Source organism: Anguilla rostrata, chromosome 1, assembly GCF_018555375.3.
Source record: "Anguilla rostrata isolate EN2019 chromosome 1, ASM1855537v3, whole genome shotgun sequence".
In the NCBI taxonomy this organism is placed as follows: Eukaryota; Metazoa; Chordata; class Actinopteri; order Anguilliformes; family Anguillidae; genus Anguilla; species Anguilla rostrata.
In genome coordinates, this window is record NC_057933.1 from 40,701,750 (window position 1) to 40,845,928 (window position 144,179).

Sequence of the window (144,179 nt, forward strand, 5' to 3'; positions counted from 1 at the left end):
TGATTTGCTGAAGTGGATAATACATGAAATGTTCCCTTTGCCATTTGGTTACATCTATACTTGTTTTTTTTCTACCATGGCTATAAACACAATCAGTTCTCAATGATGCTGGAAAAAAGGTCAACTGCAAAGCCAATTCAGCTGAGGTTTTGGGTGCTTTAACTTGCATGGTGTAATAAGAAACATGATTTTTGCATCTTGTTTAGATCATATATAGCCTCTATATCATTGTATGCTAAGAAAATATAGCTAATCGGTATACATCGATTCTTTATAATAGAATGTAGTTCGCAATTCCCAAATGTCTTTTTCACATCAAGGCGCATTTAATGGGACGCATACACATTGCAGTACTAACATCATCAGAGAATTCAAGACTCATCCCAGCCACTACTCCAATCATCACAAAGAAAGTGGTGGGCATTTTCTTTTTACATTTTAAGTATTTAGAAGATACTCCTATCCAGAACTTACACAGCTTACATTGTTCATTATTTTTTACATACAATCCATTCATACAACTGGATATTAAGGTTAAGTACTTTACTCAAGGGTACAATGATAGTGCCCTACCTGGAAATCAAGCCTACAACCATTGAGTTGCAAGCCTGATTGCCTAAAAACTATACTACATTTGCTATTTTTCTTATTGCTTGCATACTGTATGCACACACAGATATTGGATACAAACACAGCCACACATTTCAACTATACAACAGATATTTCAATTACAGTAGTTAATCCAGTAGAAATGGTTTTTAGTTTGATCACCTGTTATTCACTTGGGGCACTGGCTCAGGCACAGATGAGTGCTAATAAGGATTAGCGTGTGCCTTTATATGAGCCAAACCACACTGCTCATCAGACTGAGGTTTTAATGACTCAATACTCTTTCATATAGAGACTGAATCAGATCAAGGCGGGCAAATCCAATTCTGATAAAGGAAGCCAGAAAGCATGTCAACCCAGGCGGCAAAGTGATCTCCACTTCCATCTGGTAGCGGCTTAACTGAATAAACACCACTTTAACGTATGATATTTTTAACAGCATGTTTGTACTCAAATACATTATTGGAAAGTATACAGCCTTCATTGAAAGGTACATGGAAATAGCACACATGGTTGCATATACTTTTCTGCTGTAGATTTCTAGAAGTGCTCAGTAAAAAAAATACTGAAAATGAGCTGGAAACAAATGACACTTCTAGGGTGACAAAACAAAATGGGATCTGACACACAGCATTGCACAAAAACGAATGTATGTTTCCCCAGTGAGGACATGCATCCATTTAAATTAAATTTATACCTTGATCCAAAATTCCCATGTATAAACTGAAACACTCAAACATATTTGGGATATTCTAGTGGTACTTTCTATTTAGCCAATATATAATGCAGTATAATCAGTTATAAACATGCATAATGACTCATAATGTAGTAAATCAACACTCATAACGCATTACTGCATAGTAACAACACATTATAAACAAGTAGCGTAACTTCCTTAAAAATGTATCTCAACTATAGTCCCAAGTCCTAGTATAGCACATGGCCATTATGAATGCCATACATAATATCCATTTCACATACAGATTTAACAACCATGACCAATCAAGATGTGGACATTGCACATGTTCATCATAATTCATTTTATTTCTGCAAGGCCTTCTTCCAAATGTTATGGAAACATCTTTAAAAGCTAATGGTTATTCCATCACATTTAATATTTGTTTACATAATGAGCGCCTTCTGCCTAATAAATCTGGAAATGATTTTATAGTTACAGAATATTTGAAGCATTACATGAAAACATTACTAAAAAAAATTACTAAAATGAAAGTTTCAATCTGAAAATTGATATAAAAAAAGAAAACATGTAAGATTGCTTTTTCAATGCAAGTTAACAGATTCTACTCTCTTAGTGTATATATTTCATTGTAGCACAAAACTATGAGCCGGTCATAGCAGACTAACACACTGTAAATCTGCACAAGGTTGGAAAGCTGTATTCCAGAATCTTGGACATGTTCCATTGTTCAATTACACAGTACTTTGGGGCACCTCCTAGTGTCACCCGGACATTACTGTTTATATTTTATACAGGCACCTCTCTTCTCCAGCACACTATTAGTCCATCTTAACCCAGCTGGAACTGATTACATTTCCTGTAAGATATCCTTGTTTCTCTTGTGGTCAACAGTAGGGTTATCTAACTAGGGGCCTTTTACAAAGATAACAAGATATATTTGAATATGTCCTGGAGCACAAAACATTATCTACCGAATCAATGGTACCCCATGGCCAATATGGTAACTTAATGCTTATTTAGTCTGCAAACCTTGACAAAAATATGAACAGCATGTCCCAGTTTACAGGAGAAAATAATTGTTAATCCAATATCATGGTCATCATATCACATACAAGTTATGGCGACTGGACAGAAACGGTACTGGAATGGTATTCACTTCATATAGCAAGTAACAAATGGGGTGAGTAGCACTCTAAAACTAGATGCTTACACACTGGTTCCATGGTGGGCCTACTTTTCTGGAGCCTGGCTCTCCTCTGCTTCTGGATCCTCCTCCTTTGCTTCGGTTGGAACCCTGTCTGTGCCTCCATCAGCTAGGTGCTCCCTGCTCTGCTCAGGAAGGAGGAGGTGCTCCAGCTCCTCTGCACTTATTGCCACTTTCTCGGGCTGCAGCCACCTCTTCAGCTGCTCCAGAGCACTGCGTACAGGATTGAATACAGGCTGCTAAAGGCTACAGTGCAAGGAACACAGTCCAGTCCAGAAATACTTCACATGAATGGAAATATTTTTTATAACCATTACATTTTATAAGTTTGGAAACAGTAAGTATACATCTTTTCTCATGGATTAATGAACACTTTAACACTAAGTCACACAGGCCAGAGTGGGTTTATTTGCATTTATGTTTCTTTTACGGTGAAATAGGTCACATGATATATCGTTTGAAAGTGTTAAAACCCACTGTAGCAGTCGGTCTGCCTGAGAGGAGGACTGGTCTTGGCTGCACCGGCTGGTGGAAGGTGCACACGCACTTGGGCTGCGTTAGCTAATCAGCCCAGGTGCTTAAAGGTGTGCTGCTCTCCACAGTTCGGGGCCGAAACCGTGAGCTAACACAGAGAGCGCAGTTATGAGTTTCGTTTCGTTTTTGTTTGAGTACTAAAGAAAGAGAAAAGTAATCCTCAGTTGGGATGCTGGAGGAGCTGGACCTGGCCAGGAAGGCGGGTCAGCTACAGAGCAGGCGAACTGAAAAGTTCTGCTGCTCTGTTTTACTTTCTTTTGTCTTTGTTATTTTAGCTTGTTATTTTAGCTAATTGTTTTTGCCCGGAACCCGTGAGGGGAAGGGTGAAGTGGTCCATTTATTTTATTTCGTGTTTGTGTGTGGGTGCTCTCTCTCTCCATGCAACAGACAATGGTGTTGCCCGGTACTGTTGCATCTCCCTGCCCGGTGTGTCGTGCTTGCCGCGTGACACCCACGATTCTATCTCTATAAACTACTTTATGATGGCACGAGCGAGTTTTTATCACTGATTGCAGATTGGTATAAACCATTACAGTAACAGATTATTTTTCCCATATTTTTTGATGGAAGCCATGACATCAGTTGAACAGAACTGATTCAAGAGCTTGCTACAGAATGTGGCACTCAATAACAATGGCGGCCTGGGGGGCATTGTCAACAGAGGCGATTTGAATGTTACTGATCAAATCAAGCACAGCTTATTCTGAAGGATGCTGCTTTTGCAAGATAAACCACCATAAATGGCAGTTAATGGAAAGAAAGGAAATAAAACAGGTTGTTGTACAGTTTTAACTACATTAAACAGCCCATTATAATGACATATTAAAGGCCAGGGGTCATTCAGTGCGAGCATCACTCATTTTTGGAATACAGACATCTAGTGCTGCACTTGTGACAGCAGGGTTCTACACTGGAGTAAAATGCACGTGCATTACAATTACCATGCGCGTGCTGTATGCTCTTAAGCAAAGCTCTTAACTTTGGTTGCCCAACAAAAACCCAATATATTGCATTTATACCTGCATTTTTGTTTAAAATGACAGCACAGTATATTGCCCTGGATGAAGACCTCTGCTAAGTTGCCTAGCTACATCACTTATATACTTTCTGGTAAATGTAAAAGGATGCCCTTTCAGGCTCTAATCATGACAACTGGGCACAAGACTAATAAGAACCAATGGCAAACCCAGGAATGTTATGGAATCTTCATCAGAGCCCTACAGTTACCTTGCACCTCAATTCACTTTACATAAAATGTGTGTAATGGATGTTTGGCTCACCTCTCATCAATTTCACCACCCTCTTGAAAAAGATCAGATCCCTGTGCTCCATAAAGGAATCTATCCCAGCATTCCTTTTTAGCCTGAGACAGTGTGCGAAGCATCTCCCTTGAAGTCACTTCCTGGGACTGGCCCTTGAGTCTTCTTAGCCGGTTTTCTAGAAGATTAACATGGAATCTTACCATTTAATGAGGGACTCCATGGTGACACTAGGAGCAGTGTTTATGGTATTATAGTCATGGACGACACTACAAGACAACAATATTTTTAATTTGAGCATGTGGATTAATGTCAATACCTAGACTGGCGATGTACACTTCGGAGTCATCCATGGGTTTCCACGGGATGCCATTTACAGTGTTCTCCTGCGTGCCTTCTTGCAATTGAGGTTGGAAAGAATCCCTAAACTCAGATGGCTCTTGATTCTCGGTCGTATGCTCTGGCATCCCTGAACAGATCTCAGACCATAGCTCTCCACTGGACCGAACTTCCTGGGTCCCGAATCCGTCAATCATACCTCCAGTTTCGTGGCCTATTTGGAATTGAAATGTAGGTAAATATATTCCCATACAGTGTGACTTATTTAAAACAGTTAATGGAATAACAGAGATGACCACACTAAATACAATTCCCTAAATAGAGTATCTTCGATCTAACCCTCATACTAGCTCACAGTCCAAGATTTATGAATGATTATGCTACACCTGGAGGTCTGTCAAAGACATAACCTAGCTAGTGTGTAGTTGAACACTTGGAAATCGTATGTTATGCTGGTCTTGCGAGTTTACGAACAGAGTCAAAAACCCTTCCCAAAGAGAACAGTTGTATGTGACGATTCATCGGTTTCCAGTTTTATGTCTTATCGTTGTTCCGGATGAGATTATTTTTAGCTAACTTAGATTGCCAACAACATTACAACACGAATCGCTAGCTCAGGCTAGTTAGCAAACAAACGTTAGCAACTGTCACAGCTGTTCGCTGGTAAGTAATAGTCTAATGGTTGAATGGTTGATGAAGTTGGTTTCTACCTCAGCAAGTTAACACAGTGAAAAGATAATGGATCTCACTGCTACCTATTTTTGTGTCAGGGAATTCATCTATAGTCGATAGTAACTAGTAGTCCAGTGCTAAACGTTCTCAAAGTCCAGTCTGTGTCGTTTGCTACTTACCTTCCACTCCAGGTAAGTCAAGACTGTAGTTTAACTTCATCAATGACAAAACGGTGAATGTATTTATATATAAAGAGTGGAGTAGTTTGCTGATGTGAAAGCAGCCCCAAACAGACGAGTTTGAATCAATATTTAGCTAGCTAGTTACCAGTGTGATGCTAGCCGCAAAAAAAGGAGATGACTTCCGGTAACCATAAGAGCGGAAGTTTTCAAATTAAAAGATATAAATTGTGTATAATTGTTTTTAACGGTTTGGTAGTAAAGTTTTTAGTATTGTTTTCTAATACTGCACAAAAATTGAAAGTATCGTTTATTGTCAGATTTGGCAAAAGTCAAATCAGCAGGCACTGGGAAAAGGATTTGTCCAGACTGTCTACAATGTAAAACGGCTTAGTTTCAGATAATGCATTTCCTGAGAATTCTGGTCTCCTAATTTGCTGCTGTTGTAGCACTCTCATGTTACACTTGTACCTCTATCCAGCACTTATATTGCACTTGTATCGTTATCTTGATGGTGTAGCTTGTTGTCATGCCTCCTAGTTTGACGTACCATAACTTTCTGACCTAGCCTCTACTTACTGTGTGAACTGGACAAGACTATGAATAACTGTTACATAATGAGTATTGTACCTAATCGGACCTGTGTTTAGTAGTTGTTCCAATGACCTTCGGTATGCACTTATTGTACATCATTTTATATAAAATCATCTGCCAAATAAATGTAATAATAATAATAATAATAATACTGTAGCAGCTGGCTGGAGACAAAGACCAGGTGTATCTGGGAAGACAGTCATAAATAGAGGCCATTATCAGACCAGAACACAAGCTTAACAAACAGGAGATCATGACCGAGGGCCATCCTCTACCCATGTGATCCCATCTACACATATTACAATACATGCAAAGCAACAAGAGATACTGTAGCTATGACACAAGCAAACATAAAACACAAGGCAGTGCTACTATGCTAGCTGCTGCTACAGTACCAATCTTTCGAGTGCCAACCCCTTAAGAAAAAAACAGATTAAGGTGCTTCTCAGGCACTTCTTAAATTGTGCTTCTAAGGTGCTTCTTAAATCGCCTTCTCATAAAATGGAGCGAGAATAGCTGAGGTTCGGAAGGACCACATCTCAAAGACTCCCCTTCTGCTTATTCCTTATAAGAAACCTTTCCGCCCTCTGCTCTTGTTCTTTCATTCTCATTTTATGCAGACAAAGAGTGGCCATCATATACAGGGGCCCCCGTTCAAAGGTGAACACCAGCGCAGATTTTTACTTTATTTTTAAATATGCTGTAAAAAAGTGTCTTTGTTGTAAAACTGTTTCCCTACTTAACGTTAATAAATTAAATGGTCATATTTTATTGCACTTTAAAGTTGACCGTCTCCCCAGCTTGGCAACCATATTTCAAAATAAGCATTTCACCCTGGAATTCTAAATGCGCAAAATCCTAAGTGATTTAGTAGTGGTTTGGGTATGGAAATGAACATTAAGCATTAACGGAGGCCACATACTGAGCTATGCCTTGAGGTTCAAAATGAGGAAACATTGAATGTACCTTGGTGGCCATCTATGCTTTGGTCGAACACTTCTTGCTCTGCACACATCATCTCCATCCCCCTGCTCACTCCATGTTGCCACAGTGGGAACTTTCAGGTTCTGCATGCATTGTATGTGCCAATGTTCCAACCCATGTGCTCCCAAATCCAAATTTATAGAATTTGCAGTGCAATTTGAGGCCCCATTCCAAGAGGCAAACTGCTGACAAAGCAGCTTACTGGATTACTGATGTGATGTGATAAGAATTTCTTATGAACACTAGGAATGGACAGATCGATACCGAAGTATCAGAATTTCTGATCCGGACATTCAATTTTTGAGAACTGATCCTCGCATAAAAATATTGATACTAAACATTTTCTTTAATCACTAATTTTAATGTGTATCTGATACTGAAAAACTACTATTATGCAATTTAGCAAATAATTGCGTAAGATATAGGAAGTACATATGCTTCCATCCTTTCCCTCTGCTCCGCATACACACATAGGCATGTGGTGAAACACGCAGCCACAGCCAACACAACAAATTTCAAATATATAATATTATTTTTAAGAGATTTAATGTATATTGCTGAGTTCACTTCAGGGTATTTGATAAGCCAAAATTTTAGGTTGACCTAATGTGAAGAATAACTCCTGAAAAGGGTAACTGTATAACTGAACATGTTGAACATATTTTATTCCGTTTTCAGGCTCGTTTGATTAGTGTTGCTTCTTGGGTGGTGATTAAAGAGGTTTATGTGGACATTTTTTCTGCAGTTTAATGGGTCTCACTTTGCACCTTTTTCTTTTTTCTTTCTTTCTACCTTACTAATTCCACAGTCAATTAATTTTCCCACTCCATTACATTACATTAGGCTACATTAAAATCACTTATTGAATAAGCAATCTTATTCAGAGTGAAGAACATCAGGAATCAGGAATATAAAAAAGCACCATGACCAAGAGGGAACATAAGGCCCATTTAAACAATAAGTGTGGTTTACCAAACAAATCAATTAGTATTATAAAGAAAAGTATATACTACTACTCAGCTAACCTATCTTTATACGGCAATACCAAAAAAGAAATCCAAAAAGGATGACTAAAGAGGATTTGAGAAGCCGTGGTGCAGTCTGAAGAAGTATCTTCAATCTGCATCAGAACAGAAGACGGATATCATCGGTTTACTTCTTGCACTTCCCTAGCTTTCCTGTCTGCGACAGTAGCCTAAACTGGTCCTCTGCACCAAAATACTGTTCTAAATAATTTTCTTATAGAGTTGAAGGGTGGAAAATATCTCTATTATGAGTAGAAGCATGTAATTCACTATTCTCATTCCTTCCACCAGGACCTCATGCTCCAGGCAGCAAACTTCCCAAAAAGTTAGACAATATTGCCTGTACATGTGTGCGTGTTTCTCACTTTCTCGCATACATTCCTAGGAGTCCAAACGGGTGAGCTTGGCCCTTCCTTTAGCCTACCCCCTGCACTGAGAGAATCTTTCAACAAGAATTTCAACATTTCACATTATTTCAACTTCCTGAGCAAGACATAAGCAAATGGTAAAGATTATTAATATGAATTATTATTACTTTTTGCAGCCAAGCAATAAAGGCCGGGGATTTGTCAGGGGAAAAGGCACAGCAGTCACGGCAAAGTAGTTAAAAATCACAGAAAACTGAAGAGGCAAAAATCATGACATTTCTAAAAACATTAATTTATTAAATTAAACGATAGATCTCATAGACAGCAGAGGGAAACAATTGAATTAACATGTGCAACTGTAAGTGCTTGAAATAAAAATAAAGAAACCGTGGGCAGTTACAACCAGTAGCTAAAAAAACTGCATTACTAAAATAATTACTGCATTACTCCCACATCTTGAAAAATTCAATCGGCAATTACCGCCACAGCTGGAACATATGCATTTGCATTAGAGGACGGAGTGTAGCACAGTGGGTAAGGAACTGGGCTTGTAACCAAAAGGTCGCAGGTTCGATTCCCGGGTAAGGACACTGCCGTTGTACCCTTGAGCAAGGTACTTAACCTGCATTGCTTCAGTATATATCCAGCTGTATAAATGGATACAATGTAAAATGCTATGTAAAAAGTTGTGTAAGTCGCTCTGGATAAGAGCGTCTGCTAAATGCCTCTAATGTAATGTAATGTAATTTTGTGTGGTACTGTCCATAGTGCTGGATAGCCTACGCTGATTTAGCCTAGTTTGGTGCTAAATAAACTCTTACAGAGTTTATATTAGTTTATATACTATAGCCAGAGTGGACTCACATAAACTCTGTAAGAGTTGAATTAACACTGGACATTTTCAATGCACTAAACATGAGTGTTTTTTTTAACTCTGCTTCACAAAATGCGAATAGTAGGCACACCATTCACTGATTGTGTAATTAGCTGTAGCTTTAATAAAGATTTCAATTTCAGGCAGTCTCTGAATGCACCATCATACCCTCGTCAGCCCGCAATATGCGCTGCAAGTTTTAGATACATAAATCTGACCCTAAATGACTATTTCTGTTTTTGTGTGGTTGAAGGTTAGAGGTCAATGTAATGCTAATTTAGTATTCATGATACTGTATATAATTAGACGTAACCAATCATTTGCTTTGTTAAATATTACTATATGCTTATCTGTTAACTATTCACTGATAAGATGTAGAATTATGTATGTCATTAGTAAAACACTCTTAAGATTATAAAAAGTAGGGACCGCCCCTACTTTCTTCAATTTGGGCTTGTCCACCTTGTATGTGCCAGACACTTTCTACAAAAATAAATTCTATTTCATAATTCTTATATGTATATACCTTGTGCCTGGCTATTTATAAGGGGAAAATTTTCTCTGCCCAAAAGAGCCAATAAGAGGTCTCTACATGAAATAGAACATCAAGTCACATGGGCAACCTTGGTTCTATGAATGTAAGAGCAAAATGACTGCCTTTGATGCCCTGCTGCAGAATACACTGAAAATGTGACATCATTTCAAGGTTGAACAAATAAGTCCCTTATAAGGCATAGGATGCTACCATTAGCCAGCAGTTTTAGTTTTATTCAGCCTGTAATTGGCTCAAGCCAACTGCCACATGAAGCCAATTAGTTTATTTTTGCATGTAGAACCAAGGTTACCAACATAACCAGATGACAAGCTCATAACTGCCTGAAATTAAGATATGTGGCATCCATGTAATGTCAGCAAGAAAGTTATGCAATAACTTATCTAACCAGCAAGGACAGGTTAAGTGCACACCAAGTCAGCTAGATAGAGACCATACTGAATAGTAGCCCCGCTAGCAATATTAAGGTAATAAAAATTAACCATAGCCTACTAGTGGCAATGGCTTAGGTTAGCAAGCTAGCTAGCGTAAAATCAGCCGTGGTCTGTAGCTACAATGAGCTATATGAAAAGAACATTTGCTATCTAGCAAGCCAGACAGCAGATAGTTTCATATCAGGTTGGTGAATGTCAGCTTTAAGTTGTCTTGTGCATAAGTTATCTAGATCGACATGCTGCAAATGTATAAATTGGAAATGTGACAAAACAAGGTCCTGAAAAACTCATGGACCAAGTTATACACATACAAAAGCAAATATTTCATACACACTCGCTGAATGTATTTAAATCATACTGATCACGTTAAAAGATTTTAAAAATAATTCCTTATGAGTGACAAGTATCAATTTTATTTACAATTAACATGCATAATAACACAAAATCTATTTGTATATTTCGACATAATCAGGAATCTTATACCACGTATCTATAAATAATGGTATATAACATATAGTAAGTACATTACAAACCAAAGCAGTACAGGTGATCGTGATGAGTGTGTAAGTTAATACAAAAACTAGGAGCTGTATATATTATTTTTAATATACATTTTAGAATTAACATTAATTGGCTCACATTTAATAGAATTTCATACAAACTGTAAAAATATAAAATGTTTGTCCAGTTCTCTCCCATATTAGGGAAAGACAAAATTACAAGCTGACAAATTACATATTAAATGGCAATACCATCCATCAAAATCCACAATAACACTCCACTGGAGCATAAGTGCTTTGACCACGCCAACTTCCCAATTTGGTTATAAACAAAACTGCTAAAGAATGTCCCCTTGGATGAAAATCTTGGAAGCAGGATTTATTTTAAAAATTATACTGAATGATCAGTTTTTCCAGGTAACGCAGAGGCAGATTCGCTATTTATGTAATCTAGCAAGGTGATTGGATAAATTTCACATTTTTACAAAAATATTTCAAAGTTCTGTAGCTTAAGACTGTCTTCAGTTTTTACCATTTTCAAAAAGTTCAAAAGAGTTCCTGAATAAAATAAAAACCAAAAACGATATGGCTTCAGTATGTTCAATACTGGAACGTGAGCCAATAAAAGCAACATGAAACACATCATGAAAAAAACAAACTGTAACAAACCTGATTAACTGATCTGTTAATAGCTACAGCCGTAAGAGAGTTTATCTTTTATATTATTCCAAAGCAAACAGCTTATAGCTTGCAAATGTTGTGCTCCCCTGGACTGGAGGATGAAATGAGTGATATGCTTCTCCTGGAAGTCAGGGACTCAAAAGCTGCAACACCAGCGCTCACTCCTGCAGGGGTAATGACAGTCAGAGCTCACCTCTGGGGAGAGAGACACAGCATTACGCACAGATGCAGGTAGGGAACTGAAAATGTTTTTTTAAAAGCACTGCCAATACAGGCGTATACATGTGATCTTTAAAACCGTGCATTGATTACATTTCAGCGTTTACTACAGCTAAAATATTATTTTCTCGATTACAGCAGGTTCGGCCCCCCTCCCCTTTACACGTGCTTCACGAACAGATTGTTTGAGTTAGGAAGGAGTTTACGGATGAGGAATGATTCCAGGTTGGATGACAGCACTTGAGCTGATGTTTTTGGCTGAGGAACTGTGTGGCTAAAAGAGACTTCCTAAAAAGGATTTCTCATGACTGGAATTAATGCTTTCCATAAATTCTATGGCCTGCAGGAACACTGCTATCGATTACAAGGCAAAAATATTTTAACCCTCTAACCAAAGCTTAATTTTCTAACCAAGGGTCCCATTCTCACTTTAGGTTGACATCTGACATGTTGCAGGTCATTTAACTCCGTACACCAGTAAATCCTTCAGTGAATTTTTCTTACAAAATCTGAGAGGTTCTGATGCTGGTTCTGGTTCAAATAGCATGGAACAACTAATGCACAAGAAAAACACTAATATCTGATTTACTCTTTAATCTAATTATCTAATGTGTTAATTGATGTATTTATTTAAATGGTAATGAGGCAGAACTACCACACCTGGGCCATTGACGCTGCTTGTCAGTGAGGGGGACGTAGACTACGCCCATGAGAGACTTCCTGGAGAAGGTGCCATCACTCTGCCGATCATACTGCTCCAGAACCTGGGTGCCCCCTTCCGGACCCACGGGTAGCACCAGCCGCCCACCGGGTTTCAGCTGGGCCAGGAGCTGGGAAAAGTTCACTGAGCATGAGTTCACATGAATGGCTCACTGAGAATGCAAACACAGTGAATGTTCGAAGATCATATACCTTTTATAACAGCCTCTTGTACAAGGCGTAATCCCCAATACTATGTTCCTTGTGAAAGCAGTCAGTGCAGTTCAAAATGATGAACCCATCCACTTTTTGGGAGGTAGCCAAGATTTTATACATGAACTAGGAGCTTGTTGAACAGCTTCCACAAACAGTCCAGTGAGAATCTATAAACTGGCACATTCCTGGCATGACTATTGCTGTTCAGTAGGTGCCATTCCCAGATGGTAGGGCAAATGCATCTAGAGGTCTGACCGTCTGGCTTCTGAGATTTTATGATATTCCTTCCCATGCACAAGCCTTAATTTAACAAACCATGCTTAAACAATATTCAATAATGTTGGTCGACAAATAATGTCAGATAATAGTATACAGAGTTTTCCTGCATTGAAATGTCTTAGGAGGGCCAAGCATTTTTTCAAACAGCATAAGCTACCAATAGGAAAAATTGCACAAAAAACAAAAACAAAAAAACATAGAACCATTAGAAATGGTCCATGCATTTATTGGTAAAATTTAGTTGTGAATGATACTGCATTTCAGGCTTTCTGAAGTCTTGTCTGCTTTCAAGTTTATATGCAATCTTAAGACTAAATTAACTTTAGTAGAATCCACTTAATAGCACAAAAGATTGAGATGGAAGACAGAGCGCTGGTAACCATGCATGCCACTCCACTATTTTCAACAGAAAGCACCTACCTATGTAAATTCTGGCAGTTCTGTTGCAGACCCAAAACAAACTTCCCTTAATCTTTCAATTAAGATGATATGGTCAACTGTATCAAAGGCCGTGGAAAGGTCAAAAAGGGTGGCACAGCATTGTTTATAATCAAGGGCATGGACAATGTCATTGAGTACTAATACTACTCCTGGATCTCTGATCTATGGACATATATTCAGGTTGTAAGCTGCTAAGAATTAAAGTGCCTGCCAAACAACTGTAATATAACAGAATGTAACACTTTTTTCTGTTATCATTTAGCAGCATAAATATATGATAGAAGTTCAAGTCCTTAATTGGACAACCTCACTTTGTTCCCAAAAACAAAACCAGATGGCAAATAGCTGGACGTGAGTCCATTTCTTACAGCTTTGGGAAGTGTGGGTGCTGCAGCCCCCACATGGATGGCGTCGTACGGAGCTCCATCTGGAAAACCCAGTCGTCCATCACCCACTGAGGAATAACAGAAACAGTGAAGACATGACAGGCCACACTTTCCCACAATCTAACTTTCATGGAGCTGATTCTCCACAATAAAAATGATTTGGATGATGACAAACATTTGGACAAAAAACCTTGGGAAAATGTTGTAACCTTGGTTAGTCTAAAAAGCACCTGAAATATAATTATTTGTTAAAATGTGAGCTTGCAAAGATTTGTATATTTTATGAGGCTGTACAGCTTCTGGGGTGATGGTTAAGTGCCTCTAAACTCTTTAAAAGAAACTAGGTGGTTGTGAACGCCTTTTCAATATTAACCATCATTAATGGTGTGTTACATTTTTCAGCAAACTGAGTGATATATAAACAAACCTATGCAATCTGATTATGCCTATTCCTGATAAATTCAGTTTCATTGTTGTAGTCATGTGAAAAAGCACGCCCTCTTTCAATGGTTTCACATATTTGGATATAACTAACCGTCATCTAATCCATATAACTAACCGTCATCTAATCCTCATCAAGTCCTAAAAGTAGAAAATCTAAATCTAACCCATGTGACAAATAAAACAACAGATTGTACTTTGTCATTATTTATTCAAACAAAAATAAGCCAACACAGAGAGGCCTTCTGTGACTAAACGCACCCCATGATTAAGTAGCTTGTATAATGTCCATTAACCCTAAGAAATTATTTTCTGTTGAGTTCATCGGTCTCTAACTTCACATCATAGAAATCCTGTGCCACTCTTCCTTTCAAAACAGCTTAATCTCATTGATGATTAAGGGCCTTCATTCACACACATCTCTCTTAAGGTCCTCACTGGCGTTGAGATCTGGACTTTGACTTAGCCATTCCAAAACCCTGATTCTTTTCTTTTTCAGCCATTCAGTCATTGATTAGCTGCAGTGCTTAGGATAATTGTCCCGTTGTCAAGCTTTAGTAGTCAGACAGATGGTCTCACATTTTCCTCTAGAATACGTTGGTATAGAGAGGAATTCATGATGGACTCGATGATTGAGGTGTCCAGCTCCAGTGGCTGTAAAATCAGCACCCCAAGCATTCTGGTTCTGTTGGTGATATGTGGTGTTTGGTTTTTGACAACCACAGCACTGTGCAATACAGCGAAACAACTCCACCATGTTCAGAGGACAATATTCCAAGTCTTATGGTTCATTCAGGTGCAACTGTGCAAACCTAAGCCAGGCTACAATGTTCTTCTTGGAGGGAAGACGTTTTCCCCTGGCCATCCTTCCATGAAAACTATACTTGTTCAGTCTTTTGCTAATGGTGGAGTCGTGATGTCTAACCATGTTGACAGAGGCCTGTAGATCCCTGGATGTAGCTTTAGGGCTCTTTGAAATTTCTCTGAACATCATACGATCTTAAAATGGGGTGAATCATCTGGGATGCCCACTCCTAGGTAGATGAGCAACGGCCTTGAATGTTCTCCCTCTGAAAAGGTCTCACTGTGCAATAATGAGCTTCATGTTGTTTGGAAATGGCTTTATAACCCTTCCCAGACTGATAAGCAGCAAAAGTAGCTTCTTCAAGATCATCGCCAATACCTTATGTCCTGAGCATGCAGTGTTAAAACAAACCTGAATTCTCCAGGGCAAATGGTCAAAGTTTCTGCTTTTATAAACAGCTGGTAGCACTTCCTGATGATAAACTAATTGTGTGCACTTGATTAGCAGTACCTGGTTCTTATTACCTTCTTTTCTGACATGGAAGCAGTAAGAGTGCACATACTTTTTAACACATAGCTTCTGCATGTTGGCTTATTTTTGGCTGAATAAATAAATTATAGGACGGAGTGTAACACAGTGGGTAAGGAACTGGGTTTGTAACCGAAAGGTCGCAGGTTTGATTCCCGGGTAAGGACACTGCCGTTGTACCCTTGAGCAAGGTACTTAACCAGAATTGCTTCAGTATATATCCAGCTGTATAAATGGATACAATGTAAAATGCTATGTAAAAGTTGTGTAAGTCGCTCTGGATAAGAGCATCTGCTAAATGCCTGTAATGTAATGTAATGTAATAAGGACAAATAAAATCTGATTCTGTAATGAATGAGTTACAGTTATCTCCCATTAGGACTTGGTGAGGACTAGATGAGGGTTTGTTATGTATTAATATGTAAATCCACAGAATTGAAGAGGGTGTACTTTCTTTTCACATTACCATATATCATTATTCAAGGCATCAGTCCATCCATCCATCCATTATCTATATGTGCTTGTCAGGGTCGCGGGAGGTGCTAATGCCTATCCCACAATGCATTGGCGAGAGGACAGTTCGCCAGTCCATCATTGCAGGGCACACACACCATTCACTCACACTCATACTCAGAGGTAATTTAGACTCTCCAATTAACCAAACTTTAATTTCTTTGGAATGTGGGAGGAAACCGGACTACTCAGAGGAAACCCATGCGGACAGGGGGAGAACATTCAAACTAAACTATTAAAGGAAGAGGGTCATATTTTCTATTAAACATTTCTGTTACGTTTATCAATTTTGTCATTATAAAATCTGAGGTTTAGAACTATTTATTTTAGGTCTACCCTGTTCATTTTCCAACCGGTAGTGCATCAGATTAACTGAGTTATACTTATTTGCCCTTTATAATAACCATAAGTCCACTTTTTATTACACAAGTTGGATTCTTTCATTATTTGCCTGTCAAGAAAAAAATATAGTCTGTTTAGGAAACATAAATCTCCAATTATCTTGTAGTTGGGTTCTTTTAATAAATTTCAAGATGGCTTTAAGTGTATCAGATAGATTACTATACAAGAATGTTATTAAAAATTTGGCTTAAACGTGCCTTAAATGCGAAACTCAAAGAGAGTCACTTAAGTGTTGACAGATCCTGAAACTATGCAGGGACTTTTTGGTTGTCTTTATCCTTTAAATTAGAAGTCCCTTTATATGCCTAAGCCAAGATTTTTTTTGCTTTAGTTGATGTTTTCCTTAGTGTTTTGATTGTCTATTGGATGTTATGCATTTATACGATGTGACATCACTGTCGGGTCTGTTATGTTTTAGTTGGATATTTTGTGTTTTGTGTTATATAAAATTAAAGGTAAAATCTACAAAAAAGAAATAGGCTGTATATAACAAATACAGGATACATAATAGACATACCTCAATACGGATAAGCTACAGGCCCTGTAGCAAGGCCAAAAGCTCACCTACTATTTTGATGCGTCCTGAGGTGAGAAGCTCTGGGTCATCAGCCCGGATGTTTCGGAGGGATTCCTGTACCAGCTCATCTATGTGCTCAATACCTACCACTCTCCCCGCGGGACCTACCTATGGAGGAGAGCCAGAAGACAAATACAGGAGAAAAGGTAGCATTGTGAATGTCCAATGCACAAATTACAAAGTAGATGACACAAATGTTCAACAAAAGCAAACAACAATGAAACAGATAATTTGGTGAGAATTAGTGCATTTGAGCATAAGTAAAATTTATTAGAAACACATTCTAAAGGCTGCATTCTATGGAATTTTATTTAAGCGTAATCAAGCAGTTAAAGTAGGCTATTATCTTGATTGTGAAATCCATGTGAATTTTTTAATTTTTTAAACCCTTGCTAGACCCTGGGGGCTAACAAAAACATTTCTCTTGAATTATTGATTTAATCGGTCATTGATTCAAGGTGCAGCACTATAACCAACATACCGTGATTTGATGCAAAAAACCCATCTTGATCAGTAAAACCAACAGAAATAAAGGAAACAAGGCAGTCCCCTCCCCCAGAGCATGGCTGAAGTCGATTGCCCAGGTTGATAATATTTTATAATCCAATTACTATCCACAAGACAAACAACTGCCAATACTACAGTAATGGTATTGACATCTCCAAATCCCACTCTGAGCCAAAAGCAATCAATCCGCTTTTTGTACATAAGCTAGGAAAAATCTATGTATTATTTCCATTGACCTGAAAGCATTTTCATGAGCACTTGAAACAGACTTTCAAAGTCGAAAAGTGCCATTTTTCTAAAAAAGCTATTTCTTACCTTATAAACAGTGAAAAAATTCTCAATTAGACATTCTAGCAAAATCACCTTAAAGCATAATATAAACAAACTGAAATACTGTAAACAACTGTCTATGATCTACCTGCTTTTTTGCCCCTGCTTGGAAACCCCTTATATGTGACAGAAACCTACGGTAGGCAGTATACTCCAAACGATGTGCGAAAACCATTGACAAAAACAAACCACCGATGAACACGTCCGTGGTCAGAAAACTCAGACCGAACTGTTCTTCATTTTATGTCACTCCAAGCCGCTTACTTCCTAGTACAGCATGGATTTATGCACCCACAGTGATGTAATTTCATAAATATTAAGAAAACAATATGTACCATTTTGTTGAAATAAATTTCAACAGTTGTATGTAGTAGTTTTATTATATAGGCTAAAAATGTATCAAAGCATATTTCAGGCACAATGTGAAAAATGCTAAAATGTGCACAAAAAAAATAAAATAAATAAAAATACAAAAAACACAAAATGGAAAAAAAGTCATTAAAGAAATACAAAGTGCCATATTTTTCTTTTAAAAGGAGTAACATGGTGGTTGAATGTAACACTTGCCAGTTGTCTTTAGGCAAAAACAAAACAAATGTGCATTATTTTTTTTATTATTCAGTCATTTAAATGTATTTTAAAACTTATTTTTCTAAGCCTAAATTTCCCACGATAAAAGTTCACCCAAACTGTCTGGGCGTGGTAATGAGAACTGTCAGTTAGCTATGACTGACAGACCATGCCCCGTTACCATAGCTACCTCCATGATACGCGCTCATCTTGGGAGACTGAATTTTCACAAGCTAGCTAACTTAGTCAAGTATCGATAGCTAAGGACGTTGACTTATATCCAATAATAATTTCTGCAAGCTAGCTAGCCAAGTTAAGATAAAACCACAACTATAACGTCCTTATGAAAGCAAACTAGCTAACGTTATCGATAACATTACATAATGAAAGAAAACTACATAGCTAGCTAACGTTAGCTAGCTAGCTATAAATGAATATAACCAACCAGAGATAGTCCAATAGTCCTTAAAAGGCACAAGTGAACCTAATGTTAGTCAAATATTTGCACTGGCTTGCCTGTAAGCCAGCGGCACAAACTATGGGTCACAAGTTATCCACGGGTCCCCAAATATGATTTAGAATGAGCTATCACAGCAATCTGACTGACAGTAGGGAGGGCTAAACGTGAGCTCGACAATACATTTCTCACAGAAAAGGTAGTTTCTTTCCTTTTTTTAGTTCATTACAGTGGTGATAGAAGTGACAATAATTAAGTGCTGCTGTGCTGTTAGCCTTTACTGATCGCCGTTAGTTAAGGTTGTGAAGTAGCTAGCACAATTGGACAGCACTAACCCATAAAAATGTACTTTGAATGATACTTGCTCAATCGAACGGTAAATCTGAAAAACATTCGATTATAGTCGGCAGCACCGAAATTTTCTTTCACACCATCAATAAACGGCAAAAGTCCCAGTAGAAGATTGAATTAAACCTTTTAAAGTTACACATTTTCTGAAACGTTATCGATCCCGCTTGGCCACAGTGAGTCAATCAATCAATCAATCAATCAATCAAATTTTATTTGTATAGCGTATTTTACAGCAGTTGTCACAATACGCTTTACAGACAACCCTGGCCTAAACCCCCACAGGAGCAAGCCTAAGGCAACAGTGGCAAGGAAAAACTCCCTGTGGCAGATGGGAAGAAACCTTGGAAGGAACCAGGCTCAAGGGGGAAACCCATCCTCCTCTGGTCGGCTCAGGGTGCTGACTGGTGACCAACATGTCAGTCAGTTTTATAAGGTTTATGATGTGAAACTAGGCGATCTGAGTGTATAGTTTCTATGTAAATTATGTCAGAAGGATTCAGCCTTGTTGTTTGCTACCTAAACTTCACAGCACACTTGTATGCATAGTATGGAAGTCAGATTTCTTTACGGGGCGTGGAAAGGGGAGTGGTTACTGTACTTGTGACGAACTAAGTCGATAACATTCTCAACCGGTTGAAAATAGGACGATAAATTTAAAACGCGTATTTCTCCAAAAATAAAGAACGGACATATTTAATACTTTACTCATCGTGTTTCTTCAATGCCTCTTGTGCAAATAGCACATAAAACCTAGAAAGTGTGAAAACCACCATGTTACTCCTTTAAAGAAGTCATTTCTTCAGTCACGAAACACACACATATTGGTTAAATTTCACCCAGTTGTCATGTAGTCTATCCAGTTTAGGGATCTTAACAGTTAATCGATTAAATGTTAATTGTTAATAAGAACATTGATAGACTAATTTTATTGATTAAATGGATAAATTTCAATACGCAATTTCAATGAATAACCTAATGTTGGCGATTAGATTTTACATTAGAGAGGCGTTTCTCCGTCATTAGACACAAATCCCCTCGACTTCGCCTAATCGTAGAATATCAGTGCCATCTGAGCGTGTCTTCTCTGCTGCCGGTCTTCAGGAGTCTGCGCACCAGACTGACCCCACAGGCATGCAGATATTCCTTTGCAAAATTGCTTATAGGTATTAAGTTAGATAACGGCATATAGGCTGTGTTGTTCATTTTACGGCTATATGTTACGGCCTTTAGGAATATAGCCTGTTAGCAGTGTTTTGTTGGGGGTTCCACAGCACTTTCATTTTATTTTACACCGTTTACCTGTTTTTGTTTGCTGCACATCAAGAGGCCTACTACTTTGGGGGCACTACGTAGAACAAAATTCTAAAATAAAAGCCATGACTGTACATTTTTACTTCATGTAAATTTTTTGATTACAAAAAATCTAAAATTGTATAATACAGAGCCAAATCAGGAAAAAATGTATTTCTCCCAAAAATTATGGAACTGACTGTGTATGTCCAGTATGCTTACTGAGGATCAGGGAATTCAGTCATTTGGGAACAAGGGTGCTCTTTATTTCAAGCTTCGAACCACGTCTGTACTGTATATAATTTTGGAGATAATGGGGTTTATTTAAAGCAGGTGGGGATTCTTACAAAAAGCCCTTGGTTTTAAGGGGTTAGTTTGGCACCCAACGTGGGGCTCAATATGTCCAATTCCCTAATTTGCAATACACAATTGATAATCTGTAGCCACATTCATGCACAATCCCCATTGCTGATTTGGAAGACATCTGTGCTTCTCCTGCAAAACACGTGGTCCCTAGCCTGCTTCTTTTCACATGGCAGCCTAGAGCTAAGCTCGCAGAGCCGAGACATTGAAATACATTTCATAAGTGGCTTTAGCATGCATGCAGTCCACAGGTGCCCCATCAACCAGCCATAGTGTGGTGCCTTAATCGAATGAGCCACACAGCAGCACCTGGTGAATATTTAAGTTTGCTGCAGAAAGTCACAAGGCTCCAGCGCACAAGCAAAAACAGTGCCAAAACACTTTTTTCCAATAAATCTATTTTAACAGTTAATAATACTAAAACTTCACTTTTGTAAAATTCTGTCATTTTATCATGTGAACCTACCATCCTTGCAAAGCAAGCAGTGAGATAGCCACTGCCGGAGCCCACATCCAGCGCAGAGGCCCCCTCTGTTAGCTTGTCTCTCAAGACCTCCAAGGCATGGGCATGCTGTACATAAGAGAAATGTCACAATACAACGTGTGTGAAGCACATTAAAGGTCTGTTTTTTTTCCAACCTGGGACTTAGTTTTGTAATATTTTTCATCAATCCTATTGGTTCTGATAGTATTTGATGTAACTGTTTCATTGTCAAATTTTAGCTTCTTCAATGTTTTTTTCTCAATGCCAGTAGCTTCACCACAGTGTCTATGGGGCATATAAAGATATGGTACAGGTTCAATGTACCTTCAAGCAAGTCTAGTTTATCTAAACCTGTTATTGGGATGTGAAAATAAAAGTAAATGTTGAACTGTACTTGTCGAAGTTAAAAATAATTATGTCTGAACTTGCAGAATTGACCACATACCACTGTGCGCACACAAATCGAATTTAGCATTTCATGTATGTATTCTGGTTAAAATAAATATAGTCAGCCATCAAAGCTGTTTCTCAAAAAAAAAAAAAAAAAACTACTTTAAAAATTGCCTATCGGAATTGGCTGATTTGACTTTAAAAAATTGGCAACCAGAATCGGCCTAAAAATTCATGATCAGTGCACCCCTAATAATTAGTCAACAACTTTGAGGATGTCATGGTTAGGTTATATCTTCTTATGTATGTCATCTGCTCTTGGGTCTGATCATTCCAAGGGATCATATGCTAGCCCTGTTCAGTGACAGTACATCAAAATCAGGAAACAAAATCAGTGGGACTGCATGCAGAGGGTTCCCTTGTCAATTTGTTTTTGGGTTCTTGAGAGAAGTCACTAGCAAGGAAGGTTTGGGGACCACTCATTCAGTTGGTTAAATTGGTAGGCCTCCTAAGGCAGCTCAACACATTGTTTTCTGAAAACTGAGTTGCCTCTAGTTGCTGCTGCACTCACCATGTGTGGAGCACTGATCGTGGCCTTGAATCCTGAGACAGACAGACAGACAGAGAGACAGAGAAAGAGAACTTGTAACAGGGAGAAACCTCTGCCAAACTTGTGAGTGCTTTAGTGGAAAAGAAGAAAAAAAAAAAGGCTGCCATATCAACTCGAAGGTGCTGGGCAGGTACTATGCAATGATAGTGCTGCCCTCATTGAAAAATATTATGCAAAGCTGATGCCATCCCGCCAAGTTACAGCTTGGTGGCTTGGCATGCCCCATACCTCTACAGCACTGAGTTTGCCACTTTTCAGGGTTCCCTACAGAAATAACCACACTGACCAGACTCTCAGCCCTTAAAAACATTCATTTCTGTACCTTCTGACCCAATTTCAACAGACAGAATTCACAAACAACTTCACACATCCACACAATAAAGCCCTAAACTTACGGGATTTTGCATTTTCTTCTACTTTTTCCTTCCTGATTACATCATCACAAATGCTCCAAATCCACAAAGAATATGTCTCCCCATTGGATGTTTAGGTACATCAGCCAATAAAAACATCTACTTACATACATAATAATATTTCATTTATTTGGAAAAATGACTGAATCCATGCCTTTGTGTTTCTTTCAGAATATGGGTTGTGTGTGTTTGCATGCATGTGTGTTTATGCATGTCTGCCTAAATTAGCCTAAATATATAAATTACTATTATCACTTACCCATAACACAGCTCAAAAAGAAATTAAAGCTGGTTTAAAAAAAACACGTTTTCAGGAAACATTGGGAATTATTGCTTTGGAGTACAGTTTGTTTATTGTTTCTTGTAAATTGTCGTAATTTTGATATCAATACTTTTAATGGCAGGCCTAGATTTTGCCTGTTTGAATGAATGATTTATAGACAGCGCTTTGTATGTGTGAGTAGCTTGGCATTTTTGTACGTTGAAAAGGCGTTTTTCATCAGATTTATATTTACCTATGGACTGTGGTGAATCTACATACGGGTAGTCCTTAGAGTACATCCCTCGGTCGGTGGCCAGCATGACATCAAACACGCGATCAGATTTGATCACTCCATGGTCTTTGAAAGAGAGAAATAATCAAGTAGACAAAAAAATTCAAAATGAAACTGCAATGTTTTTTTTTTTTTTTAACTGCACCATACACGATATTTAATGTATCTAAAGTCCAACACTCGTTACCGCGCAGTCTACTGACGAGCTCTGAATTCGTCTTGCCGCTGTGAATCCACGCCATAGTTCTGGAAAGCAGCACACCCATAGGGAAGGCCACTGCAACCAACCTAACCGTAGCTTGCATCTCCCGAACCAGCCTGATAGTAACATTGACAAACATCCAAGGGTGATGAGACAATTAGCTAAAAAGTACATAACTGCTGTTCAAGCATATTAACCAGCTAGCAAGCAAGATAAAACTCAACAACGTTTTTACACTGCCAAAGCTAGCAAAAGACACAGCAAGCTTGTGGAGACATGTTTCGTTTGTTTGTTTGTTTTTTTACCCTCGTGGACATTGACAGCTACTTACGTCAGTGCTAGCAATACATTGTGAATGACTTCTGCTCTCAAGCAAGTAAGCTAAGTTTGCTAACCTTAGTTTGGCTGTTTATAATTAAATTGAGCCTAGACGCCAAGTTAGTTTACGAGAAAATCTAGAACTGAATTGAGAAGCTTAAATAAGATGTTCGTGTATTGTTTTTGTCAGAAAACCCAGTCGAATAACAAATAAAAACGTGGGTCCACTAAGAGACCACCAAAACCTACCTACAGTTGCACGCCAGCAGACCCAACAAGAATTCAGTTTGGTGGACTGTCTCCACTGAGTTTCAAAATAAAAGCGCAATAGGCAAAGACGGACATGCTGAATTGATCGTTTTTGACAAGCATACGCATCTGCATATAATTGATCGTTACACAAGCATAGCCTACATCTCTGCATATATGATTGATTTTTAAATGACAAAGATAGTGACAGGTCACTAAGTGCATTAATTCCGATTACAAAATACTTTTCTAATGAAACAGATTTTCAACTACATCATGATAAGTCATTTGAATAACTTAAAAATGTTCTCTCCCTCTCCACCTTAGCTAATGTGTGGTGAGCGTTCTGGCGCAAAATCGCTGCCGTGCATCACCCAGGTGGGTGCTACACTTTGGTGGTGGGTGAGGCGAGCTCCCACTCATCACTGTAAAGCACTTTGAGTGTTCTGAAAAGTGCTATATAAATACAACGATTCACTCGTTAATTTAACTTTTTAGGAGTGTTATTATATAACGCAGGACATTACATATATGATGCCTTGTATTATAATTTGCAGGTAACGCAAAACATTTTTTAAAAAATTGAATTTCCCCTTTGTTATTTATGACAGTTGGCAATATTTCTGTTTAATTGTTGTATGTTTGTTTTTAATGATCACACTTTACAGTTTGACCTACACGGTACATAAATAATAATAATAATAATAATAATAATAATAATAATAATAATAATAATAATAATAATAATAATAATAATAATAATAACAACATACCGGGAAAAAACGAATTGAACTTTTATTTTAAAATCAAGCCCGGAGGCCCAACCGGAAGTACGACCTATTGGGATCATGCTCACTCTTTCTCTTTCCGGGTGTACACATGAATTATATGTGGGGTGCAGTGGTTAAAATTGTATCTCAAATAGGGATTGTACGGAATGTAAAACGGAATCTCACTGCCTTATTGTACAGCCAAGAAAGGATAAATAAAAATAACGTAATCTGCCATGCAAACTGCAGCAAAGTAACGAAGGTCGTATTCAACATTCGCGCTAAAAATGTTTGCTTGCAAATGCTCAACAATTATCGATACTTAGCGTCTGACATCACGCATGAATTCAGACTGAATTGTCGCCAGTATCACACAATAATGCAGTCAGGTGAAATGGAGGCAGGCGAAATTTTAAATGCAAGTAATGATCTAACGACCACTGCCAGCGATGACAAAGCGATGAAGGAAAAGGGCGAAAAACGCAAGAGCGAAGAAGAACTTCACAAACATCGTGGCAAGAAAAGAAGAGGAGGGGGAGGCAAAAAGCTACGTCCAGGGGAAAGGTATGTGCCTCCCCCACAGAAACGAAACCCCGGCGTGAGTTTCAGCCAGGAGCATTTTCAAGAGACATCCTACTATTTTGAGGGTGGTCTCCGTAAAGTATATCCGTATTACTTTGACTACAAGACTTACTGCAAAGGTCGCTGGATTGGAAAAAGCCTCCGCGAGGTGTTCAATTCCGAATTCAGAGCAGAGCCGTTGGATTATTATGAACAGGCAGTCCAGCTAGGACGAATCCGACTGAACGAGACCCCAGTCGAGGATCTGAATATAACTCTAAAGGTAAGTTATTTACTGTGTGAAAGCCAGTTTTCTTCCCTCGCTTGTTAACAAATAAGTTCATAACACGAATAAAAAGGGCACATTTGAATTGAGTGTTCTCCACAAAGTCAAAATGTCTCAAAATTCTGACCGTTGTTTATTACAGACCACGTTCCTGTGTACGTTTTACTGCATCGTTTAACATAATCCCACTTCAGACTTTTTCGGGTAAACTACTGCAAAACCTATTGGGGAAAAAAATGGACATTTTGGATTGGAATAGACACTTTTGTATGATGGACAACCTCCTGCAGAACTTATGTCCTGATTTGGGTGAAATATTTATTTAGTGTTTTCAAATAGGCCACTCCAAAATTTCTATGTACAGTGCTTGAAGTGGGGTAAAAATATACCATGTATTACACCGGAATTGGTGACTACCAAAATCTGTATCGCTGGAGGTCGCTGTTAAGCAATGTCAGACATTGGCTGTCGAGAACGAGCATAACCAGCTTCAAGGGTACTTACCCTGCCTTAGTTTCTTTCGTCGCTTTCGATAAAAAGCTCACTACGTAGGCTTATGTGGGACTTCTAAAGTAGATTCTCATCTCATTTGTTAAAGAAGGCATTCTACATCTACCTAAATATGTTTCTTGACTATTCCCATGGACAAACGGCCCCCACTTTCAAGAAAATCTGAGGTAACATGTCATCCCTCGTCTGTATGTACACAGCAAGTTCGACTGTTGTCAACAGGAAGACAATGCTATAAGGGTCACCATTTCTGATAAGCTGGCATTTAGCAGCCGTCAAAATAAGTGACCTAACTGTACCTATGGAAAAAAGAGCCACACCCTAACAAAAATTTCTTGGGGAGAACCGGCACACTGAGACAGACAGTTCGATTAACCAATAGGGAAGCTGATGCTGGCTCCCAGCGGCAGAGGCTCCTCCCTTTTGCCCCAGGAAGTGCGTGCGTTCGCCTCGATTGATGCGGTCACCATCGTGCAGTCTCGGTTCTAGACTGCTCTGGTTTGGGGGGGGGGGGGGGTGTAGGTATTTGACTTGGTACATGCTGCAATTTTTGTTGTGTTGGCTCTGTACTCCAGCACATTTGATTTGAAATGATTCAGTGAATATGAGGTTAAAGTGCAGACTGTTATTTGAGGGTATTTAGATCCATCCATGGGTGATCTGTGTAGGTGTCCACCCATTTTAGGGGATCATACATAATTGGACAAATTAACATAATCTTAAAGTGGTCATATTTACTACTTTTGCAAATCCTTTGCATTCGAAGACTGCCTGAAGTATGCAAATTAGACATCACCAGATACTGCATATCTTCCCTGGTAATGCTTGTCAGGCCTGTACCTGCGGCCATCTTCAGTTCTTGTTTAAGCAGCTTTTTATCTTCAGGCTTAGTAAACCGCATGTTCACTTGCATTTAGGTTCGATGATTGACTTGGCCAGCCAAGAACATTCCACTTTCAGCTATGAAAAACTCCTTTGTTGCTTTAGCAGTATGTTTGGGCTCATTGTCCTCCTGCAAGTTGAAATGCCGTCCAATGAGTTTTGAGGAATTTGGTTGGTTCTGAGCAGATAAGATGTTTATGCACACGTCAGAATTCATCCTGCTGCTCACCTCAGTTCCATCATTCGTAAACAGAAGTGAGCCAGTTCCAGTAGCAGCCATACTTGCCCAAGCCATGTTTCACAGATGAGGGGGGTGCTTTGGATCATGAGCAGTTCTTTTCTTTCTCTACACTTTCCTCTTTTTATTCACTTTGGTTCAGGTTAATATTTGTCTCATCTATCCAAGGGCATAATTCATTTAGTTTGAATATTGAGGGGGTTGAAAAGTATAGACCCCGAAAACCTCAATTCTCTCGGTGGGAATACATTTTTTAAAAGAACAGCTGTGGAATTATCTTTTTGGTGAATTCTGAGGGGAAAATATTTCAGATAACTGATCAGTCACATCATAAAAACCCAATCTTTATTAAATTATTTTAGTCGTCATGCTATATTATTGGGGAGGTGGAGGGTTATTTGGCCTGTTTTGAAATATTGGGGTGGTTGTAACCCCCCTATCCTCCCCATAAATTATGCCCTTGCATCTGTCCATAAGACCTTGTGCCAGGACTGTGCAGTTTATCTACCTTTTAGCAAACTATAACTTGGCTGTACTGTTGAGGATTACCAGTGGTTTACATTTTCAGTGATCCCTCTGAGGTTATGCTGGTGTAGTTTTCTCTTTATGGTAGTCTTTGACACATCTGTGGCTGCATCCTGGAGAGTGTTCCTGGTCGGTTCGATAGTTGAAAAGGGGGTTTTCTCCACGTTTGGAAGTGTTCTTCTGTCGTCCAGTACAGTGGTTTCTGTGGCCTACCAGGTAGTTTGTTATTGCTGAGCTCACCAGTGTGTTCTTGCTTGTTACAAGTTTATAATATAGTAGATTTTGACACCCAATGTTTTTGGTATGTCTCTGATTTATTCTGACTTTTCATTCTCATGATGGCCTACTTTACTGGCAATGAAACTTCTTTTGTCCTCATGTTGAGAGGCAAGGCAACAGAGTCCAAATGTAAATACCATACCTACAATCAACTCTAGACCTTTTGTTAGCTTTCTTGTGCATGAACTAATGATGCAACAACACTTAGTTGTCCAAGAAATAGTTGAGCAGCCAACTGTACAATTACTTTTGGTCCCCTGAAATGGGGGAATTATGCAAAAAAGGGCTGTAATTCCTATAAACATCACCTAATATAGATGTAAATACCCTGAAATTATAGCTGAGTCTGCATTTTAAGCTCATGTCCATCATTTCAATTTGTGTGCTGGAGTACAGAATCAGAACAGCAAAAATTGGGTCACTGTCCAAATAGGGCCCACTTGTGGACTGCACTTTTCGTTTCTCAAGTTACACTTGAGTACAACTTCATTTTTCTTAAGGGGATGGACTAACTGTATAGGCCTGCATTGCTTACTGATTTTTCTTAAACTCAAAATCATTGACTCAATCCTTTCTCTTAAATTTGATACACATTCCTAGTTATCTTTGTTAATTGTGAGCAAATTATGAACAGTATATGCACATCTATAACTATATCATATCCTAAGTATGAACAAACAGATAGGCTACTGCATGCAAGTGCATACAGGATTTCCTGCTGGAAAAAAAGGTATCACCTTGATTATCCATTTGTTACGTGACAAATTTCCAGTAATTTTCTACTGTAAAAACAGTTAGGCTAAACGATGACGTGAATCCAGAAAACGTACTGGTGAATAATAACAAAAGTCGACAATTACAAGTCTTTTGGTAACCGTTCTCCCCCCCAATTTGTAGCAGTTTCATTTAATTTTTGCATGACTCTCATAAGATTGTCCTTGGCACCATTTCACCAGCCTCGCTTAAGCAAAAAAATGGTCAATTATTGGTTGCTGTTATACAGTTATGGGAATAATCATCTCTTTATTTCAGTGTTCCCATAGGTGCATCTGCCTCTCCTTATTTATCTTGAATTGAAGTTGCTGTTTTTTTAAACTCTGTACACAAACAAGAAGATGATGCATGAAAAGGGAGTTCTTGTTGATATTGCACACTATAGTACAATCATATAATGATTAAATATATCTACTGCCTTATTGAAAATGGTGACCTCCTGTAACATTATCTGCCCGTTGACACCAGGCAAACATGCTTTGCTGTGTACAAACATACAAGAATGACACCTGAGAGATTTTGGTTAGTATGTGTCCATGGGTACAGTCAGGTCACACATTTTGATAGATATTTTTGGTTTGATATCAAAATAAGTGCCGGTATGTAATAAAAAGTTATGGTATTCCAAAGACGTGGAACTGCCTTCATATTATGCGAATAAGTAGGCCTATTTGAATTTTATCTAACTGAATTTGATGCTCGTAGAGGCGATTCTTAATGAACAGGCAAAGCATGCAGCTGCCTGAGGCCCCAAGCATCGGAGGGTCCACTGAGGGCTGGGTTTTATGAGTTTTTGGTCACATGATGACCGTGGAAGTCAGTCAGAGCAACCCCATGGGCTTTACTGTCTAGGCTCCCCCCTGTCTAGCCTCTGGATGCAACATCATTATTTTCAAGTCTTGGTAATCATATAAGGATAAATGATAGGTCATGATAAATAATGGATGAAATGCTGCCCTGGTTTAGGCTGACAGAAGTTAACTAGCTGGGCATCAATGAAAATGGAAAATGCCAAGGATTGTTTTGTCTATGATGAGCCAGTTGGCTAACATAAGCTTATTTACCATAACTCAAATAATGATAAGAAATGTGCATATCTTCCATGTGTGAAACACATGGAATTCCCAGTTATCTTGTTACTACAATTAAAGTTTTTGCTTCTTGTTTGGAAAACTAGATTTTCTGCATGACATTCATTGTAGGGCAGATAAACCTCTTCTTCTACACCGGTGTAGCCCTTTATAATTGTCTTAGCACCTAAAAATACAAATTAGTGAAGAACATTGTTAAAAAAATCTTTTGGGATTCAAACATAAATTCTGTTTTTCCTTGTACTTTTATTCCCTTTAAGAACAATGACTTCATGCGGAACACAGTTCACCGTCATGAACCACCAGTTAGTGCCCGTCCCTTGGAGATTCTGGAGGACAATGGAGAAGTGGTTGTGGTGGACAAACCTGCCTCACTGCCAGTTCATCCATGTGGCCGGTTCCGTCACAACACGGTTATCTTCATCCTGGGGAAGGAGCGAGGATTGTGCAGTCTTCACACTGTCCACAGGCTTGACCGCCTGACCTCTGGCGTGCTGCTGTTCGCTCGCACCCTGGAGGTGTCCAAGAGGCTGGACCAGCTCGTCCGTGACAGACAGGTCAGATCGCCAATCACAGTTTGTTTTACAATGGTCACCCAGAAGCTAATGAAATCATTTGATGGTTTATGCAATAGTGAGAACTAGAATATTCACTGCAAGAAGGCTCTGGGTTTGAATCCGGCCTGTAAATTGCCCATAGGTATGAGTGTGTGTGAATGGTGAGTGAATGGTGTGTGTGCCCTGCGATAGATTGGTGGCCTGTCCAGGGATTATTCCTGCCTCTCACCCAATGCATGCTGGGATAGGCTCCAGCACCCCCACGACCCTGGCCCGGATAAGCAGGTATAGATAATCGATAGATGGATGACTGTAGTACATATGAAAGTTAGATCAATAAAAATCTTTAAAGTGTCTATCTCATTTTTCAGTTTTGGTTGTCAACACCTGGTGGTCATGTCTGTTCGTTTTCATACTCCAAATTCCAGAGTTTCAAAGCTACATCCCAAAACAAAGCCACATAGTTTGCTTGGGGCTGTAAGCCTGGAGCCTGTCAGCTATGTTGCCCAACACTGTAATATTACGCAACTTATCCAACCTAATTTTAAAGACCGTGTCAGCACATGTGGTTACTTTTGATTTCCACCCCTCCATTCCATCTAAATTCAAGCTTATGCTCACTGGGAAACTAAAGCGACTTCAAAATAATGGATATACATCTGTCCAGGTCACAGAACTGTCTGTGGTCAGAGTTCATGTTCCTTGACCTAACCATCGTTGATTTGTCTGTTTGGTGCTGCAATTGATATCGCTTCCGTGTTTCCTGATCCGAATCTGGTGTGTCACTAAACAAACACTTTGAAGCCACCATGAGTATAGATATAGCCTACACACATTTGTATATGAAGCAGCTGTTGTTTGATTTCGGCTGAGTTCGCCTTGTCCACTGAGGAAGTGAGAGCGAGGGGTGAAGTAGTTGGCCAATGGGATGAGCACACAATGTGCACCCAGTATTCATGGGAGTACTATCATCACAAATTGACTTTTTCAGATGCAACTATTTCAGAAGCCGTTTAAACTACAAAAAAAATTTTCATTGAAAATGCTGCCGGCCAAGCACCTTACAAGAGTGAATGAGTTACACGCCATTGCCAAATTCAACCCGCATTTGGTGCGTGGTGATTGTTAATGTCAAGCCCTGCTCATGATGCATTCAAAAATAAAACCTAGTTATATAATGCTGATATGTGCACCAGGTCTTCGTCCTTATGGAATTCCTGCATGGTTAACCTCAGTTTGTTCTTAATCCTGATTTTGAACCATATCTTGATGCAATATAGGCAAGGGGGTGACATTTCACAACTATAAGCCATAGGAAATATAATCTTATATATATATCCCCAAAGCAATTATTTATTTAAAATAATTGTTGTTTTTTAAAGCAGGTCAGTAGTTCTTTTTTTTTGTCGGAACACTGAACCAGAACAGCAAACTCTGGTGGCCAAAGACTGTTTGACATTCAAGTAGACATAACCGTATAAAACGTAATCATTTTAACATGAAGGAGTTATGTGAGAGTGACATCCAATTTTACAAATTAGCAGTGTACATATCTCCCTGAAATGATGAATGTGGCTGAAAAAATATGCCCATATGTGATTTTCTTCTGTTGAAGATGTATCACCAGTATACATTTATAACCATTATTTTGCATTGATGACTTGTTTTTTTTTAGGTACGAATAACTTATTTTTTGATGCCCTTATAATCTTACAAAAAGAGTTAAATTCTTATTTGGATTTTTCCCTGACATATAGACATCTGAAAATGATGCCTCAGTAAAAGGCGGCCAATTTTGATGATCATTGATTATTTATTTAATAATAGGCCTAACTATTTTGTATGTGGAGCTCTAGCTTCAGTTGTAATCTTTACAGATAGGTAAGGAATGTATATTTGTATATTAAAATGAAGGAATTCTGAGCAGGAATGTAATTTTCAATTATTTGACAGATTGTGTTCACATAATGTTCTTGATTCCAAATTGATTACTAGCATTAGGAAGATATATTTTTAGAACACTTGGCCAGGTGGCACCGCTCATGTAGAAAATGCATGCATGCATTACAACACATATCAGTACCCAAGTTTTTCCATCATAAAGTCTTAGCATATTGTGTCAATAAAAACAGTCAGTGTTTAAGTTAGTGTAAAAGTTAAATGCCATGTTTTCATTACAATTGGCAGAGGCAATTTCCCTCGATTGTAATCAAAACATGCGTTTCAAAATGTATTTTCCGTTATTCTGTTCATATTAGATTAATAAATTTCTTCAATTTTAAAACAATTCTTTTTTTTAAATACATATTATAAATGAATAAATGAAGCCATGTTCTGACGCATAGTTGGACATGTATAGGATTTATGAATAAATAAAAAAAGATCGAGTAGGCACATATCTGATGAGCAGTCAATCAATCCAATACTCGTACGCATTATGAGGAACAGGCCCGACTGTGGTCCATTTCCTGTGGAATGACTGATTAATTATAAACTGACGTGTGAAATGAGTGGGGGCCATCTTCAATAATCATAGATTATATAAGGTAATATGCATTCCTAGTGCATCTTGAACAAGTTATTGATTTGACTTTTATGCTTTTTTTTAATGCATTTTATGCTGTGGATGTGATGTATTGGTGTTGCCTCCCCCTTCAGCTGGAGAAGGAGTATTTATGCCGTGTGGAGGGGCAGTTCCCAGAGGAAGAGCTGGTCTGTGAGGAGCCCATCCTGGTGGTGTCCTTCAAGGTCGGGGTGTGTCGTGTAGACCCCAAGGGAAAGCCTTGCCGTACGGTCTTCCAGAGGCTCAGCTGGAACGGGCGCTCCAGTGTGGTGCGCTGCCTTCCACACACGGGCCGCACACACCAGATTCGTGTCCACCTACAGTTCCTGGGCCACCCCATCCTTAATGACCCCATTTATGGATCCTCAGCCTGGGGCCCAACCCGGGCCAAGGGGGGAGTAGTGGGGCTGAACGATGAGCAGCTTCTCCAGGCACTGATAGAGGAGCACAACTCCAAGGAGAGCCTGCACCTCCTGGATCTCCCTGACGATGGCCTCGCACAGGGACGTAGCCACAGTGCTGGTGAAGGTCTAGCTATTTCAGCCTCTAATCAGAGTGGAAGTGCTGACTGTGCAGACATAGGGTCAGTAAACACCCTTGGTGTGCCTGGGGTAGAGTCCCATGCATCGCACACCTGCATGGATCCCAAACCCAACCCCGAGGATCTGGAAAAAAATGCCGGTAATAGCAGAAAGGAGGTTGTTTCTGCTACAACCAACCTGCCTGCATGTGACTTAGGGGGCAGAGATGCAGTCTTTATGCAGACTGGCACAGATAACTCAGAAAAGGAAGTGGTGTATATAAAAGCAGACTCTATACAGACTCAAAACCAATCACAGTCCCAGGAATTGTCCAGTTGTGCAAGGATTGCCACTCAGGTCCGAGATCATTTATGCACAGAATGTAAGCTAGTGCGGCCAGATCCTACAGAGAAGGAGTTAGTCATGTACCTCCATGCACTGCGTTACAAAGGGCCAGACTTTGAGTACAGCACTAGGATTCCAGAGTGGGCAAGAGAGGATTGGGAGGAGGACTAGAGATTATATCCTCCTAGTACTTCTTGTAACTTCATTGCAGCTGTATCCAAGACAATTCTAAGGCAAATGGTCAGCCTTTTGTCACATAAAGTGTGTGTTGATGCTCTTACTCTCTGAACATGGTTGTATTTTTAATTCCATTCATTTTTCTTACTTTTTTCCCCTCTTATCTGTAATATTTAGTTTTTGACCATCTTTAGTATAACTGGCTGCTTGTATGACTGTTTTTATTTCATGAGACATTCATTTAAAATAAATGATTTTGAATCTCTCTTGTTTTTTATTTCACGGGAAATACGGTATGGTGAGTATTTGTTCCCTTGTGCTGCCCAAGCATGCTGAAACAGAAACACTTCTCTTGAAGTCCATAAAAAAAACAAACAATTTGTTCTGCAGGAAACATCTTTTATTTTGACCATTCAGTTATGCAAGACCATATTAAAAAGAACTAAAGAATTTGTAGAAAAAATATTTCTTAAATGTAAGCCCATAAAAGGTTCTGGCAACCATTATGCCCATTTGCCATTTCTTTTTGAATGCAGCACAATGCGCTGAAATATATCCATGAACTCTCTGATCTCAGTTTTCACAGCACTGAGACACAAACACACATCAGTTTCTGGCAATTCACTAGTTTTCTAAGGCAGTGATTGTCCTTCAAGCACTGAATCTCTCCTACCACGTCAAGCAACCCCAAATGTGAAATGGCACGTGGAATGACGGAATGCTTAGAATAGTGGTAACCAACCCTGTTCCCCAAGGTCTACCATCCTGTATGTTTTCATTTCATTACCTTAATTTGGCACACTGGACTCCTAATTAGCAGCTCAACAAGATCTCTTGCTGCTGAATGGCGTGTGCTTCGTTTGGGTTAGAGTGAAAACCAACAGTAGATCTCCAGGAACAGGTTTGGTTACTACTGGCGACACAAATTACATGGAGCTGATGTAAAACTATTAGGTTGACGGTTGACACAGCAAATCAGGTTTGTACTACGTCTTCATTTTCAGGTGATTTTAATTAGGATATAGATACAGCTATGGTACCAAACCAACTGTTAAGCAAAGCATTTGTGATAAAATTAGTATTCAGAAGATGGACTGTTGTACTATGTGATTCCAGGCAATGTGTGTGCAAGTGAATTGGGCTGTCTACAAATAATTTTGCTATGCAATTCTGCATACTTTTATTTTGCATTAAACCTGCTAACATACAAAGCAGGTGATTTCTTACCTAGCGAATGATAAAAGAAAGCTACAAAATTGCTTTATTTTCTTATGATCTAAAAAGGAATGGGCAGGGGTAATGCTGTATGGTTATGTTAGGTTAACGTAATCTCTTAGAGGTAGATTCATTGTACAACATTGGATTTAGAGGCAACCATTATGTCATTCATTGACTCCTATGAAGTTAAACTTCTTAAAATGGTAGCCTTAACATACTTGAATTTTGGGTAGTGTATAATACAGTATTTGTATGACTCCACACAGCTTCACTTTGTTTTATCCAAAATTGACAAGACCCTTGCAAGCATTTCTGAAATACATACATACAGACCAAGCCACAATAGCTACAACTTCAGAATGTAATTTGTATCCAATATAAAAAAGTTTAGAATGATTTGGCACATGCACACACACATTCTTTTAACACAGATATACATATAATTACACCACAGAAGGACACAGCTCAACCACGCGTATTTAGCATATTTGCACCATACAATATTATTGGCAAATATTCTGTGCTGTTCCAGCACTATCTCACAGCACAGTAAACGGGTGTTGAATATAAGCTCTGAGAACTTAAAACTTACTTACACTCCTGTAATATTTAAAATCTATATCTGGTTGGTCTCACTTCTACATTATACATGTGAAGGGATGTTTTAAGTTGGTGCCAGATTTGAGGCACTCGTAAATATTGACTATTAAGTTATCTGTCCTTACACAGCAGTTATTCAGAACCACAAGTCTTGCTTGACTTCTTATGGCTAGAATGTCAGCTTTAGCCAATTGTGATCCTATGTAATGTCATACCAGGAGAATTCTGAAGCCATTAGATATGAAAAATTATTGCTCATGCCTGAAAAACGTGTTGAATATTTGTTTACCAACCTATAGTAGAGTGGTTTACATGTGTGGAAATGTATGATCAAAATATTTCATGTTTATGTATTTCTAACCATGGCTACAGACTAGTAGTAAAAACATGTACCGTATGTAAGTAATAAAAAATACCGAATAAGTAATTGCCATGACTGTCACAGTCTGCAGCCTGGAGACTAGAATGGTGTGCATGTCCTCCAGCCACACAACCACATTCTTAGCAGAATGAAGCACTGAGTGGAATACAATTTTTAAAGGTGGATAAACACTTATGTCACTGTGTCTGCTGCAATCACCGACAGCAGTGCATGGAGGACACAAAGGGTGTTGATGTTTTGCATTTTGTCATAATTATTTAATATAAATAATAAGGGGTAGCCTTATGTAACATGCTTTAATTTGTGATTGGTTTTGTTATTCATCTGTCAGAAATACCTTAACAAAACGCAGTTTGGCTTTTCTTCCTAACAAAGGATATACAGTATTGCTGTGTTGTATTAATTTACAGAATGTTTTTTTCTCTCTCTCATGCACACACACACACACGCACACACGCACACACATACGACTGAAGAGATGTGGATAGCAATTAAATAGTTTTTTAGGCATGTGGAACCCTCGTGTATGAAGCTCCAATCATTTCACATTGTGTAACAATGATATTTTGCTGTTTTCTGTTAGATTTGTCGCATAACAGGCTGAGCAGAGACATCTTGTAAGGGTTACTCACTCTCTCACAGCATGCCCACTTGCTGTTACTAATCTGTCCTAAATATCAGCCAGTACTTGTCACTGTCGTTTTTAGCTAAATTTTACGGTCAGCATAAATACTGTTCATAAACACAAAATATGAAATAAATTTAAGTGAATTATATATTTTTCCATTAAAAGTCAAATTTGGTCCATTCTTGATGGTACATTATCTGCTCCTCTGTGTTGACATAAGAAGCTGTGCCACAATTTTCAACCGAAGAATAACATTTGACATCATTTTTTGGAAAATAATCAGACATAATTAGAAACACATACAACTTCCAGAGGCATAATGTCACTACACAAGCTGCTTTTGTGTAATTCGAAGTTTTATTTCTTGTTTTAAGGGCACATATGGCCATGTCTCTGTATAACAACCTATTGTAAAGCCAGCAGGGCAGGTCATCAGAACCTTCTGTAAATATCTAAAATATCCTTAATTACACACAAAATCTGACCGGACCGATTGGAAATATACACTAAAATGAACTTACATAAAAACTTCACAAAAAGTGAATTATCCCTTTAACTGAACTGAACTAATCAGCATTGCTTCTGCGGGGCAATGCTCTTGTCTGAAAAGGACTACACTTTGCTTGTTATCCTCAGTGAAGCACTTCATATTTTACGTCGGTATTACCACCAGCAAGCCAAGTACTGACTGAGGCACTGAAGTTTCTACCCATAGATCAGTGACCATAAATCTGGTTTAGAGTATTCTTACATAAAAGAAATGTTTGTGTTGTAGTAGATTTCTGGATTCTGTGTCGGACATTTTACAGATCCACTTCCTGGTTAAAATATTCTGAAAGAAGGGCTTCCATGTTCCCATACATTGCTATTGTTAAGTTGTCCAGGTTTGCTGAGACATATCAACTATGGTTAGAATTATTTCTGAAATAATGAAAGGACTCCGTGCTGTTCTTTAACATATACTATTGCGTAACAGTGTATGCTATTTTCTTACACTTTGTGTGATAACCAGTCTTCCCTGAATTAAATTCAATTCCTTTGCAAAACTTACAAAGTTCAATAAACAACTGAACAACATTAACAACTGAACACCATTGTTGTCTTGATACAAAAAAGATTTTGAAACTGGTAAAGGTTAAGGGACAGGTAATCTTGTGATATATAATAATCTCTGGTTATGATCTGCAGTCCAGTGTTAGGATTTATAACCTATGAGCCGACATAACTAGGCTCATAGGTTTTACAATCTGTTTTTCTGTTCTGCATTTTGATCCTCCAACCATGTGATGCATATCAAGACAACAATTCAGTCTGATCTATTTTCTACTTGTGAGTTGCACTCATCATACAGTTAAACCAACAAGAATATGCAAAGCACAAATGTATGTGCTGCACTGGGGTAATTCAATACATCATTAAATGCAAGGACGATTAAATGCAAAACCAACTGCCAGAGGAATTCAATACACCATAAAATGTGAAAGGAATTCAATACACCACCAAATACAAATGTAATTCAATACATCGTCAAATTCAAAAATGTGAAAGGAAACAATACACTATCAAAACATCATTGCTGCTGCAGACTATTAGCTGTTATATACATTTTGTCTGAAATGTTTTAAGTGCCTCCATCTGTAGTCATGTGTCCTTCAATTGTGATGTCTACAGATATTTTGCAAGTGTGGTCAACAGTTATACAGCAGGTTTTGTTCAAATAAAGTATTCAAATTTTTAACGGTTCTTTCTGGGTTCTGTTCCACAGGCACAATACAACTCCTACTGTAGATGTCTAGAGTGTGTGTCCGTTCTCAGGATGACCGTTGGAGGTTGTTAACAGTCAACAGCTATTGTAAAAGGGGATAGGATGGAATTTGAATTATTAATTACACAGTGGCTAATTACACAGTGGATAGTTTGATAAATATCCATTCATTCAAATATGATGGTTATAGAGATGCTTGGTGAACAACAGGCAGAATGCATCTCAAGGAAAAGTATGAATGAATTAAAAGTGCATGTTGGTCCTACTTAAAACATGGAACAGTAACGCCTTACAAGTGCAGAATGCCTCTTCAGTCTCAAGAACATATTATGGTCATTCATTATCAGCTTCCATCTCCACTCTGCCCCTCCCTCTTGATCCACACATCGGGCAAGCCTGGCTTGCTATTGGGCAGGATCACAGGTAAATCTCCCTGGCTGCTCCGTCCCTTACCAGTCCCTGAGCAAGCTGCCTCAAATACAGTTTCCCTCAGGGACAGACGTAAGGTATCCCTCTTACCATTCAAGTGGCCCGGTTCAGGCTCTCCTTCAACTTTATTGGGAGCCTGTGGGATTGAGGGTCCAGGCTCAATATCACTCAGGCAAGTCTCATTGGAGTCCTCCAGTCCATCAAAAGAGCTCTGAGACTGAGAAGACAAGAGATGTTGGTGGGGTTGGCACTTGAAGGGACTGCCAGTGGCTCCTTCTGTGGACAGTGAACGCCGGTGGCTGGTATCCAGAGGCTGGCTGCTGATAATGATGTCCTCCATGCTGGAAGAAGATGATAGGGAGACATTCCAATGTCTGATGCCACCTGACTGGCTCTGGCACCTCCTGCATAAGAGTCGCCCCTGGGTCAGGTCCGCTGTAGAAGTCATTGCTGGCCACAGGGTATTCTCCCTGTATGGTGATGAGGTCTGCAGGGCGGGGGGATTGCAGCTGTTGAGGTGCCTGCAGGATGAGCCCTTGCTGGGGTTTTCCATGCTCTGCCCCTCCAAGTCTTTTCCAGGGCTCAGGCTGTGGAACTGGATTTCATCAGATAGGACTGAAGGCCTGTTGGACAGTTTGCTTGTGCATGTGCTGTTCTCAAAGCTGTCATTCAGCTGGCAGGCCAGTGGCTGAAGCTCATATTGTTCAGGCTCCCTCCCTCCCCGACCCTGTCTCTGCCTGTGTCTCTGTTGGCCTGGGCAGAGGTGATTTCCTCCACTGCCGCCTTTTCCATAACTCCTCTGGAGATGGGTCTTCCCCCCACAGCGAAAAGCCCCATTAGCTGCAGAGTCTGAGGATCCCGGTCTGGAAGCTGAGCAGGAGGACAGCATGTTTTCTGTCCCTTTCACTGCATATTGGCTAGTGGTTGGTGTGCACGGCCAGAGGATCTGTCCACAGTTTTTATCCGGCCCAAAGAAGCAGCAGAGGGACTGGAAGAAGAAGGTAGCAAAACAGCAGGCCACGCACTTCACCAGCAGCAGAAAGATACCCAGTTTGCGGAACAGCAGGGCAGTCGCGGGCAGCATGATGACACCAACACAGAAAAAGGATCCAGCTCCTATGGCCACAGGACAGCCCATCCTCTTCAGGGAGTGTGCCACTCGTCCCAGCCGGTCAGAGTGTGGAGCCAGGCTGTAGGAAATGCAGTAGTTAGCAGTGAAATCAACTGACAGTCCTGCAGCGGCCGATATGAAGAGAGCCTCAAGGCCAGTCAACTGCCACTCCAGCAGGACCAGGAGTCCAACGGTGACAAATACACTTCCTCCCACTGCGGCAGCGCCATAGATACTCAGCGGGATATTCCACGTTGTCAAGAGAAGCAGAACAAAAGTCAGAACCACAGAAAAGCCTGTGACTACTAAGGTCTCCGAGCTTAGGCATTGTTGGAGATCATAAAGCGCCAACTGGCTCACAAACCATCCTCTATGAAGTCCTAGAGGAGCCCCAGATATTTCTTTGTTAAACCACATCTCGATCTCATTGTAGAAGTCTGTGGTTTGGCTGAAGTTGAAACTATAAAGATGGGTGGTCTTAAACTCCATAACTAGCACAGCAATTTGACCTTCTGAGTCAAAATATGGCCCTGCAGTACTAGGCTGGTTCCCTCCTCCATGTTTCTCTGCAGCCATCATGCCCAGACAATGCTCAAAAACAGCTGAAGTGTAAGGGAAAGGAATATCGTTGCAGCAGAAAGTAAAAACATCATCACTCTCAGAGCAGCGTCTGATAGACACCCAGTGTATAAGCTGCTCCACAAAACAAATGTTGTCACCCCGCACCTCCTCCTTGGGTGATGAAGATGGCAATGAATAGAAGCTCTGGTTTTGAATTTTCCCACACAGCTCTCTCAACCACACTTGTGCCTCGGGCCTGCTCATGTTGAAGTGTGGGTCTAGCACTAAAGAGCCATTGCTTTTGGGGTTCAAGTGATCTCCATTATCAGTTGGAAGAACACCCCACACAAGGGTAATTGTCATGGGTTTGTCTTCCCCGCTTTTTTGGCGCTCAAACATGAACTGGTGCCGGTATTCCGCATCATACCTTTCAAAGGGGTGACTGGAGCGGAATAGCTGTGTGGCCTTGCTGTACAAGGCTGGAAGCTTCATGCCTGGGTCCACACAAGTGATGTAGGTTCCTCCCGTTGCCAGCACTGTAAACCAACATATCCAAATGTAGCGAAATTTCACCACTCCACATGGCAGAAGTTTTATGAATAGCAAGTCTGAAGTGTCGGCAAGTCCACGCTTCAACCCCCTAAGCTTTCGCACCATCATGAAGAGGCATCGTTTTCGTGAGCTTGTTTCCCAAAATCCGGCTGGACCCAGGGCACAGCAGGGCTTCCCTGCAGGAGCAGAGGGGCCAACTGACACAGCATAGCGCTCACGCAAAATCAGGGAACAAGGCAACCATACCATTGCCAGAAGTGTGCTTATTAAGGAGGCAGTGCCAAGATACACTGCAAAGCACCTAACGGCTGTGATACTGCTCATGTATCCTGAGTAGAAAGTAGCACTAGATGTCAGACCTGATGCTAATATCAAGTACCCTACTTCCTGAAGTACCCTGTTGACTCTCTTCTCCAGTGTGGCAGGGGGTTTCTGGGATAACTGGAGGCCCCAGAGGTCTATAAATGCAAACACCTGATTGGAACAATTCCCCAACAGGACTAAGACTGCAGCAAGGTTTAGGAAAGGGAAGAATGTGAGCTTAAAAGCCACTTTGTATAAGAAATATGAGGTCAGGAGAGAACCTATAATTGCTGCTAAAGACATTACTGACAGAAAAAAGGACCGAAGGTAAAGGGCCACAGTTAGGCACAGTATCACTATTGCTAATACTGGGTAGACTGAATCCCGAGCCAGGTAGTACTTGAGAAGTGTCCGTTTGATGCCTAAGTCCATTCCTGTGATAGTGGTATTCTTGTATGTGAGGTCACGGTCCTCCAAGTTGTCTAAGTATATTTTCATCATGGGATCGCCCTTTTCTACAGGTAGGAAGAGGAGGCTGTATTTGAGTGAGGGGACCTTGTAGACTATCGTCTGTGGCCCCAGGAAGTCCTTGTCGACCAGGTAATGGAGGATCTGGTAAACAGCACTTGAATGCTTGCACTGAGGTGGTACAGAAGCACAATGGCCCAGCTTTCCCCTCTTAGAACAGGATGGGGCCAGGCTTCCATCATGGTAGTAGGGGGCACACTGGCGAAGCAGATTCAGGCTGTTGGAGACCTGCTGGGCCGTCAGCCCCAGGCAGGAGGTTGCATTGCTCAGCACAGCCAGATAGTTCCCAAGAGACCAGCTAGGACAGCACTCTAGCCTTGCTGCAGTTCCTCCCATCTCCAGTTGGCCTTGCTTGCAGAGGTCTTGGAATTGTGCATGAGAGCGAATCTGGGAGCGAGAGAGAGAGAAGAGAGAGAAAGTGAGAGAGAGAGAGGTTTTATTTCACGTCTTCAATGTTTGATTCCTCACCAGCTATTAAAGGTCATCACCTATTTAATGAGCCAATGTGTTTTTCTATTCTTGTTGTTGATTTGTTTTATAGGCAGTCATTACTAGGGACTCTTCACCTATAAAAAATTATTATGGCATATATTCTGGTCAGATGATTAATATTTGATTAAATATACCTGAAAAGAATATGACATGTTCGCTTACATAATCGCTCCATAAGGGGATGACACGCTTAAATGCTCCATGAAAAATTATTTATTTCAAATTAAATAAAAATGACAATGTTTCGGCAACCGAGCCTTGGACTTCATGTGGGCACATAAATAAGTTCTCTGTATCACACATGACGCCTCAAGGAGGGACCTTTTGTATATGAATAGTGATATTATCATGATGAACATAATGTTGCCAAATGAACAGCACCAGAAAAAATATACAAAAAACAAAGAAGGAAATGAACTAGATGAATAAACTGTTGTAACAACCATACTTATACCGTACATTAGAAATGGGTACATTCAAAGGAATGGCCATCCATGTTAAAGCCATGCAAAAGTTTGTAGAAAATAAATACAACAACTTTCTCTGCAGTGAAGGACATTACCAATGTCTCTCCAAAGGGGAAACACCTTTATGATTCCCACATACCCGAAAGAGGAACATTCTGTGTAAGTTGATTAAAATAAACAGCAACTGGGCTCTTTTTATCCACTGTTCTAATGGTGCTGATTTCACTAATCCTGGTTTTTACATGCCTAAGAGTACAGTTTCCTTGTTGTTATTGTGGCTCTATTTTGTGTTAATCAAAGCACTGACTGAAATGAAAAATCAGTTTCAAGAGAATAGCTGCAAACATGTCTGCATGTTTTTGCTATCTGACCACTTTTTATGGTTTAAATGCCCCTGAATCCCCCACTATTCTTATTTGCATTCAATCCAGTGAATATTTAACACCCTACAATCCATACTGTAATGCAAGTGTGAGCTTTTGTGATTGGAAAAAGGTATATTTCTCCCTGCTGGCGCACCATGTTTTTAAAGGACCTAATGCAGTGGTAATCCATTCAACAGTAAGCATATCTTCATCCAAATTATATTATGCAAATTATTTAAAATATTTTTTGTGATATATGTTAAATTAGACATTTCCATTCAGTTTTTCTTATTCTAAATTTCAAAATGTGCATGACGGAAACATGGCTACTGACTTAATGAAACCTACCCTACCACTCCCGAACATGCTTTAATGACAGATTGTTGTATACACTACCTTAATAATAATTCAGTTGTTTTCTTTTCAAATGTTCACCACAAGACATTAACCAGGTAATTTTTTGTCAAGGAATAATTTTATGGACAATTTCTTACATACGGCAATGCATTGCTGCCATAGTGAAAAATATTTTCTGCTCAGTTTCTTGTTATAATGAGAAACTTTTCTTATAATGGGACTTTTCTCATCAAAACAAGATCCCTTTCTCATGTTAATTACATTCCAACATGTCTTGTTATAACGAGAAAAGGATCTCATGAGAAAATTGAATATGTTATTATAATGAGAAAAGTATACTTCTCGTTATAACAAGATATCTACCTTGTTATAAGGAGACAGTATAGTGTATCAAGAATAATACATAGAATTTGTTCAGTGAGCACCAATAACTCCTGTGCATGACTTAAGTTTTACTTTAGTCTTGGGTTGAGACATGACGGCATTCTGTTATCCTTCAGCACTTTAGTTGCTATTGCGGTAAGTATGTGAACACTAAGAGAGATTCTGAAATATATGGGGCTCTTCACAAGAAAGAATCAGTCTGACCCTCGTGAAGTTACACTATTTCTCACAGGTTAGCTCGAGGGGCACAGAAGGCTGCATGGAATTCCAGCTGTTCTCGTTTCTTGTTGCGATAAGGCATAAAAATTTAGTTCTTATAACATGAAATAAGTTTTTTTCACTATAAGGTGATATTCAAGTTCAATTTTAAAAATTCATGTTACAATGAGATACTGAGCATAAAAATATTTTCTCACAGAGGCAGCAATGTGCTGTTGTAGTTACAAGCCCTTTCCAACACTGTAGTTGGAGAATGGAACTTTCCTAAGCTTGCATCTGCAGGTAGAACTGACCCGATTGGACATCAATTTTTAATAGTGCTGCCAGCATAGCATTTCATTTGCTGGGCAAAGCCAGTCACACTGCTGCCTCTGTTGCTACCTCATTATTCAGATGAATTCTCAATTTGGCAACTGCACTAGACAACACCAAACAGTACTCTCCTTTGCAGTGCTGAATAATAAATGAAACTGCAAGATTGTACAAGAGATTTATATGATCAAGATCACATTTCCGAAAGGGTTTTATAATACAAAGCTGTTGTATTTTAGACTATCACGAAGCTTCTTGAAAAATACTTGACAGAAGGGTCTTTCTGGCTGGAAATATTCCTCTAGATCTGCCATATCTACGGTGGGACTGACCTTGCGTTAGTGAGTCATTCGCTCAATGGTGATGACACACATTCTTTCCATGTTGCGTACCCAGCAGCCTTTGCTTTTGTCCTGCTAAACCATAAAGTCTGCCCAGAGATGGAGGCCAGATGGCTGTACATCAGCTGGGTGGAGGCTGCAGACTCACCCTTGCCTGCTCCATCTCACACATGGAATGGATAGCCTTCAGGCTCCACAGACTGGCTGAATTTCCTGAGCGGAACACCAGCTGGGCGTAGTGCTCTCCTGCAGTATGAGAGAGAGGGTAGGGACAAACATGAACTGTCCATTCAGATAAAAGGGATGAAAATCAAAGGCACATTTTTTGTGATATTTATCTGAATTGATAATGAAGTAGCAATGATGTGATTTGCTTATTGTTTTCTTCTTTTTACACCTGGACAGTAGGGTTTGATTGCTTACTCTAGTCTAGCTTAACATATTGTTAATCTACTGTGAAGTGCTTTTTCACATTTTAGATCTGTTTTAGCTGTAACCCAGCTAACAGCAAACATTGCCATGACATAAGATAAGATTCAACATTCTGACAATGTTACAGCAGAACATTTTGATGGCAATGTTCATAAAATATTTTGAGGACGTTGTAGAGGACTCAGTTACAGTAAGTTTGTTAAAATAATGCCATTGTTACCTTATGTTAGAAAAGGTACGATCTGACTGCAACATCCTTACAATGTTTTTGTAACGTTTTTTCCAAGAACATTCCTGTAACGTTACATGTTAACACAGATGGAACATTCTGACTGCAGTATCTTTGTAACATTGTCAGGATGTTGTTGATGGCAGGTAACATTACATGTCAACAAAGATGGAATTTTCTGACGACAACACTTTTGTAACATTGCTGGGATGTTGTTGATGGCAGGTTACAAAATGTTTTTTCCAAGAACGTTCCTGTAATGTTACTTGTTAACAAAGATGCAACATTCTGAAATTTTTTGAACATTGTCAAGAGGTTTTTGATGGCAGGTAATGAAATAGATTTTCCAAGGATGTTCAGGCTAAGATCTGAGTTCTGAGAACGATGGGCCTCATTCACCAATATCTTCCTAAGTTTTTTCTTAAATTTGTTGAGAAAGGTCCTAAGAAAAGTCTACGTCAGATTCATGATGTGTTCTTAAACCGCAGAATTGTTCTCACCCGTGTTCTTATAATGATGAATCCCATTGTCCTCGTAAATTGAAAGCGTGTGACAGTTGTTCCTAATTAGCATAGGTAAATGCCCCGCCAATCCCCATAAAAGGGCATGAGACTGCAGGGCCGTGTGCACACACAGAAATCACACACAGAAATTGAAAAGAAAAGTTGAGAGAGAAGTCAATGCCCAAACGAAAATCCAAAGACGGTGGAGCACCGGACTCCAAACGTAAGAAAAACTTCAGTAGTTCTGAAGTGGAGGTACTGCTGCAGGAAGTGAACAGCAAACGACCTGTCATATTTAGTAGCGTCAGTAGTGGATATAAAATAACACAAAAAAAGATGAACTTATTCAGTGAACGCTGTATCCGGAGAAGGGCGCACAACTGATGAAGTAAAATAAAAATGGTTTGATGTCAAATCTGAGGCAAAAAAAAGATGCCGGTGGGAGTGGGCGCAAGAAATTGCGTGTTATGCATTCAAACGACAAAGCGCTTCTCATCACATTAATACTGCTAATTAAATCAACCGGCAGTAAACTGCATAGGAGAAACTAACTGTTTCAACCCGTCGCTGCACAAAACATTTACTGCCATTTTGGTGTCATCCCCCTCTGATGCTGTCACCTGGTGCGGTCCGCACCCCCTGCACCCCCCTAGTGATGCTTCTGAATAAGTGTTCTCTTCTTCAACATGTCCATGTGTTTAAAAAGTGTTACCTAAGTGCATAGTTGGTATTCAAAATTTAAACATTTGCTTCTGCAGTATAGACCAAACATTGCATAATTGAAACCCCCAAAAATAAAAGGTCACTACAATTGTTCGATTTTTATCATTTATTTACAGATGAACTCCCGCTGAGGCAACCACCCTCTGAGGTGGAACCTGGCACCTTAATGCTTTGTAAAATAATGAAAATAATTATTTTAAAAATATATATATATATATATTATAAATATAAAATATATATATTATAAATGATCAAAATATTATTGTAATTTAAACCCTATAATATTATACTGTAGAACTGAAGAAAACACAATAACCAGTTATTATGCACATACATGTCAGCACTCAAATGTGCGTAAGTGTGCTCTTGAGTGTGCGTAGATTCTGTTCTTACCTAAGAACAAATCCCAAATAAGAAAACATTGGTGAATGTCAGAATATTTGTGAAAACTGCGTAAGTGGGTTTTAAGAAGAAAATTCTTCTTAAGAACGGTTGGTGAATGAGGCCCAATGTAATTTGGCTTTGCTTTAATCACAAGGATGTGAAACGTTGATATTATGAGGATGTAGTTGATACAGAGGAATCAATCCTTGCTTAGCCAGATTCTTCACACACACTGTATCTGCCTTAATACAGTAAGAGAAATAACCCTGATATGACTTACTGCAATGTATTTTTATACAAATGTGATCAGGTGGGGGAATAAATGATGGATAGATACTTAAAGAAAAATATAAGTGAAGTCAGCTGCTATTGTGTTAAAGGGAATATTACACCCAGGATCACTTTTTTAGCTGGAAACATCTTTGTATGCCTACTTTGTAATTAAACATTTTAATCCATGCCGTTATTTCAACATTTCTGGAATAATATCATTTAGCAGAAAAAATGGTAGAAAACGTTGTGGTGCTGCCCTCTAACATTTGAAAAATGATTTCTGCATTCTTTTCTGCTCTGGCCTCGCCCCAATCATGATATTAGAGTACCTCTTTGGAGGTGCTAAAACATTGTGTAGATGTCAATCAAGATATCCAGCCAGAATATGTGCCACTCACATCTTCGTCTATTTCCTTTTTAATATGAAGGAACACTGCCAACACCTGATTGGCTAGATTGGTTTCGGCCAACGTTCTTCAAACTAGAGAAACATGGCGGCCTGTTCATAAACTCTCATACTCCATCTACACAGTCCACTAACATATGTTTTTGAAAACATTTTAGGCTAGAAACCTGCCATGTAATTGCTGAATCTTTATTCATATCTGATCTTCAACGCCTAGTTTGACAGTTTGATCCGAGTATCATGAGCCAGGTGCAATTATGCTGTACAAATTCATTCACATTCAGAATGCTTTATGCAAATGAATGGGCACACCTACTCTACCCACCTCAGGATGCATGTTTCTAAATTGTGTCTTTAATGTTGGCTAGTTTCCTTGTCGGCCACTTAACTAATTATCTGTCAGCCCTGACATTAGCTCAGTGGTACAACGGTTATCTGGTAACCACAAAGTTCCTGGTTCGATCCCTGGCCCCACTGGGCAAAAGTGCCCTTGAGCAAGATATCTAATGCCCAATTTCTCCCGATGAACTGGTTGAGTGTTGTAGTCTGTATTCCCGGTCACTTGTCTCCCCAGTACTCTCTCTGTGTCTGTGTTCCCTGAGCTGCTTCACTCCCCTGTACTTGTGTGATTTCACTATTCGGGTGGTTCCGGGTTTTCGTGGTTTCCCCCCTTCTTTCCAGTCTCGCTTTACTTACTTCCTGCTTATTTCTAGTTTTACTAATTTCTACTAATCCCTACTAACTTATAGATTGTAAAGTACTAACCTCACTAATATACTAACATGTGAATATTACTAATGGACTAACACACACTAGTTTTGGGTTTTTGATAGTTTAGATCACTATACTAATACATTAACCAGTCTCCCCTTTTCCATGCTGCGCTGTAGCTCCGCCCCTTTTCTTTCTAGCCTGCTCTAACGCTGAGTTCTGTAATTGCCTGCACCTGTCTCTTGCTCTAACTGCACCTCTCTCTCTCTGCACGTGTTTTACCTGCTTCACCCAGGCCGTCTATTATCATTGTTGTCTATGTGATTCCAGTCTGCGTTTTGTCAGTCCCCTGTCATTGAATTAGTTTTCCTAATGTTCTTCACCTGGATGTTGTTTGTTACTCCTCCCTCACTCACTTAACCCCTCCTTGATTGTTACCTTCCCCAGTGTATAAATGTCAGTCTTTTCCACCAGCTCAGAGTCAGAACGTTGATTGTGCCGATTGTTAGTAAGCCTTTGTCTATCGAGATTCCTGCGACACCCCTTTGCCCGACTTCGAGTTTGCCTGCCCCTTTTGGTTTTGTTTGCTTCTGGTTTGACCTTCGCTTTGCCTTGACTTCTCTTTTGCCTGTCCCTTTGTACCTTCGCCATTCTGATCTCCTGATTTTTTGCCTGTCTTTTCACTATTCTTTTGGAAACTCGATTCGGCAAATTTCCTCTCTCTGATTACCTGGCTTCGAACCTCGGACTGATTAAAGACAACGTTTTTTGGATTTCCCTGGTCTGCGTGTGGGTCCTTACTCAGAACATATCAGTTGAGGCCTTACATGGCTGCCTTTGACTTTGTGAACTGCTTTGTGTAGTCACGGGGCACTAAGAATGTTCTGTCAAAACATTTCAAGAAAGTTTTCAAAGAATGTTATCAAAAATTTGGAAAAATGTTCTGGGAACATTTAAAAAAACTTATAAAAATTTTTTTTTTTTATAAAAACCTAAGAATGTTGCGTCAAAACGTTCCAAGAATATTTTCAAAGAATGTTCTTATGTTATGAATTTTGAAAAAAAAAAAAAAGATTTTAAAGTTCAGGAAACATTTTAAAAGACTTGCAAAAAATGCCATTTCAAACTATTGTTCCTCTAACCTAACAAGAATGTTAAAAGATATACCATAAAAGGCCCCCAAACCCAGTATAAAAAAATAAGATGAAAATTAAATGAGGAGGCCCTTAAACTAGGGAACTGATTTGCTGATTGACCAACAGAACCCACTGGCCGTCTTTGGATGAATCACCTGGAGAATCACAAAAGAAGGTGTCCTGAACCAGGTCCCAGTTCACCATTCTCCTGGGTCGGATCCTGGTAGTCTGCTGGCTCCCACTGATGTCTCCTCCATTGCGATCCACATAGCTGCACATAGGGAAACAACTTACATAGGTTACACTCACCCAGATAGTATGACTGATGGATATTACCACAAGATTGTCACCTGTCAATCTCATTCAGTTAAAGGATAACTTCAGTTTTTTTTTGTTTTTTTTTTTACTTGGATGCATTTTCCCAAACTATTTCCACCATGCTGGTAAGTAATGATAATAGTATTGACATGTCTTTTATTGTGGATCTTGGGTCACCAAGAGAACTGCCCCACTCTGCTTTGCAAGGAAGTCTATTGGGGTCATGCAAAATCCTTGAAACGCCCATAAAACAACTTCCCACAAAATAATATTGCATAGGCTGAACGGGGTCATTCATTTGCGTAATTTCCATTAGACCATTACTAAGCATTTGGTGTTTCAGTTGACAGACTAATTTTTAGCAGAAGATTACATTGTTCTTGGTGAGAACTACGGCAAGTATAAAAGCATGCAATGTGCCAACAAGCACATTGTAAGTTATTGTTGGGAATAACTCTACCAACACACCCCCTGTGTGAATAAATACAGCCTGCCGCAGCACAAGTAAGGAAGTGTTTCTACTGTGCAAAAAAGTATTGAAAATGAACATTACTATTAAAGTTTGATAAAATGAATGCTCCCAGTCACCTAAATACATTTGTATGTATTAATCAAGCTTTTAATTGTTTTGGCTCTGTACTCCAGGAACTGAAGCAGTGAATATGATGTTAAAGTGCAGTCTGCCCGTTGTAATTTCAGGCTATTCATACTGGGTGAACGGTGTAGGAATCACAGCCCTTCTTCGCATCATTCCCCCAAATTAGCGGACCAAAAGAAGTTGGACAAATTAACAATCTTAAATAAAGTTATGATACATAGTACTTGATTGCAAATCCTTTAATACTGCCAGAAGTCTGCAACCCACAGACATCACCAGACACTGGGTATCTTCTGTGGTGATGCTCTGCCAGGCCTGTACTGCAGGTCATTGTCCCGTGTGCCCTGTGTCCTGTGTGTGTCATTGTCCTGCTGCAAGGCTAAGCACTGTCCAATAAGTTGTGAGGTACTTGGTTAGATATGATAAGATGTTTATGTACACTTCAAAATCCATCCTGCTGCTGCTGTCAGTAGTCACATCATCTATATATAAGGGCTGTCAAATACTTAAGGTTAGTCAGTTGATTAGAAAAACTAATCACAGCGTTCAACCCTAATCACATTCATCAACGCTGTGATGAATTGAACTTAATCTCAATTTTGCTCAAATGAAGCTTGATTTACAGACTTATTTTAAGGGTAAAGATACACATAAATAAGTATAATGTAAACCAAATAATATTGTATAGCTAATATCAAGTAGCTAATATCAAGATCAATACTGAATGTAAGGCCTATAGCCTAATTGAGACTGACCAATGTCGTGCCTTTTTTTCCACTGAGTGTTTTGGTTAGACAAAAAAGTCTCTTCATAGGGGTAGACAAATTGGTAGTCCAGATGCCCATAACCATTCTAAGCAAGAGTGAACATTGTTGTAGTCTGTATTTCCCGGTCACTTGTCTCCCCAGTACTGTCTCTGTGTCTGTGTTCCCTGAGCTGCTTCACTCCCCTGTACTTGTGTGATTTCACTATTCGGGTGGTTCCGGGTTTTCGTGGTTTCCCCCCTTCTTTCCAGTCTCGCTTTACTTTCTTCCTGCTGATTTCTAGTTTTACTAATTTCTACTAATCCCTACTAACTTATAGATTGTAAAGTACTAACCTCACTAATATACTAACATGTGAATATTACTAATGGACTAACACACACTAGTTTTGGGTTTTTGATAGTTTAGATCACTATACTAATACATTAACCAGTCTCCCCTTTTCCATGCTGCGCTGTAGCTCCGCCCCTTTTCTTTCTAGCCTGCTCTAACGCTGAGTTCTGCAATTGCCTGCACCTGTCTCTTGCTCTAACTGCACCTCTCTCTCTCTGCACGTGTTTTACCTGCTAAACCCAGGCCGTCTGTTATCATTGTTGTCTATGTGATTCCAGTCCGCGTTTTGTCAGTCCCCTGTCATTTAATTAGTTATCCTAATGTTCTTCACCTGGATGTTGTTTGTTACTCCGCCCTCACTCACGTAACCCCTCCTTGATTGTTACCTTTCCCAGTGTATAAATGTCAGTCTTTTCCACCAAGTCCCTGTCAGAACGTTGATCATATTCATTGTGCCGATTATTTGTAAGCCTTTGTTTATTGAGATTCTTGCGACACCCCTTTGCCCGACTTCGAGTTTGCCTGCCCCTTTTGGTTTTGTTTGATCTGGTTCGACCTTCGCTTTTCTTTGACTTCTCTTTTGCCTGCCCCTTTGTACCTTCGCTATTTCTGATCTCCTGGTTTTTGACTTTTTGCCTGTCTTTTTACTTTTCTTTTGGAAACTCGATTCTGTACCGCACTCTCTCTGATCACCTGGCTTCGAACTTCGCACTGAGTAAAGACAACGTTTTTTGGATTTCCCTGGTCTGCGTGTGGGTCCTTACACAGAACATCACAGAACATACTGAAATGACTATATGCCAAGGACAACAACAACGCCATTACTGGAAAAAAAACCTGAAATCTGTCTCAGAAAGAGTTTAAAAAATATTTAAGTGACCTTTTATGGTCAGATGACAGAAAGTTGATACTTTTGTCAAAAAGAAAAGTTAATGCAAACCCAATGCTGGCAGGCCAGCTTGTGGAGTGACCGGGAGATTTATCTATGTTAGCCAAATATATAGCCACTAATGTTATAGCTAATCAGCCACTTACTTGTAACCCCAAAACAACATTGGAACTGTCATATAAGCATACATTCTGTGCTCTGTCAACGTCATTTTTAGGTGCTACACCAGGATTGTATCATCTTCATACTATGAAGGTAGCTGAAAGCTACGCCACAGTAATGGGTCAGTCAAGTTTACAGCAGGAACAAACTACCTGAACAAATGTCCTGTATTTGTAGCCCATTCGTATGTATTCGCTTTATACTCCATACTATGGAATTCCAGTGTTTTGCTGCATGTGCTCCACCAGCCTAAAGTTGGAGAAGAGTCCTTACCTTACCCCCCTTCTCCTGTTTCAGAGACAGCTGAAGAGGGGGATGTATTTTGATTATAGGCAAGGGGATGGTCTGTGGTACCATCAACAGGGCATCCATCTCATGGTTTTTGGCTATTTTTGAATTTGGCTAAGCTATGAAGTGAAGGTAGAATGCTGAAAAAACGGATCATTCAGATGATGACAAGCCCCTTAATCATCTTTGTTTTATATATTTATTTTTAATAGAAATAGGGTGACAAAATCCCTAATTTTGCTAGGACAGCCCCCAGATTTATGGCAAATATGCTGGTGTTCCATCAAAAACAACAGTCTCAGTTTGTGGCTTTTGTTCAACACTTGTCTTTTCACCCTAAATATGAGCAAATTAAATTTGGTGTACCAAATAAATATTTTCTTTTTTTATATATTTCAGTAGCATGACAGTGAAGAATTAATATTGGTCTATATATTGTATGTTTTTCAACTGTATGCCTGTAATATCTTAAATCTGCCTGCAAATGTATGCATAGGAAAGAAAAACAGACCAGGTGCACAAAACACAAAACATGTTTTAGTTCTTAATAGATGCACTGCTTTTGCTGCCAATGTAGTACATCTGATTAATCATAGTGAGAGTGTTTCAACTCAGACTGAGGGCTGTTCAGAAACTATTTAATTTGCTTGTAGGTAATAGGCTTACTGAATTTTTATAAGCTAGTTATCAATAACTAGCTAAGGTAACTTTTTTTTAAATCTCAGTGTAGAGCAAAGTAGAAAGCTAAACCCTGAATTTAGTTTAGTATATGGAACAATGGCTTTGGTGAGTATATACATTGGACACCGTTTTACCCAGAATTACAGGACATTCTACACAGAACCCATGCCCACATCTACTGTTGAGTCAAATTATGTTTATGCTTAAGACATGAATATTCCACTTTAGAATCAGCTTTCAGCACACCTATGGCCATATTCATCAGCCAGGCCCAGATGCCTGGAGTCGTCTGTGGTCACAGTAAAGTAGATGCTTCACAAGCTAAAATGTCACAGATGAATACACCACATTCTGAACCTCTGCTCATCAACAGCTGGAGCGGAAACTGAAAGAGCTGAGCATTAAAAGGCTTCTCTCAGGTGGTTTTGTTTTAAGGTTTAGACTTAACAGCATTGGTAATTGGTCATGTTTCAGTGCATGATTACATAATCTGGCATGAGTGTGTGTATGCAATTAGGCAGCCTGTGTGTTATACATGTGACAGGGATGTTCTCCGCCTATAATGACCAGAGGCTGCTCCTTACCCATCTACAGCCCTGTCTGTAAGTTGTGGTGGTGATGGAGACAGTGCTTTTCCAGGACCCATGTTCAGCTGTAATTTGGCCCAGGCAGACAATCGGTTCCCGATGCTGGTCCCACGAGGCTCGAATCCCTACAACAGTGAATAGCAAATTCACACATCTTCTCCCTCTGCCCTCCCACACAGTTCCATCTCAGCTACACAATACGTTGTCTTAATTAGCAAAATAGTGTTCTGTGAGGAATAAAGGCTGTTTTTAGATTGTTCATGCCTTGAGTGAATTTTATTGTGTTCAACCAAATTTAGGTGAATTGTCCCCAGGGAGATCATCTCAGGTGATTGGCATTAGTGCTCATTTAGGGAAAATGATTTGCTGAGGGATTTAAAAGGGGGTTTAAATCTGTGAAGCTACACACAGCTGGCTTTGATCCTCCCTCTCAAGATTCAATCATACACACTTAAAATGCTGGTTGAAGGGCATAAGCGGCTCAGTCAAACCAGACTTAAGTTGTTTTGGATTCAATCAAGCAAACCATACAGCACTTCAAGACAGGAAACAGGACAAGGTATGGCCTGAAAATTGCCTGGACTGGAGGTGGGAGATTTTTTAAAGAGCAAGTAAAATGTACACATATTTTTATATTTAATATTGGTAGGGAAATAAATATTGGTAAGTCGAAATAAGTTGTTCACAGTAAAAGCTATTAATTATATGGTAAAAGAATGAATTATTCAAAAGTTGTTGGGTTATGGTGAAATAGATGAATGGCTTGGCAGGTATTTGGTGTCACTCCGATGTGTTAAATGATGATAAAGGAGTTCAAATTTCTAGCAGATGTCAGTCATATGGTACCCATACTGTAGTTTGTCCCTGGATAAAATGGTTAGCAGTTACAGTACATCTTGGTAAAAATGTACACTGGAACTCAAGTTGCTTCCTTCTAGCTAAAGTGTTCATTCTGGCTTCTGGCACTAGAGTAATTATTTCGTTCCTTGTAGCACCACATTAAAATAAAGTTTATTTTTTCACAACACAAATACAAGTTGCTCATCTCATTTTTATATAGTGTTAAAGCAATAAATCCGTAAAGCAATGATCTTGGACTACGGTGAGAAGATATTTAACACTCAAAACCTGGACAGAAAACAAGTCAACAAGTTTCTTTTGACATTGTTGTGAAGCTGAATAGGCTGTTTTAGATTCTGCTTTTGCAACAGCCAATATAAGGGCACCAGCTGACATGGACAGCTATCACCAGTTTTTTTTCTGTTGCCTTTGTAGGAACAAAACAGAAACTTCAGCATATAAATTTGTCTAAGCCTACATGAAGATAAAACACTTTAGAAATAGCTTAAAAACAATGGCAGCTACTGCAGTTGGAAAAATGCAAGTAACTAAACAATCTATATGGTGTTTTGGTGTCTGTTCATACATGTATAAGTCATACATCTTCAAATGAACAACCTCACTTGCATGGCTCCAGGTACAGGTCTGTCAATAACAAAATACCTTGCTGGAAGTAAATGAAACCATTTGCATTTAACTGCAAAACCCCCCGCTTCCCTACATTGTATAGAGATAGTGCAAGAAAAGTAGTCTTTATTGAGATAAAGATTAATCCGGAGGGTTTTACTGAATTTCATGTACCCATAAACAACATCATTGACAGACCTTAAAGACTAACACAATTATATCAATGCAAAGCGTGTGTGACAATGTCTCATTATATACAGAATTACAGTTAATCATCCTTTTGCAGGGATCGGTCTCTAAAATGGGGCAATCTGTGATTGTCGATTAGGCTGGAGTAATTGCTTTCTAAACAATGCACTTACATTAATGAACCACAAGTGGGCTGTTGCAGATGGGTACACATCTGCAGGATTTATCTGACCCATAATGGATTTTTAAGAGGAAAATACATTTTGGGAATGTATTGTGTGAGAGAAGGAACAAATGACTGAGGGTTTTGCACAGAGGGTGAAGAAGCTATGGAGGAAAAGGAAGGAAGGAGACTCACCAGCAGGGGGTCTGAGAAATCTGGCAGGGGACCAATGAGAATCCCAGCTAAGGAGCAGCCAAAGAGGACCAGGGCACACGTAACCAGCACAGCCATTGGGAATTCCACTATCAGCTGTGAGTAACTGACGCACAATTATGAAAGGTGTATATAAACATATTTGCATAATGAACACAATGGTATGACACAGGCCACAAATGATATGTATGCAATAACTAAATGATGAAAATAGTTTTATGAAAAAAGTTATCCTCAATGAAATGTAATATTAGTCCACCATTGATGGTTAATTAGGTTCCCCTGCTTTCTGATTTATATTTAATTACCAACAACAAATTCTGACCAACACAGTTTTAATTTTTCTTGTTAATGAACAACAACAAATGGACTGAATAGCCCCTGTAATTTCATATATGCAGAATTCAAAATATCTCAGTAAAAATATTCTAAACTAATGATCAAGACCTGCAGCACTCGATTTCTAGGAATTTTTCCAACATTACTGCCTTGGAATCACTGACCTTCGAGGAATCCTGTGGAGTCCCTCATGCCTAAAATATGAAAATAAGTCACATAATTAGACTGACATTGTGATGACATTCTGGTGACAAGTAGAGATATGAATCATGAAATAGTTGGGTGAATATGTACCTCACTGTTACAATATGATGTTGGACTGGTTGGTGAACTCCATCGTCATATGATCCCTGTAGCCAGTGGCACTGTACAGAGTCATGGCATGACGGCATGTGGGAGGGGCCACGGCTCTGGGTGGTTTTGGCTGAGCTGGATGAGCAGTCTGGGTGGGGGCTGGCCGTGGCAGGAAAGGTGCCGGGACAGGGGCTGTCCGTAGTTGGCTGATGGTTCCTGCAGCAGTGACATCGCTTCAGGTGCGGGGAGAGATGAGGGCAGTCCATGGGCACCTGGTGGTAGAGCTGGGAAGGGGAGGAAGTCCTATGGAGGTCTTCCAAATCCGGGCTGTCAGGGGGACACAGCGACACCTCCGGTATCTCATGGAAACTGAATGTAAAAGAGTTGTAGAGGAAATATTTTACATTTTTTGTATGTTGCTTTCACAAAAGTCAAATCTCCTTGGTTTATACTGAAGATTAAGATGAAACCTAGCCTCATCTTGTAGGCTTCTAGCTATTCATCGTCAGCCTGTTCGACAAATGTATGCTAAACTGGATAGAACCAGAGTAATTCAGGGAGGGTAATTGCTCATCCAATAAACAGAATCATCCAAGAAACAGATGACATTATCTTTTGTATTTTCCAAATAAAAGAAATTACATTTTTCTTTTCTTTTTTTTCAACCTGGGTCTTATTTCCATAGTATTTTCCATAATTACTATTGGTTCTGATAGTATATTATGCACCTGCAGCAATTAAGAGGTTTTTGTTTTTTTAGCAGTTTTTTTCAACATGTCACCAACTTCACAATGGTGTCTATGGGGCATGTCAAAATATCAGTTCAATTTATCTCAAACATTACCTCAGCACTGCACCAGAGCCCCATTCTCTCCCATACTGTGCTCAGGTACAGCACTGCACCAGAGCCCCATCCTCTCCCATACTGTGCTCAGGTACAGCACTGCACCAGAGTCCCATTCTCTCCCATACTGTGCTCAGGTACAGCACTGCACCAGAGCCCCATTCTCTCCCATACTGTGCTCAGGTACAGCACTGCACCAGAGCCCCATCCTCTCCTATACTGTGCTCAGGTACAGCACTGCACCAGAGTCCACATCCTCTCCCATACTGTGCTCAGGTACAGCACTGCACCAGAGCCCCATTCTCTCCCATACTGTGCTCAGGTACAGCGCTGCACCAGAGTCCACATCCTCTCCCATACTGTGCTCAGGTACAGCACTGCACCAGAGTCCACATCCTCTCCCATACTGTGCTCAGGTACAGCACTGCACCAGAGTCCCATTCTCTCCCATACTGTGCTCAGGTACAGCACTGCACCAGAGTCCCATTCTCTCCCATACTGTGCTCAGGTACAGCACTGCACCAGAGTCCCATTCTCTCCCATACTGTGCTCAGATACAGCACTGCACCAGAGTCCCATCCTCTCCCATACTGTGCTCAGGTACAGCACTGCACCAGAGCCCCATTCTCTCCCATACTGTGCTCAGGTACAGCACTGCACCAGAGCCCCATCCTCTCCCATACTGTGCTCAGGTACACTAGTGCAGCAGAGCCCCATTCTCTCCCATACTGTGCTCAGGTACACTAGTGCAGCAGAGCCCCATTCTCTCCCATACTGTGCTCAGGTACACTAGTGCAGCAGAGCCCCATTCTCTCCCATACTGTGCTCAGGTACAGTAGTGCACCAGAGCTGCCTCACACTTTGGGACAAGTAGCTGGGCCCGCTGCAGGAGTAATGGATGACCCAACTGCTGACTCAAACAGACCAGGCTATCTGGAGACATGGAGGTTCCTTACAGCCTCACTTTCCTCAAAACTTTCTCCCTGTTCCTGTCCCTGCAGAGTTTCCTGACCTTTTTGTGTTGCTTTCCTGCATCATATCCTTTGAAACGTTATTCTTTGAATTTTTTATATTCCATTGAAAATGTTCATTGAATTCTTTACATGATATAATTACATTATTTACATATTAGTGTTATTATCATTTGTGTGAGAAATTAAATTTATATTTGTATATATTTATTGTATTAAATGAACATTGTTCAGTCTATATACAGACAAGTGACAAATTAAAGGAAAAACCTAAATAAATGAGTGGATGAACATAATGAATATAATGAATGCAGATGCTTCCATACAGGTGTACTGCATGATACAATTAAGCAATTAACATCCTATTATGCTCTGTGGCATATATTGAAGTGTTGAGCAGGCCCAGTTGACCTCCATTTTGGATCAAGATGGCAAGAGGAAAAATCCAAGTGACTTTGAAAAAGGTTTCATTATTGGGGCACGGATGGCAGGAGCTTCAATTACAAAGACTGCTCAACTGGCTAGTGTTTCAATTGGAACAGTGACTAAAGTGATATCTGCATTTACGTCTGTGGGAAAAACATCAGTAAATAGGGTCGGACATTGTCTTTGAAAGTGCAGGTTTGATGACCGTGATGCTCATGCATTAGTACAATATGTTAGGAAAAACAGAAGAAAAACTCATGTGTCGGCAAGAACAGTCCAAGTACATAGAAAGGGATATTATAGTAGGGGTGTGGTCCATAAATCCCTCATTACAATGACAAATGCACTTTTGTAAAAAAACAAAGAAAAAGGGATATGGTCAGATGAGTCATCCTTCACCATATTGTGCACAAGTGAATGTGTGGTATACACTAAAAAAATGATACAGACCTGAATGCTTGATCCCTAGAGTGAGGGGGTCCGGTGGCTGTGTTATGCTGTGGGGGGAATTTTCCCAGCATGGTTTGGGTCCACTTGTCCCCTTGGAGGGAAGGATCACTACAAATCAATACAAAGATATGGTATGATGAAACATTTCTATCCTGATGGGAGTGGTTTCTTCCAGGATGTTAATGCCCCTATCCAAATGATGTGAATCATAGGCTAGAGATTTTGATTTTGGACCTACGTGTTAGACAGTGCTCTCCACCACCATCATCAATACACCAAATGAGGAAATATCTTTTGGAAGAATGGTGTTCCATCCCTCCAGTAAAGTTCCAGAGACTTGTAGGCTTGTGGTAGCCCAACACCTTACTAAGACACTTGTTGGTTTGTCCTTTAATTTGTTGCCCATTTGCAAAATCATGACAGTTTCTATTGTTATGAAAAGGCTTAGGCACACACACACTGAATGTGTTTTAACTGATTCATCTTGTGCATTAGCACACCCATATTTGTATGTTTCATATATGTTTTCAAATTGAAAAAAGGAAGATGATTTTGCCCATAATTTTAATGATTTGTCTGACACATTGGGCTTTAAAAGCAAATCTGAGTAAAAACTCTGAATGCCTCATGAATAGTGCAATCCATTGTAAGTTTTTAATGGACAATGAAGCAACTTTCTACTTTCTCTGTTGTAAGATAACACATTGCCAATGTTTTCTTATGTTTTCTTATGAGTTTCTTACATATCTAACATTCCAATTTGTATAGGCCCTGACTGAAAAGCTCTATCAAAACTGCTCTGTGGGTAACAGAATTAAACTTTCCAGGAGACAGATTTTTTCCCTGGGGCTCTGTTTAATTATCTGTTTAATTAATCTGTTGTACATTTGCCATTTGTACATGATAACATTTCCTGCTCAATAAATTGCTGTCAATCAGTAAAATCAGAAGACTGTCCCCAGGCAATGAAAGCGCTCTTCAGGAAGCTGTTCCCAGTACCTGTCAGTGTTCCAAGGCGGCTTTGGCCGAGTGTTGGCACAGCTTGCAACAGACGAACACTGCATTCTGTAATTTGGCATCGCTACAACCTCTGTACAAATTCACAGCAAGCTACTGACTGCACCCAGCCACACAGCACAACCGCCCTGAAACTGCATACCACTGATCCATCGGAATGTAGGGGCCTGCTGGGTGGCTCATCCCGTTAAGGCACTATTCCACTGCATAAACAGGTGGCAAGTTTGGTTTTAATTCTGGACTCTTCCAGTGTTGATTGTGCCTGGCATCCCCACAGGTACCATCAGCCAGGGAGGGAGCGATTCATTTGACTGGGTTTAACATGCTCACTGGTTAATCAGACACCCAGTCTGCTAGCTTAAAGCAAATTTTAAATATTGCAGTTTTCACGTAATAATAGACTAGTCAACTATTAACAACTTTGTGGCACAGTTAACATTAGCAGAAAATTGAAAACTGCTACATTTCAACACTGCTTCTCTGATCTGTGTCTGGTTTACAGGATGGTGTGGGCATCCCATTGATATGCAAGTGAGTTAAAGATGGCACAAACAATCGTGCATGGTTGTGGCTGCTAGGTTGCACTGTACTTGTCTGCAACCAATGAAACAAAATGTTGCATAATGACGTGTTGAGAATCAGACTCCAAACTCATTTCAGTGAATTATGCAGTTCAAGGTAATAATCCCTCATCTTCAAAGGAAATAATTATGTGAAAATACTGCTGTAGTAATACCAGGGGCATGATATATAAGCAATTTTTGTGAAGTTGTTAGAGCATTAAGGCTATAATAATATATTTCCTGTTGGTAAAACAGTTGTAATAGCAATAGGGTTTTGGATTTTTGTACTGTCCCACATAGAGAAGCAAACCTTATGCCAAGAAGCAGCCACCCATCAGAACCCACATGGTAACACAGATTAGGGCTCAGTCTAATAAACCATATGCCCACCTCCCTATACAGGTGGAATATGAAAATAAAACAGTTGCGGGGGGAAAGCAGAAGCAATTGAACAGTTTGTGAGTCTGCACATTCATTACTACAGTAGAACAAATTTGAAAAGGCTGGAAATTTTTGTTTTTTTATATCCAAATCCATCTAGTGGTAAAAAGCAAAAATATAGCAGAACAGTTTGCACAAATTGTTTCCAAGGTTTTGGACAAATTAAATATTTGTTGGTCAACACTGACCATACTAGTCAATACTAATATATTTACTTAGTGTAATCTGATTTAAATATTCTTCACTCTCAGAAAAAAGGTACAAGTGCCTAAAAAGGTACAAACTCTTATCACTGGGATGGTACCCTACAGGTGTTGTATGTAAAATTGTACCCCTAGCCAGGAAAACATAATTAATTTGTACCCTTTTTGCTTATAAAAGGTACTTAGTACCCAAACTGAACAAACATACTTTCAGGGTACAATTGAGAAATGTGTTCCTCCTCTGTACCTTTATATGTGAGAGTGTTTGGCACATTACAGTAAGGTATTGTCCAAATTTTGCCAACATTTTGAAGAGTGAATAAAATGTATAATTATTTTTCTTTGTTCAGTTTGGGATTATTGGGTCACAGCTTTCATACATCAGTATCTCACCATGCAGCACCAGAAATCAATATTCAGTTTAAAGAAAAAAATCAAAGATCATAGTAGGTTCTGGCAGTGAACAAAATAATGGAAACACCAACGTAAAGTCACTAAATGGGATTGTGATCCAACACATGTGGCCAGTATGGCCTGCTTGTATGGCCAATTCTCTGACTGTTTGTGGAATTATTCAAGAGAATAACACCACAATTCGAAAGGAAAGTCAATTAACTCACACTGATGGATGTGGAAAATGCTGTCTCAATTGTCATTCCAGAATTCCCCATCATCATGGGTACAGATCTAGTGACTGAGTAGACCATGGCACACAGCCTACATAATGCAGTGCCGTGCTCTTCAAACCACTGGGTAACTGATTATGCTCTGTTACCTCTGGCGGGTACATTTTTTAACCTGAGAGGCACCTCTCTCTGCAGGAAAGAAATTCTTTAACAGGAGAAACTGATCATTAGGTAGCATTAATTAGTGATAGACATTGACCTTGCCTTCTAAAACTATGAGTGCATCTAAACCATACTATGAGCTCTGCTGTGTCCTGATATACCCCATTTTCTAACCCCCCCCCTCCCCCCCCCCGGCCGCAAGCCCAGACTCAGAGCCCCCAAGTAGGTTTGTATTATTTCTGGAAATTTGCTGCTTTTACAGGGAGTACAGCAAAGGTAGGGGAGGCTTGTGAAGTGCTTGACTGATCAGGAAGATCACGGCAGAAGACAGCAGCCTCCCTTCTTTGCAGACATAACCCATCCTATGGCCCCAAGATCTAAACCAATAAAGCAACCATGTTATGCCTCCTGAAATTGTACATACACATATTACACAGTCAAAAAATTATGCTTAATCCTATTTTTGTAATCCTGTATTTACTATGGCACATACACCCTCAGACTGCTGTGCTCAAAGAAAACAGTAATGGCACAAAAAGCTAATATTAATATTTATAATTGTCAATAAATGCTATAATTTAATTTTATGTACAGTGAGTGAAAACACAACAACTTCAGAAGCTGTTTTGGAGTTTATTGAAGTGTCTTCTGGTTGGCAGTGTGCTGTGCTGTATGGTGAATACTATTTTGTGGGAAGATGGAGATACTCGCAACAGATATTATGATGTACAGATGTTATGATGCCTTCATTGATGCCATGTCCTGGACTTGGTTACAATGGGAGAGAGTGAAGAGTATAGGCACCAACCCAAGTAGCGAATACTTGGAACCACTGGCACTTTCGATCCACCCAGCTGTAATGGTGTCATTAGTGTGTTTCTCACACATGATTTGCACTTCTTAAAGGGGAATTTCACTTTATAACACTTCTGCTTCTCATGACTGATATTGTCCTTCTAATTGCCCTTCTAATGAATGTGTTGCCCTTCATTTTTCGATTATTTCATTTTAAATGTCTAATGTTAGAAACGAGTCCACATAGTAGTACGGTTTCTGTTTTTTTCTTCTTCTTTGATTTCGTTTCGCGGCAACATCGAGAAGAAGCTAAACAAAACATTCTGTTAACTTAGCATTAAAATCAAACAAACTAACGTCTGCTAGCTTTTGTTTGATGCGATATCGGTGTAATAATGAGGTACACTGTACCCGGTTGTTATAATGCCCCCGTTAAACTTGCCTTGAAAGCACATTTTCATAGTTTTCCACGCAATGCAACTTTGTGCCAGATATGGCTGGATGTAATCAGACACCCCAACATAACAGCTGAAGAAGTTCGCAAGCGAGGACTAAGGGTATGCAACGACTACTTTGAAGGCACCGATTACCAAGGTGACTGTCTGAAGCCTGGAGCTGTACCCACCGTTTTCCCATCATTGGTCAAACTGCTCGATATAGGTACTATGCGGGCTGGCTATCGCGTCTGTCTGTGATACATAGGATGTCTACAACCAGTTACCGTTTGTCCTGGGAATAGTCTGTGGTTCCTCGATCTCGGCCTGCTCCTGACTCGCTCTCGCACGATCAGCCTGAAAATTAGCCAGCTCATTCTGTGTATTCCAGCTCGAATCGATAGGGCACAACAATCCCATGATCAAAAACAAAATCTCCTTCGTCCTCAGACATTTTCGGTTTTGCTAGCTAGCAGTCATACAACACTATTTCTACCATAGACATATATATGTATATATGTCTATGATTTCAATGTCAGTCATGAGAAGCAGAAGTGTTATAAAGTGTAATTCCCCTTTAAGTTAGATTTTGAGGGTTGATGGATCAAGGATTTAATTTCACTATGTTGTTGACCATATAGGCCAAGATGCTTGTGGTGGTGGTTGTGCTGGACAAGGATAGTTAGTAGCTGTCATAAATTAGGGCGGGGGTTAGGTAAGAGAGAGCAGGTAAGCACCGTATTGGCTGGGGCGGAGGCTGTCCCTATTTAGAAAGCCAGGCTGTTTCCAGATGGTAGGCCAGTTGGTAACAAAGAGCCACTTCTGTTGCTAACAGGAATAATAAAAAAAAACATATTTTGATGTTCATTGGACTGAAAGTTTTGCATTGCTTCGTTGAATGTTTATACATCCTTTGAAATCAAATAATCACTTTCATAAGGGAAAAAAAGATACACTGTGCTTGGTAATGGACTGAAGATGTGGCTGGCCATATCTGATTACTCATCAGGGCAAACAAGAACATCTTCATTAAAAAACTTTCAAGCACCACTTCTTGTTTTGCTTTTTACACTCACCTAATAGGGAAGCAAATACAGCTACCTATTTGCACCAGTGGGACTGTCACTGTTAGATATACAGTCATTATAATACATTTGTGTTGTAGTCTGTATTCCCGGTCACTTGTCTCCCCAGTACTGTCTCTGTGTCTGTGTTCCCTGAGCTGCTTCACTCCCCTGTACTTGTGTGATTTCACTATTCGGGTGGTTCCGGGTTTTCGTGGTTTCCCCCCTTCTTTCCAGTCTCGCTTTACTTACTTCCTGCTTATTTCTAGTTTTACTAATTTCTACTAATCCCTACTAACTTATAGATTGTAAAGTACTAACCTCACTAATATACTAACATGTGAATATTACTAATGGACTAACACACACTAGTTTTGGGTTTTTGATAGTTTAGATCACTATACTAATACATTAACCAGTCTCCCCTTTTCCATGCTGCGCTGTAGCTCTGCCCCTTTTCTTTCTAGCCTGCTCTAACGCTGAGTTCTGCAATTGCCTGCACCTGTCTCTTGCTCTGACTGCACCTCTCTCTCTCTGCACGTGTTTTACCTGCTTCACCCAGGCCGTCTATTATCATTGTTGTCTATGTGGTTCCAGTCCGCGTTTTGTCAGTCCCCTGTCATTGAATTAGTTTTCCTAATGTTCTTCACCTGGATGTTGTTTGTTACTCCTCCTTGATTGTTATCTTCCCCAGTGTATAAATGTCAGTCTTTTCCACCTGTTCAGTGTCAGAACGTTGATTGAATTCATTGTGCCGATTGTGAGTAAGCCTTTGTCTATCGAGATTCCTGCGACACCCCTTTGTACGACTTCGAGTTTGCCTGCCCCTTTTGGTTTTGTTTGCTTCTGGTTTGACCTTCGCTTTGCCTTGACTTCTCTTTTGCCTGTCCCTTTGTACCTTCGCCACTCTGATCTCCTGGTTTTTGACTTTTCGCCTGTTTTTTCACTTCTTTTGTAAACTCGATTCGGCACCGTACTCTCTCTGATTACCTGGCTTCGAACCTCGGACTGAATGAAAACAATTTTTTTGGATTTCCCTGGTCTGCGTGTGGGTCCTTACACAGAACATCACAATTTGGACATAACAACATAGCCTGGTACTTGCATAGCTAATTCGAGAGAAGTTAAGGTGACAGAAAACAGCAGAAGAAATGAAAGGTTACTTCACATGAATGCATGTGATTTCAGAATGGGTAAAATATATTTGACATTTTTACCTTGAGTTAGCCTTTAATTTTTGAATTAGCTCATTAATAATTTGATGATTATAAACAATAAATATACAAGTATAATTAAATATTTAACTCAAACATGAAAATACATGTGTAATTTTTCTTGACAATCTAATCAATTTCCATATCTGGCTGGCTTAAATTGAGTTAACTAATTAGCTGTTAACTAATATAGGCTTAATACTACATATTTGCTGTCATAATGAACTATTCAGGACACCCACAATGAAATATTAGTCTCGAAATTAATATTCTGTAGCTGTACAATTTTCACTGTAGTACGTTATTTTGGGTATTATCCTTTTTAACAGTCAAGTCATATTTTTCCTACACAAGCATGCACTCATACAGCAATAACACTACGGCGAAAAATCATCCTATTTTGTCCTTGAGCAATGAGTCAATTCACGTAGGAAAAATATCACCCAGCTACCTAATACTGAAAATGACAACAGTTTCGGGTTTGGACTCTCTTCATGCTGATATGGGTTGTAAATTCAGATAAGTCCTAATTGACATCTTGCTTCACACCCCTGTCCTGTATTTGAACAAAGGCTTGGTTTTCAGTCACCTGGCATTTGGGTTCTGAACCCATTTTTGTTGAAAATAACATTAATTGTTCAGATACATATTTTAATGTTTCACATATTTGTTTCTGAAATACCGATTGCGTTCTTTTCTTTTTTTGAAAATGTATTTTTGTATTATATAGTGTGCTGCCAAAAGGTGCCATTGCAAGCTAATAAGGCAACTGTTGAAACTAACTGGTAACAGGAGTTGTAGTGTCTATTAACAAATTGAGGTAGTTGGCTCAGTAAGATTCTAGCTAATCATATTAATCAAGCTCATCAGCTAGCTAGATTATCTATCAATGCGGACAGGACCATAAACCACAGCCTTGCACAAGCATCTCTTTCACTTATTTCTGTTTAGTTTCTTTCCCTTGCTAAAAAATGATTAGAGGAGGTTTATGAATTCATACGTCTTTGTCAACACCATGTGTTCATGAACAACCATCATGCAAATTTGAATAAATAAATAAAAACATATACCTAGCTTGGTATGGGTAACTTAATGCAAATCTTATCTCAGGAAGATGGTACTGGAAATTTTGTATAGATTAAATTGTGACCAGTAAAAACAACCTATACCATTTCTTATAGGCAGTTTTTATACACAGTCCAGAGAACTGAAGTGAACAATGGCCTAATGGTCCCATAACCCCAGATCAGCTGACATATAGCCTAGTTGAAGAGGCCAAACATTGTTTTCAGATTTATTTTTTTACTTTAGAAACAAAGAAACTGATTGATTACATTAATATATTTTTTTATTATTATTTCCAAAGCAAAATATATTTTTATATGATATTAACATATGATAACCTCTTCTTTATTTTTAAATGAAAATATTGACCTTTGATAAAGAGGGGGATTTTCAATGGGGCAGAAAAGTTTCCTGGCACTAGACACAGACTGTCTGCCCTTGCATAGAATTCGCAAAGAGAATGACTTCTTGAGCATCAACAGGACACTCTGAAGAACTAGGAGGCACTATCCAGTGAATAATTTGCATCAATGCATGATGCTAATCCACCCCATGGTACTGATGTGGCACATGATTGAAAATTCTGAGGTCTAAGTAGAACATCTGTGGTGTACAGTGGAAATAAATAGCTGAAAATGTGTTTAGAAACTACTCAGGTTTGTATAGAATATCAAGAAGTCTCTTGCTGACAAATGCAATTTTGGTAAGTGAAATTATAAAATATATTATTTCTTATGCTTGGGCACAAAAACTATAAACATTGCTTAGCCCATATATATATATATATATATATATATATATAGTGTGTGTGTGTGTGTGTGTGTGTGTGTGTGTGTGTGTGTGTGCATGTGTGGATATTCTTGTAGGCATGTATTTTTTATTATTTGGCCCCTGGTATCACTTCTTCCAGCTATATATGCATTTGCCCATTAAACTACTATTAGGCAACTACTACTACAACAAATGCTTTTAGCACGTAGTAGTACTATGCATTATATTATGCAACAAATGTAATGTCACTCGATATCATGTAGTATCAATAAATCACAGCAAGCTATACCGTTTTCAAAAAAACATACTCGCTCATGAGGTAACACGGACATTAGGATTCCCACGAGCCAGGTCTCAGCGATAGACTAGGTGTAGCCTAGTCGTGGTATAAAGCCGGTCGAAAATCTTTTTCACAAAAATGCATTGAATAGCGAACATTACAGTCACCCATTGTGCAAATGTACGTATTTCTTTGGAGCGTAAAGCGATGGAAGCATGTTTACACAATAAAACAGAAATTTCATGCCACATTTGTAGAATCTGGTTGGGAATTACACACAAGAAGATTTATAGGCTATAGATTTTATAAACTATATTAGATTTCATCCGAACAATGCACTATCAATTGGAGTAAATAAAAATGAATAGAACAATCCGTACCTTTGAGAGCCTTCCTGTGCAGGTCGCTCAGCTCTTGTTGAATCCATTATTATAACATGAGCGTTTTCCTCGGAATCCGAGGGAGCATCCATATCCGAGGGAGCTCTCTTCGACTGAAAAATAATGTTTTTGTTAAATGTTTACAATTTAAAACTCAATGCCTATGGTGCTGAATTGCCTAAAGAGATAGCGAGCCTACTATGTTGGTTCAATTGTATAACAACGAATAGATGTCTGGCACAAGCGTATTTACTGTTCACGGCTACGATGACTGTCTCTGCTTCTTGTTCTGGAATTGACCGAGAGTTGCAGGTCGCATTTCAACCGAAGATGGCGCTAGCGAATACGCCTGTAATATTGAGGAGCTGTCATTATTAACATTTACAGCACCATCCAGATTATTATTATTATTATTATTATTATTATTATTATTAGTAGTAGTAGTAGTAGTAGTCGTAGTAGTAGTATTAATATTAGTATTGATGTATTATTATTATTATTATTATTATTATTATTATTATCATAAATGAAGCCCATTAGAATAAGCATGAATTGGGAGACAACAGTTTTACATCATTTTAAAGGATTGAGACTTGACACATATTGAAATTATGATAACTTCAGTGTTGGGGCTGAGATATGAATAATAATAAGAACAACAGTTACTATTATTATTATTATTATTATTGCTGTTGTTGTTGTAGTTATTGTCATATTATGAATTGTAGCCTTATGTAAACAGTGCAAAATCTCCTTTGTATTATAATTATTATTATTATAATTATTATTATTATTATTACTATTATTATTCATATCTCTGATGCCAAAGACAAGGCTCTTCACTTAATTAAAGCAACCTTACTTTGCGAAGGTGGGGCTATGAATGTTTGATGCGCCTGCTTTTAGTTCGTCTCCACGGAGACATTAGCCTTCAAAGGGATTCTCTAGTAAATGATTGCCGAAGCGCCAGGTGGTCCGTATCATAGAATGAACACTGACTCACCTGCTGACACGATCACCTCTCTGTGAACAAGAATCTAACCAGATTTATTTTAAGCCATTGCCAGTCTATACTCTCTGATACCTTTCCAATTTTATTTTGAGTTTGATTGTAAATGAATGAACCATGCCATGACAGGCAGCACGCTACAACAACTGTTATTATAAAGAAGAATCTCCTTTGAAGAACAGCTCAGATATCTCAATATTCCCCAGTATCTTGTTTTTCCACAGATATGAAAATTGGCACAGAATGTGTCATATCCATGAATTTGTGCCAAACTAGAACTAAGCAGCTCCATTTGCTTCAAAGACTAGTTTATATATGGCTGGCCACGAATAAGTGGATGTATCACAGTCTGTCTTGATTTTAATGTCACTGGAAAAATTAATGCTATTAGCGCAAAATACTATTTAATTAACCCAGCTTTCTCCAGGAGTTTTGTTATATGTTAGACACACAGTCAACCCAGGCATTATTATTCTGTTCCATGACTCAGCCAGCAACAGACGTTCCACCTCCCCACCCCCTACAGAGGGAAATTACCAGGCAGAGACCAAGCATGGCTGAAATAACACTACATTTTTCTTAAATACCCTATATTGATACTTTGCTGTTTGAGTGAAAGTGTAGATTAAGAGTGATAATGAAATAATTGTTTTTTTTTTTACTCTGTCCAGTTCTTTATGACAAGAAAGAAAATCTTGGGGGGGAATCTAGGGGGCCAAGCACCAAGGGTGTGTTCTTCTTACTTTTCTTCTATCTCTCCCTACATTTTCCTCCCTTGACCATGCTCAAAAATGGTAAATGGTAAATGGACTGCATTTATATAGCGCTTTTATCCAAAGCGCTTTACAATTGATGCCTCTCATTTTCCAGAGCAGTTAGGGGTTAGGTGTCTTGCTCAAGGACACTTCGACACACCCAGGGCAGGGTTTGAACCGACAACCCTTCAACTGCCAGACAATTGCTCTTACCTCCTGAGCTATGTTGCCCCCCAAAAATGCATGTCTGGCTTCGCTGCCAATTTAGTATGCATGACAACCGTGCAACAGATACCTGCAAAATTGCAACATTGAAAACATTATTAAGACCATCCTATTTCACGTACATACACCAATTTTCTTCCACATGTCAGCCTACTCATTATGGACAAATAATATCATAGAGGCCATATCGTCCGTCGTATTGTGTTTCCTGCTATTTCAATTTTTTTTGGAAAAACAACCTTTTTGTGCTTCTCCTACAATGTTTGCCCAATTCTCACCAAATGCTGCATGCATGATCAACAGCACGTCGTTATGTTTAAAAGGATATTTTGATACATCAATTGATGTATGTAATTGCCACTGTAATTTAAATTTAGCAAAAATGGCTGATCATGCCCAAAATATGCATGCAGCAAAAAAATGTCAATGGGGACAATACTTCAGGAGATGACAGATAGCCATATTGTGGACAAGCATGGACAGGCTTGCTGTGTCATAATATGACCTGTATGGGGGTGCTTCTTGCTAAATACTCCTGTGCATAGGCTCCAAAAGGCAAAAGAGGAACCCTCAGAAAACTTCCAAGAGTCTTGAGTCTAGAAGCACATACCCCTCAGTCCAAGATCATAAAAGATAATTAGGAGGAGGAGACAAGGCAGTATTGGAGGAAAGGAGGATACAGTTTTGTGAGTATTGGGACATTGTTTCCTTGCTCAAGAATCCTTTGGGAGCCTTCTAGCTCCTAGCTCCTTGAAGGGAAAGAAAAACCTGGTTACTGTTGGGTGTCAGGAGCTAGCGTGTGCGAATCCTGACATTTCCATGAAGAGTGCCTGACCCACAAGCGTAAAAATGCGTAACCACAGTGGCACAATTCTTTTGGGGTGGCAGTGTTGTGTAATTGGTAAGGAGCTGGTCTTGTAACTTAAAGCTCACTAGCTCGATTCCTGGGTCGGACCCTGCTATAGTACCCTTGAGTGCCCTTCTTAACCTGCATTGCTTCAGTGTATACCCAGCTGTATAAATGGATGCAATGTAAATGCTATGGAAAAAGTTGCGTCTGCTTAATGTCGGTAATGTTATGTAATATTTTGAGAAATTCCATCTTTGGGAAAAAGGCTATATGCTGTCACTGCATTTAGATCATCAAACCTACCATGCCTTAAAAAAAACACTTGTCTATCACCCAATCAATCTGTTTTTAATGCAATCACAGTGTGGTACGTTTGAAACCATAATAGATAATGCAGTTCCCAATAGTTCCCAATGTAGAATTGTATTTCAAGTAAACCGTCAAGGAACTATTTGAACCTCCATAAATCACAAGATTTATCTTAGTTCTGGGTACGCCATTGACGCAACTCTCTCTATCTATGGCTCTGGCTCTTGCACCCAAGAGTGTCTTCTAAGCATTCTCAGTAGAGGCCTAAGTTGGCTTCTTGGAAGTCTGAGCTGTTCTGAGAAAGCCAAAGTTCACTGCTTTAGGATCTAGACAATATTGTCTACCCAGTATTTGAGTTCAGAGCATAGACTGTAGAAAAAATACAGACAAAGGGACTGTGGCATCACCCATTGGCTTTCCATGGTCTTGTGAAAAGCGTTTTGAAACCATGGAAGTCCTGCTATGTTGTACAAATTGGATACAGAGACTGCACAGTAGGGAAAAGGGGGGACCCTTATGGTCATGAAGCTGGGTCCAGAGCATCCTCAAAACGTGTGATACAGTGACGGAGTGACACAAACTGTCTGATTCATCCACAAAATATTTAAATAATAATTTCCAAATGGCATAACTACACAACATAACAAATGGGAGCGTGGGGAGACACATATTTACTTTGTATTTTCACCGTATTGGTACCATTGACTTACATTGAAATGGGTGGCGAGAACACTTATACTGAAGCCAACTGCATTGACACTAGTAAGCAACGTCTCTCAACAAGACCAGGAAGCGAGCTTCAGAAATGAAGTCCAATTTTTGGCTGCTTGGTTCAGAGCCACCAACAAATAATTAATAATATAAATAACTGACCCTAGGCTCTCCAGACAGTTGTCCACGTAGAAGGCCTGTTCACTTGATTTCAGAATGTCTTCATTGCCATCTTTGTCAGGGATATCTTGCAGGTTTTTATCAAATAACAACAACTGCTGCAGGCTCATCATTCCTTTTCATGTCCCAATAGACAAAGCAAAACACTGACTTGTTCTCACTAGGCAAAGTGTAAGGACAAAAACAAAATATTTTTGTGCTAAATGATACCTGATGGCAGTGAATGTCTAAGCAATTTTATTCTGGTGTAGAGTAGTTTACAGAAGTGTGCCCCTTATCTGAACCCCAATCGAAAAAAAAAATGTTTATTTTACTGACAGAGAATCAGCAGGGTGTGCTAAAGACACAGCACTCGGTTGCAAAACATCCTACTGTATCAGCATTCTGTAAACCTTAGGTTCTCCATAATACAGCGTAATCATCTTCGGTATTGTTGGTAAGCCGATGTCATTGGGAACAATTTGGTGTCTGAGTCATAAAGGTTATGTATGCTTACAGAGACAGCACAAGCAGCATCATTGATGTACTGTTTTGTTATGATTGTTTTTTTTTGATGACCTGGGGTTTTCCTTTAATCTTTGGGTACATAAGGGGAAAAGTATAATGGTCTGGGGAGACTTGTCAGTATGACCTCCTGCGCACCATTCATGTATAGCCATCTCAGTACACTCACTTGCAACACTGTATATTGCCATTATTGAACACACTATACAATAAACTGCATTCACTTTAACCTGGCTTCATTCTTTTTGACTGTTACCACCTCATAGCTTGCAGTTTCAGGGTCATAAACATAGAACTCTGAACCCCATAGTTAATTGCCGATACACTAGCATAACTAATTGTATCTATGCAGGCTACACACACCAGAGGCATATCTGTGTCTACCAAAATAGATTGCGATTTGTATGGACTTACTCTACTGGTGGATCATTTGCAGTCTCCTTGTGTGTAAATCTGTTTGCACAGAGGAAAGGTTTAAACTTTATTTTGGAGTCAGATAACTGAGACATCATTAGATTAATCCCATTCCAGTAGCACCATTCCTTTGCCACTCAGATACTTCTGCTGTTTTTTTAATTACAAATATTTTTAAAAGCATAAAATCTAAATGATTTTTATCTCTAACAAGTGAGGTGGCACTTCAGTATTGGTGGAAACAAACAATGAATTTTAGTTGATAATCCAATAGTATGTCAATATATTACAATAGTATGTCAAATTCTGTTACTCCTCTGTATTTTAATGATTTTTTTGTGTTTCTCCTTAGGACTTTTAATGGATGTAATCTGTATTTATTCTGTTTATTTTGTATTTCAATTATTGTTTAACATAGCCAACTTGCATTTGTGGCTTTGTGTTTTTTCAACGGACAGACGTCCTATTTCGCGGCTTTCTATCCATTATAATATATACTGTACATACACTGGCAATACATCTGAATTGAAAAACATTGTGAAAAAATGAATATTCATAATTTCCCTCTATTTGATATTTAAGGTATTCCAATAAAATTAGCATCTTTCCGTTTACATAAATAAAGAAGCTGGGTTAAGCCCATCCATCTATTCATCAATGATCTATACCCGCTTATTCTGGGGAGGGACGCAGGGGGTGCTGGAGCCTATCCCAGCGTGCGCTGGGCAAGTACTGGGTTAAGTGAAAAATGTAATATATTAAATAAAGTACAAAAATGTAAAACACCTGGATACCTAGAATAGTTATAAATAGATATTTATATATTTGGTTGCAGTTATCTTACTGAAATTGAGTTTAGCCATGTATTTATCCAAATTTCTTTTAAAGTCTGAACTGTTAAACTGTTGAAACTGTTACATCTATTAATCAAAGTGCAAAGTGCAAATCAAGTGCATTTAAATTTTAAATGTATGCATGTAAAAACGATAAACAATATATAAAAATGGAAGCTGTGATCAAAGAATATAAACATGCTGATTTACAAATGATTGATTTTTGTAGATTGAATGGAGATTTAAAGCAACATCCTTTGTTAATGTAATTAACGTTAATGTAAATAAGGTCACAAGATGTAAATAATGTAGTGTCAAATATTGCCACCTAGTGTTGCATGGTGGAACAGCACATAAAACCGTGTTGTGGAGCTAATTGTGGACTAAATAAAGTAATTGATTTGACAGCTAAAACTCATACAATGAAGCCTGTGTTTTCTAAAACTGTTAAGTAGACTAATGAAGTCCTTGTAAATCAGTAACATTAGCCCCTAGACCATGCTGATAATTACATTCCAAGCAAGAAATGTCCATAAAATTATCATTCCATGCAAATAATTGTCTTGTCCAAAATGTTGGAGTCTGTGCACAAAAATGCTACTTTTCATCTGTAAAATAGTATTTTTTCACATAAAACTCAAGCATGTGGGACAAAGTACTTTTAGGGACTTTTACTTTCTGAACTTGGATTTTCCACCTCTGTTTGTGTGCCTTAACTCCTGGAGCCTTATTTATAAACCATGCATATGCATTGGAGTCTCTCTTTGCCCACTGACTTGCTCCCGATGACCCAAACCCTGACCCAGATCCATATCCAGCCCAACCCAATGCTGCTGCAATGTTACCATGTGTGGATATGCATCATCTGTGGAAGGATCAGTAAACTACCAAGTTTTCCATTTATTTTTTCACAAGGTTTCCTTTGTTTAAGTTCTTTCAAGCCAAGGGAGATTTCTCAGAGATATCTCAATTCCATGGCAATATTATCAATTGATTGTATCACTTAAATTTATATCTGTAACACAACATCGATGAGGACACAACCACTGCTTGAGGCATGTTGCACACAAGACACTGTTGCGAGCAGTGTCATCCTCAGTCATCTCCGCACCACTGGATAATGTGTAAAAAAAAAAAAAATTTTTTTAATAAAAACAGTAATACATCATTAACATAAATATTTTGTTTGTAATATAAATAAAGCAACACAAAAAAGCAACAAACAAAAAAAAAAGCACAAAAAAAACCCTGCAGGGACAGGAACAGGGAGAAATTGTTGAGGATTGTGAGGCTGAGGAGAAGGTAAGTGAGGCTGTAAGGAACCTCCATGTCCCCAGATGGCCTGGTCTGTTTGAGTCAGCAGTTGGGTCATCCATTACTCCTGCAGTGGGCCCAGCTACTTGTCCCAAAGTGTGAGGCAGCTTTGGTGCACTACTGTACCTGAGCACAGAATGGGAGAGAATGGGGCTCTGCTCCACTAGTGTACCTGAGCACAGTATGGGAGAGGATGGGGCTCTGCTGCACTAGTGTACCTGAGCACAGTATGGGAGAGGATGGGACTCTGGTGCAGTGCTGTACCTGAGCACAGTATGGGAGAGGATGGGACTCTGGTGCAGTGCTGTACCTGAGCACAGTATGGGAGAGGATGGGGCTCTGGTGCAGTGCTGTACCTGATCACAGTATGGGAGAGGATGGGACTCTGGTGCAGTGCTGTACCTGAGCACAGTATGGGAGAGGATGGGGCTCTGGTGCAGTGCTGTACCTGAGCACAGTATGGGAGAGGATGGGACTCTGGTGCAGTGCTGTATCTGAGCATAGTATGGGAGAGAATGGGACTCTGGTGCAGTGCTGTACCTGAGCACAGTATGGGAGAGAATGGGACTCTGGTGCAGTGCTGTACCTGAGCACAGTATGGGAGAGAATGGGACTCTGGTGCAGTGCTGTACCTGAGCACAGTATGGGAGAGGATGGGACTCTGGTGCAGTGCTGTATCTGAGCACAGGATTATAGAGGATGGGTCTCTGGAGCAACACCACAAACAGTAGGCTACTTACATGTCAACTTGAAAGATGTTGTTTACAACTTCACATATTGAATGGTTGCCCTATTGCTGAAAATAATGTGCCATATTGTGGTCAACTGGTGGACTAGCTGGCTATGTAGGCTGGTCACCTGGTTGACCAGCTAAAAGTGTCAAAAACAGCTTAAACCAGTTTGACCAGTTTAAATTTTCAGCCGGGAGATGATGTACTCAAGTCACGTGTCACAGATAGGTCAAGATTAACTCCTTGTAGATACATTTTTGTGGTTAACAAACCAAATGTATGTGCTTTGATTTATGGGTTTGTTTATTTGGGTTTATTTGATTTATTGAATCACACGTTATCCAGTTTTTTTCTCTCTACAAGCCTACCCTGCCCGTGTTCTATTTTATACTGATTGCTCTCAGTGACCACATGTAGATCACGATTTACTACGGCGTTGCTTGTTATTAATATACAATTTCATGTAGTTCTGTGATAGTCTTTACTCGACGGCAGTGTTTCTTAACTATGTGTTTGGACCCAAAATGACGTGGGTCGCGGAATGAGTCTGTTGTCCACTTGGCTATTATAGTAGGCTATACAGAAATGAACTGAATTTCTCATTTGGGTGCCGATATTAAAACGTTTAAGAACCAGTGCTAGAATGTAAGTAATACAATTATCATACTGTACAATTTACAAAAGATGCTTCTTTCATTGTGTTAGTATTGGGTGGAGTCCGTGCTGATCTCGGCGAAGACACGCCTCCGAGGGCCGTGCTTCAGCATTCCTATGGCAAGTTGAAAACTTTGCTGTACTTTGCATTTGGGTTAGGAGTGGGCCAGGAACCCATTGACTCGACTAGTTCGTTGCATATAATCAAGTGTCATTTAACCAAACGCGATGTCGAGTCTCCCCATTTGCGCGATAGCACTATTCGCTTTGTTATTTATTACATTAACGTTTTTAAAGGACAACTGGAATTTACATGTACATGGCAGGGATCTTGCCAATGAAATTCCTCATTTGAATTCTGTCTCCTATAATAACTCCTTGGATAAAGAACTCCAGGAGCGGCGCAAGGAACTTTTGATTTACTACGCCGTATCTGGGAATAAGTCCGGGGCGCTGTCGAAAAAGAATGTACTTTCGTCAAGGAATGAATGGGTTGCGCAGATCAAGGAGAGTATAATGTATGTTGCTACAATAACCGATGAAATTGGGTGCGATCAACTCCGTTACATAAAAATTGTGGATTTCTTAGGCGCGGGATACACCAAGGCAGTGGTAAAAGGCGTTTTGCCGAAAGGATTTCCCGTTGCGCTTAAATCTGTGAACGAGAAAGGGACTGACATCAGAAGATGTCTCGAGGACTTTAAAGACTTGGAAGGCTGTCGCGAACTTGTGTCTTACAAATTGATTAAGGAAATAGTTTTGTTACAGCGACTACGACATCCAAACCTTATCAAGGTAGGGGGAAACGTCGCTACAGTAAATATATAACATCTGTTACTCAAAAGCTGTTTTCGCTGGGTGATTGAACTGTATTAGCCTACTCAAAGCTTGCTGTGCCTTGACCTTCCCAAATAATTAACAAAACGAAGGAAACAATGAGTATCTGTGAACTACCATGGGGTTCAGATAATTCGCTGTCTTTCACTGCAGAAAATCTAATTAACTTAATTGAACGGAACATTGACACGTATTTATAAAGTGAACGAATTTAAGTCCTTGCTTTTAGCCTAATTGAAAGCTTGTTGCATCACATGAGATCTGCATTTTGGATACCTTGCATTAACTTTTCGGCCTATATTAATGACTGAATTATGCACTCCCTTTTCCCCCCCTGTAAGATTCGCTATGAACCAACAATAACTATGTTGGTATTGGTAGATTTTGATTTGACTACTTGATGCTTGGATACCTTGACACTTGTTTTTGAGCATGCATGTAAATGAAGGTTAAACAAGGAATTGATGTCATTTTATTCTCACACTGAAATGGATCCTGCCCCCTTCCCTGCAGCTTCAGGGACACTGCCTGTGGAGCCTGCGGGCTGGGGCAGTCACAGCTGCCTTTGAGCAAGGCTCCCCTCTTCAGATGATCGAGCTTCTCCAGAGCCCCTGGGAGGAACGGTTTCGGGTGAGACAACCAAATTGATAATCAGAATATGTCCCCAGCCCTCAAGCACCAGGCACACCTGGGGGTGAGGTTCTTTTGTAAAGACGCAGGGGGAGTTTCCATTCTTTGCATGGAGGGGATTAACTAATCCCGCCCTTTGGCTCAGTCTTGGTTTCCCATGACAATGATCAAACACCCTGAGAGGCAGATGTCTCTGAAGCCCTCTGTGTACCTTCTCCCCCACCTTGAGTGCTGAGTCATTATCAGGTCTTATCATCCAGGCTGGAGCAGACAAGCCCACTCTTTTCCACCTGCCTGGATCAGATGACCTGAGTCTCCATTCAGAGAGACTGTTTTCCAGGGGGGGTGAGGTTTATACTTTGAGGTTTGTACATGTTATACATGTACCTCCTGTACTACTTTCATGTTACATGTACCTCCATCCAGCACTTATATTGCACTTGTATCGTTATCTTGATGTTGTAGCTTGTTGTCATGCCTCCTAGTTTGACTTAACATTACTCTGTGACCTAGCCTAAGCTTACTGTTTGAACTGGACTTCATGTGTTCAAGGCTATCGGACCTTATAGAACCTGGGTTTTTTAGTTGTTCCAATGACCTATGGTATGCACTTATTGTACGTTGCTTTGGATAAAGGCGTCTGCCAAATAAATGTAATGTAATGAACATTCCTCCAGGAATGTTGTAGGTCCTGAACTTAGGCTGAGTTTGGGGAAAGTGTTTCTGTTGAAATCTTGCGAATGTGCAGATTTTCTTTTTCTTTTACATAGGAGCCTTTCAGTGCAATAATTGTGTTAATTTGGGGCAATCTTTATTTCTCTGTCACAGAATATATGGAATGTTGCATAGGACTGAAGGCTTATGAACTGCCTAACAATGCTCATTGTAATAAAGGTGTTGTGTGCTTTCATCCTTAAGCACATTATACCTAGAACACATATTATGATTTTTGAGAATCACAAGCAACTGTATTTTGTAAGTGTTCATGGCAAGAAATATTGTTATAGTTATGGCTTGCATTGAAATCTAGGAATTTTAGTATGTTCTTGTACCTTGAATATTACCACATCTGCTATTTCCTTGCTTGCTTAGTTTAAAGTTTTATGAGTAAATGTGGATTAACTTGAAAGTCTAAAAGTTCTGCATTTTGATATTCCATATTAGGTGTAATGCTATGCATTTTAAGTGCACACCTAAATTCAAATACCTACATAACTTTAAATTAATGTATTTGAAATGCATCATTGTTCTGTAGTTCCGGGTATGTTTGGGTCTGGATCTGATTGGTTCTGACCAGCTATGTGGTTTCAGGTATGCTTGGGTCTGGTGAGGCTACTCCACTACCTCTCCCAGTCCCCACTGGGGTCTGTGGCACTGCTGGACTTTCAGCCGCGGCAGTTTGTCCTGGTGGCTGGGGAGCTCAAGCTGACGGACCTAGATGATGCCAGTATTGAGGAGCCGATGTGCCAGACTAGGGCAGACTGTCTCCTGCATTTTCCTATCAGGAACTTCAGTATCCCATGTTCTCCAGAGGGAGTGTGCCAGGGACTGAATGAGAAAAGGAACCTCTACAATGCCTACAGGTATCTACTCTGGCTGCCACTATCTTGGAATATCATTGATGGGTCAAAAAACGAGTGTTGTGAAAATTATGGGCTGGCAACCTGGGCAACAATGAGAATTTCTGCAGTCTGATTGACTGAGATCTGAGGGAGCTTTTCTGACAGGAGCCTGTTTGTTTAGGTATTTCTTCATGTACCTGCTTCCACACCAGGCTCCACCCACACTGAGGCCACTGATTGATCAGATCATGAACTTGACTGGTGAGGAACAACAGAGCTGCCAAACTTATTTTTAATGCGATTACATCTAAACAAGATGCCCTTTGTTAATCTGAGACACTTCTGCTCGTCAGTCTTCTGCCTACATTCTTCTTTAAATTAATCTTAATTACAGGTAATTACAGTATACCTTTGTTTTACAGGGGAGCTGAAAAATAATGTGAGCAAAACCAGGAAGGCCTTTGAAGAGATCCTGCACCTGTACAAGTCTGGGCTTTACCTACAGAACCTGCCACCATCTTCAGTTGAAGGTACAGTTATATGAAATTATGAAGCGGGAGTTTAAAAAAAAACTTTTGCAACCTCTCATTTCTACAAATGGCTTGCCTCCCCCAGAGAATATAAGCTAGAAAAGTGGCGTTGCGGTTGTCACATGATATTTTAATGCTTCAGTTGCTGTCAGTGCATGTGAGAAGTTTGACAGTGCTTGCAGTGATGCTGAAACCAAGGCTGGAAACCAAATACGAGCAGCCATTTTTCTCCTGTAGTGTGTTCTTGCCCAACAGCTCTCAGATGCATATATGATTGAAAAATCACGCTGTCTAAAACCGAACTTTCACTCCATTGTTGGCCAGATTCAGAAACCAGTGTAAAGTGAGACACTGGGTAATGCCTTTATCAAGGCATAAGGAATAAAAAAGGCAAAGGGTTTGGATTCTGTTTGCATGCTTAAAATGCCTGAATACTAAGTGCATTTTCTCATGACGTTCACCATACTTAAATTGGGCTGAAGTGAGTTCCATCTAACCACCTCTGCACTGCAAAACCACACTATGAAGCTGCGTTTTCACAAAGTTGTCAAAGTGGGAGCTTATTGTACCGTGTGAGTTAATGCTTTGTCAGAGCTGCATTCCTTTTAGTCACCACAAGCCAAGTGGTGATTTTGCATTTTCAGCTCAGGTGTGTCTGCAATTTGTGGGTACAGGCTTTAGGGTTTTATTCTAACTCTTACATCAGTCAGCATCACTCCAATGTGCATATCAGTTCCATTGTGGCATCTTGTCTTAATTTAGATAAATTACTGTTTAAATCAATGACTGTGGCAAAATTTGCAGTAATGCAAACTTTACCACACAATTCCAGTCACCCATAACCCCTTAACCATTTCTAAACCCAGGGGAAACCCTGTGATGATGCTGCCAATGTGCTTGTTCCCCATTAGTTCACCCCCATGCATGTATCTAGCCCAACACTGTAGTGAACATGTGCCAGTGTGTAATACTAAACCCTGCTAGCCACCTCCACAGTGAATGAGAAGGCTCTGTTTCAGTCAGAGGCTCCCTCTAATATGGAGCAGATGGGTTGTGGCTACACCAGTCTCTGAAGGTTTGTCTCCCCCACAGATTACACGGCCCTGCGGGGCGTGAGGGCCTCAGGGGGTGGGGTCTATCGCTGCTGGCCCTCCTACAGCCAAAAGGCCTGTGTGCTGTCTGTATTCAGCGTGCGCGAAGCGGCCTTCATCTGCACCTCACACCCTCACTGCTCCAGCTTCACCCTCGGAGCCCAGGTTACCTGGACAGGTGAGCATGCTTGCTTGGCCATGACATGGGTATTGGCTATAATCTCAGGGGGGGAACCTTGAGGAATGGGCTGTTTTTAAGCTACGGCGCCAGACCAGCTGCAAGTGATGTTTAGTGTGAAATGTGATTTGAGATGGAATGTTATCAATCAATAACTAACAGAATATGAATATGAGGTTTCATATTATCAGGCAATATATAACTTCTGTTTGGCAAGGTCAAAGACAGGGTGCCTTCAGGCAGCCATTCCAGTTCTTTTAAGCTGAACAGGTCTTTACCCTCAACTGGGAAATGTAAAACCCATTTTATCAGTGCTGTGAAAGCACTTATGATGGATGACATATCCTCTGGATCTCTAGATCTTGCCATCCAAGGGTTTTCCCCTTTGTTCACAAAATCTTTGGATTATGAACTCCTTTCTTTAAAATGTGTTACCCTTGTGTTTGTGAAAACTTATAATACTCTTGTAAAGGACAAGAGACTAGGCCACATTTGCTGAGCTGGACTTGAATTACTTGAATATAGGAGTAACATGAACCAACAACCATGAAGACCAACATGGACAGACAAACAGGGGAGAAAGCTTTTCTGTTAGATTTTTTAATCTCATGAAATGAAGTGAGCCTTTCAAAACATTTCAGCTAGGTCAGAGAGAGAATTGCATTTTTTCTGCTGGAGTGTTAACTTTCCCCTGCTTGTTTGCAGGACGGCGGCTGGTCTACTTCAGAACTGGTTTCAGTGATCTCGTACCAGATGTGGATTCCATCGTGTACATAAAAAAAGCCCAAAGCCTGAGGACCGAAGCCGACTGAGAAGCAGCAGTTTGGATCGCATGGTGGCTGGGGCTGTCTGGAATGTCTGAAACAAATTAATATTATATATTTATATGGATTTTGTTCCATGGCTGTTTGATCTGACTGCCAATCCTCTGGACTGCCAAGAAGTATTTAAAGGTATTTCCCTCAGGGTACAATTATCAAAAAGAAAAAGAAAAAAAAACACCTGAATTTCTCTCTTTCCCTTGTTTATTGTGCATGCAGGGCCATGTTCAGTGGCTGGGGCTGGGATTTTTAAGAACACTCCTAGTGCTAAAGACTTGAGGAGAAACAAAGTGAAAACATGCTTGTATTCAAATGTAATGTAACATGAATGATATCTGAAATAATGTGAGTCCATGATGGATTTCCAAATATATGTGCAGAGCTGCATTTTAACAATCAGAAAAGTATTAAAACATCAAAAGTGAGCATATGCATGTCACATCCCTGATATACACCATTTTTTAAAACAAGAAGTTAAAACTGCTTGATAAAGATTTCATGTGAATTAAATGTATGTAAATTTTGCATTTGATGTTTATTTTTACCCCGTGGGTACTAATGCTTTTTGTATATCTATTCTTTCTAAGAAAGATTTTATTTATTGACTTAAGAGCAGAATTTTTTTTCCTGTATAAATAATTCTTTATATGTTTTGTATAATAAACACTTTGATATCACATGTTGTTTTGGTGTATGATATTTTTCAAGGATTTACAAAATGGGAACATTATAACTTATATATAAATTTTGACTAATGTTCTGGCCTTAACTACATTCTTGTAAAACAAAAACCATCACCAGATTCAGATTCAGTAACTTGAGCAAGGAGAGAAATGCCTAAAAGGAGACTAAGGAGAATTTTACATTTCTGAAACATTTTTATTATAGATATTTTAGTAAATTATTAAGATTAATAAAGTATGCGACAAGATATTTCTGTCAGCAGCAAGGTGGCATAAATGGAATGAAAGATCAGTTCTTCACTTTATAAAATTCAGAGGTATTTCTTTAGAAAGACTGCAGTCAGTGGAATGGATGTCCACAAGACCTTTTCCAGAACTCCGCAGACTCTTTTATGTACTTCTTAGCAATCTGTAACATGGCTCGTAAACATGTTCGTTTTTGTGACTTGCGTCTTGTAGTGTAGCCTCTTTAGTCTTCTTGTGAAGTTTTCTGCAGGCAGTAGTCATTGACACATTCATACCTGCCTCTTGAAGAATGTTTTGGATCTGTTGGACAGGTGTTTGGGTTTTTTCTCTACATTATGGTGAGAATTCTTCTGTTATCAACTGTAGAGGTATTCCTTGGCCTACCAGGCCCTTTGTGATTGCTGAGCTCAACAGTGCTCTCTTTCTTCTTAATCGTGTTGAGTTGATTTTGGTAAGCCGAAGGTTTGGCCTGTGTCTCTGACTGTTTAAAAAAATATATATATTTCATTCAAGGCTTTCCTTGACTTTCACTGGCACAGCTCTGGTCCACAAACTCCAATTACAGACTCCAAATACAATCAAAAGCATAGAATCAAGACTAGATACTAAAAGCTCCCATACCTGCACTAAGGGAGAAAACCTGTGAAGCCATTTGTCCCAAACATTATGGTACCCTGAAATGGGGGGTCTCTATAAAAAAGTACAGTCATTTCTACATGGTGGAACCAAATATAAAACAATGATGTTTTTTTTAAAAAGCCTTTCAAAAGTTGCGATTGTGCACTTTAACACATCACTGTATTTTTTCATTTTTATTCTAATTTGGTTCTGAACTGTATTGACTGGAAAGAAGAATCAAACTGGATGTGTTTTCAGACCTTACTCCCACTGTGCCTACAATGGGGAAACACTGACCACACTGCCACACAAAGTTTCTACAGAACCTTGGAATGCATGAAAATGATGGCCTATGGGGTCATTATAGCTTAATGATGACATGTAAATCCATCCTAAATGGAAGGGCTTTCTTATGCAGAGAAGAATGCTTGCATAATTCTGTGAAACACTTGAAACAATGAAAGTAAATCTATCATTAGCACACAAATGGGGGAACCATCTACCTCTTAAGGGGTTTCTATTCATAAGTGAAGCTAAAGAGAAGCAGATAAGTCCAGGGCCCTGAGTCCTTCGTAAAAGTGTCAGTTTTGTGTGTTCTGGTAGGGACGAGATAGGGCTGTTTGACTGCAATCCCAATCTGCCACCCTATCACCACCCAAAACATTGATAAGATATGATAACCTGTGCAATGCCACCAGAGGTAACTGGAAAAGTATAAAAATGTGCAGGCTTTTCTGGTATTACTGGAAATATCTCCAAGGCCCAGACCTCCTTAGAAAAAGGGGAGGGGGAAGGGGGTGTAATTTCTCTAGGTGTTCTTTCTCATGATGCCGTTTCTCTTGTTGAGCATGTTTTGTGGTGGAAAGTTGCATGGCAGTGTCTGAAGCAGCTTGACATTTTCTCATTTGCTGGAAGAAATAAAAAAACAAAATATGAGTGCCATCAAATTAACAGTAACTTACTCCTTTTAATTTCACATGAACGACATCTTTGATTTTGGAATGGTTTGTCTGGTACTTGTGTTCACATGTTACTGGTGTGTCCCTGACTTCTGTTTGCCATGTGTTCAGTATAGGAGGTTACACATTCCACAGTCTGTCTGGAAATGCATTATTCATTGACTTGAGCTTAGCTCAGCATGCTGCTTTTATGACAGCCATTTTCCTAATAATATGATGAAATGAGAAAAGGGTTTTTTCATTTGCATCTAGTAATTACAGCTGAAATATAACTCAGGCCATTGTTGAATTTAAGCAAGGTTTAATCGAGGAGGCAACTTTCTGAAGTATGTCCCCCAGATAAATGTTATCAGAACTTTTTTTAGTATTCTTTTGAAAACTAAAAATAATTCCTTCCATCCTATGATTTTGTTTATTTAACTGAATAAACATAGTCTGGTTCTTCTGAGGATGGGTTTATTACTTTTCGCACAGAGAAACTAGGTCTCAGTGAGTGCTCAAAGACAGAAATTCCACATCCCCCTCTCTTCCATACAGTGCTCTTCTGTTTCCATTGCTGAATTTGATGGGTGGTGAGCATTACATATTTGAAGGCTTCTTAATACCACCCCCATCTCTGCACACCTTTCCTTCCATTTTGTTTCTTTAGTTTCCAGTTTCACGTAAGTTGTTTCCATCATTTATATTCATGACTTCATGACTTCCATCTGGAAATAATATGTTCTGAAAACAAGTCATGGCAGGTTGGGGATGTATAAGGGGGCACTGGTGCCCCAAACGGTGTTTTTTGGTTAGTTTAACAGCTATCAGAGAGATGCGAGTCAGACTCCCCGCTGCCCTCTGTGCTCTGTGTGTTGAAGCTCAGAGACAGATAGGGCTTGTCTGCAGAAAAGTATTTTGCCATTTATGAATCCAACAGGCTGAGAATGGGACAGGCAAGTGATTCAGAGTCATAATTTTTAACCCAGCAGAAGGTTTGTGTTTCATGGAGTTCCATGAACGATAATATGAAGTGAGGTCGATAGAGGGTGCAAGCAGTAGAATGAGTACTATATAGTATTAATGTCAAAAATGGGTACAAGCAAAGGAATGTCTGTCTGAGGAGTCCCCTGTGTTTCATGCATGTGTTGCTGCATGGACCCCCTTTTGTCTTCCCCCCCCCCCAAAGTCTGTGCAAGATTAATGGGGTGACAGGGAGTCATGAGAACTCTGTGCACGCTCACACCACATGAGATCAGCTTTCCTTTTGAAGACTTCCCTCCAAAATCCATCTTCTTCTGCTTGGGATAGATCTCTCCCACCCACCTACCCACACACACTGTTCATATAAATCATCTCTGTCGGTCTCTTGCTTTCTCTCGTGGCTCTTTTTTGCCTGGGACCTGATTAAGGTCGGACAGGGGTTGATATATATGGTGAGGGGGGTCATGATGATGTCATGTTGGCAGTCATAACTCAGAGCTATTAAACTGGCAGCCATCAAAATCAATCAGGCTATACTAAGAATAAACTACTCATGGTATGTTTTTGCTATTAGGTGTAGATCATCAGAAATGTCTACCTGAAGTGTCTGTGGTTTTTCAAATGCGACTAGGAAAAGGATAGTTGGACCGCAAACAACTCAGTGGAAGGGGGGCGTCATACTCTCCAGCTTTCTCTCTGCTGATTCAATTGCAAGTAACTTAATTTGAGAAATTGATTTTGACTTGGAAGCCCTGGGAACATTGTTAATAACAGGGAAGTATCTGGTGCATCTAGGATGGAATGCATCATGTTAGAAACATATGGCGTAACAATTTTTAAATGGAGAGGCATGAAATTGCTTATTTTTCATTTTTATTTGCACATTTTCCAAAAACAGAAAAAGCACTAGGGATTATAATTTTCCATGAGAGCCACAAAGAGTGTGTTGTGTCGGTATCTACCTATATCATTTCTGAATGAGAAAATACACCATATATATATTGCAGTTTTTTACTTCTTAATGATCACATACTGACAGACTGAGGGTTTAATGTCTTTATAACTGCCCTTTACTGTAAGACTTGAGAACTTCTGAGTTTAGCGACAAGTTACTAATTAGTGGATTGCCTCAATGATAATAAAACCATTAAGGAATCTTCTGGGGCCTGTTACATTCTGGTGCAATTATGAGGTAATTGTGGCATGTCCCTCCAGATCATTAACACGGTGCCAGTAAAATGTCTTGCAAGAATTCAAAGAAAATTAAATGAACAGCAATGCCAACTAAGAGGGTTAATGAGTCATGAAGCTGAGATGGACGTATTTTAGAGCCTTTCAGTGAGTCAGTATAAACACCAGGCTTTCTGTAAAAGGGCAGTACAGATGAAGACCACCAACCCCCCTTCCAATTTGTAGTCTGCACATTGTTCTGTGAGAGGAAGTTAAAGTTCAGGCTGTCCTGCTTCACAGAAGTGCATTCAAAATGACTTCTCAGATAGTTAAAGAAATACTCCCCAAAAATAATTCACCCCCTTCTGTGACCACTCTGTAGAATGGGGAGCCAACTTAGATTGGGGAGAATTTATATGGCCTCAGCTACAGCACCGTTCTGTGAAAGGCAGTGTTGGTTCGAATCAATGCCTAAGAAATTAATAATGGGTTTCTTCAAGAAGAGCTGAGGTTTAGAGATAAAGAAAGGCGGAAGAAGAAAAAGGCGACCAGGAGAAACGAATTTGATCATGTGCACGAAATAAATTATGCCTTACTAACTAGCTGCATGGTCCATGCTGTCACTATCACACATCCATGTCACATAGTTAACGCAAGTATCTGAAGTTCCCATAGATCTGTGAACACAATAAAATCTGGGAGAACATTAACTGTTATGATTCATTTTCTTAATTTGCAGGGATGTATATGTCATGATTATACTTGTGACCTACTTCCATTCCATTAGCTGTTTTGAGTATTTGACAGTTACTTATTTAGACAATAATTACTGCCACTGTCATGTGTGAATGCTATCTACCCATTAAAATAATGGACAGTGGTTGCGTGAACAAGAGAAGTCACTCGGGGATGTGGGAGTAGTTAATTGCAGCAATGTTCTGTATTCCATGTGTGAAAACTTATTTTTGAATGGGTGAGAAAGAGTGAGAGAGCGATATCTATTTGCTGCAAGATCAAAGTAGGCCCTGAAGGGTAGGGGGAGGGGGGACTGCAGACCCTGGGGAAGGTTCAGGTTGCCTCTCTTGGGGGGTTTGATCAGTCACTCACACCCTGGGGATTCCTCTACTGGTGCACATGCTCTGCAATAAGAAGACCCCAGAGCTAACAAAGGACACCTCCCCCTCTTCTACCTCAGGCTATAGTGTGTTTATTGGGAACTCTGTGTGACCCCTGGAAGCACACATTGAAACAGCCATATAAACAAACATCACAGTGGCAGACCAAACACTGCTGGAGTCTGTGGGCTCACAGTCATTACACTGTGCCCAATGGCTTGCAAACAGCCACTGAAGTTCCTAGTTTCTTAAACTTTTAACCAAAAACACTGAACACACTACAGGCTATCATAATGTCAGCTGCCCTTTGAAGCTGAGACCACAATCCCATCTCAATGTAAATTAAAGGACAATTTTTGTCTTTTGGGTCATAATTATAGCCTCATGAATGTTTTGTGTGTTTCCAGGACAACACAAGAGTACCGGGTACAGTAGCTTGAGGGCTGGATTCATCCTCAGATTCCAGATGTTTCAGTGCTAGATAATGGGATAGAAGATATTAACACTTTTGATTCAGGCCATGTCAATTCTTTTTTGCTTTTTGCCTGAAGGCAGTGATCAGTTGCATTAGCCAACATGAAAGGATGTAATTGCAGTGCATCACTCTCTCTGCAGAACCATAATTCGAAAAGTTACAGAGGAAAAATAGAGAGAAAAGTAAGGATTCTCGCACTGCTTTCTGAAAGTTCCTGCTGAAAGACAACGTGAAGGTGGAACTCCCATTGTTTGCCTTGTATAAGGTGTACGATTACAATTTAAAGCTTGTGGAATTGACTCCTCTTCAAAATGCTTTCTCATGAGCCGAACTACATTTAGGAACATGTCATGTTTGGGTCCTCTCTGCCAGCCAAGGAGAGAATAGTACTGAAGCTAAACCCCACTGAAGGCAATTGTATGCCTGTGGCCAGTAGCCAGGGTAGTCTGTAAGGACACGACAATCTGAGAAACATGCAGGCCATAGTGTAGAAAGTGGAAAGGCATGCATATCTGTGGGGATTTTGATTTTACTATTTCACCCTTGAAAAAAATACTAAAATAGATCAACAAAATAAAAGAGGACAAATTGCTTCTTCATCAATAGTCTACTACAAGACTGACCAGGTTGACACTAATGAGTGATAAAACCATCCGATTGTTAGGGATGTGCTTTGGTAACAAACCAATGATCAATTACCTTTTCTTAGAAATCATTATCACCTGTTGGTGGTTGTGATTCAAATAAGTTGATGGTGAATAAAAGTTGGTACAACTAATCAGATTGCAGGATAATAAGCAGAAAGCTCTCCCTTTCCAGACACACACCAGGAAACAGTGTCTGGTGAAGAAACTGTGAAGAAAAATAAAAAATCTGATTAAAATATGTTCATGCAGTAATCCCTCCTGAGTCAACGCTTGGGGGAAACATTTTTGGCATCATTTAAAGCTGCAAATATTTTTGGATACCAACTTTTACAACCCAGGAAGGTGCAACTTTCACCCATTTTTGGCAAATTTGCTGAAGCTTTATCATTTTGGTTTGGTACCATTGATAGACAGAAACTTTAGAGTCTTACCACAGGTTTTCATCAGATTCAAGTCAGGACTTGGACTGAGAAACTCAAGGACATTCAGTTCTTAGCAGACAAATTTAGTGTAGCTTTGACCTTGTGAGTTGGGTTACTGTTCTGCTGAAACATTCATTTTTGCATGTAGGTCAAAAGAAAGGTGAGCATTCGCTCATTAGAAAATACAAATTTACTTCAAATTATTCAAACATGATAAGCCCAGTCATACACACAGAACATATACCACATGCTCCAAGAACAAGAGGTCAAAGTGATGGGGAAGCAACTACCCACCAGCAAGGCCTGCAGAAACAAGACAAGAACAGCACTCTAATTAGAATATGATCTGCTGCAGAGATGGAACAATCAACAAGGTGCTGCAAGTATAAAGGAAAAGTTCAATAGGACCTTCTGGCACATTTTCAATGTTTTGTGTTTCATACAGGACATTCACTCTGTATGGTTTGTCATGTTTTGCTAAACTCATTCATGCATGTGCTGTGTGCGTGGGGATGTTGGCTCTATTAGTTTGGTGGTGGGGTAATGTATTGCAGCAAATTAAAGTATGTACAATTCAGTCTCAGTCTCAGTTGCCATATCTGCAACATTCTGCATCCAGATGTTCAGTGCAGTCCTGCTTCTATTAAAAACTTTCATGTAATGTTTTGATGATCTAAGAAGTGCAAAAAAAGAGACACCCTCATATGCAATACAAAAAGTTTTACATTAGCATCAATGAACCTTTGGGAGTTTCCTAATTCAGTTATATCCTTGAACTTACTATTGAAGCGGTTAGTGGGATCACCCTGTAACTGTTTATAGAATTACTTTAAAACAATTTTTTATGACATTCATTAATGTACTTATCCTAGTCCAAAATAATTATGCTGCTAAACTGTACAAATTAATTTGCAGAGAGAATACTTCATGCAAATGCGATGGACACACCCACAGCAGGAAGCAGTTTTCAAAAATGTGTTGTAGAGTGAGTGCAATTACTCTTTAAAAATGATGATTGCATGTCAGCAAACAGTAAGACTATGAGTACCAGAAAGGACTCAAGTCCTTCCTGAACAATAGTTTATTTGAGAGAATAGTGTAAACATTATTTGCTGAAACACATTGAGAGAATGTTGTTGCTTTAAATCAGTGCCTACAGTTAAAGTCTTGTCTATGCAACATTGTGATTCAATAATGTTTCTCAATTTTGTAGCAGCAAGCCTTGGTTTACTTGGACCACTATGGACTTTAGATTGTGTGTGTATCCAGAGACGGTAACCACCTAAGCACAGATATATGTAGTAAGCCCATCGACAGAAATAATTTTCTCTACCCACACAGTTAGCCCCCCCCAAAGACCCCGCCCCCCCGCCAAAACCACACTCAAAGGAGCGTCCCAGCCAACTGCATATGGTTAGATGGATATGTTTCTCTGATTACATGTGTTGGCAGGAAAAGGATGAGGTCTTATAGTGGCTCAGTGTTAAGGATTACAAAGAGAAATGGTTTGGCAGCACTGGAAAAAAGGATTGTTGGGACACCCAGATTACAGCTGCTTTCTACTACCCTTAAAAGACCTCAGCCTGAATTCCAGCTTCTCGCTACTAACACACCACAAAGTCTAGAGTTAAACAGCATTCTCAAAAACACTGACATGTTTTTTCTCTCCCTGCTTTGGAACAATCTTGCATTTGGAATATGATAGACGTGTAAGTAAAGCAACTGGACTCATTCTTTATTCACTAGGAAAAATTCTTTTTGCACCTCCCAAGCACTGGCAGACACATTCACAGAAAATGAGTGATTAAATTAAATTCTAAGAATTGCATTTAAGGGATTTCACATCTGTATGCCCTGTTGTATGTTGGTGAGATGTCCAGAGAGCTCTATAGCCTGTATGCGCATCTGTGAGCAAAGGAGGACCACCCATCACGGTTACCATTTTGTTCAAAATGGATACTCCTTGTAAATTGCTTTGGAGGAAATCAATGTGACTCATGTGACACTAGGATGTTCTGTTTGTCTAAATATACAGGGACTTATTGGGTCCATTGTTTTTGTGCAGATATATTTACACTCAGAGGGCTCAAAAATGGGAAAGATCATCCTATATTACTGTGATTAATTGTAAAGTGTAAAGTGTGTGGAAGTATATTGAAGCATATGTGTGTAAAGTGTATGGATGAAGTCATAATATTTTAATGCATTCATTGTTAATTTCTCAATATTTTTTCTTTGTCTTCACGGTGGGTCATTTATTTGCTCCCCCACCAGGGCAGGCCTTTGCCTATGGTTATGTACAGTAGGTTTCACTTTGGGTACCTTATCTCTGATTATTCCATCTCTGCTTCCAATCACAGTCAAATTAGATTGTTTATTGTCTTCTGATTCCTCAGACCATCAGATCATCCATTTTATTCACCTGTTTTTTGGTATTCATTTTTTTTGTCACTGATGAAGGCCAGTGTGGCAAAAATATAATATTTTTGGGACAAATTGTACTTCCTACACCTTTCTTTTTGCCTACATGCAGTATTGTTGACCTACAGGTGTTTCATGTCCCCTAGCACTGTCCCAAATAGAAAGATGATTTTTTCCCAGTTCAAGATCCTTTGGCTGAAGCAGATCTTCCTCAATGATTTGCCGGTCCTTTGCTCCATCCATTTCCCCCTCAATCATGACAAGCTTTTCAGTCTCTGCTGTTAATAAACACCCCTATAACACAATACTGCCATTTAATGCCAGGGATGCATTGACTAGGTGATGCACTGCGTTGGGCTTGTGCCAGACATGATCCTTGCATTTTGTTACAAAGTCTCATAATCTGACCTTTTACCTCATGTTTGATTATCCCTTAAATGCTTTGTTGTAATATCCCTCTAAGTTTTTATAAGATGAGAGGTGGTGTACCTAGGATATTGTTAGCTCATAGACATTTTCCCCCCATTGAACTTTGTATTGAGTCATCTTTGGCATGACCAAGATTTCCATAAACAGTTTTGTCCCTACCAACTGCATACTTTGGAGAGTGTTGCAATCGAAGTGGGCAGGTTATAGAGGTCTTTTATGTGGCATAAAGATCAACCAAATACTTTCACATATAGTATTGAAAAATGCATTCCTTTACCCTAATACTTTCCTGGGAAACCAAATACTTTTTGAAATAGTATTTGGAGCCTTTTACAAATACATAAAAATACAAAGGTATTTTAAAAATATTTTGAAATATTTCAGAGATAGACAACAGAAATGACCGACCCAGCAACAATGTAGGCTTCATCCTGAAGGGGGTATCCTAGAATTCTTTGTACAATATTTGTGAGTGGCCCATGTCATTTAAATACTCCTATGAGTGGTGGCACCTTCTCTTGATTTTTCTTGATTATTTGACCCTGACGAGGCAGTTGTGAAAACTAAATGATTAGAACTCTTCACAGGTATTTGTCTGACAATTGTCCCTATACATTGTAGAGGAAGCTAGTAGAATGGGGCACAGACTCATTTGGGTGTCAATTTAGTGTGGTAGGTTGAAATCGGCGACATTCCCAGTGTTGATATGTAGCCTGGATTTGATCACCTTTAGAGATCTTCCTCGAGTGGGTTTGATAGTCTGAGCATGTGGAGGACATTGCCAGTCCTTAGTTCTCTTTGAATTTCACGCCAGGCAGCAATATGCCTTTCTTATTTAAGTACCCTGTTTTTCTAGTGGTTCCTTAAAAAAGTTTTCAGATTTCAATAATTTATACTTTTGCAATAAACATCATGAAGCGTTCATTTCTTTTAGTTTTCTGAGCCCGCTGACAGAAGTTTCAGTGAGTGGAGAGAGCGATTACTTACCTCTTTATTATTTGGTTTTTCCCCTTCCCTTTCTATCGCTCAGCGATTTGGTGGTTATCCCTCAGGGTTAACTTTTAGATCCCCTCGATCCGCAATTGCGTCCCACCCTCCTCAACCGTGGCATACTCTCTATTTGTAAATGCTGAATTTCAAATAGTTAAAAAAAGGATTTAAAAGTAATGAAAATACTTTAAATATGTATTTGACCCAGGTCTGGTATGAAGTTTATGGAAACCTAAAACTTCTAGTCCCAAATACATGTTCATCAGTTGTTGTACACATGCTTCAACATAACCAATTTGTAGAGGAAAGCAGAGAATGGGGAAGTAATATTTATGGGGAATGTAATATTTGATGTGGGCTACCGTTTTAAAAACGGTGACACACAGTGCCATTGATATGAAGCACCAGGAGTGCTAATAGCTCCCCCTTCTGGAGAACCATCAGCTTGCGCAACGCGAGTGAATGAGTGAGTGAGCATGTGAATGAGTTACAAGCCAGGTCCGTGAGTTGCTGCACACAATAAAAATGAATTACAGCACAGAGCCAATATTAACTGATGCCAGTGTTGTGTATTATAATACTGTTTTAAATACTAGTTATGTTCTTGAGAACCTGAAATATTAATGAATGTTCAATAAAACATATATACATATAAAAATATGCAATAAAAAAATAATAAAATGTTCTGTGCTTGAACTGCCAGTGTTATAGTTCTTAAAATAACAATGTAATACTTTTAAAACCTAGTAGAACCATCTTGGACACAGACAAGCACATTGTATTTTTTAAAAGACCAAAATAAAATATTGTGTGAATGCTTCATTGTTGTGGTTGGTAGATCATCAGGTGGGACATTTACAAAGAGTTAGACATAGATTTCTGATCCTAAATATGTTGTCTAAAACAGTGTTATCAGACTAGCTTAACTTTGTACTTTATAATTTATAATACCCTCTATGGATGCCAAAGGATAACCTGGTTCTTCTAAGTTAAGAAAATGAATGTCCTGTCATTAAATTCATATTATTTCTTTTTTCAGATGATGACTCACTGTTTGCCTGAGTTTCTTTGTAGTACTGAATATTTAGTAGCAGTATATTATGTAGTACTGAGGCAGTGTTGTATTGTGAATATGGTCATGACTACAGGGATATTTTTATGCACGACACAAAGCTTTTAAAAAACAGCTTCAACATATTGAAACAATGAATTGATGACACAATATAATTTATTTTGTAATACTGATTGTAAGTGATTGTTTGTGCATGGAGTGATACTGTTTAAAAACAGGCAGTTTGAATTTCTGTTGCTTTCTTGGATTTATAATCACTGTAGAACACTGTCTCATCCAATCAGCATCCAGGGTTGGAACACCCCATTTTATAATATGTTTTTGCATAGGCCTATATTTATAGGTACAAACAGAGGACCAGCTGTAGCTACAGTGAGAAGTATCACACCCTGCTCTGCTTTTTTAAAGTGGTTGTGTGGGGCTGCTGTGGGTTCTAGATTAAACGTTATCTGACTGTAATTTGTAGCCTAGTTCACCCATTTGTGCATTCAAAATATAAGGAAGATAAACTTTCCCTTAAGTGGCTTGCAGTTTCATTATTTAAATGACCAATTACAACACAAAGTTGTTTCAACATAAGCCTTTGACGGGGAGAGCCAGGAAAATGTATTGTTATCATGTAGGCCAAATAGAAACAACACAATAAAAACTGAGTATCATTAACATATCTTGGGGCTACTTTCAGCCTTGTGATGAGGACTTTTGATATTTTATTGTGGATGTACAGAAACTGCCTCTTGATTTCATGTAATAGGTTTTCAGAATTAAGGTCTCATCTTTGTTTAGTGGACAAATAACAGGAATGTAGTGCAAGCAATTCCTGTGCCATTTTTGTCCACTCTTGGGCAAATGCTTAACCTGAGAAAATTGACATTTTTCAAGGAAATGCCTCCCAATAAGTTAAGCAAATGCAGATGGCAAGCCAGGATTTCTGCTTGAAAACCACATGGACTTTTGCCAATGCCATCCACAAGATGGAGCCAACTGCCCTTTAATATCTTTGGGTTAAAACTGGTTTCCTATATTGTAGCTATATAATATGTGTAGGCTTATATTACACAATAATACTAATTGAATTATTTTATTTTTATTGCATGGAGATCAGAGTATAAAATCTTATTATAAAATGTTATTTTAGAGCCCAACACCTTTGCACAAAAAGTGTGACAATTATTGGCCAATGTTCCTGTGCAAATCTGCATTCTAAGAAACCATTTAGAATTTATAGTTTTAGCCGCTCACTTTTTTGACATGGCATACAGTGCCTTTAGAAACCAAATTCATTGCAATATTTTTGCTGTTCAATAAACACAAAAAGTAACACATTTATAATGCAAAAAATGTTTATTCAACAACATTTAAACAAATGTAAGTCTCATTTACAAATATATGCCACCACCATGTTTGATGATGGTGTTACCTAGGTGATGGGCTGTGTTTAGTTTGTTTAAAAAATAACAAACTTTCTAGCCAAAAGAGCTGAACATAAAACTGGGAATACACTAAGCCTACAGATGCTTGAACGGCCAACAATGGGGGGGTCTTATTGGCACTGGTCAGGAGTGATCTGTCCTAACGCTCTGAGGAAATTGGTCACACTGCGCTGACGGTTGCCTCCTCATTTGCACTTATTGCCATTATTCACTCGAGGCATCCAATCGACCTCCAGCCCAGGCGATGGCCTCAGCGAGCGCAAGTCATCATTTTAGAGCGGAGACCGGAATTGCACTGGATAGGAAGTAAGAAAACCACAGCGAAGGCTGAAGAATTGATTTGTCTGGTGTACACACAGCAAGAGAACAGACAGCAAGAAAAGAATGAACATGATGTCTGACCGATTCTGAACGTAATCTGCAGTTAGCACTGGTTTTATCAAGCCTTGTGTGTGATAGAGAATAAAAGGAAGCAGAGAAAGTGTAGGAGACGTTTCAAGTGGATTAAGCCATGGTTGCTACAAAAACAAGCACAGGGTGCCTTCAGGAATTTGTGTTGTGAACTGGAGGGGGAAAAGAATTCAGATTTCAAGTTGTTTCTTACTGTTACATTCCAAATCTGGCCACAACACAGTAACAAGGACAACACAAATTGGAACGCAACACAAAGTCCCTTGTGCCCAAAACAAAGCAAAGTTCAAAAGAAATTTCCTCGAACACACTATAAACAAACATTTTTTTATTATATAGACACAAAAACTAAACCCAAAAACCACAATATATATACAAGCAGTTGTAGGTGTCAGACAAAACAGGTAAGGCAAAAGCAGGGCCTACAGAAGACTACTAACCCTGGTCTGCAACAACCTTTTTGATGTGCACGGCTAATGAGAGTCTGGCATCAAACCAGACCCCCAGAACCTGATGACATCAATCCTCCCCAACTGCCTCCCATGCATCCTTAAACAAACCTCCTCCCCTATCTTCCTCCTAGTAAAAAAATAGCCTGAGTCGGGCAGGGTCATGGGGGGTGCTGGAGCCTATCCCATCGATGCATTTTATAAGAGCCAGGATTACACCCTGGACAGGCAGCCAATCTATTGCAGTGCACACACACCATTCACTCACACACTCACACGTATGCATGGCTGAATTCTATTTTTTCAGTGTCTAACCTTACAAAATGTAAGGGATGGAACTGTACATATGGCTGTTGAACACTCTGACAACAGAAAAAAGGAAATACAGTAAAAGGCCACTAACTTTAAAAAAATTGTATTTGACCCAGGTTTGTCCATCGCCAACTGTAATTGACAGACCGTGTGCCTCACATTCCATCTTCTCTTCCACAGGGCTCATCTGCAAAAAGAGACCTACCAACATCCTTGTCAACCCATGAGAACACACCATCATTCATAATAGAAAACAGCGGTGGGCTAATCACACTACCTTGCGGGGTACCATTTTCAATCGAAAACCTTTCAGAGAATGTTTGCCCCACCCTCACCTGTATCACACTGCCAAATAAGAAATCCCTGATCCAGTTAAATAACCTCTCTCCCACTCCCAGAGCATCAAGTTTAATCAGCAACCCTTCTTTCCACAACATATCATAGACCTTTTCTAGATAAAAAAACACAGCTACCACCATTTTTTTATAGACCTGCACTTTCCTCACCTCAGACTCTAGGCACAGCACTGGATCCATCGTCCCCCTATCTTTCCAAAATCCACTTTGGAATGAAGATACTGTAACAAGCCCCTCTTCTCTGGGAAATAAGTCAGTCTATCTGTGATCATCCTTTACATTGTTTTACATAAGTGGGATGTCAATGCAATTATAACGTTAGCTAGCGGGCTGAGACAGATCCTTGTCTGGTTTATGAACGGGAACCACCACAGCAAACTTCCAACTGGCTGGTAGCCTTCCCTCCACACCCTATTACAAAGATCCAGCACCACAACTAATGAGGTATCATCAGGATGTGCAAGCATAGTATAACACACCTCATCTGTCCCAGGAGATGTAAGCCCAGATCTGTTGATAGCCTGCCTCAGTTCAGCTAATGTAAACAGGAAGTCCAGTGCATCCCCTCAAGTTTCTGATCCAACATTGTTGGGTGATCTGCCAAAACCCTGTCCCTCCTCTTTACGTCCTTCATGTGACAGATTATCAGAGCTGTGGACCTGAACAAAGGATTTTGCCTGCATGTAGCCTCATCCAAATTCCTTGCCACCATGTCCTCCCCTTTTATCAACACTGGCAATATCCAGTCCTTCCTAACCCCACCCACAGAGTGTCACAAAACAAATAATTTTCCTGATCACTGCTAGGGCCCATTTATACTGGACCAGTTGCCAGAAAATGTGAGTCCTCTTCAGTTCTCTGAACAGCCTGTTTCTATGTCTCACTGCTTCACCACACCGCTCAGTCCACCACAAAACTGCCTTCTTCCTCTTCCTACCTAGGGTCTTTGGGATTTTTTGGCCTGCCACCCCAACCAGTGCACCCCTCACCTTCTCCACCACAGTATCTATATCAACCTCTTTGTGTAAATTAATCTGCAAGAGAGACCTTCTGCAGAGATCCTCAGTGCCCCCACTCCACATTTCCAAACTCCAATGATCTAGAGACTAGAGCCAGGTCAAGGGCTGACTCCCCTCCTGTGGCTGAGTTAAATCTAGTCTCAGTCCCATCATTGACCAGGCCCCACCTCCTCCAGTAAATCCTCCACCACCTGACCATTACCATCTGTCCTCAAACTGCCCCATAGAGTACTGTGGGCATTAAAATCCCCATACCACACTGCACTGTGCCCTCTCTACCCTTCCATATCCACCAGGAAAGCCAAATCTAGCTGCTGACATGGATTATAAAATTCACTACGAACACACTACCTTTTGCCAACCACACCTCAACCACCACATATTCAAGAGACACTCCGCAACCTATCACCCAATACGGCAAACCCTGCCTAATAAAGGCAGCACACCCACCCCTACTCCTTCCCTCCCTATCCCTCCTGATGGCCTCATATCCCTGCAGCACAAAGTCCAAGTTGGGCCTCAGCCATGTCTCCTGCACACATATCACATCTGGTCGCTCAGGCCTACCTACAATGATGCTTTAAATTCCTGACCATTCGCTATCAAAGTTCTGGTGTTCCATTGCAGGATTAAAACCATCACAACAATCAACCAATACATTGACTCTAACTAGGCAGGAGCTCTCCTGAGAGTTTTGCTGCAGCCTTCACAATAATACCAGTCTTCACTCTCTTTTCAGTCGCCTGAGCTGTGCCGTTAATCACTGTTGCCATAAATAAAACAAACTGTCTTATCCACCAACAGATTATTCTCATCCACTCCAACAGCTAAAGGCACCTTCGGCTGCCCATCCTGACCAGACCCCTGGTCCTCAACCACTCTCTGCCTCTGACTGCCAGCCTGCACTGCCTTCTCTGACTCTGAATTTTTTGACACCCTCACCCGCTGAACCTCCACAGCCTTCTTCCTCACCTCACAACCCCCAAATGCCACACTGTGAGCCCCACCAGTTACAACACTTCACCGCAGCACCCTCACCACAATATCCATACTCATGATTGCCCCAACATCTGGCACAATGTTGCCCTGACCGACAGCTCGCTGTAATATGACTATATCTTTGACAAGGATAACAGCGCAATGGGGGTGGTACATATAACTCATATAACCAATCTGTACATGCTCTGGAAGAACACAACCCTCCAAATGCAGATTAAATGACAAACTATTCATTTTTGTCCCTTTTCTCGTCATCTGCAAATGTTTTGCCTCCAAGACGGAACCACCCTGAAGATTCTTTTTCAATTTCTCCATACTAGTGTCTAGAGGAACCCTGTAATAACTTCCCTCAACCAACGTCTTCCCGACATTATCTCACTACCAGCCACCATTCCTTTCCCCACTTGTTTGACTCAAAGAGCCTTATTTTGTTGCTCAGTGGCTGCACACACAACCAACAGATTTCCATTCCTAAGCAACCTAGCCTCACCAATATAATATATCTCACCAATCATCTTTTTAAATGTTGCTGACAGAGAAACCGGGCTCATTGATCCCACACCAGCACCCTCCCTCAACTTTAATATCACTTTGAAGTCCTCACCCCCCACTGGGCCACCGCTATCCAATGAGCTAGCCCCGCTCTCCCTACTACCTTTCTTCTTCTTACAAGACTGTCTTTTCCCTGACGCTCGTCCTATCCCTTTACTTAACCACACCCTCATGCAGTCTTATCCTTCATCTTCCACCTCCCCGTCAGCCCCAGCCATCTCTAGATCAGTCACAGCCCAGCTGTTGCACAACCACCATGCCGTCGACATGCCAACCTTTGTACTAATACAGATACTGTGATGAATTTTGCCATTGTTTTAATTTCCCAATCACAACGGTTTTGCGGTTTTTCAGTACGAAGCTAGTGCCAGTACGAACAAACCCACTGTTCTTTCAAATCCTCCTAACCTTCACCCTCCCTTCTCTTTATCGACTCCTAACCTTCCACCTCTCCTCTCTCTATTGACTCCTAAACTTCCACCTCTCCTCTCTCTAGACTCCTAACCTTCCACCCCTCCTCTCTCTATTGACTCCTAAACTTCCACCTCTCCTCTCTCTATTGACTCCTAACCTTCCACCTCTCCTCTCTCTATCGATTCATAATCTTCCACCTCTCTTCTCTCTATTTACTCCTAACCTTCCACCTCTCCTCTCTCTATCGATTCCCAACCTTCCACCCCTCCTCTCTCTATCGACTCCTAACCTTCCAACTCTCCTCTCTCTATCGACTCCTAACCTTCCACCTCTCCTCTCTCTATCAATTCCTAATCTTCCACCTCTCCTCTCTCTATTGATTCCTAACCTTCCACCTCTCCTCTCTCTATCGATTCCTCACCTTCCACCTCTCCTTTCTCTATTGACTCCAAACCATCAGCCTCTCTCCTTAGCTGAAGCAGGCCATTTGTAGGGCGACCAGCAGGTGATGCCAATCTGGCAATCAGCCGCTCGTTAACATGGAGCACAGGTAGAGAGAGACACACAGATCACATGCATAGGGTTAGGTTCAGCACCTGCATGTAACACTACCCAGTTTTTGCATGTTGGGGTGGCTCTGAAATGCATTGACAGGCATTCTGAAATATCAGTTGGCCTTCCTTTTCAAATATAATGAGCACACTTCACACATCAATGTTAATTTAAACATTGTTAAGACAGCGATACAAATCAAAGAACTGACCAATGGCTTGTTTCTTAGAGGTAATATAAAGAAACATAAGCCTATATCTTGAACTCGAACACATTTTCAATTTTATGCAAATGTCTTCAATAATGTCTTTAGAATAGCTAAGAAGAAAAACTGGGGTTTGGTAGCAATCACAGGAACCAGCACCCGAGTCAGGGAAGAAGAAGACTTAAATAGACAAGACACTGACGAGACACAGCGGGGCACAATGCACAATCAGGCCACAGAGAGGGAAGGGAAAACGAGACAACCAAAAAACAATAATTGAACAATTGAAAACAATAATACAATTAAACAGGGTACAAGCAGGACACAAAACAGAAGTGCCGCCATCTGGCGGCCCAACAGACAGACCCATGACACTCCAACCCTGTAGGGTAACCTGTTCAGCAAACAAACAAACAATCCTGCCAAGTACAAACTAGCACTGAAATCACATTTGCCTAATCAGAATCAGACAAAAACAATCCTGCCAAATAAAAACTAACGTGATCGCATTAGCCTAACTAGGTACATTGATCTAAACTAGAGGCTAGGGAGGGGTGGGGAGAGGTGCAGCCTGAAGATATGAGTCTTTAGTCTGCGCTTGAAGGTAGTCAGATTCTCTGCTGTTCTGACCGCCACGAGAAGGTCATTCCACCAGCGAGGGGCCAGGACAGACAGCAGACGTGAGTGGGAAGTACAGACACAAAGAGGGGGAGGTGCCAAGCGTCCAGAGTTGGCAGAACGGAGAGGTCTGGCTGGTGTGTAGGGTCTGATGATCCTCTGGATATATCCTGGTGCTGACCCCTTAGCTGCCTGGTATGCAAGCACCAAAGTCTTAAATTTGATGCGAGCCATAACAGGCAGCCCGTGGAGGTCAGTGAGTAGGGGGGTGAAGTACTTACAGTACTTACAGTACAGTACTTACAGTAAACACTGTTTAGTTGTACAAGTTAGGCTAGAGAATGTAGGTCAATGTAAACGTTGGTCAATGTAGGTCAGCCGTCCTCCCTGGGTGCCCAGCAGTGGGTAACCGGCAATGCCTGGGTTAGCCTTGATAGCCTGGAGGAATGGTTTGCAGTAGATGACATACAGGTGGGATGCTAGGGGGCACCCCTGCATGATTCCAGTCCTGATGGCAAACAGGGCTAAGGGATGTTGATTGACAATAACTCTGCCCATTATATCTGTCATGCAGAGTTTTTCCCCGCATAGAAGTGGGCTAGGGACGTTGAGCCTCTCCAACACCCTCTCCAAGCACACAGGACTTACCCTCTGAAAGGCCTTCTCTTGGTCTAGACTGAGAAGGCTCAAGGGGGACCTGCACTCCCGTGAGTGGATTATAATATCCCTCAGGAGAAGCAGGTTATCATTAATGGACCTTCTGGGTACACGTCTGGTCGGGGTCAATCACTGATGTTATCAGGCCTTAGAACCTCCTCATCAGTGCCTTCGCCATTATCTTATAATCGACTGAGAGGAGGATGATTCAGATCCTTCAGGCTCCCTTTCTTCAGGACGAGAGCCACTACGCTCTGTCTCTGTTAGGCCTCCAACCACCCATCCCTGTACGCTTCCCTGAAAACAAACTTCCTCCATATCCTCCTTCTGAGATCCCAGGGAGTCTGGTAGAACTCTGCTGGGATTCCATCAGGACCAGGAGCTTTGTGTTGGTTAAGGGAGCGCATAGCCCTGTGAGCTCATCAGTGCTCAACTCAGGTTCCACGCTCTCATACCCCAAGTGTCTGTCCTGGCAGCCCAGGAATGTTCCCACGAGAGCCCTATCAATAAGCCTTACACTGTACACGCTCTCCTAGAACACCCTGGGTATCTCCTGGACCTCTGCTTCTTCAGACACCACCACCCCTCTGCTGTTATAGAAAGCACAGATGTTATTAACTTTAGACTATGCCCCGTGGAAGAAAAACCTGGTGCATTTCTCATCCTCCTCAAAACCCTGGCACTTGAAGCAGAAAGTTTGTTTTTTCTGCTCCTCCCAGCAGAGGGCAGAGAGGCTGTTTGGATTGTGCGACCATGCTGCTAACATCCAGACCTCATGACTAGAGAAGGCTCAGTCTTTGGAGGGCAGCATTGAGTTGATCAAAAGCTGTCCTCTTTTCCATTGCCTTCCTCTGCCCGACTGACCAGAAATAGCCCCTCACATGTTCCTACACCATCTTCCACCACTCCACCGGGGAGTCAAAAAGATGTTTAAGACTGACCCACTCCAGGTAGCACTTTGAGAGGGAGAGGCTTGCTCACTCCACGCCGCTGGGGCGTGAATAATTACGAATAATTACAGAGGCAGAACCGGGGCTGGAATCTCACCCAGACCTCTGTCTCGCGGCTACACCATGGTTGTATAAAGACACGGGCTACGCGAGATCACAGCACAAAACAAAAAGTTTAAAGTGTTTAAAGTGGCTTTAGTTTATCTAGCTATGCAAAAGAAGAAATAAGGGCGAAGGAGATAGTATGTTCGCCCTCTAAATCAAAGTAGGATGGAGAATGGAGAGTTTTGTCTGTACATTCGGCAAATGCGGAGTTTAGACAAGGGGGTCCACTTTCTCTTATTTCCAAATGTGTGCTAGGCGTTTTGATGACTTACTGAAACGAGTAGCACCATTCATCAAACATGCAGGAACTCATAGAATTCCCATCTCTACAGAAGAGTCTCCGTACATTAATATGTGAAGTCTGCCCTCTGAACTCTCAACCGTGATGTAACCAACCATGTGATATTTGGACCAATAGCTGAGAGGGGGAGGTGGGAGAACAAGAAAGAAGTTTTCCAAAAGTTCTCTGGAGGCTGTCGCACACTGCACCGTACAAACACACAACACCACGTCTTTTTGTTCTTCCGATGTTCTCATTGCTTTGTTTTGCTCAAAAACTTCTACTTCTTACGAAGTATACTGCCTATTTCAGGCCTATGCTGTACTGTGTTGTCAATATTGTTTTGTTGTAGCTGTCTTGTCACTTCTCTGTCCCTTCTCATATGGTTGCTCAGTTTGGCATTGTGGCCTGATGTAAGTGTTACAGTTGTACCATATCTTTTTACATTTTATTAGAAAAAACTTGGTGCTTCTAGGAAGGTTCACAGCATCTTCAATTAAAAAATAACATTATCCAGCTTTTTGCCATCTAGTAACATCATATTGAAGTTCCATGAACAGTTTCTTGGTCTTCATGGCCCTGTGACTGATCTGATGTTTCAGTTGTGAGATCTCACAAAGTGATATTTACTTTCTGAAACCACTGCATGATCCCACAAGTGTTTTGGATGATGAAATGTGCTTTAGGATGATTTATGTTGAAATGTACTCAAAACAGAATAAGGAATTCATAAAAATATGTTACTTTTGTAGTTGTGTGACTTTTGTTTTTATGCCTTCACTGCTATTATATACATAATATGATTTCCTTTATAGAATATGCTACACTATGTAAAATCACTTCCATCAAAGTGACAAGCAGAAGTGACTTTCTTTCTTAATGTCATTTTCCATGTGGAGTTATGGGCTTCCATGTAATGGGAAAGCTCAGCTATTGTAATTCCTACAGCAGCACATAACACCAGTGGCCAGTCTGTGCATCTTGTCTTCCCTTGGTTGCAACAAGCAGGACTACAGCTTCCCTTGTTTCAAGATGGAGACACCCACCAATTCCTAGTGGCATCCCCAGGGTCCTAGTGCAGGGATCTATTTCAGCTGCCAACAGCTCCTGACAGGTCAAAGCGAGTGAGTCTTTCAATATTAATGAGTCAGCAGTGGGACGAGACATAGTAGTCTAATCAAGGAAAGGAGGGAGCAAGCAAATTTAGCCTCCAATAGCAGCCTGGCTGCCTGCCTGTGAGATGCATTCCTATCGTCCTGCAGCCAGAAACAGCCCAGACTGTGAGGTGCATTCCTAGCGTCCTGTAGCCGACATCAGACCAGTTAGATAGTTTGCTGCAGTGACCCAGGCTCTCACAGGGGTGTTTGTTTACAAGTGAAGGCACGCACACTGGATTTGTCTTAAGCAAAGTCTGTCGCTGTCCTCCTCAACCTACCACCATGTCGGACAGTGAAGGACTACCAATGGGTAAGTGTAAGGGGAGAAGGGGAGCTGTCCTGGGCGGGCTGGTGCCCACAGTGACAAATCACTCCAGAGCTATTAAGCAGATGACAGCTCCAGTACCTCCATAGTGCTGGAAGTGTGAGGGTTTAATAGAGTGAAATGATTTGTTCTTTGAAGTCATTGTTGAGTCCTGAGATAAATGCACTTGATATGAAATTAACTTGAGAGGTAGAGGTGGGTGTGTGTGTATCCACACAAAGACTAGAAACAGCGGTATTATACAGTAATTGTGTATGTGTGAGAAAGAGAGAGAGAGAGTGCGTGTGCAAACTGTGTGTTTTCCGTATGTGTGATGTGTACATGTGAGAGTTGCTGTGGGTGCTTCATTGGAAGTGAACCTTATTCTGTGTTACTGGAAACTTGGCTCATTTTACATGTTACATTGTGACATCATCTTAGATTGCTTGGGAATGCTGCGTGTTTATTATTTGTTTTATTTCTGAGTTCGATGGAGATCTGTTTCTGAGCAGTGTTTCCCTCCAGTTGAGCCAGAAGTAGGGGAGAGTTGAAGGTTGCTATGCTGACTGCCCTGCAGACAATTGGGTATAAATAGCTCTCCACCCCCAGCCCAACCCATATCACAGCGCCATTGCTGTCTCCACCCCCAACCAATAGCACAGTGTCACTGATGGGCTAGGCGCACATTTAGTTTCCTGCAGTGGCAGGTAGCAGTACTGGGAAGGGGAGTGATTACAGGCATTTGCACCCCTCCCCCGTGTCTGTGGATCACAATTTATGAGGGTGCTATCACCATGTTCCATGTTCCATCTCAAAATCTTTTTAAATGCAGGGACACAATGTTTGGTCAGGATTATAAAGAGTGGTCCCAGTGTATGAATTATGAAATGCCATCATAGCTCATGTTCGCAAGAGTTACTAGCAAAAACTGCATAGTGGAGCTTTGGCTGGAAGTTAAAGTTTTGCAATAAAGGCACATTTCATTCATGAAACAAACAAGAGATCTGTGATCTACAGGGCAACAAAGCCTAAATGGTTTTTTCACAGTTGGGCTGGCCTTCAGTTCTGAGTGAGTGCAGCAAAGCTGAGGCAGGCTGTGCGCAGTAATTATGGCTGAATCCACAGCTCAATTTCAGAGGTACAGCCAGCTCCATTAATTCTGTTCCTTCTGGAATGATGTCATCACATTTCCCTTGGCTCCTTTTTTTTGAAGCCATCATGCATCTTTCCAGGAAGGGGAGGGCTGTTGGGTTTTTTTTCTTCATAACATGAGTTCAGAATGTATTTTCTAAATATAAAGTAGGCAGTAGCGTGGGGCAGGGTGCAGGTCATGGGAATAGAATGTTGTGGAGTTAGAGTGCTACATGGCAAACTACTGTTGCGCTCTTTAGCAAGATGTTCACTTCTTTTTGCTTTAATTAATTTATGCAGTTTTTATGCATGCAATTAAAATTTGATGCATTTAAAAACATAAAACATTTATTAAACTGCATTTTAAAACTTATCCATAGTGTTTGCTTGAAAAAATAATTCAAAACACTAATTAAAATTTACTAAATCTCTCCATCCTTGTCAGTGTTGTGTTGATCCATTAAGATCATTTTTTCAGAATAATAATAAAATCTGCATGTATTTCTGGACACAGAACAGTGTTAATCAGTTGTGCTGTTGTCAGTACAGCCACTATATATTCTCAATATATTGTTCAAAAAAGGTTCTGTCAGGGAAAAGAGAATGATATCACAAACATTAAATCGTTCTGACTTCAGAAGCAAATATTTTTTTCAACTCAAGCTAATGATTTGTTTTTTATGTTTAAAATGTGTATGATTAATTGAGCTGAAAAATGAATACAACACTTAATCAACTGCAAAAGAAATCTGCAGTATATTGCAAGGCTGTGCAAAATGAATAATTTTAGAATGGGCAACCATTCAATTCACATTTTGGAATTTGAATTGGCCACAGCCCACAGAATGTTGAATTTTAATTCCACTCATTCACACAAAAGAACTATTGACATGTAATTTCCCACAAAATACCAATAATTACATAATTAATTTCTAAAAACGATTCCCAACTATTCCATATACACTCACCGGCCACTTTATTAGGTACACCTTGCTAGTACCGGGTTGGATCCCCTTTTGCCTTCAGAACTGCCTTAATTCTTCGACGTGTTGTGCGTTCTGCATACCTCGGTTGTAATGAGTGGTTATTTGAGTTACTGTTGCCTTTTTATCAGCTGGAACCAGTCTGGCCATTCTCCTCTGACCTCTACCATCAACAAGGCATTTTTGCCCAGAGAACTGCTGCTCACTGGATATTTTCTCTTTTTCAGACCATTCTCTGTAAACCCTAGAGATGTTTGTGCGTGAACATTCTAGTAGATCAGCAGTTTCTGAAATACTCAAACCAGCCCGTCTGGCACCAACAACCATGCCACGTTCAAAGTCACTTAAATCACCTTTCTTTCCCATTCTGAAGCTTGGTTTGAAATTCAGCAGATTGTCTTGACCATGTCTACATGCCTAAATGTATTGAGTTGCTGCCACATGATTGGCTGATTAAATATTTGCGTTAATGAGCAGTTGAATAGGTGTACCTAATAAAGTGGGCAGTGAGTGTATATAATGTTTGAATGAATTTGGAAAACTTTAGGATTCATAGTGTGGTTACAGTTAAAAACTTCCTTTTACAAATTTCTGGAAATTAGGTATTCCATGTTCCACAAAATGGACATCCATTGCAGGGAGAAAAATATTAATTATTAAAATTAAAATTATTATTATTATTAATTATAATAATAATAATAATGACAAATATCGCTGCAAAGCAGTGATTCCAGGGTCCAAGCAGGCAGTGCAACAGTGCAGCACCACTACAAACATTTTCAGTCTCTGTCAAAATTTGACATGGTTGTACCCAGCTTAGTGGTTAACAAGCATACAATTTTCATGAGGATCGACCATTGCTTAGTTTGTCACACACCCACTTAAAACTGATTGACTGATGGTGGCCATATTTCTTTTAGATATGGCTTCATTACTGCTCATTCAATGGGAGACCGATATAAAGACATAGCCTGCAAAGTTTCAGCTTCATTGTTCAAAAAATTAATGAGTTAGAGTCATTTTAATGTATTTTCCTCTTACTAGGCCACCTATTGGCAAAAGGCCACCAAGATTACCAAGCGACCTCTAAGGCAAACATTTCCCGCTTTTGTGATGATCAGATGAAGCATCCAGCTGTTTTAGTAAAAATGGCCATGCCCACAATAATTAGCATATAGCGGTCGTATTGTTTTGAAAACTCTACATTTTTGATAATTATTTCATTTCAGACTCCACAAATTCTTTCAAGAATAATTTGGTGAAGCTTAGTTTAACCTGGACTAGTTAGCAAAAATAGATTTCGTCAAAAATTCAAAATGGATAAACAAATTGGTTGCTGATGGTTGTTTAATTGAAGAAGTAGGATGCACTGATGTAAATTATGATTTTCCATTAACCATAGCCAAAGATACACTTTTTGAAAACCTTCATATTTGCTACAGCGCCCCCTAATGGCCGAATGATCCCAGATTCTACATGGCACCAAGTCAAGAGGCCAACATACCCACCAGGTTTCATGATGATTGGCCATTCTTAAGCCTGTCAAATGGCTGCTGATATCTGTTTGGCTGTGGGCAGGCATGTCTTTAAGATATCTTTCGGTCTTTGCAAACACTGCCCAACACAGAGATATAAGAAGCAACATTTAAACCTGATTAGTCAAACGGTTGAAGAGTTATAGGCATTTGCTTGTTATAGCCCACCTAGTGGCAAAAGTGTGCCAATTTTTGGGCCAAAACATAAATGGTTGTGTTACAACACCACCATCTAGCCCCTGTTTTTATCTTATTGACAACAGACCATTTCATTTTAACCAGGATCTCACATGAAAGAAATGAAAAATTTAATTTGGCCATAGCCTATTTATGCTTTAAAAACAAACACAGAACCAAATAGCAAAAGCAAATAGCCTACTATACAGACCAATCTGGTGTGTGCTTATAATAAATGCCCCCTCCTGGGAAAGGAAATCAGCATAAGCATTAGTGGACCCTAGCTAATGGATGACCCAGAACCAAAATGGCTTGAGAGCTAGGTACCACCAGATGAGTGCAGTTGGTGTTTTTCATTCTGTAGAGCTATTGGACGGGGGCATCAGTGTAACAAAGGACCATGAGTTGTCCCAGGAGGTAGTATTGGACAGTCAATGGTACTATACTGACTCTCCCTGCAGCTGAGCTTGCACCCCATCCACCTTCTTTATCCTTTATCTGAGCCCTGTCAACCTGTCAGAGAAGAGCAGAGAAATCAGGGTCAATCAAATATATTGCCACACAAGCAACCATAAATTTTCAAAAAAGCAGCCAGGCACAACTCTGTCCACTGGACCAGATCAGGGGCTTTCAAGTGTGGTCTATCAGGGGACTTGCAAGAGTAGAAATGTTTGGCAATAATAGCTAGGTAGCTCCAATAACAACCTCACTTGCTTTTTAGACTTGGGTTGGGGACAAGCTGAAATAGTTGTCCTTGTCCCAAGAGGAACCCGAAATATGGTAGCTCCCTCTGTTTAAGTGCATCCTTACCTGGGTTCAGGACTGCCCATAAATGCTGTATATACCTCTGCCAGTTGTTACCATGGATGGTGATGTCATCCAAATAAGCAGCAGCATAGACAGCATGTGGTCATACCAGCCTGCCCATTAGCATCTAGATGGTAGTGTGCACACCATGCAACCTGTACGGAATGCTTACAAATTGATGTAAACCAAACAGAGTGGATAAAGCTGATTTTTCCATGGCAACAAGGGAATCTGCCAGTAGCCCTTGGTTAAATTTTGTGTCTAATACAATTGAATCATGCCCACACAATGCAGCAGCTCATCCACCTGAGGCATATGATAGACATAAAATTTTGAAACTGCATTTACCTTTTGGTGGTCCATGCTCTAGGCACTATAGACAGAGTGAGTGACATAAGTCCAAAACCAAAACAAAATAAAAAAATGTCTCGCTGTCCCAATACTGGCAATTAAAAATAATTTTTGATATCTTTGTTCAATTAACAAATTAAATCCACTAAATTTATTTTACATGTTGGATAAGTCAGGGGTCTTAATCGGTATAGAGTGCCGAAAGTCAAACGAGGGTGTTAACTGGTTAAAACCCCTTTCACTTAAATATCTTTCTCTTAATCCTCACTTCCCCTACAACTGGTATGAATGTTATTGGAGTGTGTATTATATTGGTTACCATTATTTTTTATCAAGTGGGTCCCACCTCATCCTGTCCCATGATTCAGTGGGTTCTGATCCATAGTTTGGAAAATAGTGGCTTAAATACTGGGGCACAACTTTAGTTTGTACATTTGGGAAGTTGAAATGCATAGACCATGAGAACTCTCTTGGGGGGACCAGGGTCATGGGTCCCCAGATGATTTTTTTTTTTAAAGAATCGCTGTGAAATGATAATTTCTGGTGACTTCTGAAGCGGAACATACTACCAATTACTGATCGTAAGGCTGGGTGTCTGTCACAGATAACATCGACAAGTGTTAGAAGTTGTTAAAATCCACAAAAACTTAAAAAGTGGAAGAAGTCACAGTCTTTTTGAAACAATAATTTATTAAATCAATTATTAGACCTCATGCGCAGCAGTGGAAGCAATTGGAATAACATGTGTGACAGTAACAAGTGCTTTATGTTTCAATAAATCAACAGACGTTGTTGGCTGTGAGTTCTATATAAAGTTGCAATAGAGATTTCAGTATGCTGATTTCTGTATTCTGTAACTTTGCAACATGACAGCAGGCGAAATCGTATTGCAAATGTATTGCACTTTAGCTTGTGATATTGACTCCAGTGTTATAGTCGAGTCTTTTTGGTTCCATGCAGTCCCAGATTTTATGTTTCAATCAGTCATATTGTCTGGCTATATTGGCTGATGTTTATAACATCATGTTGTTGTTTCATATTATAGGGAAAATTTAAATTGCAAACAAGATTCCTCAGTAAAGGACAGTATCAATGTATCGATGTATCAATGTGAAATTGTATGAAAAATGTAACAACTTTTCAATTAAGCAGAGAGCACGAGGCTCGCCTGTAGGACTGTTATGGTTTGTATTTGTGATGGTGTGATAATGCACTGCTGTAAACTAATGGAATGAATCAGTCTTAGCCTGGATATACTCTCCCTTGCAATCATGTGTCCTAATGTTTCCTAGTTTTACAGAATTATGTTTTTTGATACTATTTCAGTTTTAGTGTATGTTTTGTCCAGACAGTTCTTGTGCGCCACGAAGGATATTTTATACTTACATAAGGATACTTACAGTTTCTGTTTACATACTGGTTTTACAATGGAATTTAATGTTTGCTGTTTACAGAATAAATAAATAAATAAATAAATAAATAATACAAAAAATACACTTCAAGTTACTTCAAATTAGCTTGCACAATGCCACTGTGCCTTCAGAGGTTATATGTATAAATATTGTTTTGTTTAAAAAATATTGGATCCAAGACCACTGTGATCAAAGAAGTACAATTTAAAAATTGATATTTATGTTTATAATAATGAATAAAAGAATTATAATGAATATTTTCATATATTTAACAGGGATTTATCTTAGCTGACTCATATTTTCTCACTATTTATCATTTTGGTATTGTGCATGCATGTAAACTTTTAATAACCAGCAGAGAAAGTTCAACAACAGCCAAATCGGGAGACAAAAGAGAGAAACTGAATACTTCCTGCTGCAGTTTCAATGTGGTTTTATGAGAGACAGAAGTTTTTTGTGATTTAAAAAGTACATCTACTTGTATTTATTTATTTGGTTCTTGTCACTTGAAATGTTATTGGAGTTACGCCTGAGGTCCACTTGGTGTCAGTATATTCCTGAATTTTAAAATATGAATGTTCAGTCCGAATGATATTTCTGATGGCTTGTTCTTGATGTAAATGCATTAAATACATGTTAATACTGTTTAAAAAAATCACACTCATAAATTCAAATGGGCCATGATAAATGATTGTGAAATAAACAGGTTAAATTATCCGATGCAAGATCTTTTGGAATCCAGAAATGTGCTTTTTTTTTGAGACATAAACAGAGAAATTTTTCCAATGCACATCTACATATGTGACTTAGTTTTTGGGTTGTTTCCCCCCCCCCCATGCCCCCATTTATCTCAGACCCAATACACTGAATTCAGTAAAGGGGGGGGGGGGACTCCTCCTGCTCACCCAATATTGCCACTCATTCACCGCCCATTCTGCTAAAAGTCTGCTGGCATTTAAATGCATGCCCTCTGTTATCATATCCCCCACATTCCCCAAGGCCATCAGTCTCATGCTCCCCAGGATACACTTGTTCACATTCAGCTGTAGATAGAGAGGAATTGTAACCTTTTCAAACCTGCAGCTATGGGCCAAAACACCTCCACACCCTAATCACAACTTTCTGAATGCATTACTGCCATAAATGGTAAATGGACCGCATTTATATAGAGCTTTTATCCAAAGCGCTTTACAATTGATGCCTCTCATTCACCCATATACACACACACTCACACACCAACGGTGAAAGGCTGCCATGCAAGGTACCAATCAGCTCGTTGGGAGCAATTAGGGGTTAGGTGTCTTACTCAGGGACACTTTGACATGCCCAGGGAGGGGGATCGAACCGGCAACCCTCCAACTGCCAGAAAACCGCTCTTACCTCCTGAGTTATGTTGCCATAAACACTTAAGCGCTGCCTGAGCTCACTGAAAAGTCACTGGTGATGAGCACTACCAGTGTTGTTTATGTAAAGTCACTGTGGTCATGAGCACTACCTGTGTTGTTTATGTAAAGTCGCTGCGGTCATGAGCACTACCAGTGTTGTTTATGTAAAGTCACTGTGGTCATGAGCACTACCTGTGTTGTTTGCGTAAGTCACTGTGGTCATGAGCACTACCTGTGTTGTTTATATAAAGTCGCTGCGGTCATGAGTGTTTGACAGCAACTGTGTTGCATCAACTGAATTTGAAATGAAAACCTCTCCGAAAATGAATAAAATACTTTTTGTCCATTATGAAGCATTTTAATTAGTCAATTTTTCACCAGAGCCCCTATAGAAATGCTAGAATAGGAACAAATGACATAATGCAAAAACATTACAATACACTTTGGTACACATACCTATATATGTAATCATACACTCAATTTTTTCTGTAATCTTTTGTTGCATGCCCAGAGATAACATTTCTCAGTACTGTGTTTCAGAAATGTTGCTAAACAGTCAAAGGGAAATTTTACATTTATCTAGCACTTATCAGCACACAGTACATTTGAATAAATACTTGCCATGCCCATGTTGATGCTACTACCCCATAGTCCACCTTATGTACAATAAAAAGATAATATTCCATCAGGAAAATACTGGCAATGTTCTAGCTTCATGGCAAATGAAACATGACATCAAACATAACATATGACTGCACCATCTATGAATGCTTATGTTACAGTACCAAATAACTTTCAAAAATCATTATCCTCTACCTGATAAATGTAGACTTTGAGTCCTTACAGGGGGCCAACGTTTTCACCAAGTTAGATCTCTGCAACACCTACCATCTAGTGTGAATACAGGAAGGGGATCAATTGAAGAACATCTTCAACACCCCCATAGGGCACTACGAATACTTGATTATGCCGTTCAGCCTAACTAACTCCTTTGCTGTTTTCCAGGCGTTCATTAATGATGTTCTCTGGGACCTGCTCAACCGATGTGTGTTTGTGTGCCTGGATGACATCTTAATCTTCTCGCAGTCTATGCAAGATCTCATCCAACATGTGTCAGGTGCTCCAGAGACTCCTTTAACACCAGAGTCTTTTCAACAAGCATGAGAAAAGTGAATTTCACACTTACTAAACCACCTTCCTGAGGTTCATTGCTGAGGGGTTGCTCAAGATGGACTCCAAAAAGATCCAGGCCTCCTCAATCATGGAGGTTAGGCGTTTCCTGGGCCAACTTCTACAGGCGGTTCATTAGAAATTTAAACTCCTTAGCCACTCCCCTGACTGTTTTTACCAAGGGCGCACACACTAAGTTCTCCTCGTCACTGGAAGCAGAACTAGCATTTCACAACCTGAAGCGTCACTTCTGCTCAGCATCTATACTCATGCACCCCAACCCCACACTACCCCTCATCATAAGGGGGATGTGGGAGTAGGGGCTGTCCTGTCTCAGTGCTCCCCCAGAGTTCAGAAGCTTCATTCTTATGCCTTTTTCTCGAAGTGTCTTAACCACGCTGAGAGAAACTACGACGTTGGTAATAGAGAACTCTTGGCGATCAAGTTTCCTCACCTTTGTGTCACTAGTCATTAGTTCCACCTGATTGTTCTCTGCATTTGTTTAGTCTTTGTTCGGTTTTTGTTGCCTTCCCATGTATCCTCAGCCTGATTTCTTATTCCTGTCCTCTGTGTTTACCCTGTATTTGTAAATAGAAATTGTCTTCAAATAGAATTTGAAAATTGCAACATTTGTATACTAGTTTGTGATAGGTAGGCTCGCAATGATTATAAGATAGTACTGGCTGTGTGCTATTAATCAATTATATTGGCCTTTATTGCCGGGCAACGTCTAGCTTTTAACTTGAACCATTATTGCATATGCATCTAGATACTAATGAAGGTCTGTGATCGAAATGTTAATTTGCCTTGAATTTTGAACATTTTGCAGGCTACTTGACAATAAATCAATGTTTTCGCTGCTTCTTCGGACTTCATCGATTTGTATACACCGGTGTGCGGTATATATATAACGTCTTCTACATTTTTCAATGTAAAAAATACATTTAAATCATATGCCTATGATGTTTAGGAATACATTCATGAATAAAGTTACAATTGTTGAGGCAACATAGTAGCAACAGCTATCTATCTACTGTACAGTTGACTGCTTAATGGGCTACAAAAAAAGAGTCATACTAGCCTATTTGCTATCCAACTATATTCTGTAAGAAAGAAATAGACACTGACAGGAGAGACATGACTCATTATCTTGAATGAATCAGAATTGAAAACATTTTGCTGTACACTTATTGCAGACAAATATTCTAAGTAAAACTAACATGGACTGTGCTCAAGCCTGTAGTATATGACTATTGTTATTTTTTCACAATCTGACCACAAAGTTCTATGAATAGCCGTTCGTTTATAAATGCAAATTTGACTCCAATACACACAAAAATGTTATGGGTAGCAATAATAGCCTGTCCCTATTTATGTGTCACTATAATATACTGTATTTTCCTCTCCTTTCCTTTTAAAAAGTTTTAACTGTCAGATTTGGATTTGAGTGCTCACATTTTGCATCTAGTGGTAGTTGTGTGAACAACAAGTAGTTCCTGTGGGGGGAGAATGTTAATTTGTCTCTGCCGGGAAGATCTCACAGGAAAGCAGCACCAAATGAAACACTAAACTGAATCTTGAAAGGGACACCTCTATGTGTACAACTAATGGTAGGATTGTGGAAGTATTCCATAACAGCTGATATTGATGGTAGAATGACATGGTATAATTACACAAGAATTTGTGTATTTTGCTATTTAGTGAGCAGAATTTTTCACAGTTGTTTTGGCATACTTTTGGCCTATTGTTGGCTTTTATTGTTATGATGGAACACAATTTTTGTGGTGAAATAATATTTTTATGAACTCCCAGATAGACACTACTATCCAGTTTGTCACGCCTGGTGTATATTATTGCATGTGAGACGGGACTGGGGGTGCTTAGTACATGGTACACTAGAACAATGCCCTATACAGAGTTTTTAATTACCACCATTGTTGCGGAGTTTGTCCATTTAACAAGCACCCCCAGTCCAGTCCTAATACTAATAAAGCTAGATCACAGAGGTTGTTGTTTCCACTTTGGTTGCAAGAGCAATAAATGTCAGAGATTAGCAATCTCAGGACCTCGGTGTCCTGTCCACAAGAGGTCTTGCATGCATTGGGTTTAACTTGGAAATATTTTTTTCACTGTATCTCCGGACATTTAAATATTTTGCATAGCTTGCTGTTTGTAAACTTGAAGTTCAGATGGACAGTTCTCGTCAAATCTGGAGTACAATGTAGTGGGACTTCAGACTGCAATGGTATACTTATTCTTTCTGATTACTGTTTTGGCCTTGCTTGTATCTATTCTCACTGGTCTTTTCTTGTGTTCTTGTGTCTTTATGTGCCAGTCTAGACTAATGTTTCTCCTTTGGTCTGAAGATATGTTGCAATATGTGCCAACAGAGACACTTGGAGGATAACTGCTGAAATTCAAGTAGAAACAAGTGTTTAAAAAAGATGGTACTGCACAAAGTTCGGCATTTATACTTTGGCGAAGGCCTGCGGGGGGGCATCAGTAGTTTGTATGATAATGAGATTCCAAACCCCTGACTATTTGTAAATTGTCCAATCACACTCCGTGACAAAGTATGACGGTGTCTGCTACATACACATTCTAGAGGTTTGTGACATTGAGAAAAAGTGTCATTTGTTTTCAGTTTTCAGTCATTTCTGAAGAGCGACATTTATCAAAAATGCCCTGTGATGAAGTATAAATTAGCCGGCTATCTTCTCAGTTGGGCCACACATTATTGTTGCTGTTAATACTTGTAGAGCTAGGCCCATTCCTCAACACTCCTAACATTTGGTTGCTCTTATAAAATGCATTTGCAAGTGTTTATCATGTTTTAACTTTTTTAAACTTTCAAAAAAAAAAAAATGCTATGTATGTATCTGTAAATCTAACATAAAACTATAGATGCAATTTATGTGTGAATCATCCTTGTAGATTATATTTGGCATATTGGTGTATTATGCTTGTATGCCATAACCAGTGCCTGTCGCTGTAATCAGTATTATTACTTATGACACACGGTTTGAGGGCGCATTTGGATGTTTGGTAATAGGAAGTTTTGTTCTTGCTTGCACTATTTTAATAATATCTATCATTCAACTAATCAGTACATGCTTGCCTTCAATAATAGCAGAAATAGAATTTTCAGTGGAAAGCACGCCAAGAGGAATATGTTTAATATATGGAATATCTGTGTTTGAACCTGAATATCTGCCAAAATCTATTGCTAATAAACTAAAATGTCAGACTGTCTCCAAGGGTTTCTCCCATCAATTAATTTCCATATTGATATTTCATTACTGCAGGGGTTAAGCCCAGCTCTCTCCCCTTATTTCAGCTGTCCCAGTAATTAGGTCTGGCAGTCAGCCCTGTTGATCCTGATTGGACAGAGTGTAGTTTTAGTAAGCAAGTCTGCACCAGACTGCAATACTTCTCTAGTATTTTAGTATCTGCTCAGATGAACATAAAATAGCACCAGGTCTGAAACAGCCTCCTAACTGCTGTGTCCTCAAAATATGTACTGTCTACTAAACATACTATCTACTGTTTAGTGAATATTTTTTTAGTTTGTTGTAGGGAATACATGTCTACTAATTATAAAATGGTGAGGATAAATAGTTAAAGTGTGTTCATTTTTACAATCCTCTCAGAGCACCAATGGTGTAGCAAGTAATCAGTCTCATAAAATTATTATTATCTAAAATATCTCACCATAAATTTGGAATTTCAATTAATAATTAAAATTACCAATATTAATCGTTAAATATAATTAAATCAAATATTAAATAAATACTGAGAACCTGAGTGGGCCTGACTAGCTAGCTAGCCACAATAAATATGGAAAAGCTAGTATAAATTGTTCTTCATTACTTAAAGTAATAATCTCGAAGATTTTCATTAAAATTAATGTCTTTTAAGTCACTATCTATCGCTGCATTGGGTAACACAATGGTGATTGAGCCTATTTTTATATTAATTTATACTATTATTATTATCATAATTCATGATTAAAAAACTTGGTGTCTGTGGCGACATTCCCAGGAAAAAATCACAAGCGGCGCACAGTTAGTGACGCGTTTTTCATCACCCATCAGTGGTTGGTCCGCCAGAGAGTGTAGGCGGAACTAACGCAACAGGCTCGCTCTTCAACTCTTGTGTGTGAGCGGCGTACTGTTTTTTCCGGTGTCTGCATGCGTTACAATAACAGAGAAAGGGGGGGTTGGGGGAGTTATGGAACCCTAAAAGGTTTCTGGGTAACATGGCAGATCATATTATTTGTTGATGTAGATTTCGTATTACATTTAATGACAATGTAACTTTACTAAATTACATAGCTATTTGCACAGCTAACGCTAGTTACCGGACCATGTCAAGAAAGACAACATTAGTTTAGACAACGTTGCGCACAGTATCCATCTCTCATATCAGGTAACGTTGTGTTAGCTAGCTAGCTAATGTAATTAACACAATCTAATGTCGGCTAACAATTAGAAAAAAACGCTAGCTAACGTTACCGACCGGTACCGACCTCGCAAACCGTCTCTCGAATGCAATGCTACCTTGTTGCAACGTTGCAGTGTAGCTAACTAAAGGCCAGTTCAGATCAATGATTTGCAACGAGACTGGGTGCAACTTGCAAAATTCCAAGACGTCTGATTGTAAACGTTCTAAAACTGCACTTGGCGATTTGACAAGGACGGTCTTTTAAAACCTCAGTGCAGGCAACGACTCTGCTACTAGCCAGTTCACACCGCTGCAATTTTCTCTGCAACATTCTAAAACCGTTTCGCCTCGTTGCGAATCATTGATCTGAACTGGCCTTAACGTTACCGTTATTTACATTGCCATCGAGTTCATCAATATATTATAATGATTGGAATAAAGCCGGGGTATCTGGAGCAGAGCTGGGTCTGATTGCTGAAGACGTCATGCAGGAGAAAACTAAATAAAAGAATACGGCAGTATGGATTAGCATTGTCATTATTTTATTACGCTTCCTCATATGTTCCTTCAGCCTTTATGCCCTTTTTGATTAAATCTCTTTTGTTTTTGTTTTATTCTTCTTGTTCTGATTGCTAATTTAACACCCAGCTCAGCTTTATTCTCGAACAGTTTAGCTAGCAAAACCAGAAACACCAGGTGTAACATTTTGCAAGGCAGTTGTTTCAAAAATAACACACAACAATTATTCACAAAAAAGACTGCTTATTGTGCACGAGATACATAATTGCACGAGCCACAGCGAATCCTGCAAATTCTTCTCTGCAGTGTAAAGATGTTCATACCGGGCAAAAGGTGGATAAAGAACGTTTGCAGAAATTGATCATCACTAATTCTACCCCAGGTTTTCTACGGCATTTTAACCCGGCTCGGCAGTGTAAAGACATCTTGAGTTAGCCTAATGTTAGACAACGAATGAGTATGTACATAACGTTACTTGTATAACAACAGTTTTTTATTCAGTAAATAGTAAGTGTTATAGTTGGCGTGCCAACTGACTGACGTCACACAGGCGACACTGGTTGGATCCGGTTGGATCTATGGGAAGTGAGGTCCAAAAACACACCTGCAATTACCGCTTCTCGCCATTGGCACCGCCATAGAGAACGAAACTGAAATCTTCGAGATTGTCACTTTAAATTGTTAGTGAAAATGTTTAAATATTGACACTGCTTTATTACTGTTAATCTATATTACGTTGTAGCGAAGTGGCTGTCCTGTGAATGACAATTGCAAGTTGTTTTCATTGTAATTTATTATTTTATTTCTATATTCCATTCCTTGTAGGACCACACACATATACAAAAGCTGCTGCTTAACAGTCAAAGTATTGTCAAGCTGTACTGTCATCTTATGTTAGACGCTCTTCATTTTAAGCAACTGTGTGCATTCTGATCAATAACCCACGATGATCATACCATACTGACCAGTAATATCACCCTCATAAATAAATACCCGCAACAGACAGCATGTTTCTCTCTTTTGGCTGTGATCTCGGTCATCTGGCAGTGTGGTCTTCAGCCCGGCCTGAAATCAGGCTTGTACAATGAAGCCATCTATACTTCCCATGTAGTATCCACCCCCTACTTTGATTTTGAGACAGCTTATGGGCCCTAATCTGCCTCTTAATGACATCACCATCCAGCTCAGTGTGCCATGTGGTGGAGCAAGCTGGGGGAAGGGGGAAGGAGGAGTGTTTATTCTCCTTCTCACTTTGCCAGTCAGGTGCTTAGACGCTGTGCATGGTGGTGGAGAGCATAGTGGGGTCCTCACCAGGCAGCATTCAGGATTCACCCATGAAGCCCATCCCAGCGGAGCTTCCCCAATGTGACATCCTGATCACCCTTAAGGCCGGCTTCATCATGGGTCAGTGAGCTGTATGCAGGGCAGGGGTGGGGAAGGGCTTGGGCTGGCAGCAGCTGGGAGGAATTGTGATGCAATGTTGGGTTGAGTGGTGGGGGAGGGGAGAAGCTGTGATGTGATGTTGAACAACTTATTGGGAGCACAGCTGGTTTGGTGGGCACAGCTGGAGACAAGTCTGCACTGTAAGACAGTTATTTATTTTGGCTGTCATTTGCATTTTGCCAGACCAACTGCATCGTTGTTGTATTTAATCATATTCCGGAGATCTGTGCAATGCTGGACTGTGCTACAGTACGTTGCTGTTATACATTGTTCAAATGATACAAAATGGTGTAAAGCTGCCCAGCTTTGAGCAGTCAGCAAGAACAATAACAAACCAAGACATGTAGCCAGACGTGTCCCCTTGTGATGATGCGTAGCTTTGACGAGTCAGGCCAGTCTAGTGATTTCTCTGGCTAACATGCACACAGTTAACCATAATGTACACAGTTGGCCTTTACTGACAGCTTTCAGCTCAGTAACAGGGCAACTGTACAGAGACGTGTCTGTCACTGTGTTTGGTTGGGAAAAGTTTGCATTCCCTCAGGATTAATGTACCAGTTTAATGAAATGTCAGTGGTGCTGAACACAGCATACTTCTTAGCTCAGTGGTGCTGAACACAGCATACTTCTTGGCTCTGTGGTGCTGAACACTGCATACTTGGCTCTGTGGTGCTTGATACTGCATACTTGGCTCTGTGGTGCTTGACACTGCATACTTCTTGGCTCTGTGGTGCTGAACACTGCATACTTCTTGGCTCAGTGGTGTTGAACACTGCATACTTCTTGGCTCAGTGGTGCTGAACACTGCATACTTCTTGGCTCAGTGGTGTTGAACACTGTATACTTCTTGGCTCAGTGGTGCTGAACACTGCATACTTCTTGGCTCAGTGGTGCTGAACACTGCATACTGCTTGGCTCAGTGATGTTGAACACTGCATACTTCTTGGCTCAGTGGTGTGGAACACTCCATACTTCTTGGCTCATTGGCACTGAACACTGCATACTTCTTGGCTCAGTGGTTCTGAACATTGTATTTTTAAATGATTTTATGGCTCTGTGACGTTGAACACTGCACTGGCACAGCTTTTTGACAGATGCACAGTGCATTTCCTGGCAGCCATTTTTATTGCACACAGCAAATGAACGCAGCAGGGAGGTCATTCAGTGGAATATGACTCTGGAGGAAATATTTTGTTCATGTCAGCCAGGGTAAAGCTTCAATAGATCAAGGCTATTTGTGTTCCCTTGCTTACCTGGCCTCTGTTTGGCCATTCCGAGGAATTGCAGAATTACCTTTAGGCATTGTGCTCCTGTTAACATTTCTCAGAACTTATTAGTGGCTACATTCTAGAATGTTCTCGGACATGTTCAAATAAGGTTCTACTGAAATCCGAAAATAAAACATGGTGGGGCTTTTTATATTAGGGTTCCCAGGCTCTGGAATGGTTTATCCAGGAAAACAAGTCTATATCTGCTTTTAAAAGACTTCTAAAGAAGCATACTTCCACTTGAGCCTGCCATACATTTTATTTTTATTTTCTTTCTGTGGATATCACTATGTGGCATTATTGATATTGTTGTGTTTCTTTAAAATATAGAATTGGGTGACAAATTAAAGGAAAAAACCAACATAAAGTGTCTAAGTAAGGTGTTGGGCCACCATGAGCTGCCAGAATAGCTTCAATTCATCTTGGCATAGATTCTACAAGTCTCTGGAACTCTACTGAAGGGATGGAACACCATTCTTCCAAAAGATATATCCTCATTTGATGTTTTGATGATGGTGGTGGAGGCACAGTCTTCACTCGTCGGTCCAACATCTCCCATAGGTGTTTTTCATATTCATCAAACCATTCAGTGACCCCTGGAGCCCTGTGGATGTGGGCATTGGCATCCTGGAAGAGACCACTTCCATCAGGATAAAAATTTCTCATCATAGGATAATGATCACTCAGAATAACTTTGTACTGATTTGCAATGACCCTTGCCTCTAAGGAGACAAGTGGACCTAAACCATGCCAAGAAAATTCCCCCCAAAGCATAACAGAGCAATTGGACTCTCTCCGGCAGGCCCTCTGGACAGGGCAGTGAATCTGTGGCCTCTGATGGGACCACTGGGTGGGGCTGAGATCTCCGAGAGCTCTCCAGGCAGGGCACAATACCCACGGTGGTGAGGGTTTCCACACCACTCACACCATCCAGACCCATCCAGCTTGTTCCAGTCTTCTTCCTCCTCTGACTCATCCAAGGCGTACCAGTCATGGCCCAGGCTGGGGCCCTGGACCTTATTTGTATAGCATGCATTACGGGGACAATGTCACAGACGTGCTTTACAGAGGAAAACAGGGCATAAAGTATACCGTACCTTACATATTGTCTGCGTGAGCATGTGGTGATGTGAAGGCTGCATAGGTCCTGGTTAATGCAAGATCTATTCTTGTTAAAGGAGTACCATGGTGATTTTCACACTTTCTCGGTTTTATGTGCTATTTGCACAAGAGGCATTGAAGAAACACAATGAGCAAAGTATTAAATATGTCCGTTCTGTATTCTTGGAGAAATATGCGTTTTAAATTCATCGTCCTATTTTCAACCGGTTTAGAAAGTTGTCATTTTGCGACGTCATTAATACAGTAACCACTCCCATTTCCACGCCCCGTAAAGAAATCTGACAGGACACACCGTCCTGCTGTTCAGACAATGCAAATATTTGACTAACGTTAGGTTCACTTAAATTGGAGTGCCTTTAGATTATTTCTGGTTATATTCATTTAGCTAGCTAGCTAACGTTAGCTAGCTAGGAGGTTTGCTTTCATAAGGCAATGTTATCGATAACGTTAGCTTGCTAGTTTGCTTTTATGAGGACGTTATAGTTGTGCTTTTATCTTAACTTGGCTAGCTAGATATCAAAAATGATCATTGGATATAAGTCAACGTCCTTACCTTAGCTATCTACCGATACTTGATATACTAGCCCTACTAAGCTAGCTAGCGTGTGAAAATTCAGTCTCCCAAAGAGAGCGCGTATCATGGGGGTAGCTATGGTAACGGGGCACGGTCTGTCAATCATAGCTAACTGACAGTTCTCATTACCACGCCCGGACGGTTCGGGTGAATTTTTATCGTGGGAAATTTAGGCTTAGAAAAATACGTTTTAAAGTACATTGAAATGACTGAAGAATAAAAAAATTATGCACATTTGTTTTGTTGTTACCTGAAGACAACTGGGAAGTGTCACGTTCAACCACCATGGTACTCCTTTAATACCTTTTTACAGTGTCAGGATTACATTCTATTTTAATTCTGAGGAAAGATTTCACATTGTAGCTGATGGTAGAGTCCCAGAGCTGTCAAAGGATGCTGTGAGAGAGTCTTTTCTGTGGATAGGACACCAGTGAAAAAAACAGTAAGATTAAAGCTTAAAACTATAGTGATTCTGGCTTATGCACAAATAGCCCTTCATTATATCCTTACATTATATCCTTACATTTAAATAGCACTTTTTCTGAATGCTCAAAGTGCTTTACAGTGAAGGGGAACTCACCTCACCCACCACCAATATGTAGCACCCACCTGGGTGATGCACAGCAGCCATTTTGTGCCAGAAAGCTCACCACACATTAGCGAAGGTTGAGAGGGAGAGAACATTTATTCGTTGTGGCATTATTTTACACACTGCTAAGCCTAGTGGCAAAACAAAGTCACAAACACTCTACATGGTCTTTCAATAGATTTTCATTAATAGATTATGCAGGACAAACAAGTATATATCCTTTACAGAGAGGAGCAGTAAAACAGGCAGTTCTCACAGAAGTTGGTTGCTTGGTTGTTAATAGGCACCCATACAACAAACATGGCTTGCCTGCTAGTTATGAGCACAGGATGTATAATACTCACAATGAATTTGCCTTCCCCAGACCATGCAATGATAATGAGTAATGGAGTCATGAGGAATCTTGCCTTCTGCTCAGAATATGAGAGCCTATGTTACACTGAACGTGTCAAAAGTCAGACATGACAGCCAGTCAAACCTGTGTGACATTCCAGAAATTGCTGTGTGGCACTTCAGTATTCTCTTGTGCTGTTGGTAATGTGTATTTAGTCAATAGGTCTCTTTCATGAAACATGCGTATGATCAGATTTCATCATAAAATGTGTGTAAGAACATTTCCACAAATGTTTTGGCATTCATCTTTTTTTTCTTACCTTTTTTTTCTTATCTTTTCTTTCTTTCAGTTCTTTGGTACAACCAAAATTTATATAATGAGGTGCAGATATATTTTTGCTTATATTTGCACTCAACCCTGAAGTCAGCATGCCTTTTATGGGATTGCTTGTGTGTATGATTAGAATAAGAAAACACACAAGCAATCCCATAAAAGGCATGCTGACTTCAGGGTTGAGTTACCTTTAGGCATTGTGCTCCTGTTAACATCAATGGCTTATTTAATATTAATATTAGCTAACCTTGCCAGCCTCCGCTACATTGCTTCCCCCCCCCCCCCCCCGAAGTCCGCTCCAACTTGGTGAACACGGAGGGTCGGATGTTGACTGAAACTGGGAGGTTCGGGCTGATGACCCAAGCTGGGTACTGCTGGTCATAAGCTGTGACTGTGGAGTACCAGCAGCTGACTAAAGCTAGGGGCTACAGGCTGCTGAACAGTGACCAGAGCACTTTGGTAGGGGCAAGGAAAACCACATTCAGGACCTCCTGCCACCGGGGGAGCTGGAGGTGGACCCGGTACACCACATCAGAGATGTGCTGGAGGACGGTGCAGGAGCCTCCCCAATCACTATCTAACTTAGCTGACTGACCCTTCTGCTCACTGTGCAGCTCCTCAGGCACACAAAACTGGGGAGAACATTCCTGCAATCAGGCACTGTGCCACCATGGATCCTTTCTGTGAAGGAATCATGTATGCCTCCTGCCACTGTCTGAAGTAATCCATTGGCAACTAACATGTAGCGATTCCCACTGTCAGTGAATAGAATGGGGCCCAGGACATCCACTGCCACAATGTCCATTGCCTCAGTAGATCTGCTGCTGAAGCCGGTCCAAGATCTTGTTTAACCGGAAGTGAGTAACACTGGGTGGGCCGTGGACCAGCTGCAGGGCTGTGGGCTGGAGACTCAGAGGCACCATGAGCTACAGCGGTTCGTGTCCACCGCGGAGTCTCTCCACCTCTGACACAACAGTCCCTAGTGCAGCATCAAACAATCCCACTGGCTCACTGATGATGTCACTCCTGTGGAGAAGGCAGACAAACAGGCACACACAGGCCTCTGCCCACTGGAGGGCGGGACCTACTTTTGGGTCCTCTTGCTGCGGCTGCTGCAGCAGAGCCTTTGAGATGGGGGCTGGGCTGGCGTCTTGTTCTCTCATCCTCTCCTCCTCCTTTTCCTCTGTTCTGTCACAGTGCTGGCAGGAGCTGCAGGCGCAATGGTGACATGACAGGCTATCAAAATTCCCGTGTTTGTCACCGGTGTGCTGCACAAGCGAGAACTGAAAGTTCAGCAGCAGCTCTATCCAATGGGCTATCTGTCTCCTAGCAATAGCTACTGCAGCGCCGAGTGATCCGTCCGAACTCTTGCTCCTGGTGATATGCCATGAAGTGCTGCACTCCTGCCAGTGCAGTCCTGAGAACAGCTCTCACCCGTATTCAGTAATTGCACCAGTTCGCTGAGCACCCGGCTAAAATATGCAATTACTTTTTCCGCTTGTTGAGTCGCCACATGACTCCTCTGATTCCCATGTTGCTTGTGTCCGTGTTCAGAATGAAGGACTTGGTCATGTCCACTATGGTAAGAACAGGGGCTGTTATCCCGATGGCAAGGAGGATGGCGAAGGATTGCTGGCCCTTAGGCAACCACTTAAACCAGCAGGACTTCTCCATGAGGGCGTGTAGAGGGGCGGCAATGCTAGAAAAGCTTTTTTTAAGAAGCGCCGGTAACAAGACACTAACCCCATAAAGCCGTAAACGTCTTTATTGTGACAAGGGGGCAGGCCAGTTCTTAACTGCCTCCACTTTAGCTGGGTCAGTGGCAACCATGTCCCTCCTTATGACATGTCCAAGAAAATTGTTCTGCCTCCTAAGTAGCTGACACTTGAAAAGATAAAGTTACACGTTCTCCCCACTGATTAGCAGCAGCGCGGGATGTTAGTTTTCCCTACTGATCAACCGCAGCACTGGCTATAAGTTAGCGAGCACCACATCAAAGCTTGGAGTATGCACTAGAATGTGATTTAGTTACACTACGCTGGCTGTAGGCTGCAGGACTTTACTGTGTCATCCATGGGTGCTGACATCATTAAGAAATGGCTCTGCACATCCTTAACAGTGTGGAACCTAATGGACTGAATTGGTCGCTCAATCTCTCATGTTTTTTGTAATCCTTAGGATTTTTACTGTTTATGTTTGACCAGCATTGGCTATTATTTGTTTAACTTTTCCCTTTATTAATTTCATTTGTTAGTCTACTTCTTTACCCCCTTTTTAATGTATCAATGATTATTGTCATATGTTACTAAATTTATTCTATGGATGTGTAAAGTAGACATAATCAAAAACAATATTCAATCGCTAGAGGCCCCAGAGCAGTGGTTCTCAAACTGGGTCATGGAGACCCCTGTGTATGCTGGTTTTTTGTTCCAAACCCAGTTGCAATCCCAGAATTTTAATAAGCTGTTCATTCTTCTTAATTACACTTTTGTGTTGTGAGGGATTGTTTACCGTCTTAAGCCACATTGTGTCAGAAATAGCTATGCATGCCATTAAAAATAAAAGACCCATATTTACATTATGCTTATTGTGCTATATGGCAAATGATTACATGAATAGAAGTAAAAAAGATTTAACAGATCTAATTAAAGTCAGGTGAATTGATAGGGTTACTGGTGAAAGTGTGGACACCTGGTTGTTAAGACTAACCGCTTGGTAGGTAATGAAAAATTTGTAGACAAAGCAAACGATACAAGCCAAACCTGCATCATAACATGTGTTCAAAACCTTAATTGAGTTAGAGATTAGCAGTAAGAAAAACCAGCGTACACAGGGCTCCCCAGGACCGAGTTTGAGAACCACTGCAAAACAGGGTGAAACCGCCATTAAATTTGTCGAAGCCAATATGACTGTCACAGATTTGGAATTCTGCTCTTTTGCATCCTGATTGGTTGAGCATAAATTTTGAATGGGTAAACGTTTTGACCAGGGCTTATCATGGTCTGTGTAACCACCGCTTCCCTGACACAAGAAAAACCAGCAATATTACAACTAGTCACAGCTTTGCTTTTGGCCGCCCCTAATCCCAACTCATGGTGATGTTCCTGGCTGAATGCTACGTCAACTTGCTATTCTTCAGATGTGAGGCTGTGGTCACCAGGGAATCACAATGGCTTTTGTGTTGGACTCATGCCAGACAGGTTTTCTTTCTGCTGCCAAACTGTGGGCCTGTTCGCCACTGATTACTCCAAATCCCACTCTCTGTTGTGGGTCACTGGATGGCAGTCAGGAGATGATTCCTTTTCCTTTAGATCCACTTAACAAATGCTTTTATCCAGAGCAGTTTAATATAAGTGGAGAATATCAGTGTTACTCTCAGGAATATGAAAGTGCAACATCACCAAGAAGACACAAAAGGCCCATTTATAATCAACATATTTAAACTTAGCTTAACAAACCAATTTGTATTGTGAACAAAAAGTAAATACCACTACACTCTACACAGCTAAGCCTATCTTTTCATAGCTATACCTATCACTCTACTACAAAAGGAAATTCATGAAGAAAGAAAGAAGATAGCTAATGAAAGTCAGGGGAGCTATGGTCCCAAGGTGGGTTTTCAGTCTATATTGAAAAGGGTCTTTGCTATATTGACTATCATGGAAAGCTTATTCCATTCTAGAGAAGAAGGGGTGGCGGGGAGAACAGACAGCAGATGTGATCAGGAAATGCAGACACACCAGGGGGATGGAGGGGGGACACAGGTGCCTGGAAGGTAAAGAGGTTGACACTGTAGTGCTGTCCAGGAGAAGCAAAAGGTTGAGGGGACTTGGCTGGGACGTTCAACATCTCTATTTTAGCCAAGTTGTCATATTGAGATTCAGAAGGATGTCTGCCATCCAGCTGAGATGCAGGCTAACAGGAATGTAGCAGAGAAGGGAATAAGAGAAAATGTTTGCCAACTGGATAGAAGTGATAATACAGATCATGGAAGGAGATGACTGAATAAGGGACTTGATATAGAGCGAGAAGTGGAGAGGACCAAGAACTGAACCCTGAGGTACACCTGTGGAGATGCTATGGGGACTCTAAACTGCATCCCCCCATACAATCTAAATGGAGTGACCATCAGGGTAGGAAGCAAACCAAATAATATTATACTACTGTATCACATCGCATAATGTCTTGCAATTCTGTAGTTAGTACATCCTGTGCAGTGCAAAAAACAAAATGTAGTTTTTGTATGTACAGTGCAGTGTGTAAATATTTGCAGTGACACAATATTTGTTGCTTTGGCTCTGTACCCCAGCACATTTGATTTGAAATTAAATAATATGAGGTTAAAGTGCAGACTGTCAGCTTTCATTTCAGGGTATTTATTGTTTCTGGGGGGTTTTGCCTTCATTCTTGTCTTCTGCAAGTGAAATGCATGTTCATTTTAATTCATGATGGATAATTGACTTGGCCAGTCAAAAACATTCCATTTGATTGTTTTAGCTGTATGATTAGGGTCATTGTCCTGCTGAAAGGTAAAGCGCTGTTCAGAGAGGACAAGATGTTTCTGTACACTTCAGAATTCATTCTGTTGCTGCCATCAGCAGTCACATCATCAATGAAGGCACGTTAGCCAGTTCTAGTGGCAGCCATATGTGCCCCAGCCATAAAACTACCACCACCATGTTTCACAGATGAGGGGGGTGCTTTGGATCATGAGTCGTCTTTATCCACACTTTCCTCTTTTTATCACTTTGGCACAGGTTAATACTCATCTCATCAGTCCGTAAGGCTTCGTTTCAGAACTGTACTGTTTTTAATGTACTTAAATTAAAACATTTTTTTTTTTTTAATTTTTCATCAAACTCTGAACTGGATATTCTGTTCTGGAGGCTTACCAGTGGTATCCAATGCGCTGAGTACAGAAATTGTGTCACTGTCCAAATACTCATGCACTGTGCTGTATATTCTGTGGCTCAACACCCAAAATGAAGATACTGCCTTTTATACTACATTCATTGCTTTATCCTCTTCTATGATGAGTAAATCTCAGACTTGATCTGCCTAGAGACAGATAAGACTCCATGTAATAACTCTACTGGAGCATTGATTTAGCTGGCTTGTATGGTGGGCTGGAATGAAATGAGGGGAGAGATATGATGTCACTTGTTTTGTTATTTGGAAGACAAAAAGTCCCAAATCCCCTCTCTCCCCTGGTGAGCTGCCAGTTCTGTGGGCTGGCCGTTGATGGGGAGGAAGGATCACTGGGATTTCTCGCTAGCTCAGAGCTGGGGACTGTTTTGCAATAAGAGTCCCCTCATTATCTTTCCCATCTCCCATCCTTCTCATAAGATCTGTCAGTCTCCTCTCAGCTCATTCTTCCCTGCCTTCTGCTTGAACACATCCGCTTGAATTTCTTTCATATGCCTCTTCCCTCAGTGGTATCTGCCTTTTATTTCCTTCTCTTTCTGTCTTTCTTACATTCACTTTTTGAATTTTGGATGTAAATGGCAGCAGTAATACTTGTGTGCTGAGGTCTCCCAGCTCTGTGGAAAGATAGAATTAAGAAATAGAATCAGATCTAAATAAAGATTCGGTCATTCCTCTGCTTTTGATGGACTGCCGTGGTTCATTCTCCTCAGCATTCTTAGGCTACAAACAACATTGTAAATGGAGGCTATTACTCAGCTAAGGGCTGCTCTAGATTTCTCCTCCTCTCCCACCCTCCTCTGGTCTCAGTACTGTTTCCGCTTGGATTGCTCCTGCCCTTTTCTCATTTTTTTCTCCTTAAGTTAAAAGCTTTCTGGAATGTGCTCCTTTCTGTTTTGTAGCAGTGGGGAGGGGTTGTATTTTGAAACAGCCTCCACCCCCTGTCTTGTTATTGGTTGAAATTTTACTGTCAAGCCGGAACCGGAGAGGGCTGTTTGGTGGCTCCTTAGTGTGTGAGGCATTATACTCACACACACACACACACAGTCGCTGGCCCAGCCCTCTTCTTACAGCTCAAGCCTCCCAAAGCTGTTTTCGTTGTAGAGATCGGGACGTGGTTTAACACGGCACAGCTGCCGAAAAGAAGACAAGGGAAGGATCAAAGACGAGACCAGCAGAGAGAAGAAAAACACCCCAGAAAATCCCATCTTTTCTCTTCAGAAATTCCCTTTCTTTCTCTGTTGCCTCTGTTGACGGTTCATTCAGAAAGAAGGGGCCGTGTTCACATGACAGAATCAGAGTGAACGGGTTGCCATGGTAACTGACACTGGCAGGACGACCCAAGAAAAGTGGATGTTGAATGGAGGAGCTGCTTTGGCGAGCAAGTGAAAGTAGCAGAGAGTCGGAAGAGTGAGGGAAGGAGGGATCAGGGGAGCATTGAGGTCCAGAATGGAGGACGGGTTTTCCAGCTACAGCAGCCTGTATGACACCTCCTCACTGCTGCAGTTTTGTAACGGTAAATCAGACCTTTAATTTGTTTTGCTTCGACTTGGCTGGTAATGAGTCTGTGGTATTTTGGTGTGGCTGTTACAGCTGTCCTTACTGAACAGAGCAGTTTGAGCCTTGTAGTACAGCTTTCCTGACATCTGATTGCTGAAGAAAAAGAAAGTGAAATGATGATTTTGATTGGGGTACCTAACCTAAATATGGCATTCTACATAGCTGATGTAGAATGCCATATTTAGGGCTGGGAGGGGACAGAGACACTGAAAACTGTGTTTTTGACAGTGAAGTAAAGGCTCAGGTCATTTCGTACTTTCAGCCTTTTAATTAAAAGTGCTCTGTTGTTTTCAGTTGTCCATCATTAGAGATGACATGGTTCTCATTCCTATTATTCCTGTTCTCTCTCACTTAATTTCTGACAGATTTATCTGAACATCCATTGCTGTTCAGAAAAATAAATCACTGAGGTAAATGGGAATACCTACCAGCTTTTAACAGGAGTGTTCGCTTTCTTTGTACCTTTCCTGTTTAACTAGTGGAGAATATAAACAGTGTTGTAGCTTGTGAGTTGGAGAAAATATGGCAACAGAAACTTTCCCTGATTTCTCATTTCCCTGCTCTCACCATTTCATAAAAAATGAAACCTAGCTGGTAGAAGATGCATCCATTGGAGGGAATAATGCAGAATTTCCATGACTCTAGATTTGTCCAGATTTGTCATTTTTTAGCTTGTCACTAACAGCACAAATCCAGTCCAGGAGGATTAGGTACAAATAGGGCTGGCCGGATAGATAGGTCATGACATTCGTTCAGGAGTTTATTCTAAATTGGGATGCATGCTGCTGAATTTGGTGATGACCTGTGAGTCTTCCTCACAAAGGAACACTCCCTGTGTGCTCACAAACTGATGAAAGAGAAGTGGGAAACATCCCTACATCTGATCAAACATCTGAGTTCTGACGTAGATAGTGTTTTGGCTAACAGGCTATCATGGATGGCACTTTGTCAGATTTATCACCTTGGAGATACTGTAAACAGCCAAAGTGACATGTCTTGTGTGTGAGAATTTTAAGATCGAGACATGTTGGCGGGACACTGTTGTAAAACGGGTGCTGGCAGGCATGCAGTCACACCTGTAATAGTCCGCTTTGTTTAAGCAAGTGTTTGACTTTCATTATAGATCTGCCACATACAAATCCTCTGATGATATGGATTCATAATTACATTTTGATACAAATTCTACTCATCTAAAGAATTAGCCATGCAGATAATTATGGATTTCTAACCTTTAATAACAATGTTTATGCTTATTCAGGCATGTTACTTTTTCAAGCTATTATTTTTTTCAAGTTAAGAATAAGATTTAAATATTTCATCAACAATAACTATGGCAGTGTTTAATAGATTTATATATTAAATTAATTTTGCAAGCATTTTATATATTACATTAACCCTGACAACCTAATTAATGCAAGACTTGTTTGTCAAGAAGAACTGTTCCTTTTTGTTTGTGTTATATTTGCTTGGCATGAGCTTAATTCACAAACTTACTTTTGAATCTTTTATATATTTATTTCCTCATGCTTACAGTACCAACCCTTAACTACCATTCTCATTCCATATAGACTAGGGAGGGTTGGGGGTCACCCAGCCAATCAGGGAATGTTTTATATATTACATAATCCCTCTGACTGTCATGTTCCTGTTGTTCAAGTAAGAAGATGAAATTAGACATGCTGCTATAACTCAGAGCAGATTCAGATGCTGAACACATTTCTCCAGAAACCCCTTGGTAAATCTGTGTTTTTGGATTCAGAGGCAGTTTACTGTGGTGTTCCAGCTTTGTGATTAATTAGGTGAGCATTACTGTATAAACTCAGAGTTCATTTGGTGAAGCTGGCGGACATAAAGATGATGTAATTTGTTCTAGAATGCTTCTTGTGCTGCGAAACAGCCTTGTCTGAGAAGAGAACCATGTCCCTGAGCTGGGAAAGCAGCCTCATCCTGAAACAAAAGACATATAGGAACAATAGGAACAAGAACTCCTAACTCCACAAAATACTGTTGATAAATAATGCTCGTGGGCATGTAAATTGCTGAATTACTATATTGCTCATTGTCAGCAGCACCAACTACTTTTGGCCCTTAGCATTGCTAGAGAGGTAGTTTCCTACCCATTTGGAGGGCTCAACTTGGTTGCAAACTCACCTCTGTGAGCCCCACACCTCCATCTCAGTACTGTCTATCAGGCCAGAGGGAGAGAAACAAACCAGAAGGAGAGAACGCCAAGGAGCAGCAGATGTTTGATTACACGGTGAAGAGGCATGAGAAAATGTTACAGAAATCCAGGCAGTAAGAGCATTTGCTACAGGCCTACTTTTATCCATCTCTGGCTTAAGGGGCAGGGTGGAGGACCCTCAATTTCATTTTCATTATTTTGCAGTCCACCTCTTGCTAAATGGACCATGCTGTCTAATACTCTTAACAAAGACTAGGAAATACATGCTGTTTTCATGAAACAGTGTTTTAAAGTGTGTTGAAACATCAGAGAGCATTCAGTTCCCCTCGTTCCTTTACAGGCGTCTGGCATTTTTCTTCATTATTTTGCCTAGTCTCTAGAGAGTATGTATTATTTCGGTCAACGCTAGTCTTGAATCTCAAGGGTCCCAGCCTATGTGACCCGGCAAGCTGGGCCACACATTGACAACTTGCCATCTGTAAAAACACTCATTCATATATGAAATTTACTTTAAGCAATTTCTATCAAGTTAATTTCCTTTGTTCTACTGACACAACCTAGCTCCAAATATTTTCTGTAATCCCTTTTAAAATGAAAAACCTAAATCAAATCCCTCTTAGTCTCCTTTTGCTTAGCCTGAAGAGATTAAGGCCCTATTTTTCTGGTGCTAATGCAAAAGCTAATGCAATAAACATGTCAGAAGCGCAGTTTGATGTTTTGGAGAGGCACAAGTGCATAAAATGGCGTTTGTACTTGTATTTTAATCCCTGATTTTTAAACTCTAGTGCTGGGTAGGTGGAGTGGGGGCTGAACGCATCATTTGAAGTTGTGTATTGGTGCATGCTGTTTTGTCAGGTTTTATCAAGATCTGAAAAATTACCTGATGGGGGCAATTATGAGAAATATAAGGATTTATTAAATGTGTTGTGGAGGCATCTATACAATATTACTACAACAGCAATACATTATTTTAAAATAAATAATCATGATGTACTTGTTCTACAGCCGTTTTCAAAATTAAATTTATAATGAGTTAAAAAAAACTATAATCACAAATCGTGCATCCAAGTATTTTATAATGCAGTATTTATAATATAAATTTTACATAATAATTTGACACATCCATAGATACATAAAATATATCTACTTAAGAACTTTAAGTTCACATGTGACTACTTCTGCAATAATGACATCATACAGATGGGAACAGAATATGTAAGAATGCCAATATTTAAATATGATAATCCATTCATTGTAACTTAAGTATAGCTAAATCTACCACAAAACTTACTACTCTGTGATCTAAGGCTTTCCGTTGCTTCAAGTGAGCATTTTGAATAAATTCAATATTGATCTTCTTACAGCACAACAGGCCTCTTTTTACTGGGGCGTTGTATGATCGTTTTAAGGCATCAGTTATAATAGAAAGGTAATTGTCAAGTATTTCTTATAATAAACATAAAGCTTTCTGAAGAATATGAAAGATATTTTGACTGTCCAAGCCTCTATTGAACTTGTGATATTTTGGTAATATGTCATGGAGCTTATTTACAAAATCTCACAGTGAGTTTTGGAAACTCTGTTTAGAAGCAGGTGAGCAGCAGTGAAGTCTGTCTTTTCTGGGAAATCACATACAGGAGTTGCAGATGTTACTTAATCAAGACCCATTAGTCTTCATGGGAGCTCCTTTTCCATGACTGACAAGGCCCAAGACTCTGTTCCGATTATCACAAGGAGGTGGGATGGAGAGCAGAGAAAAGAGCAGAAGAGGAGACTCCTGTGTTGGGATCCTTATCACTTCACCAGATAGCCAATCAGAGCTGACAGACATAGTGTGAACAGGAAATCCCTCCCAGATTTAAATGTATTGGTTGGGTATGATGTCATACAAGACTGACTGCATATTTTCCTCAACAGGCAATGCAACGTGTGCTACAATTGATTACACAGTCAGGAAGAAAGACTTGCATTTAGGATGTTGTTGCGGTATTTCACACATCACTTAAAGAATCATAAGCCGCGTTTCCACCGAAATTACCCGGAACTTTCAGTCCCAGGAACTACTTTACCAGGAACTAAAAGGTTCCTTCAGCCAATGGTTGTCTGTGTTTCCACCGGGGTCTAAAGTACCGCGAAGATTAGGCAAATTAGCCCACTGACGTTGTCGTCGGTCCATCTGTCATATGATTTCTTCTGTAACCCCATACTACCACCGAAGTAGCCTACATTATTTTCTAATAACCGGGACAGCCCGGAGGGGTTTATTCCACTTATATACAACGGGTTACCAACAATGACTATATATGGTTACTTTTGTATTTATTGATTTTCATATATCCTCTCAAACACATTCATTAACAGCAGAAAACATGCACACGTTGTAAACAATTAGCTGTTTTATTACTTTCTCGTCGTCAATTCCATATAGGCTAATCGCAAAATGACAAGAATAGAACGAAAACTCGGACTTGCGTGAAAATGTAAATTAGTAGTGGTACAGTCACCGTTTGCTTTCCTTCGAAGTTACTGCTAGCTGAGCAGCGAAGTGTGCCCTCCAGATGCGAACCATGCACCATACATGAGTCCATAGTCTTCCTGGTCTTTTCGTGGAATTGAAAAATGGCAGTAAAATTGAGTAAAATTACGGCAGTCTGAAAAAGCTAAAGGGAAGATTACTAGAATTAACCTGTTATTTTACCCGGATAAAAAGTGCGGAAGGTGATTTCCAGTTTGCTTGTACTGTATCACCAATGTTAATTATGCAGAACTACCGCATACCTCACATAACTGTATCAAACGTTTTGAGTCAATTACAACGGGCTAACAAAGAAAATCCGGAAGAAAATATTCAGCAACCGAATTAATCCGTTTGAATGTTTTGGTAGCCTACGTAATATGCTGTCCCAGCACGAATGCTTAGCATTTTATAAAACGAATACTAAAGCAAGAAAAGAACAGAAGAGCACACGTTATAATTCCAAGACGTTGATAGGCTATAACCAAAAGTAGGCTACTGCGCCGCATAACATACAAGTTTGATTTGAAGTTATTATGAAAATAAATTGGTTTGCCGCTGCATATTTTCAAACATGGCGGGTAATGGCGGAAAATAAATACAACACAAACGCTACGAGTACTCGACCAGAAATGTTCAGCGCTGCAAGCTCCACCCAAAAGGTTCCTGTACTTTCGGAAAGTACTACCCCCCGAGCAGGAACGTTTTGGGGGGTAAAACAAAGCCCCCAGAACTAAATTTAGACCCTAGTTCCTGCGGTGGAAACGCACTGAGTTCCTCAAAAGGTTCCTAGTTCCGGGGTATAGTTCCTGCGGTGGAAACGCGGCTATAGTGGAGGATCTAGATAAACCTGCTGTTCAATGACTCCTCAGGGCATCAGGTGTCCAATACAGTGTTCTAAATTTCCTGAATGATAAAATAAGATCAGACAAAGCAACCTTCAACCAATCTTATTTAGCCCATTCTCGACCAAACGAAACAAAAATGGATTGATTGTGTGCTTGGATTGATTGTGCGATGGATAGATTTACTGTGCCCTTGTCTCACTCCCTGATCTTTGACATAACAAGTCCCATAAAATAAACTCAAAACAAAGGTTATTTTATCCTGTTCCAGGAGACCGAGCTGGCAGTGATTTCCATACAGAGACACCATTTAACTGGAATGGCTCCCCAACCTGCCCTGCCCCTGTCGGTGACTCTGGTTATGGTCAAAAATATTTTCGCCAGGACAGGGAGGCCAATCAAAGCAAATGTAAATGCCAGGGGGGAAGGATTGTCAGAGAACTGACTGGACTGACTACATTGCAGAAGAAAACATTCAGACATATACTGATACAATCTTACATGCCGAGAGAGGAAGACATTCTCTTATCCTGTTTTACATGATATCTTTTATATTATGCTTTTTGAAACACCAAAAGTGCATTTAGAACATGCTCTCCTCTGTGATTAATTGAATTGCTTACCTTAATTGGGAATATCCAAAAAACCGGGATAGAGATCAACCAAAGCCCATGCATACTTCATCCTTTTTAAAAATAATTTCACAAACTATTAAACACACCATGTAATTTAACCCATAAACATGTTTAATGTACTTATAAAATCTTCTTTTTGCTTTTGCCTATTGGGGTGTCATGCTTGCCAAAATCATTTCTGCTTTCAGTGATATTTATTATTACTCTCCTTCTACTTCTTCAAAAATGGTTGTAATCTTTGTACTGATTTATCACTTTTCTTTGTAATTTGGCATAACTGTAGAGGGCCCTACCCTGCTTGTCTAGAACCTATAAACATGCAGGTTGGCCATTAGTTGCTGCTATTCTAGATGGTTTAAAATGCTAAATTGGACAGGCTGTAACCCTGTATCCTCCCACAAATAAAATTGCCTTACGGACCTATAATATGTAAATTTTATCACTATTTTCAAATACAGTTATAAACATATGTGTAAACTGTTTTGTGAGAGTGCTCACAAAATATATACTTACTTCTTTGTGTTTGGCCCTCTTAATTGCTGCTGGATTTTCTAATTGCTATATTTTCTTATTGTTTTTATATAAATCCAGTATTTATGTTGATGAATCACACCTCATTCATCAGACGATACAAAAACTGCTGTTCTTGCTGTCCTACAATTGGCTTGTTGTTTGCGACAATAGCCTGCTTCAAGGGGAAAAACCACGCAAAGCTTGGGAAACAGAACTGTGCATTGTGTACTGAAGCTCCATGAGTTATGGCACTGTCCCACTTCTGAAAAAGCCCAATCAGTAAAAGAAGTGGTGACTAAGTGCTGTGTTGCGCTTGTGTCAGGGCACCAGCTGTGTTTAGCATCCGACAGCTCTGAAGCCATCTTTTCCATAAGCTCTGGGCCTGTTCTGCGGGAGCGGTCGGTAATGTCATCGTTCTGCTATCTTCACTATCTGCCTCAGCTTCAGCTGGGGCTGTTTTGTCTCCCTGCATGTAGAAGGATGGCAGAGAATATGTGCATATATTTGTGTTTGTGTGTGTGTGAGTGTGTGTGTGTGCCTGCATGCCTGTGTGTTTGTGTGTGATTCTATTGGATGCCTCCTCTAACTTCTGTGCTGAATCATGGAAGCTTGAAACTGTTTTGTCTGTATTTCTAGTGTGGCTGCAGTGTACAGTATTTTGACTGGGTTGTATGTTTCTGGTGTGGAGTGTTCTGCTCGTTCTCTCTCTGTCAAAAAAGCGTCTTTAAGCGTGAGCAATACTGTCCAAGTCAAACTGCTATTCCATGCATAATTAAAAGCATCAGTAGGACTGATTTGTGTGCGCATTTGTATAATCTGTCCTTCCATTATTTGGTCTTAGCAAGCCTTCTTTCTTGAAGCAATGGCACTTAGTGTATTTTCAGTGTTCAGTTTCCAGTCATGTATTTAGTTGTTCTTTAGGGACTAGATTAAATCTCACCACTACTCTACACTGCTTTTCCTGGGTAGAGCTGAATTCTTGGAATAAATGTTCAGTAGAAGGAGGAAGCAATGTCATGTTTATCACTTCCTGAAGTCATGTCATATCACAATACCCAACCTTCACATCATGCATGCAATAACACACATGCCTTCTGCCACCCTCTCCTCAAGAATGGATGCTATAACATAGATCCGCCCACCACCTTCTTTCACTGCTGTTATGCCTAACTGTGTACTGGTTATGGTGTAAATAATGGTGAACACCTGCAACTAAATTGAATCCAGTCCCTGAACCTCCAAGCAGTTAGATAACCAGCACCTGAGAGTGATTCACAGTCTAGGATAATCCTGTTCATGTGTGCCTGTTGGTGGGCAGGGAGTAACTGTGCTGAAGAATGGTATTTTCCCTTTGATCCCATACCGCTGTGTATGTTGGTAGAGTGTGGCTAAAAGTGGGAGGGTGTGTTAGGGTGGTCTCTCCAAGGGCTATGCAGGGCAACAAGAAACCAGGCCTATGGTTTGGGCTATTATGGCAGGTGTATGGTGTAGTGTTATTAGGACAGGAGTATGGTTTTGGGTTATAAGGGCAGGAGTATGATTTGAGGTTATCAGGGCAGGGGTATGGTGTAGGTTTATTAGGGCGGGGTTATGGTTTGTTCTATTAGGGCAGGGGTATGGTCTAGGGTTATTAGGACAGGAGTATGGTTTAGGATTATAAGGGTAGGGTATGGTTTAGGGTTATAAGGGCAGGGGTATGGTTTAGGGTTATAAGGGTAGGGGTATGATTTGGGCTATTTGGGCAGGGGTATGGTGTAGGGATATTAGGGCAGGGATATGGTTTGGGTTATTCAGGCAGGGGTATGGTGTAGGGTTGTTAGGGCAAAAGTATTGTATAGGGCTATTAGATCAGGGCTATGGTTTGGGTTATTAGGGGTTAATATAAGGTAGTATGGCAGGGGTAGGGTGTGAAGTGTATGGTTCTGAGGTAGAGATGCACGACCTTCCCTGTGCTGTGGCATGTCAGACAGCAACTTACCATCCTAACTACAGCTACTCCCCTCTATTCATAGACCCTAAGCCCTATTGAACAAAACAGTCTGCCCTTTTATAAACATGCCTGTAATCTGCTTCTTCATTAGCTAATAAGCTTCTTTCAGGCTGCACCACAGCACTGTGACAGCTAGGATTAAATAAGATTTTTTTCTATTTAACTCATTGCTGTCTGATTCTCCCCAGGAGAACAGGAATTGAGCCACAACCTTTTAATTCTCCACATTCCATTTCAACATGCCCTTGGTTAAAGTTCTCACCAAACATGACCCCTGTGATCTCTGACCATGATAATTCACTGGGGAGAGAGGAAGAGAGGGAGAGGGAAGCCAGCTCGTCTTTATACCTCCTTAGTGGAAGGACAAACGGATCCCAGACAGTTCCATTCTGTTCACCAAGGCCAGTCTGCACACAATTCCCAATTGTAGAACAAGAACATGCTGAGAGAGCGTGTCCGAGAGACATTTTGTGCAAATGCTTTGTGCCTGGAGCATGTGCAGCAATGTCCTGTGACAACTCAGCCAGCCCCCTGAGCTCTCTGGATGTACGGAGTGAAGGTCAGATTCTGTGAGCACCATGTACACTTTTTTTCTGGGAAAGCTCATCTGATAACTGCATGTTGGAAAACTTACTTAAACATTCAAGCACAGTGTTAAAATCACTTTCCAACATTGGAATATGAAGGGATGTAGTAAAAAAAAATGACATAAAATGGCCTACAGTAAAAAAGACTAGACATAATAACATAAATTAAATAATTTGGGGGAGTAAAAAATAAATTAATTAATAAAATGTGGTTTAGTGTCTTAGCAGTCCAAATATCTTAGCCAAAACACTCAGTAATTTAGAGACCTAAACAAAAGAATCAAGATCTGTTGTTTTAACACAGGTCATAGAAAGCATAAAATAAATCCTTCATTGTTTTTTTAGAGTTTAATCAGTAATTCAGAGGTTTGATACCTTAAAATGATGTCAGTAAAATCTTTAAATCAATTCTAAAAGTCTGACTGCTGGATTTTGTGCTAGCTATATTGTCCATATTGAAAAGAGAACCTCATACACTGGTACTGTCACCACAGCAGATGATAGATTAATTCATTTAAAACTGTGGGCTTGCAGATATAGTGACATTGTCCCAAGCCTTGCTCTGTCCCCAGCTCACCTCCTCTGACTTCCAATCAGGAAGAATACGGTAGAATGAGTCAGCGAGCAGCAGCAGAAAAACAAAGGATATTTGTTATTAATGAGGCAGCACGGCTGCGGAATGCTAATAGAGCAGCACTCTCGCATGGAGTCTGGAAGCCTTCTGCGCACTCGTAGCTCCTCCCCTCTGAGCAGCTCGGGACTGGGGCAGCTGCACTCAGCTGTAACTCAGAGGTGACAGAAGGGCTGACCCAAATTGGAGGAACATCCGGGATGGGGGAAGGGGATTGTGAGATAAGGTGTGTATCCCAGCAGTTGACAAGGGAGGAGCTGGATGGGCAGTCTATGGTCACGTTGGAGGCTGATAAAGCGTGAAGACTGCAGGTGCATATTTCAGAACATGGTTTTCAGCTGTGAATGAAGAGGAAGGGGATGGTAAACAGAAGGATTGACTTGAGAACTGGCTCATCAGCATTTATCACAGTCCTGAAGACCACAGGTCCTTATAGAGAAATCATGTAATATTCCAGGAGACTCACAATGTATAAGAGACAGTAATCAAGGGAGTGAACAGAATGAGAAGGAAAGAAGGAAGAGTGTCTGTGACAGGGAGTGAGCAGGGAGGGGTGAGAGACAAAGATGGTTTGTGATAAAATACAAAAAAAAGAACATGCAGTGTGAGTTCTGCCTCAGGAGCCAGATTCAAATATATAAATACATTAAAAATCAGTGGTTCTTTGTTTGAGCTGAAACCTCTGAGTCCATGGCTACAGATGGGCCTGTGAACAGTGTTGTTTACAGCAGTTCCCTTGTTTAATACTTGAGGGAATTCATTATAACTACAGAAATTGACACATTCAATAATAGTCCCAGATTAATGAGTACAACTGGCTTTGTCCAACTCTCTGAGCAAGATGTTTGAGCACAACAATTTTAATTTCTGTCTGCTACTTTACACCAGGCTGGCCAGTGGAGGATGGGCTCCCCCTCAATTGCCGAGTTCCTCTCGAGATTTCTTCCCATTGGGGAGTTTTTTTCTATTTGGGGGTTCAGGCCTGGTGTTTGCACTGTTAGCTCTTTTTGATCTGTCTCTTGCTGTGCTACTCTGTAAAGCGTCTTTGTGACAGTTCTCTGTAAAAAGTGATATACAAATAAAATTTAATTGAACAGTGATTTTTAACACTATATGTTCCAAACACATTACTTGTTTTTTCCTTTCCATGTAACACTTTCACAACACTTTGTAAAAATTTAAAAATATTACTTACATTAATTTGTTTTTCAAGTAATATAAGCACATTGTATGTAGAAGACCTCAAGTCCCCTGGCTCCTGCAACGGTCAGTACCCTTGACTGATACATCCATAGCCAACTGGTTGATGGGAATGTAGCAATTAAACAAAAAAGCACATGGAGTGAATTAATGGATTAGTGACCAGTCACCTTGTTGGATACTGTACCTTCATTGATTAATTTGGGCAAATAAAGAGAGGTTAATAATCATTTGATTGGTCCATGAGTTACTGTATATGAGGCCAGCAGGAATTTTCACATGCTGGGACAGCTTATGCATACATAATATTAACCCTTTAGTGCATTTCACATAGTTCCACAACCTTGCAGAAACTGTGCTTCTCTGATGCTCACTGCACCGGTGTGTGACACTATGTATAGAAAGTAACAGAGATGATACTCCAAAAGCATAAACCACAGCATTCTGTTGCTGCATTATTCATGGTGATGTTCTTGCAGTATTCTGCTTTCCATTAGTTTTGCTGAATAAAACAGAACTCTGAGGCAACTGTCGCAGGTTTGACTGGTTCAGCCAGCTAACCTGTGACCTGAAAGGCTTAAAAGGCAGTCAGGCAATTCTCCTCTGAGACCTGAGAGAGCGAACCTCACAGCTGGGCTCTGCTGCTCTCTGATTTGTCGTTTAGACATTGCTTGTTGTCCATCCCACATGGCGCTCTGATTGGCTGTCCTTATTAAGTGTTGCACCCACACCAGTGGGTTGAGGGTGCGACAGTTAATAAGCACCCGTCTTGTGGTTTCCCGTAATTAGTCCTCATAATTGTATTATTTATCTTGTTTTGTACGTGTCTGTTAATTAGGTTATTGTTATCACCTGTCTTGCTGTGTATTTAAGTTGCTTTTTCATCATCAGTCTCTGGTTGGTCATTGTGTTTTCTC

General features: G+C 40.1%; 6 protein-coding genes across 16 annotated transcripts in view; 3 read left to right on the forward strand and 3 right to left on the reverse strand.

Moving 5' to 3' along the window:
• Positions 1-304: 304 nt before the first annotated feature.
• ccdc32 (coiled-coil domain containing 32) lies at positions 305-5,677 on the reverse strand. The gene is made up of 4 exons (XM_064337050.1): positions 5,497-5,677; positions 4,626-4,859; positions 4,328-4,484; positions 305-2,726 (listed from the first exon to the last, which is right to left on the reverse strand). The coding sequence occupies exons 1-4, from the start codon at positions 5,534-5,536 to the stop codon at positions 2,540-2,542; spliced, it is 618 nt and encodes a 205-aa protein (XP_064193120.1). The 5' UTR covers positions 5,537-5,677; the 3' UTR covers positions 305-2,539.
• Positions 5,678-10,718: 5,041 nt separating this feature from the next.
• pcmtl (l-isoaspartyl protein carboxyl methyltransferase, like) lies at positions 10,719-24,293 on the reverse strand. Of its 4 annotated transcripts, none has more exons than XM_064337078.1 (9): positions 24,104-24,224; positions 23,522-23,652; positions 23,296-23,400; positions 22,329-22,360; positions 21,346-21,454; positions 17,003-17,119; positions 13,732-13,817; positions 12,389-12,558; positions 10,719-11,673 (listed from the first exon to the last, which is right to left on the reverse strand). In XM_064337078.1, the coding sequence occupies exons 2-9, from the start codon at positions 23,637-23,639 to the stop codon at positions 11,646-11,648; spliced, it is 765 nt and encodes a 254-aa protein (XP_064193148.1). In that variant the 5' UTR covers positions 23,640-23,652; positions 24,104-24,224; the 3' UTR covers positions 10,719-11,645. The 4 variants fall into 4 exon arrangements, with proteins under 4 accessions (XP_064193148.1, XP_064193156.1, XP_064193130.1 ...); XM_064337086.1 differs by lacking the exon at positions 24,104-24,224 and adding an exon at positions 23,868-24,093; XM_064337060.1 differs by lacking the exon at positions 23,522-23,652 and having other exon boundaries at positions 24,104-24,293.
• A 664-nt stretch (positions 24,294-24,957) lies between these two features.
• Positions 24,958-34,447, forward strand: rpusd2 (RNA pseudouridine synthase domain containing 2). Its single transcript, XM_064337122.1, has 3 exons — positions 24,958-25,717; positions 30,280-30,576; positions 33,235-34,447. The coding sequence occupies exons 1-3, from the start codon at positions 24,983-24,985 to the stop codon at positions 34,174-34,176; spliced, it is 1,974 nt and encodes a 657-aa protein (XP_064193192.1). The 5' UTR covers positions 24,958-24,982; the 3' UTR covers positions 34,177-34,447.
• Positions 34,448-38,504: 4,057 nt separating this feature from the next.
• Positions 38,505-69,272, reverse strand: disp2 (dispatched RND transporter family member 2). 2 transcript variants are annotated; one of them, XM_064337099.1, is made up of 9 exons: positions 68,985-69,272; positions 59,970-60,077; positions 57,279-57,647; positions 57,149-57,178; positions 56,628-56,751; positions 54,611-54,738; positions 50,149-50,264; positions 45,345-45,442; positions 38,505-42,646 (listed from the first exon to the last, which is right to left on the reverse strand). In XM_064337099.1, exons 1-9 carry the CDS (start codon positions 69,074-69,076, stop codon positions 39,119-39,121), a joined length of 4,593 nt encoding a protein of 1,530 aa, XP_064193169.1. In that variant the 5' UTR covers positions 69,077-69,272; the 3' UTR covers positions 38,505-39,118. The 2 variants fall into 2 exon arrangements, with proteins under 2 accessions (XP_064193169.1, XP_064193179.1); XM_064337109.1 differs by lacking the exon at positions 59,970-60,077.
• An 8,365-nt stretch (positions 69,273-77,637) lies between these two features.
• pkdccb (protein kinase domain containing, cytoplasmic b) lies at positions 77,638-83,741 on the forward strand. The gene is made up of 7 exons (XM_064337137.1): positions 77,638-78,268; positions 78,824-78,940; positions 80,252-80,523; positions 80,684-80,763; positions 80,925-81,032; positions 82,125-82,301; positions 83,007-83,741. The coding sequence occupies exons 1-7, from the start codon at positions 77,702-77,704 to the stop codon at positions 83,111-83,113; spliced, it is 1,428 nt and encodes a 475-aa protein (XP_064193207.1). The 5' UTR covers positions 77,638-77,701; the 3' UTR covers positions 83,114-83,741.
• A 22,123-nt stretch (positions 83,742-105,864) lies between these two features.
• The window catches only part of eml1 (EMAP like 1), a 94,136-nt gene continuing 55,821 nt past the window's right edge, over positions 105,865-144,179 (forward strand). For 2 of the 7 annotated variants that reach the window (XM_064337149.1, XM_064337160.1), the window contains exon 1: positions 121,263-121,422. In XM_064337149.1, coding sequence (XP_064193219.1) covers positions 121,299-121,422 — 124 coding nt within the window. In that variant the 5' untranslated portion in view covers positions 121,263-121,298. Of the gene's footprint in view, positions 106,112-121,262; positions 121,423-131,611; positions 132,121-142,350; positions 142,374-144,179 lie in introns of those variants that run through there. The other 5 variants (XM_064337195.1, XM_064337169.1, XM_064337177.1 and 2 more) reach the window with 5 other exon arrangements.

What these genes read in the sequence shown, in the direction of transcription:
- pcmtl (XM_064337060.1), bottom strand. Translation starts at nt 24,278, where the DNA reads ATGCAGAGATGTAGGCTATGCTTGTGTAACGATCAATTATATGCAGAT. An exon ending in CTGCTGGCGTGCAACTGTAG is followed by an intron (nt 23,401 to 24,103) that starts GTAGGTTTTGGT and finishes TCTCTTTCAAAG; the next exon opens with ACCATGGAGTGATCAAATCT. An exon ending in CGATCAGTGCTCCACACATG is followed by an intron (nt 21,455 to 22,328) that starts GTGAGTGCAGCA and finishes TCTTATGTACAG; the next exon opens with CATGCCCATGCCTTGGAGGT.
- disp2 (XM_064337099.1), bottom strand. Translation starts at nt 69,076, where the DNA reads ATGGATGCTCCCTCGGATTCCGAGGAAAACGCTCATGTTATAATAATG. An exon ending in GCACAGGAAGGCTCTCAAAG is followed by an intron (nt 60,078 to 68,984) that starts GTACGGATTGTT and finishes ATTGATTTGTAG; the next exon opens with TGATCCTTCCCTCCAAGGGG. An exon ending in TCTAGGGATCAAGCATTCAG is followed by an intron (nt 57,648 to 59,969) that starts GTCTGTATCATT and finishes TTTTACATTCAG; the next exon opens with TTTCCATGAGATACCGGAGG.
- pkdccb (XM_064337137.1), top strand. Translation starts at nt 77,702, where the DNA reads ATGTCGAGTCTCCCCATTTGCGCGATAGCACTATTCGCTTTGTTATTT. An exon ending in AACCTCTACAATGCCTACAG is followed by an intron (nt 80,524 to 80,683) that starts GTATCTACTCTG and finishes CTGTTTGTTTAG; the next exon opens with GTATTTCTTCATGTACCTGC. An exon ending in TCAGATCATGAACTTGACTG is followed by an intron (nt 80,764 to 80,924) that starts GTGAGGAACAAC and finishes TTTGTTTTACAG; the next exon opens with GGGAGCTGAAAAATAATGTG.
- rpusd2 (XM_064337122.1), top strand. Translation starts at nt 24,983, where the DNA reads ATGAATTATATGTGGGGTGCAGTGGTTAAAATTGTATCTCAAATAGGG. An exon ending in ATCTGAATATAACTCTAAAG is followed by an intron (nt 25,718 to 30,279) that starts GTAAGTTATTTA and finishes ATTCCCTTTAAG; the next exon opens with AACAATGACTTCATGCGGAA. An exon ending in AGCTCGTCCGTGACAGACAG is followed by an intron (nt 30,577 to 33,234) that starts GTCAGATCGCCA and finishes CTCCCCCTTCAG; the next exon opens with CTGGAGAAGGAGTATTTATG.
- ccdc32 (XM_064337050.1), bottom strand. Translation starts at nt 5,536, where the DNA reads ATGAAGTTAAACTACAGTCTTGACTTACCTGGAGTGGAAG. An exon ending in AGTGTACATCGCCAGTCTAG is followed by an intron (nt 4,485 to 4,625) that starts GTATTGACATTA and finishes TTAATCTTCTAG; the next exon opens with AAAACCGGCTAAGAAGACTC. An exon ending in GGTGGTGAAATTGATGAGAG is followed by an intron (nt 2,727 to 4,327) that starts GTGAGCCAAACA and finishes TCCTGTACGCAG; the next exon opens with TGCTCTGGAGCAGCTGAAGA.